This window comes from Amblyomma mixtum, chromosome 3, assembly GCF_055824585.1.
Source record: "Amblyomma mixtum isolate Tamu chromosome 3, ASM5582458v1, whole genome shotgun sequence".
Lineage (NCBI taxonomy): Eukaryota > Metazoa > Arthropoda > Arachnida > Ixodida > Ixodidae > Amblyomma > Amblyomma mixtum.
In genome coordinates, this window is record NC_143014.1 from 42077743 (window position 1) to 42215353 (window position 137611).

Here is a 137611-nt window from a genome sequence, read left to right on the forward strand (position 1 = left end):
CTTCGGCGGCGCTCGATCGCCTAAATAGGGTTAGTTAATTGAGCAGAAGGTGAGAGAGAGAGCGCGCGACATCCGTTATATCCTGGGCGACTGCAGCTAGACGCGGTCTTGTCGTGGGCGATACGCCCCCCGAGACGACAGTAGCGGCGCGCGTAGTTTCGCTGCTGGGACGCCAATAGTGTGACCAGCGCGTGATGCGCAAAACCGCGCTCGATGCTCGGAGTGAACTATTCCAGTAAGGCGTGAAGTAGGCCTAGTTGGTTCTTGGAATCATTCGTAATAAAACTGCGCGAAAAAGACAGGACAACAAGAAGAGGCACGAACAGGAACACACAAAGCGCAGACTACCAACTAATTTTATTGCCTGAAAGAAGGGGAGTTCTAAAGGTTTTTAACATGACAAAAGCAAGAAACAAGCTGAAATGTACTGAGCACGAGGAAGCGACACAGAATAATGCAAGATAGTAACAATACCACGTATGCATTAAGCCCGATAGATAGCCCGAACGTGCCCATCTAGGAATTCGGTCTCTTTCCTCGATAGAGACAAAGAGGGCGAGCTGACACAGTTGTCAGCACTTTCGGCTATGTAGAAAGCCTTGATTATTTCCCTCTTTGTTTTAGTTTTTGCCTTCGATAGGAATTCTGTACTTTCCAGAAAAGGCGTACAGCTATTGCTTTCGCAGCATTTGCAGTGTAGGGGCAGATTACTGCCCGTGCCGGTGCGCATGGATCGCTTATGTTCTAGAGCGCGCTCATTAAAACAGCCTTTGCGTTGTGTGCCCTTTGTGTGTTCCTGTTCGTGCCTCTTGTTGTCCGGTCTTCTTCGCGCAGTTTTATTATGGCCAAACTAATTACGCCCATCATTCGCATTCGCTGAAAGCTCGCCTCGGCAGTGGAGGCAATGGCGACTACAGCCTCCACACTGCAGGTGCCACGAGCTGCGCCGGCAGAAACGTCGGCTTCCTTGAGCTGACCACGGCGCTCGTCAAGGCACGGCATAAAGCTGACGCTCGCGCGCCGAAGGGAGGGCGGGTCGGTGAAGGCTTCGTATACGGACAAGAGCCTGGCATAAAGCGTGCCCGTGTATAGGAAACTGCCAGCAGAAGAGGCGAGCCCGCGAAGGGGACGCAACCGCAGCTCGGAGGTGTGCGCATCGCACGCGCGTGGCTTTCGCACATCCGCCTCAGGGGAAACCCGCCAACATTGCGCGCCCCTTGCCACCGTCGCGTCTGCCCGCTGCGAGACAGCGATATGCCAGACGTTGCGCAAGTGGGCGCAATTCTGTTTACCCGTTTAGTTGTTGCTACTAACCCTCTCCGGCTCGCTGACGCTGAAACGCCGCGCAACTTTAATGTCTGTTTCGTCGATAGCGCCACGCTTGACGATACAGACACGCCCAGTAGCAAAAAAAAAAAAAAGAAGAAGACCACACACATGCATGCTGGGGGCCGATTCCTACAAGGTTCGTGACGCATGAAACGCCGCGTGTTAAGCTAGCCGCGCTTTGCCGTATGTTACGTTTCGCTCTACTGGAAATTCGCGTTTTCCAGTGCTAAACGTGAGCCGCACATGCACATCATTGTCACTAAATACCCTATAGTAGACTCAACAGGCCGCAATAGTTCTATTTACGTCGTATTCTAGGGCAAACAACCCGGCAGCTTATAACCGAACCAATCGTGCGCATGATTGCGCAAGTCCAATGCGTTTGTCATGGATGGCGATCCCTTTCTCAACAGAGCGCTTCATTCTTTCGCGGCGAAGGCTGCCAGCATTACTTCCGCAAAGAGATGCCGTTTGCGGAGGCCTCCAGTTCCGCGAAGCCAGTTCAAGTTTAAAAAAAACAGAAACTTCGTGCACCCAGCGGGGGTGTACACCTGACGACCACTGGTCGAATCGGAACCGCGCGTCTTCTTGGCTTTCTATCTGGGCCGTACGTGCAAAGTTCAGCGCAACCCCGCAGTGCCCCGTGCATTATTACAATGTACAGTCTTTGTCAAAAGTAACCAGGCTGCACGTTTTTTTTCTTCTCAGTCGTATATTAAAGTTACTATGCCAGCCCTCAAGCTCTAAATCCCTGTATGGTAAGAAGAAACCCTGTTCTCACCTTCAAAGAACGCATTGATCGTTAGGGAAGCCGTGAGGGCTCTGTTATACGAATGAGAAGCAAACCATGCAGCCTGGTTACTTTTGACAAAGACTGTACCGTCATGCAACGACGTTCCCACATGATGCATCGCGAATGTTAGGTCCAAGTTTGAGATGGCCTAACCATGCGGGAACGCCAGGGGAACAAGTGTCTTTACGGTGCACCACGTTGTACTCCCTCATAAAATAAAAAATAAATAAATAAACTGTCGGGACGATCATGAAACCTGTTGCGAGAAAGCCGCAGGTGCGCTTACCCTTGACGATTGCTTTGTTGATTTTACTTTAATGAAAGCGCTTACTGGGTGAGTGGAGGTGGAGTGGGGAGGTCGATCGAGGGTGGCGGTTCTGGAGGGCAGCTGACTTCCCCACTGCGTCTTCATATTCGATTTCGCCGTCGCTTTTTCATTCCGTTGATGCATGGGCTTCTGGTGGACGGAGGCCTTGAGGAGGTTGTAGGTAGGTGGATTGGTGGTGGGTGGCTCTTCTGGAGGGTGAGGGTTAGTGGGTGGGTGGAGGTGGCTGGTGCTTCTGGAGAGCGGTTTCATTCACCAAGGCTTCGTACAGATAACGCCGGCATTTTCGTCAAGTGCCAACTGTTAGTGCCATCACAGCAAACAAAAAAAAGAAAGAAAAAAGTAGATCTCCAGTTGAGGTAGAGGGCTGCGAAGTAGAGCTGTGCACGGGCCGCAAATGTCAGCCCGCGCCCGGCCCGAGCCCCACAGTACTGACGGAGGCCCGGCCCGGCCCGACACTGAAGAAACCTAAGCCCGCCCGGGCCCGGCCCGATTTAAGGCCCGGCCCGGGCCCGGCCTGCAAAACTTTAATTGAAGTGACGATGAAACAGAAAGAGGTAATTTAAGTTTGGTTTTGTGGGGTTTAACGTCCCAAAGCGACTAAGGCTATGAGAGACGCCGTAGTGAAGGGCTCCGGAAATTTCGACCACCTGGGGTTCTTTAACGTGCACTGACATCGCACAGTACACGGGCCTCAAGAATTTCTCCTCCAAAGAAATTCTAGCCGCCGCGGCCGGGATCGAACCCGCGTCTTTTGGGTCAGCAGCCGAGCACCATAGCCACTTAGCCACCGCGGCGGCAGGTAATTTAGGGAAAATCAGTTTATTTCAATGTTTTTAAAATGCTCGGCTCTCATGGTCTAGATGAAAATTAGTGAGTATATGCAAACACGGCGCATGTAGAGAGTTATCACTTCAAGTTATTATGTAAAAACAACAAATCGTCCCTTGATGACGGCTTGAGGCAAGTGCGGCGCTCCTGCAGATTAGTTTCGAACCTTGCAACAGTATAGGGCGGCTGGAGCCACGCAGGAGCAATCGCGATCGCGAAGCCCGACTGGCCCGTCCGAGACAAATATATCGTGGCCCGAGCCCGGCCCGGGTGAATAGACTTCCGAAAGGCCCGAGCCCGGCCAGCGGGCCGGGCCGGGTACGGGCTTTCGGGCCGGTCCGAGCCCGTGCACAGCTCTACTGCGAAGCCCAGAGCCGAAGTGAAGTGTCTGAGAACAAATAAGAAAACAAAATCTAGTATGTAGAGAGCAGGGGTACCTGCGATACGCACTGAAATCTCGTTGCCATGGTACCGTAAGGGCAAATTTGCGAACGGGGAGGAAGGAACGGGCGCCTCCCTCCTTACCCCCAAGCGAGAAATTTACCTAATAAAATCACGCTGAATCCTTTTTCTTTTTTGTCGAAGGTCGAAGAAATACATTGGTAAAAAGGGAGCGCCCATAACCGTCCTCTCCAGGAGTAGCCCATGAATCTGCGCCATGTGATAGCGAGATTTCGGAACAAACGCCTTGCCAGGCTATTATGCACGCTCTCCCACGCCGTCGGGCTTATAGCAGATGCGGCACTGCTCTTGGTTAAAAAAAAAAAAAACTTGCAAAAATAAGTATGTTTCAAGTTTTCGGCGTCAGGTGCCCACACTATTTTTTATTTCGTACACATGAGAATTTGTCCGGCTTCTACAATTCCCACTGTCAATATAGATGTGTCAGCTGAGCTAACATTTAGCTGAGCTTGCCTTTAATTTACTGAAAAATTTAACCGTTCCTTACACTTTATTTCTTCCCCTCTCGTTTTTCCCCGTCTAATTTCAGAGCCGTTTATATAACATCCGCGTGTGCGCTGAAGCCGAAGCAAGCCGGGAGATTAGGGCGTTGGGTTATGCCTGCCACCTTGCCCGGTCAGCCGTGCCGTATTGCACAGTAGCGTCGTTACCTGTGACGAGCACTATACAGGCCGGGTAACGTGTTTAGCCGTTAGAAAACATTGCATCTGGCGCGCGGCCGTTTAACTGCTGCAGCGGATACTATGTTGTGTGTGTAACATAGCCTGCACCCTAGCATGCCTTGGCACCTACTAGGCGAACAGCCAACAGAATGCATGTCGTTTCCTTACGGGGTAGCATATTACGTACTGTCTACAGCCACACAGTCAACATGAGTCCAAGTAAACGACGCTGCACCCCCTCCCCTCTGGGAACTTATAACTGTTATTTTCCTCGGGATGCAAAGCACGCTGGGCAGATCACGAGCTTCTGGCAGAGCTTTGAGACGCTGCAGGGCGCCGGCGGAAACCCTGACACGCGGCCACAGAACAATACATGAAGGACAGCAGATCGGCTTTAAAATTTGTCGCTGTGGCTTCGCGCATTTCGACAAGTTCTCATCAACGAAACCCCGCGTACACTGCCGATTAAGCGGTCCCGGCCACCTTTCCAGCCATGCGCAGTATGCAAGCTCGGCAGTTTGTAAATGACGCTTGCAGTGTGTAAAACGTTTGCTTCGATTTTTTGGCCTACTTCTCGGTACGAAAAAAAAAGGGGGGGGGGGGGTATCAGTACAAGCTATATCTGCGAGGATTCATCGCACATTATCTTCCGAGAGGTTAAACGATCAGAGGCCGGAACCACGATTCTTGACAAATCAGGCCATAGGACCGTGACCGTCCGGCGCCAGTGCGCCGACAGCCCACGGGGCAATAGGGACCACGAATCCGCCTTACGAAATGAATCCGGCCGCAACACAATGCCAGAGTCTACGCATACTCATGCGCACAGGAGCAATCCGAATGGCGGCCGCCACCTACCGGACGCAGCCTCACGTGCCGCGCGCGGGCTAACGAAGCACACCGGCTGCAAGGACAAGGCGACAACACCCACGGGGTTGTTTGCCCATCCGTCGAACATCTTTCTCCGGCTCGCGGAAAAACAAATCCCACGCGCGGGTGTAAGCCGCGGACGCGCAGGTCTTCCTCGCAGGCCCGCGTGCGGAACAGCCGTGGGCGACATGATGCACAGATCGTGGAGAGATTTTATAATTTCCCGCGCAAAGCAACGACCATTGGTGCATTGGTCAGATCAGTTCTGTCGCAAAATCTTCCCCAAGAATAATTCTATGGCTACCCGGCACCTTTTCATCTTTCTCTTTTTCAACATCCCCTTCTTGCACACGCTTGCGCAAGCTACCCGAGCTTCAGTTGCGAGCCCCGGATGTGGGCGGGTCCACCCTGTTGTGCCCTGGGCACGTTGTCATGGCTGAAAAATAAACGTTACACTATAGTTCGGTTTCAACCAATAGTTAACTGCTTCGCGTCCCATGCTTTCACGTATCGATAACATGGCGCTCAGCTTATTCTCCCTCTGCTTCATTGTCGAAAAGGAGGTGAGGCACTGGAGACCACCTTCTCCACCCTGCCTGTCTGCGGGGGGAGGGCTCGGGGCCACCAAAGCAGCCGGTCTGTCGCAAGCCGGATGACAGACAACGGCAGCCCTGCCCACAACGGCCAGCTTGGCATCACTATGCAGATGCTGACGCGTGGCTGCTGCCGAGCACGTGGCCACGGCTTTCCTCCTCGCCCAAGCCTGAGGCGCGCGCGCGAAGGCCGACGGCAGCGCCATCGCCGATGCGCTACCCCCTCGCCCGCATAAAAGCAGCGGCGACGGCCGGCTTCCCACGTGCCATCATCCCCCGCGAGCTGCTCACCCGTTTCCTTCGCCGCCCAAGGAGAGCGCACGCACCATCAGTCTGCGGACGAGCCTCCTCGCTTTCAGCCACCACCCGACGTACAAGCACCGACACACGCCGTCCGACTCGCGGAAGGCAGAGCGCACCACTTCTCGGAAGCGTTAAGTTGGTGGAGCCAAACTTCGCGCCAAGGGTTGCTGAGACGTCCCGTCGGAGCACGGTGAGTGCTAGCGCGCCGCGCGCTCCTCCGCGGCATCTGACCATCGCCGCAGCATCCAGATCCGCGCGCAGACTGGCTGCGCGCGGTGCGCGATGGCTGTTCGGAGCGAGCACCGTGTAGCGGCGACGCGCGCGAAGCTGCGCAGTGCCGGAACCTCCTTTGTCTTTTTCTGGACGCCGGTTCCGGGGCAGCTTGACCCCTCCGGGAATGCGTCCTTGGCCGGCGCTTTCGGTGGCTTATCGGAAGAAGCCGCGTGGACGCCCCCGGCGCCGCTTCGCTCTCCCTCCAGTGCGCACTTCGCGTTTCCCCTTGGTCAGGAATTCCGGGATGACGGGCGTCCACTGCGCGGCCTTGGCTCACCGAGACCTCCCTGCGTCCGTTGTTGCTTTGGGTTAGTTAATCGCCGCAACGAGAAAGAAACACATCGTTCCAGGCGACTTTCGCGATGTGCGGGCGTCTGTTTGTGCGTGCGAGCTTTCATCTGAATGCTTTGGGGACAAGGCTGCGCGAGTCCTGCCTCTGTGCGTCGCTTTTCATCTCCGCTCGCTGGCCGTGCCGCACGCTCGAGAGTCACGGCGGTCAAATGTCAGCACTCGATGGAATCCTTCGCGGTCGATGGACCGGTATACGCCAGCCAGTAGACAAACGCGCGCCTGTGGCTTGCGCGGAACGGTGCGGGAGATGGAGGTGGCCGTTATGTCTCAATTTTCATAAGCACCGTTACGACCTCACTTCGTTTTTACTTCACATGATCTGTATTTCTTAAGGGTCACTTTACCGTCGTCGCGTTCAATTCGGTTGCTAATTGGTGGTCAGTGCCTGAGCAGGTGATAGTAGCGGTGTGTAGAATAAGACCTCTACATTTCCCCCGAAGACCACGCAGACGTAAACTATACTCTTGAAAATTGCCAGATGGTGTCGGCGGCGACGATAGATTGTGAATGCCCTGTTGCGTGCATTCGCCTGTACCCTAAACATGTTAGAGTATTCCATAACGCTTTCGCCTCACGTGTACGGTCAGGCTGTGGTATGCGTCTCATGCTGCTGTTGCTGCTGCTCGGGCACCGTTGCCAAAGCAAATCTTTCAACAATACAAAAGGGCGAGCACAAAGCAGAGGATAAAGGCGCAGCAGACGCTGTTTTCCTTTGCCATGTGCACGTGCTTCTTCGGTGCCTGACCCCGCTTTGTTCGCTTGCGTCACCGGCTGATACCTGGGTGCCGCTAGATACGTAATCGCTACAAAAGTTTACTTTACTTAGTTCATGGGGTTTAACGTCCCAAAGCGACTCAGGCTATGAGAGACGCTACAAAAGGAAGCTGCTGAAGACCGCAGTTCTCGGAGATGAAGCCGTTTGTTTCCTCGCGGTGCGGCCGTGACCGTATCCTGCTCGCGACAGTCCCTCGTGAAAAAACGCCCGTCAGCGCTAAAAGGCTGCTCACTCCGGGTTTCGGGCACGCCTACTCGGCGGCAGCCCACACGAAGCCGGCTGCCAAAGCTCTTCGCATTACCCACAGCGGCGTTCTTGTTTCGTCCCGTAGGACGGGAACGCTCCGCCGCACAGTAGGCTTTCCGTTCATGATAACTGCACCACGGAACGTCTTCTCCGGACTGAGGCCCCGAAGAATTTCCACAGGCTGCGTTTTTTGCACGCATGCAGAGGCAGCATTTTCCCAGAGCAAGCAAGCTGCAGTGGCAGCGCCGAAGTAGCCTGCGCGCCAGAGGAGGGGGCGTCCTTTCGGCGCATCCGGTGGCGCAATCCTTTCGAGCGCGCCTCCGATGAGAAAGGACGCGTTGTTCCAATAACGATAACGACGGCATCTCCGTTCGAGTGCAGCCGCAGCGCGACCTTGGAAGGAGCGGAGGGCGAGGCGTTGCGAAATGTAACTTTCCAGGGAGGGCAGCCTCGGGCTGAGAGCAACCCTTAACCCGGAAACTGCTGGAATGACATTTCTGCTGAACCCACCGCGCTCAATCAGGAAGGCACACGGGCGTCCGCTTTGTGCAAGCATGAAAAATGGTTCCTTTTCTTGTTTTATTGCGCAAATGGACCCTTTGGCATAAAGTTAAGAACAAGGCACAGGCTCCTTTCGTTAATCGATGCTAATAGGGCTTGGTTTTTACGTCCGAGTGTCTTCTTACTCTTGCGTTTTTACGAAGGTCAGCGTTCGATACTATGATGTTCCTGTGTGACCTGATGGCGTCTGCTGTTGTGTGGCTTTACCGCCCGATACACTGGAGCCCTAGGCTTCGCAGGGACGTTCGTAACGCGGTGCTGTTTATATCAGTCAAACGAGAGCCATGAATGACGCTGTGCGTGGTCGTATATGAGCATTCTGAATTAGTTTGCTAGCCAAGTTTCTTCTGGGCTGCAAGTAAAGAGCGCACATTTGTCGGAGGATAAAAACGCAGCCGTCCGGACTCTCAAAAGGCCGGCCTTCGTTCAAGGCCGTCGTTTAGAGTGTCTAGACTAAATACAGCCTTGTTTAGAAAACTCTCGTCTTGCACAATGCATGCTATTCATGAGCTGCACTTTCCTGCGAAAGATAAGCAGAGAGAAAGCGCACGCGGGGAAAAACAACGTGCAGTTTTGTGAGAATGTGGCGCTTTTATTTTGGTCACGCGTCTTCCTAGAAAGCGCGAGGAGCTGTGCCAAAGATGGCGCCTTTTGCAAACAGCCCAGGTTTGGTTAAACGACCGACGTGTGCGCAGGTGTGAAAAAAAGAGCACAAGAAAGGCAATAGAAGTCTTCAAGTTCTCGTGGGAAAACCAGTGAAGCGCCCGCCCATAGCCACCGCGGCGGCCAAGCGGGACCGCCGGCCTCAGCAATGTCACGCGCTGGAAGCGCGGCCCAGACAGTCGTTCAGAAACCATCAGCCACAAAGCGAGAGCAATTTGTTCGCAAGGTCGTCCCGCACAGGGGCAAACAGTTTGGTTAGTTATTGCGCAAAAGAGAGAGAAAGGGGCCTCAGCGACGAGACATCACAAGACGCTCGACACTCGCTGCTTCGTACTAAGCGTAGCATCACCACGGCCGCTTGATGCAAAGCGCAAAGCTTTGTATCTAGCGGCCGTGGCATCACATTGCCGGAAATTTCGTTCAATAACTATTCAGATGCAAGGTAAAACGCTCACTTAACCAAGGTCAGAAATCTCAGTTTGTAAGTGGAGTGACTTCCGTAGCAGCTGCCGACGACGCGCGAATAGTTACCGAATCCTTTTCGTGAGGCGCACGTGTGCAGCTGAATGGCAACAGGGATCTGTGCGCCCTGCTCAACACTCTACCACTGAACCACCTACGCGGCACCGCGTAGACAGATCATATAAGCGCAGTAAACTTATTCCTCCTCCAGCTACGCAGAAATAAATGCTTAAGTCCTCATTTAGACTCTGAAACTATTTTCTCTAGCAGCTGTGCATGCCTCCCCCGGCATTATGCCCCGGAGAATGCTGCGCAGTGTTCCGGCGTTGGCTCTTTAACTACTCCGACTTAATCGTTCGCGCGAAACCAAGCCGCTCGTGCACCACCTCCGTGCAGGCTGCCCGTGGTCGTAAAGGGGTCACGCGCTCCCTTCTTGCGCAGAGAAGTTCATGCTTCACGGCGGTCCGGAGCGAAAGCAACACTTTTATCGCTGCCGCGGCTGGCCATATCCGGCACGAAGAAAGCGATGAAGACGCCAAGCATGCAATGAACTTTCGGGACACGGGGGTGCCCGGTCACGTCGTGTTAAACGGCGCCACTTCTCTCGCTGCCCATAAACTGTTGTGGGGCCGTCCTGGGCGCGGCGATTCCGCGTGTCAGGAGGAGGCCTGTCAGCCGAGGGCGGGGGCATCCATCAGCGGGCCTGGGCCCCGCGTGAAAGGGTGGGAGAGGTGCTCGACCGGCCGACCTCCCGTGGGCAGCGCGCGTCCGTCCAGGGTCGTTGGCCTTGAGGTCTCCCTCCCGCGGCCTTTCCGGGCCGGCCTTGACTCGGCGGCACGCTTTGGCCGCACGCTTGCAAATGAGCGCCGCTTCTTCGCCCCTGGGCTGCCGTCGTCGGTGTCACACCGCGCTTGCCAGACGTCTTGACGCGGCAGCCGCCCTGGCCCCCCTCGTCGTCGCACCCTTCGATACGCGCACGTTTAGCCACAACGCACCGGGCCCTTCATCGGTGGGCGCATCGTGAGGAAAGAACAGTGGTTTCAAGCGACAAGCTCTGCTGCCATTTAGTAACAACGTCTCAGTGACGTTTCCTGTCGCGCCCGCGCCAAACTTGATGGCCGTCTCGGACAGCGAACTGAGAGACAATGCCCAGCCCAATAAATTAGTTCGATTCCAGGCGTTCATTAATCAATGTTAGCGGCCTTAGCTGTAATCCAGGCGGATAAGAATACATTCCAAATCGAGAAGTATCTAGGTGGCATCCTATATATTCTCACTGACGGCGGCTCACACTTCTGGTCGCAACCAAAACACGCCCTTCGCTTGAAGGGCCCTTTCATTTGCATATTCGCTTGACTGAGGGTACGTTCGCGTGCGGCGAGTTTCGCACGTGCGATGGGGACTGCAGAGCGATAACTCTGCAGGTAACCAGCTGAAGCGCTTTCCGCAAATCTAAACCAGGGGGCCCGACGGCGCCGTGCAAGTGCACTCTCAAGCCTTTGGGGATTGCAGATTAATGACTGGCGCTAAAGGGCGGCGCTCGTGCGGGAAGCTGCCGCTTTTGGCAGGCGTATCCGCGCATGTCCTTGCCCTCGCGGTGCTGTCAGACGCTGCTCTCTGGGTCGACCGTGACTGGCCAAGCACTCTTGCCGAGTCCCGCAATGAGGCAGTCTCGACCGGCGCCACGCAAGCAAAGCACCCCATGAGTGGACGAACGCGGAGGTCAACGTGACCGTGCGGTCTGCAACTGTGTACAAGTGCCGTCAAAAGTAAATGGAAGGCAATATTCACGAAAAAAATTTAATTATTGGCCTCGCAATTCATGCATCCTTGAATACATATGTGCAGCCTAATTGTGATTTTGTGAATTGCACTGTGCACCAACAAGCATGGAGAATCTGAGCGAGTTCTCAGCGACCTGTCTGGGAACATTACGGTATCGTTGGTATATACTGATATATTTTGCCGTGCTAGTAGCGTGTCCCACCAGGCATCGGGTCCAGGATCACCGCCGCATTGCCGAAGGAGGAAGGAACGTGGGCCGGAGACGGGGAGTAGGGGAAGTGAAGGAAAAACTGTATTCACATATTTACATTATTTACATAGAGCGGGACTGAGAATGGCTCTCAGTGGAAGGGGAACGTCTTCGTCAACCGTAGTCGACTGGAGCTAGCAGGCTTCTCTCGGCCACACTCACGGCCGAGTTAAATATCGTTCGGTTTCCCCAGATCCCTGGCTGGGGAATAATGGTCGACGAGCACTGTCCAATCCGATGGACCGAAGGGGACGTTCTTGTTACCGCCCACGGCTGGGCAGGTGCGGGTTTTTCCACTCTCTCGCAGCTGGTTCGATGAGAGGGGGAGATGCTGACTCATCCAGCCCTGCGGGAAAGGAATCTCCCGAAGTCTTCCAGCAGGTGAATGAACTTGCTTCCCCGCAGATTGCCCAGAACGCGAGTCGGGGACACAGAATTCTTCAATTATCCGCCAGCGTGAACGGCGCCGGCACGTCGCCTCTGCTGTGGTCGCTCGGACAATACCTCCGGCGCGTCCCCGGCTTTCGCCGCTATAGTGGTCATCTCCGCTGTGGTCGCTCGGACAATACCTCCGGCATTCCTGCTACACTAATCCGCTCAAGGAATTTCGCTGGGGTTACTGCTGACAATGGCCCTTGAAATTCCTGCTACACTAATCCGCTGAGGCTCGGAGGGGCATTCCAAGCATCCCACTTCCCACCGCCGTCGCGGGGTTGTCGGCCTCGATGAATGTTCACGGTAGCTGCTTGACCGGGCCCACGTGGTCCGAAGTACAGTCACAACAATACGACATTCGTTCAGGACCATCCAGCAAATCCTCTCTAGCTGCACCGACCAATCGCCTCACCTTGCAGTCGCGACCCGTGAGGCGAATACTTGTAGATACCGTTCATTGTCTAATCTTACTCGGCATAGCGTGCAGTAGTCTAATACAACTGCAAAAGCCCTCAAAGGAGGCCCTTCAGCCAATGCGTAGACCGACTGTCATGGCGGCGGCGCGGGCTGGGCACTTTTACTTTTCTTTCTTTTTCTTGCCCATTCTAACCTATGTCATGACGTCGTGGTCGATCCCGTTAATCAGCAGTCAATTCACTTGCAACTGCCAGCTAGCCCCCTGCGATGTCATGCTAGCAAGGGTTAAGGGGATTAATCGCGGATTAGCCATGACGTCATGACGGTCGATCCACGCCATTGACCACGCAGAGGGCTTCCTTTGTGGGGCATTTGCCGCTTCGTTCTTGAGTTCCATCCGGCTATAGCTCGCCCAGTTGTTGCAGGACTGCGCAATGCCCGCCATCGAAAACGAGAGGAGTGGAGGCCTGAAAGCGCTAATCTCGTGTCTGCACCTCCCTGCCTGCCTGCCTGCATGCAGTGGTGCCGCCCAACTTTCCTCCCGCGAATTACGCTTTCTTCTTTCAAGCGCTGTTCGGTAGCGTCGTCAAGCTGTCGGAACGTCCAGATACGTATCTCGCACACTCTCGAAAGTTTCCCCCTACCAGACGATTCGCACGAGAGCCAATCTCTCATCTCGACTGCACGCTTCGTCGGGCGACGATATCGGCCCAGCACCCTTCCGCCTGCTACGGCCCGCGGCCGCAGCGGCCCGCGGAGGTTGCGCTCATCAGGGCTTCCCCTGATCACTCGCGCGATCTGGAACGCGCCGTTGCCGCGTCCTTCCCGAGTGGGAGCCCCCTTAATTGACCAAGGACACACTGTTCCTTTCGTGTCCTTCCCCTACATTCTCTGTCTGGGTGCGATCCGTCCAATCCCACGCCATCCGCGTGTACACGTCGCATATACGTGCTCCGTGTCTCAACTTCGTGACTCGGGAAGCATCGGTCTGCACTGTCTGCGGATTGCTGCCACACTGCGAAGCAGCTTCGCTGCCATGGACACATTATTCGTCCCGTCGACTTTCCCATAAGGAGGACAGACAAGAAACTGGGGTAGCAGGCACTTTACTTTTTTTCAAAACCATCCAGGCCTCTTGTATGAGCGAGATAAGGGCGCACCCCTGCCAGCCGCTGGCCCAAATTCCGCTGGACCACGTCATCTGGTGCCGGCGCTCTATAGGCTGCTGACAGGCCCGTATGCTATACTTCCAACTGCCGCTTGTACCGATCAGCCTAAAGGGTCAGATTCCATATATCGGCAACGAACGTAACCACACGCTCAGTGTACCAACACTCTGAACACGAATACGCATATATGTGAGTAAAAAGAGCAAGCTGTCCTCTAGTTTACTCCCTTTTATAGAAGGGAGTGCGCTAGATGATGATAGTGAATTTTTAAGGCTCAAGGGTATCTGCAGCCAAAGAGCGCCACGGCACAAGATGTTCTCGTTTTTGCTCGAGGCGCCGGTCAAAGACCCATTTCCCAAGCATTTCACCCTGATTAAGCCGAGCATCAGACCACGGGAAAGCTTAGGAGAGCATTCTCCATTTTTACTCCTTCCTGTCTAGAGTGCAGCGTCACACATGGTGTCCATGCGATTGAGATGCTTTCTCCTTTTTTCTGCCGCTACCAGGTTGGTAATAAAACGCGAAAATAATGTTTCCTTTGACTGTCTGCATATTTTTTATTATCTGCACATTTTAGAGCTTTCTTTTCTGCATATTTAAGAGGTTTACAGCTCTCTAAAACATTCCCCTGGCCTGGACCTCGAAACCAGAACCTCCCCAAACCTTGCGTGAAGTCCGTCCGTCACTACTCACTCATGCCGATCACTAGCGCTTTCACTTTGCTCTTATGGTCCGCTTGATAATGAAGAGGTAAGAGAACGTTGATATCTTTTTTTTTTACCTCCCGTTTATTTGCCCAATAACAGCAGCAGAGGGCCATGCACAACATGCAGCATCAGGCCAGACTCCCGGCGCTACGTCATAGAACACCTCTCTGCCCATTTTAGTACTGGCGCTATAAATCTCATCCACAAATAATGATGGAGAGGTCGACCTCGGGATTTGCAATGCCGCTGGCTGCGCCGCGCCACGGAAGGGGGAGTGTGAGCGACCAACGGAGCGACCGTATTCGGGGTGCTCATCCGATATCCTCCTTCCGAGTCGATTCTGCTCTTTTGCGAGTCAAGAACTGTTCTCATAGCCGGGCTGGCACACACAGCGTCCAGTCACGAGACCGAAATAACGTCGTCGCAGTGCTGCAGGTAAAAGGAAGGCGGCCAGTAACTGCAGTTCGAGCGCCCAGGAAGAGTAAACGCAAATTACACGTTGCACCGCTTGAGGGACCGGCGTGGGACCTCTCCGCGCCGCCCTCTTATAACGTCGGCACAGAGTGTGCAGCAATGCTGTTGGAGTTTGAGGTCAAACATGTAAAGCTGTCTGTGGCGGCTTTAGCTGCGGCCGATTCCAGTATCATCACGTGGTTCCGCGATCACTGCCAACGGTGCGCTAGCTCAACCCGATTACAGGCTGGGTGACAAGCGATATCTTGCGTTGTACTTAACAGAGCTCTTGGTCATTGTATACTAAGTAGGTGTTGTACTAAGTAGGTGCTGACGTCCGCACAGCAAGAATGCTTGCGAGATAAGCGTGGAATTTTTATTTTGACATCTCCCCTTTGCTCGCAGGTTTGCGAACGTCACCAGGCATTGAACATGGCATCATCGCTGACCTTCGCAGTCCTCTGCGCGTGCGTCATGGTATGTGTTGGTCCCCGCACCTTATCTACCGACACCCGACGAGGAAGCCTCTGTCGTGCTTGGTGTTCTGCGCAGTGCGCCAAGCTTTTTTTACCGTACCACTCTCGTCGTGCAGTAGCGTGTTAGTGAGAAGACGCTAAAGACAGCAAGATAACCAAAATAACGTCGGAACATGAGAAGGGAAATCGTTGCTGCCCCGGGAGCTACCAACAAGCGAGACATCAGGTCTGCTCTGAGACAACCTGTAAAAACAAAAAAACTCGCTTGGCGGGCCGCACTATGGGAAACTCCGTGAGTATACGATGTCTCTGCGGCCGCATTTCTTGTTTCACTTTTTTTTCAGCGAGGCTGTCTAGACGACTGTGTACACACATACGGCGTACGCGTGTGAGTGCGCGCGCCACGGAAAAGCGAGGTCTTCAGGACGCGGAGCCGCTTTGGATCTCGCGCACCTTTGAGAGCATTTAGGGAAACCGCTCCAGACAGCGAGTTTCTGCGGCCCGGGGCGTGATCAGATTCCATCGGTCCTCTGCTAATTGCCACAAAGGAAAACTGTGGTGCCCTCTCGAGAGGCCGACAGCCGAGATATGCCTGCCCTAGTTCGGGGCTCGGACTCAACATCCCCGCGCGATTCTGATGGAGCCAGTCTGTCCCGGACCACGCCTGGTGGACGCCGCACTGCGACTCGCCGAATCGACGTGACTGCGTCCAGTGGAGTTTGGTTTATAGAGGCATGTTACAGTACATTATCCGTTACAAAAGACTTCAGCAGCGTGCGCTGCCGTGTGGCACGTGTGGATAACTTGTATACCGCTGCCCACACGCTTAACACGACCGCTCGAGCGCGTGGCTTGAATTCGCTGACATAGTGCCGCTGGGCGTTGGCCGCTGGGCATGTGATCATGCTGTAGGATGGCAGCAGGGCACCCACTGTCGCCAGTCGCCGCAAACACTCCGTGCAGCACGGTCTCGTATACCTAGCGGCCAGCGCTCAGTGGCCGTGATGTCGGTTCACGTCACATGCTCGAGCGTTCGTTTGAAGTGCGCTGGCGACGGTACAAACGTATGGTGTGCACGGCATAAAAGGCCGTAGCCTTTTCCGTCGGTCGGTAAGGTAGAAATTATTAAACGCCGAAAGCGAGACAACCTACTCCTGACGCCATCATGCGGCGGGCTCTGTGGCTGCAGTTGCCGGAACCTCCGTTGGCTTGGACGTCGGGACAGAGAAAACAAACCATTTTCAGGCAGACTAGATTCAACAGAAAGTCATGGCAGACAAAATCAGGCCTTATATTACTGTGATCAGATGCGCTTGGACGCATAACTAGACCGATGAGAAAAAAGTTGGCCAGTCATTGTATAGAATGAAACAGCTGTCGTAGCACAAAAAGCATTTTGTACAGCTTGCCAAAAAAAAACTAATTCGTAATGTAGCATTTAAACAGTAGCGCGAAACTCTGTTCTCGAGAGCTGTTGTGCTTAGACATGCGACAGCTACCCATGAAGTAACTTATGACGACCGGCATACCCACTTATGTCTGGGCTTATAGATCGATACAGCGCTGTATCGTCTTGTCTTTCTTCGTCCGTGTCTTAGGAGTGCGCTGTGTTTTCCTCAAGGTGAACTACCAACTAGCCCGCTCTTCCACCCCTGCATAGAGCGCTATCACTGCGTTCGCCGAAAAGCAGTCTTGGCTCGTCTACTCAGCCGGAGTAACCGGGTTCGAACCCGACAGCGGCGGCAGTGTTTCGATGGAGGCGAAATGAAAAAGGCGCCCGTGTGCTGTGCGATGTCAGTGCACGTTCAAGACCCCCAGGTGGTCGAAATTATTCCCGAGCCCTCCACTACGGCACCTCTTCCTTCCTTTCTTATTTCACTCCCTCCTTTATCCCTTCCCTTACGGTTCGGGTGTCCACCGAGTGACACAATTACTGCGCCATTTCCCTTCCTCAAAAACCAATTTTAATTTTTTACATTGTGCTCACGCAATGTAACAGAGCGCGCGCGCGAAGCCCTCAAGTGCGGAGCCGTCCTCATCCGCCGCTGAGTGCAATCATCGAAGCATCTAGAATGCCATGAGAGGCATCTTACGAGCGTATACTCGCACGCACGTTCTTAAAAGGCGTACGGCGGACGGCCGTCTCAAGGCGCTCAGTCGTCGACGCCATCGGTGAGCGTCTCGAAACGACGCCTAGCGCGTCTAAATACCGCGAAAAGTCTGCCCCTGGGAAGTAGCGCTCCGCGTTTCTGCAGATGGATCACGTAAAAATTAATGCATTTCACATGCCGCAGCTACGAAGCATGAATTACGGAGGACTCGCCAGCTGCAGCGTCTTCACGTGCATCGAATTATCGTACATGGGCGCTTTCACACTTCACCCCCGTCGAGACGTTGCCGCAAGGTAGAGTGCGCAACCCTCGCCGATGTACAGATGTGAACAGACTTGCGGAAGCGCATCAGCGCAAGAATTTTCCTGACAGCGACTATCCTGTTTAAACCGCAGAGCCGCGCGCGATCGCTCACGCCTGTGCATTTTTTATACTCGACGTAATTGTGTCAGAAGCTACGCATTCACCAAGGTTTCCTAAATTTTGCAAGTTTCGCATGAAAGTGGCTAGCGGTTTTTCAGGCACTCGTCCAGATACAAAACAGCCAGAACGACTTGTTAGTGTACAAAGCTCTCCCCTATCCTTTCTTGCTGTCGCTCCCGTCTATACTTCTCCTCACTATCCTCTCCCTTTCCCTTTCATTTCCGCCGGCTGCAGCTCGGGTGCTTAAGATATTAGATAGCAATTGCCGCGGCCGGCAACACTCTTTTGCTTCACTTTTTTATTTTTTTTTTAAATAAACCACTACCACCACCACCACGACTTGTCAAGTTATAGTTTATCCTGACGCAGCTGAAAACTGACAAGATTTGGGAACTACACACAGGTTCCGCGAGCTTGCCACGGGTCGCTCCAGGCATACGCGGTATTTGGCGCGCCGTCGAGCAGGGCAAGAACGACCGAGCGCCCCAGAATCGCCGCGGGGCCATCGGGCCGGGAAGACGTCTGGCCGCCGCGCTCCACACACCGCTAGCCTGCGGCATCCCGAGCTACGTCTGCCGAAAACGCGGGGAACGCGTCCGAGACACGTGGGCGAGCGCGCGCTCTGTCTGAGCGGGCTGCTCGGGGAAGTGCCGAGTCTCGCCATCGTCCCAAACGCTCGCACCTGCGCTGCTTGTTTCTGCTTCTCTTTGCCAGTTAATCCATGCTGAGTTAATCCGTGCTGATTTTGTAGCATGGAGTTCGCTGTAGTGGGATACAACTCAACAACGAAGCGGCAAATGCCCCTCGAAGGGGGCCCTCCAGCCAGTGGCATCGACCGCTTTTCATGAGATAGCGCGGTTAATCCCGTCACTCTAGATTACTCTGTGTTTAATCCTGTCAAGCTAGCGTGACAGGGAGTTAACCAAGGATTAACCGCGACATCATAAAAATCGATCGGCACCATTGGCTGAAAGGCCTTCCAGGGACATTTGCCGCTTCGCTTCGTTCTTGCGTTGTATCCGACTACAGCGAACTCTATGCCATAAAATCAGCAGATGTAGATCTCTCATATCCTATTATTAAATATGACACGTTTATCGCTAAGCGGAAGACGTTGAAACAATTTGGTGACGCGGTGGGCACGGAGGAAGTAAACCCTGATCGCGGAGGGACCATTCAAATCAGATATCGCTGCGTTCAATTAGCATTTGCAGAGACAAAGATGAAGGGGAAAAAGAGCAAAAAAAAAAAAACGTTGCCTTACTCCGTACAACATTCACAGGTAATCATAACTCGATATTTTTTTTTTTTCCCCCGACGATTTCAGGCGGGTTCCCTGTGGGCCTTCCGGTTGCCGGGTTCATGCACTGGGCCAGAAGACTGCCTTGCTGACGAGTGCTGCATTGTCGGTAAGCAAGACTCCCTGCACGGCAGGCTGCGTACGAGTCTCGCAAACGAAGGTACGGCGCAGGCACGGGACAAACGATGGATACAACGTAGCACTTCGCCCGTTTATTTTCTCTGCCCTGTCCCTGCGTTGTTTTTATGACCAGAAAGCGCGAAAGGGCCATGTCCACAATTCACACTCCCGTGCGATATCCCTGCTATGAATGTGTACTCCCTTCTCCACCTTTTGTTTAAATGTGCAACGAGACGAAAGGTAGAAGCGCTGTGTTTGTCCCGCCTCTTCTCGTCCGTTGTCTTTAGCGCTGTTTTTCAATACAAAAGTTCGAATACATACCGTTTTCAGCGAAAGTAAACCAAATTTTTTTAAAATTGTCTTTTTGAGATGGCTTCAGCAACGTTGAGGTAGCAGTGTCGGCGCATGTCGGAAAACTGATAGATCAGGCACTTAGCCGGTCGCTCCGTGGCGCACGTGCCACGTGACCTTATCTGTTCCGCCAGCGCTTCGGTGCCCGCTGCTGCTCCATGCTCCAGCCCACGCAAGAGGTCGACAGGCATGTGGGCCACGGATACCACGGAATGTCGTGTACTGACGAAGGCCGCGTCGCGCGCGCCAAAGACGCACGCTTTTCGCAAAAGGGGCGCGCGGCGGCAAACATTTCGTGCAGCGTCCACGGTAATCGCGTTTTCGAAATTCTAAAGCGATACGGCTATCACCAACTGCAGGTACTGCAATCAAGAGCCTAACCTTAAGTTCAAGAGTTAACTGTTCAGCTGGCTGATTTTCAATAGTTACATTCTCAATACATTCTCCTTCGCTAAAGCCCCTTTAGACATAACTGCACGTTACCTTACTGCAGTTTAGTTGTAGGCACAGGTATATCCTGCTGCTCGATCAATGCGTGAGGCAGGCTAGGAACTTGGAAAAAAAAAGGAAGTCGCCGGATTGTGCCAGATGCTGTCTTCCTTTTCTTCGTGTCTTTAGCGAGATGAATATAACACCGGCACTTGTTACAATCCGCGGCCCGTGCGACAGGCTGCATATCGGGTGGGGTTTCTCGAGCAGTATTCACAAGTCTTAGCACCACGGTACGGAACTGTCGCTGTACGGCAAATTGGCAACGCTAGCAACGACAACGCGTTACCGTGTTTGCCGTACAGCGGTCCGGCAGTGCTTACTCTCTCAAATGCTGTAGCAAATCCCTTGCGACGCTGCCAGAGAATGAATTTCTCTTAGACTCGAACGCTGTCAGCAGGAGCCGGATGGAAAGAGCTGTTTCGACCTTTGTCCACGCATCACGGCTGCTTCGCAACGGCACACGTGCAGCGCAGCCACGCAAACTTGTAGCGGTTAATTTCGGCTTTCCCGCAATGACCGTGGCTTCGGTCTATTGGAATCTGTTGCCAGGGTCACTTAATTGCGCACGGCCTCACCTTTGGATCTTGAGTGCGGAGGTTGCCATGTCATTTTTGAACCGTGAGCGCATTTCGTCAGCATTTAGTACAGCTCCGGTGAACAGATTCAAGCGAATTTTTCGTATGGCGTCACGAATCTACCACTGGCATATGGGGCAAGTACAGTGATTCGATGGGCAGAGGTCACTTTTGGTGCAACTTTTCGAGCAGCCAATAGTGCCCTTTGGCGCAGTTTGGTGCAGATATATACCGTATTTCCCGGTGTATATGTCTCACTATTTTTCGTTTCGTCGATGCGACTCATACAGCGAAAAATGACGCGCCACCGCGCACAATATTTTGCCGTTCCTAATAATTACGTTTCAAAAGAAAATCGATGTGTAAGAAAGAATCGAGTTATTACACAGTTGGCACAGTGCGATCCGCTATCGTGATACCCTCCAGCGCAGAGTTTCTTACTATTACCTAGAGAGAAAGCTGGCGGCGCTGCACTTCAGCCACCATGGACGCCCAAAGCATCATGGGGCGGTGAGCTACTTGTTGCGGAACAGTCGTAGTTTTTCAGGAACACGAAGTGTCATTACTAAGATTCTTTATTTCAAAAACGCTGTCCGTGTGTGCGCAGACGACTTTTGCGCGAACGCAGTGTGCAAAAGCCATAGTAGTGAAAACGCGACGACACACGACGCCAATAAAAAGGTTTCACTTTTCCGAAATGCCATTAAAAAACCTCTTATAGTGTTTAAGCAACAACATTTTTTTAAACATATTTACTTTTAAAAGTGTGTCTGTTAATTACGAAATATTAGTTTTTATAGTGTTGACTACTTGGCCAATAGGAGAGCGAGTCGTCTCTTATTTTGAGCAAGCTTTGCACTTAAATGCTTTTCTGCTCGTTTGTTGCAATCATTAGACAAGATATTGAATGTTAGGACGTTTGTAGTTATCACACAGCTTTATTTTTCTATTATTTTTTGGCCAAAAGTTGCAGAAGTAGCTCACCGCCCCATGATGCTTTGAGCGCCCATGGTGGCTGAAGTGGTCTCGAGGGGTCGCCATGCAAACTCCCATAGACGGGCTGCCAGCTTTCCCTCTAGGTAATAGTAAGAAACTCTATGCTCCAGCGGGAAGCCGGCGACCAAACTACGCCTGCGCATGCAGTGGCCGGTGTGCGCTCGTCAGGGCCATTTGCGCATGCGCAGATAGCTCACCGCGGATGTGTTTAACGGCAGCAGAACGCGCTATGCTAATACTTTGGAATCCCAAAATCTCTCAACAACCGAACTGGATGCGGCGGCGGCACTAAGTGCGCGCTGCTGCCGCATCCGGTCCAGTCATATTCTCTAAAGTTTCGTTTTCAGTGTCGCATCCGTATGGCTTCGCGCGCGTTGTGCGTTGTCGAGGCGAAGAAGCTACGATGCAAAACTGATGTTGCCTGCCGTTGAATATGCGCCGGAGAACGAGAACCACGCAGCTGGGAGACAGTTCGACACGAGTGAAAAAAAAAAATTATCGAGGACTATCCGCCTCTTCTTGGTAGGCCAACGATCCGAACCCCCAAAATGCCGTTTTCCCACTTCGGCCGTGCAAGGACGTGGAAATCAATACCGGCGCTGTTTGTGAATGTTTTTGCCACGCGCATTTCCAGCGTGCCCTCACGGAATGACTAAAGCAAATCCCTGCGTGCTGCAGGCCTTTTTCGCTTCTGTTTTCATTACGCGGGGTGACAATTAACGGACCCAGCCAGCTTGATATGCAGCATGTATGTACGTTCATGGAGGACAACACGCCGCGCCCGATAATTTTTTATATGTAAATACGGAGTTTTGGCGCAGGCTTGGCTCAGCAATCACATCACTGCAGGTGTCTTGCGATATGGAAGCTTCTCTCTGGCTAGTGTGGCCGCAGTGATATTTTGATGCAAGTAGCGGTTCACTCGTGCGATAAAGTTGTGCCCCTCAGATGTCCTGATCAGAGATCTGGCCGTGCAGGCATGCAGCGCTACAGCGAGCCCCGCTGCGAGAAGCTGGGCCAGATCGGCGACACCTGCCGGCCGTACAACGCGCCCGAGAACCGCACCCTGTGGTACCCGCACAACGGGGGCGTCCAGCAGCACAACCACGCCACCTACACGCTGTTCTGCCCGTGCGCCAGCGGCCTGCAGTGCACGGCAGCGCAGTGTCAACCGGCCACGCTAGGCGACCACGTCGGCAACGACCTCGCCGGCGCCTACGAAGACTACCAGTGAACGCCTCTTCGCTACGTCACCTCCTGGTCCGCAGCGCTGGTTGCTGCCCCGCAGAACGCCACTCTCGCGCATTCAGTGACAGCCTGCTCCCACGTTCGCACCGGCCTGCGGCCGCTAGACACGACGCGACACATTCCACAATGACCTGTTCTCGCAACGTCACTACAGTAACACTAGGCAGTCTTGGAAGGCGAATGAGGCGCATTCTTTGACCGTGCTGTACTGCTGGTAGGGAAATCACCCCTATGCTAGCAGCTTTTCTTATGACCGACGCCTCACTCAGTGCACAGGTTCTTATTTAGCTAGCTGGAACCCACAAGCTGAATTTCTTGCGGCCTACACGTGCCAGTAGAGTAGAGCAGCTGCTACATGGCCAATCTCTCTTCAAGAGTGTGGCCACACATTGGCTTTGTGGGTGCTTTTGCCAGTAGCCAAGATTTGTCCCTACCGCATGATGAGTGCTTAAACTGTGATTATGCATGTTTGTGTTTAGTTGTTGACGTCATACATGTGCAATGAGGCCCTCGTGATGGTCCACACAAAGCAGCACATACCATCGCCACTGCATCTGTACTTCCTAAATGTCAACGGTGGCTATATTTGGTGGGCAACAAATTCAGAGTTTGTGTGATGTCGCACATGGTGCTCATATAGTCACTGGGTGCTCTGGATTGGAAGAGCATTTGTGTTCTGACGGGAACTTTTATGCCAGTATCTCTGCCTCTCCTGTCTGCTTTTTTTTTCTCTAGATGTCTTCAGTACAGACGCTGCGACATGGTACCCTGCCCAGTTAATCTGTTGTCTCATGCTGCAGGACAGCACTGTATTCATGCTTCAGAACATTCAAAATGTGGTCTCTAAACTAAGATTTCTGTGCATCGCTTCTCCTTAAGGGTACCATAACTGCATCACATTGGCAAGTTTCCACACTGCCTTCCCCTTCAATTTATGCCTTAACATACCACACAGTGTCTTGGCAAGGAGCACACTGTATGACCAAAAGAGACAATCTCAGCAGTGATCAAAGCTTGAATATACCCATGGCAAGTTTTCAGCTCGGGGTATCTGACGAGCAAGATCTATAAACTGATTGCAGATAGAAACACCTCAGAAATGTTATTAGACAATACCACTAGAAAGAAAAACATAATTTTAAAATGCTAACATATCACTGTACAATGTTGATGTAATTACTGTATTACTTGCATCATGGCATGGTTTTACTATTTCTCTGTGCACTGGTACTTTGTGTTGTAATAAGCTAGTGTGGCACTCTGCATGACTCTGAGACAACAAAGAAGTTAGTTTTGGTCTGTCAGAACTCCCAATGACTAGACAGAATTATACATAGTCCAGGTCCTTCACATAAAGAGGCCAGCCAGCAGTACATTTTTACCTTTCATTCTTTCCCTCTACTGATAAGATGTACATAGCCAAAGTAAGATGCCATGCATAAACATCCAAATCTTGCAGAAAACTGAATTTTAGAAAACATAATGGTACTTGCAAACAGAAGCAATATTATGAATATGCTGCCAGTCTTCAGTGTGTAATATTGCTCATAAATTACCTATCACAAAAAAGGCATTTCTTCCTCATGAACGTTTGTAAATAGCGATGTCAAAGTGTCTATATTTATTTTGTGTGTCCAAAGATAGCATGATTTTACATACCCTGAACAATAGTGGCATTTATAGGGTGAAACCAGGCTCCACCCTTTAAAAAATGCCTGGGTGCAGTAGAGGTTCATGGTGAACTTGCTTCCGCATACTGATTGCACACACATGCAAGACTGTTCAGAGGCCTGCCAGTCATAGCTTCTGTAGCAGGACGATGGAGATTGAAATGTGTGTTGTTTACAGTGTTCCTCAAATGCACATGCTGTTCCTTTGCAATAAACTTTTATGTATCACTTGTAACAAAGGGTAAAACACTTTTATTTTGATGAATTTGTCATGGACATTTTCAACATGACCAAATTCCTTCTACACCTCTACAAGAAACTTCACAGTAAATGCAGAATCGATGTGCTGTAACTCACACCCAAGTACACCTCTGGAGTTCAACACAAGTGCAGCAGGACTGGGGAGCCATAGGAGAAGGCCGTTCATCTTTCAAATGTCCTTTTGTGACCTTGTGACATGGCATGTTTGATAGTGAAGCATATTTTTCATAGTATTCCAGCAATAACAGGCTGCCACTGACAGCATGACTAACCATTAGAGGGGAAATCCTTTGCAAGAGTTCCCGAGCAATATTCAATAAACCATGAAATACCATAGTAATAGGAGGAAAGGGCATTTTTATAATTAACCCTGAAAAGCCCTGAATACTAATAAAATTTTGTGGAAATTGTGGAATGAAAAAGGACATCAAATACATGAAGCAGATTTCCCAATAATCCCCTGAAAATAAAGTGCAAGCTGCCAGCATTGCAAAAAGCATGCTGTAAGATCACTTGCTGACAAACGCTCTTCCGGCACGAAGACCTTAATTTCAGCTGGTAAAATCTTAGCATCAACAGATAAGTGATTGAATCATTTTGTTGATTTAATGCATGTATGTGCAACTATCATTTCAAGATGACAGTTTCTAATTGAACAGTAACCTTTTTCTCCACAAATCCATTCTTTTCTCACATTTCTGCAATGTAGTCAACGGCCAGAAAAAAATGCTGAAAATTCACAATTTTTATCCTGCATTTTGCATCACATGGGCATAATGGCATTACCATATCTATTCACTCAAATTAAAGGATGGTATTACATACACAGATCCATTCCGGCTACCAACAACACGAAGCACTTGCAACGCTCAACTCAGGAAAAGCTTTACAGTGCCCTAAAAGCGCATCAGAAAAAGGCAAAGCAGGCACCCTTACCACCTAGTGTCTCACACAAAGAGGCTGTTGAGAAGTGAGCATATCAGTTCAACTGACTGAGCCATGGGCTTAGCATCACAAAAAAAACGCACATACTCTGGCATTTCCAACCTCAATTCAAAGTGCAAAATTATGAAGGTCAAAAGCTATCTTCAGACTCTGTTCCTCACTTGCAGCACACACACAACAGTAACACACATATGAAAAACAGAACAGTTGCAACATTCTAACCTCTTGGGAGAAACCAGCCTCAATGTGTAGTCCTTCACATCAATGCATTACTGCCTGACCACAAGCCAGAAGGAAGTGCACAAATGCTTCACACAACCTCCACGGATGTAGAGGCAACTTGCGAAGCACTGGCATCTCTTGGTTTTTAAACATGCTTTCAAATCGCACCTACAATACACAAACAACCGCATAAGAGATCACCCATATCATGTACAATCATGGACAAAAGTCTATACGGTGCGAGCTTGCTGAAAAAATTTAATTTCTGGACAGTCAGGCATAACAATTCCCTGACAAGCACAGACGCATGAAAGACATGCATGCTCCACCCAGTGATTTACTGGATAGCGAGGCAACGCAGAAATAACTTTTCTGCAAACCAGCATTCCATAAATTTTTAGCCATGACGGCACAGCATGACTAGCATTAATACCTTCCGCACTCATGGCAACTAAATTTACAGCAGAGAAAATTCCCTGAATAACAAATATGGCTCGTGCATATTTTGCAGGAAAATAAACTAAGAACTGAAATATCACACCTTACAACTATCAGCTGATTTTTTTTCCAAGTGCTGTCACTGCTTGCCCACACTGGAAAGTTGCCAGAAAAACATGATAAACAAAACAAAGAAAAAGACTACTGCAGCTAACAGAAGAAAGAAGTCTAATGTGAAAAGAAAGATGAGGAATGCAGATAAAAGGACAAGCATACATAAGCACTCCACTGTGAGAAACACCTCAATGATAATGACCATGAAGTTCTTATTCTTCTTCTTTGCACCCGCTATTAAGGTAACTTTCTGTAGAAGGCCCAACAAAATATGACAATAAGGTATGTTGACAGGAATTCTAAACTAACAAGTTACATTTAAATGAGCAGCAAGTGTATATAACTGCATAACCGAGGAACTTGCCCTAAGCAAACTGGTTGTAGAACTGACCATATGATTAAAAATGTCTAAAAAACTAAGTCAAAATTAAGGCATTGTTCCTGAGCATCACTTAATGCTCATGCACGTAATAACTTTTCCATATATATTCTAATGGTGTCTTCGAATGGTGGCTTTGGGGTGCTCTAGGCACTCTGATAGGAGTCCTTCCATCGAATTGTCTATACCAGGCACTCTTTTTGTTTTCAGCTGGTTCTTTTGGGGTGTCGGCCTCCAGGGCAGAGTGCTCTCACACGCTCCAAAAAAGAAAAAAGAAAACTCAGAGTGGCCAGGCGCTCTGGGCCACCTGAGTACTTCTCACCTGCGTCAGTGTGTCGCCAGCACGCCGGCGGTGCACGACGGTGCAGTCGCTCAGTTACAGGTGGTGAAGCAGCTATGTGACAGTGTTTTGATGTTCTACTAAAATTCCGCACTAGCTTCAATCCAACGAACTGCATCAGTACGTCAAGTCTCGGAACGTTTCTTTGCAGTGCATGGCAGCAGCGATCAATGCGGTAACATCAATGACTGCAACAGTGGCGTTAGCAAGTATAGAAAAGGCTTAGCATGAGGAGTCTGGTACAGTGTATTTGCACCTGCATTTAGGACGATACATCGTTGCGGCTCCGTTTGTGCTGTCTAAATGCAATGCAGGTGTTTTCCAGCGCATGCAGTGCAAAAAAACCTGTGTCGACACGGCAGAAGTGCGATGTTTTCGTGGTTGATAGTGGCAGTGTCAGCTAGTGAACTTTTTTGGCGTGACCACGCTGATCAAGCCTGAAAATTACGTTGCGGTGCCAACCAAATGCCTTGTTGTGAGCGAGTGCTCTGGGGATGGAAGATGGATGTTTGGTTTGGTTTATGGAGGTTTAACATCCCGAAGCGACTCAGGCTACGAGAGATGCTGCAGTGAAGGGCTCCAAAAATTTCGATCACCTGGGGTTCTTTAAACATGCACTGACATTGCACAGTACACGGGCCTCAAGTATTTCGCCTCTATCGAAATGTGACCGCCACTGCCGGGGTCAAACCCGCATCTTTTGGGTCAGTAGCTGAGCGCCATAACCACTGAGCCACCACGACGTCTGTGGAATATGGATGTGCTTTGACGAAAAAGTATAATGCAATAAAATGTAATGTAATATACCGAATGCTGCGATTGGTCGGTCCTAGCCTAAGGGCTTTCAGGGTCTACTTCATTCACATGACCGTTCCGACAGTGCTTCGCATATCTGGCTGGGCGGTGCCTCCTCTGACACAGACTCAGAGTTTGCTAGCAATCAACGCACTCTCGGTCAGAGGATCCAAGCGACCAGACGAAGACACTAAAACTGTCAGCACAACATGGACAAGTACACACATAAAAGTAGCAAAAACTTCCATTCTACATTTAATTCCTCAGTCAGTAGTGAACAGTATGTTAACATGAAAACTACTTGGCTTAGACATCACTTTCCAATATTAAAACAGGACATCAACCGTACGAGAATCAAACTATTGAGCAAGACACATCGCACTAGTGAATCCCTGGCTTGTTCTCCTACTGAGTTGCTAAAATTAGGATATGAAAGTAGAATTAATGGCACAATAACAATGTGTAAGGGTGGTTTCCTCTTGTCAGGTGTCTCTTTGAAGAGAGACTTGATGACAATGAAACCTCTCAGACTGGCTGACAGTTTAGCACAGTGGCAAAGTTGCTGATATAATGTCACAGTATTCGAGTCTCTGCCATTCAAGCAGCCAGCTAGATTATATGTTTCTATATGGCAACACAACCTGACAACATTTCTGAATAATTTTTTGTCAATTGTTCAAGTAAATGCCTTTCAACATCAGTCACAAGACAGGCAGACAAACACCGTCCATAGAAAAACTGTCCACAAGCATGCAACCATTTCCTAGTTGAGTATTCAATGACCTGCTAAATACTATGACTAAGACAAAACATAAATAGGAACTAATTGACAGTCGAGGTGAAAATGTTTCAGTTTCCAACTAAGATATAACAAAAGGTGCAATAAATATGAAATAAAGTGACTAGAATAAACATTTATATTGATTAAATCTGAGGTCCTCCAGCATACTAGGAGCAGTCATTTTGCTGCCTTCGACAATGCAGTACCAATAATAAGGATTGGCTTGACAAAATGCACGAACACTGGTCATACAGACTGAGATAAGCCTTTGACACTACTAATACCTGTGGCTCTGCTCTTGAGCTGTGGCTTTTGCATTAGAATTCCAAAGCGGAAGCCTGACTTTCAAACAAATGTCTCCTACATATACTACAATTTTTTGAACCTCACTAGCAAATGACCGATTACAATAAGGTAACCCAACCTTCAGTATACACTCGGCTAACACCACATCTATATTTAGTGAATCAGGATAAGATAGTTTTCAAGATGCGAGTATTTCAGTATTTGCTGAACATGTTCTGCAGGTCAGGCACTGCTTCCTTGACGGAAGCTGAGTGTGCTATTCAAAACTCTTTAAGGTGAAACAACAGATTTTCATCAGATGGACCATTCCAGTTTGGTTTATGGTTTATGGAGGGTTTAACATCCCAATGTGACTCAGGCCACGAGGGACACCATAGTGAAGGGAAATTTCGACCATCTGGGGTTCTTTGACGTGCACTGAGATCGCACAATACATGGACCTCTAGAATTTCGCCTCCATCGAAATTCGACCACCGCGGCCGGGATTGAACCAGTGTCTTTCGGATCAGCAGCCGAGCTCCATAACCACTGAGCCACCACAGCAGTGCATCATTTCAGTGTGTTCTACCTCATGTTGCACTTGACAACGACACGCATACAGCTCTTTTGTGATGAATGAAAATGTGCATTACCTGTTAAGAAACTGCCGAGATACCAAGGCTCACTGCACAAGCAAAGTATAGTAGTGCCATCCATTTGCAGAGAGGCTCAACATGCAGCACACGGAATGGGTCGCACGAGAGGCTGCCTGCCTGCCTTCAAAAAATTAGAGGGGACACTTAAGCTCCCTCTTAAGGGTATGACACGGTAGCTTTAATGGGTTTATGCCCATATATGCAGAATTGGTCATTCACTACTTAATATTCATAGATCCCTGAGAATCCTCATACCACTCCTGATGCAGTGGTGCAGCGGTCAAGCGATGTGCCACTGCCCTGCGATGGCAAGTGCTGCCACCGCTGGGGCTTGTACGACCCAGGATGCTATTTCTGAGCAACCTGTTGTGACCAATCATTAATTTAACAGCCACCTGCCAAGGTGGGCACTTTGCTCACAGTCTGGTGGGCAAGGTTGTGCTGATACCGCAAGGTTATGTGTCCTAGGTGGCCGTAATGCTGCACTCCTTCTAAGTGATAGTACAAGTTAACTGTGAAGGACATGGCACTGTAAAATAAACCCATTTCATATAAGATTAAGTTCGCTTCTCCACACTGAAAGTTGCCCTAAATATGGGGTTACTGGCCATGAGAAACAGGAGGACAAAGTGTTGAGCATGCATATTACTGCTTCAAGTATGCAAGTGTGGTTGTAACATGAACCACATTAAAATATTCCACTTCACAAAAACAAACTAACCCTGCATATCTGTTTTAAAAATTTGCTGTTCTGCCATTAGTAGGGCATGCAACATTGAGGTGAAGCCTGCTTAACAAATATGACAGGGGTCCATTACTGCTGATGCATCTATGAAACCTAGGTGAGGTGGCCTAGACTGACGACAGATTCAAAGTGAAGCAGAACAATGTTTGCTCTGTCAGCTACTTTATCCCACCCTGCATCAGGACAAGGCTGGCACTGAAAAATCAAGTGAAAGTGAACAGCCGGACCCATCGCAACAGTCGGTTTCATTAGCTTTCTTCCCAATTGGAAGCAACTGTGACCACAGAGGACCAAAAGAAAGCTATCAATACTAATTAGGATGAGGTTGAACAGTTGAACTTACACAGCTGTTTATTTCACCTCACAACAACTGCCTAACTGACAGGATATGTCGCTATAAAAATAAGCTCCAGCTTCAGAAATGACACCAGAACCTGAAAATTCCCACAGCTGGTGCCAATGAATTCCTGCAACTATTAGAAACATGCCTTGAGAGCTGAACTTTTGTCACTGGGCTTGCTGAGCTCATCTTTGACTGGCTCCTTAAACTCATCAATAATCTGAAGCATCCCAAAGCACAGTACTGAGGACTATGTGCAGCACTACATGAAAACTGCTGAAAGGAGTTAAGACCGATAAGAAGAGAGGTCAAGACAAAGATAACAAGGCACACCTCACCTATGCACCAAAAACCTGCACTGAGGTACAAGTGAAACACTGCAGTATGGCGGATTTGGCCACTGCCATATTATCAAACTTCAGGAAGATTTGTACCTGTGTAATAATCTAGCAGCTGTCAAAAAAAAAAAAAAAAGAAAGGAAGAAAACTTTTCCTAGAAACCATAACCTGGACCGCTCTAAAAAGGAGAGAAAAAAAAGGACAACCCAACTAACGCATCAATGTCAAGACCGTTAATGAAGATCCTGATACATTTTAGGTGAGCCTTTTCTAAGGGCACAACTAACTGCCTGGTAAAACATGTTCTCAGGGCTTAATAATGTGATTTGTAAGTATCCATGGTCAGCTGCAGGCTAGCTACAAGGTATTTTGACAGGCCACCCAAAGCACCTTGTCCTTCACAGTCAATTTGTAGAAAATTAGCATAAAGCCAGTGCAACATGCCAAGGTCCAGCTATCAACCAGTATGAAATGCTCCTTTAGCCAGCCCAAAAAAAACTTCATTTTTTTTTTACTTCTTGTCCTGTTTAGTATATTGCGAATGCTTCCACTTTCTTTGCAAATTAACCAACCATTCTCAATAAGAGGTCAGCTGTTGACAGAACTTTGCCTTCACCAAATTTTTGTTTGCCTGTTTTCTTCTTTCAAACAATGCGTTAGACATTCGTATACATGGAGCTCCCTGCGGTATTCGTGTACGACCACTAAACAATTTATAATTGAATTTTTTCTTGAAGCTGTTTCAGTTTTGGTTTCATCAGTCGAACGATGGCTGTGATGCGTACCGTATTTACTCGCATAATAGGCGCACTTGCATAATAGGAGCACCCCTAGTTTGGTCGCGAAAAATCAGATCTTTTTATTTCCGCGCATAATAGGCGCACCCTGAACTTGGCACTGTGATCAATACTGTATTTACACGATTGCAAGCCGACGCCTCGCCGCCCCCCACCCCCAATCTTTATTTTAACAAAGTTTTTGCTGAACTGACTACTGGTCCACACTAGTGCTGCTGCCGTCGCAGCTGCTGCGGACCCACAGCACATACAGGGTGGTCCACTCTAAGTGCGAACACGGCTCCGCGTGGCCGCGCTCCGCGGAGCGCCAGCGGATCCGGCGCGTTCGCGCATCGAAGCAAAGCCGCGCAGGCGCGCAGGGGCCCGGGGGAGGAGCTTCGTGTCGTCTGCTGCAGCGCTGGCGCGCACCTCGCTTGCATTGCTGGTAGCAGACGACACGAAGCTCCTCCCCCGGGCCCCTGTGCGCCTGCGCGGCTTTGTTTCGATGCGCGAACGCGCCGGATCCGCTGGCGCTCCGCGGAGCGCGGCCACGCGGAGCCGTGTTCGCACTTAGAGTGGACCACCCTGTACAACGACATCGTGTAGAACAGCCGCACTCACACTTTAAACGTCTGTTTGTAAAGTTTCATCCCCAGCCGGAAACGTTCCCGACTTAGGCCCGCGAAAACCTCGGTGCCCGGAGTCACGTATGAAAATTTAGGCACGCCACAGACGCAACTGCCGCACTTCTCGGCCACATCGAGTTTCCGACCTGCCGCACGCTTGCCGTGTTCGAGACCAAACTCCCAGCCATGTAGCTATTAAGGTGCTTGTCTGTCGAGCTAAAACAGCAACGCTCGCTCGGCAGCAAAGCCACAAACCATGATGAACTACGCGCTACCGCAGATCCCGGCACTTGATAGCAACAAAAAAAAAAAAAAACCTGGAGCTGGTGATGCTGATGGCGATATAGATAGTGGACGCTCGCGGCGGAAGAAAACATTGATGATGATGATAAGCTTGGCCTTGGGCGCCCTTCGCGGGTGGCGTCTGGAAGCTCCTTTGCGTGTGTGTGGCCTCTGCGATCAAGCGCCCGTTGCGCGCAGCTGGAGCTGATCGCGGAGGCCTGTAAGCATGCATTTCAAAGGCTATTCCCGCGTGGGTCATGGAAAGTTTCGGTGCGGCCCTTACACGTTTTTTTTTTTAATATTTTCTTCGGGAAAACAGGGTGCGGCCCGTACACGAGTGCGTTTATGCGGTATGTTCAATTTTGCGAGTCGAAAAATTTCCGGAAATTTTACCCCGCGTAATAGGCGCACCCCGAACTTTGAGCCGGATTTTCTGAAAAAAAAGTGCGCCTATTATGCGAGTAAATACGGTAGTTGGTGTGTAGGTCTTGTGAAGCGTAAAAAATCGGCTATATAATTGCTGACAGGTCATTTTTTGTCATTCCAGGTCTTGGAAGAGGCTGGATTAAATGTCCTAGTGAATTAAAACTACACATCAGCAATTATACTATTACAGTTTTTCTAGTGGATCACGTGACAAAAACATCAACTTGACGTCACAGCTGTCATTCGGTCGATGAAACCGAAACCGAAACAGCATGAGAGAAGAAATTCAGTTGTAAATTATTTAGTGCTTGTAGGCAAATACCACCCGGTAATACTTGTATTCTAATGTTGACTGCATCGTTTGACAGAAGAAAATGCGCAATAAAATTAGGTGTCTATAGTCCTTCATATGTTCATATCACATGCAGAGCTGATTTATAGTCATGAATTCCATTTTCAAGCAGCACAAAGAGATGAAAGTATTGAAAAGATACGTCTGTGAGGAACTTTATCAAATTCCTTTTTGGAGCCGAAGGCTTAACTTGCAATCACCAATGCACTTTGCAAACCTGGAGCTTGAAAATGCAATTCGTGCAAGGCACTGAAGAAAACCACTGCAGACCAGAATTTTGCAACTTTTTAACGCTAAATGCATACTTGGAACTAGAACACACAACATACAGAATAGCACAATACAGCAAACTACAGTATTCAAATATAGTCAGCTGATTTTAGTGAGACATCAATGATAAAGACAGCAGTAGCAGTCCGCACTAATCTAATAAAAAAATTACACTACGCTTTATCGACAGGAATGATCTTTTGCCTGCCAGCCTTTACCATGCCTCCCTGTTCTAGTTAGAACATCAACGATTTTGAAGGCAGCCAAGTAGCCAACCCCTCTTTCTCTGTTTTTTGCCCCTCTCCCAACGTATGGCATTACTGCCGTAGTTCCACTGTCAAACCTCGTCATGCCACCATACTTGTAGCGATAAGAGAAGATTTACGGTGACAGCAGACAAACTATATCCATTAAAGCTCATGGAGACTAAAGACACTGTTTCTATACAAGGTTTTTGTACAATCAAGCCAATGGCTTGGCATACTTCCATGATGAACTACACTTCCCCTGAGAATTTGCACAACTGTTCCTTACAAGTCCCACTTGTCTAGATCAGCGTTATTTCACTGTGCTCACCAAAGACAGGCCAGGTTTGTGCACTAGTAAGTTCTTCAAATAGACACAAAAGAGCAGAAGCCATGAAAATCCTGTCTTCTTTTTGTAGTGTGTTTGGCACATTTTCAATCTGGAAACAATGATTTAAAAGCTGCAATGCTCTCACGAATAGTGAACTTCACAACACAGCTCTAAAAGCTTTCTTGTCTGAAGAATTTTTCTTTCCATATAACTCTGGGACTTAGGATGATGAAGACCTAAGACGGTGTCCAAGACTGACCTCAACATCTGTTCTCTGCTGAAGTACGACTGCTGAGGCAAACAGGAAGAAAAAAAATATATATATGCCAAGGAGTTAATCTCTGATATGCCCGAATACAGCATACTTTTATGACTACCTTATTGTGGAGTATTAAGTACACCACAGAGCACGATAATTTATTTTAATGCTCCTAGTCACCTAACTACATTGCATTACAGCAGCTGCAAAGATGTGGCTCATACAATGAGTGTTGCATTTTTCGGAAAGACAAGTATGAACATTTCTAGCTCAACTATTTGTTGATTTGTGTTCACATCCCATCATATGCCACAGAGGTGGCACACGATGATGGGCTTTGTTTAATATTGCAGTTGTTAACGGTAATTGCATTTTTCTTTTTACAAAAGAATATGCTGCTGTCTATAGCAATGCTACCCCCCCTCCCTCCTTCCCCCAAAAATGAACTTTGAACTAAAAGAATGGAATGCCATCTGATGCTACAGGTGTGAAAGTACAGACAAAAAGTCCCCTTTATGCAACAGAGACTGCCACAGCATCTTGGGCTGTAAAATTCTCCTATTTTGGTCCAGCATTTCTAGACACAGTTGCGTACTTTGATGCACTTTGTGGAAGAAAAGGCAACTACACCCAAAGGTGACATTACACAAAACCCAAAACCATATGCCATCTCTGTGCAAAATCTCAGAGGGATTGAGTACGCAACTTAGCTGCATGAGGCATAACTACATCTCTCCCTGAGCAATGCAACATTTGCATATTAAGCTACCACTAACATCTTTTCTTTGCGGTTTTAATTTCAGCAGAAATGAATCAACCATGTCAGCAGTATAATGAAGAAATCAGAATTGATATTGAACAAAAAATAGAATTGAACAAAAAATAAATAAAACTAGAGTACTGGGGTTTTTTAAGAAATAATTGTGGACTTAAAAGAATATCACAAAAAATTAATAGCAATAACTCCATGATCAGAAAAAAAACCTACATTTAATTTAATGCCCAACATTTAAGTAAATGCCCAATTAACTGCAGCTTTAAGAAAAAGGAACACTTTGCATCATGTAAAAGGTAAACCACGCATTAAACTGCCATGTCACCACAACATGATTAAGAAAAGAAAAGCAAGACTACACATTTGGAGGACAAAGATGGTTTTGGCTAAACTGCCAGTCAAAAGAAATAAGAAGCCAATCAGCTACAATGTAAAGCTCAAAGTTTCCAAAATGTGAAGCCCCATCACTACAACGAAAACTGCAAATCCAAAACATATGATGCATTTACCTCTTCTGATGGAGATTCACAACGTGCAAGCCGACCATAGGAGACTTGGACTGAGGATCCAGCTACAGCAGCTGTGGTCAGAGAGGAACTAGTAGACTTCCGTCAACTGCCAATGTGCGCTAATGGCATCGGCTACAGAGAGAGAGGTTGGGAGTGGGCATGAACCAGGCCGTCAAATGCCTACCAGGCTGTGTCTCCAGAGTTAGGCATCGCTCTGAGCAGCGGAGTAAGGTGGTGGCGGGAGCGCCCGAAGCTTGAGTGTCCCTTGCCGAGATCTGAGCGAAGCAGAAAACAAGAAATGGAAGCATCAGTCCAAGCAAAAAGGAAAAAAATAAAATAAAAGAAAGTCTTAAACCCATTCGGCTGCTTTTTTGTTGTGTGTTGTGCATTTGGTTTCATGGCACATAAACAGCTAAGATAACCACGCACCAAACATGAGATTAGAAATGTGTTAAAGGGGCAACACTTTATAAAACCTACAGCTTGTTTAAGACATTTGTGTCATTTTGAAACCTACGACAAACAGACAAGTGCAATTTCACACAAGAGCAACGTTGTGTATATCGCTTCCTATGAAGAGCTCAACTGAATTTCTTGACTGTAGCACTGTGAGTAGGCTCAAGAAATTAGTACAGGTTATGCTGTTTTAAATTTTCCTATTTATAATTTTGCGTATTGCTACATAAAAATTTATACACACTTTAGCAGCTTTGCTATTTTTTCAGTTACCTTGCACTACAACACTTCTAACATAATTTGGTGTTTTTGAGCCGTATAGAACTGCATAGTTCACACATTTTTCCTTTAGAGCAAGTATCCTTGTAATATGCGTTCTTCTGGTGTTCGCTTTTTATGACAGTTTGTTAATGTGAGGCCACATACAGATGGTGACAGTGTATCATGTCTTGGGGCAATATTTTGAAGGGAATCTAATATTCCTCCTAACTCTCGACAATTAGCCTCAAAGCACAGTAGCAAAGGCCTGAATGATTGGGGTTTATTGTTGAACAGTGTTCTGGATGCACACTTGTAATTATGGGGTAACAGAGATGCTTTCATAGCAATCTTATTTTTAATAAACATATACATGTAAGCATTGTTCTTTTGTCTGCATGGGGGCGATGCATTTGTTCCTGCATAAGGACTCTTTACAGGGAATGTTCTGTACGTGGCAGCTGAAAAACGCAAACCTAGGTTTTGTACTAGATCCAGTAGTTTTCTGAGCTACATTAAAATGCAATATATTTTTGCAAAATTTATCTCTTTATCTCTCAAGGTCACAAAAAAATGTTCAGAAAGGCTGCTCATGAAAATGGCTTTCTGCCACAACAGACGCTGCAGTCAAGGAATCTGCATTAATAAATGTGCAGTAAGGCTCTGTACACTGGGCACAATCCACACAGGATAATGCCTCCCAAAAGTTTCTCTGTAATATGCTTGCTACAGCATTGCCCTTTGTTACTTTGTTCCCGTAAGCAAAAGAGCAATGCCAGGGCAAGGACGACAACATGAAGCAGCATGGTAGAAGAGAACAATTGTATTCAACATCATGAGCGATGTGAGAATAAATGAAGAGGTTTAGACCACGCTGTGACCAGCAGATTCCATGCTTTGTTTAAGCTTGCATTATTTGGCTTAGGTGACCACCAAAAAAATTAGCTTTGTCTAATATGCCTGCTTAAAAGCCATGTTCAAAAACACATTCAGGGTGACATTAACAGGCATCACACGCAGTTCACTTAGAACTGAAAACTCTACACTCAACCTAGCATTTCAGCCCTGGTCAAATACACAACTTAATTTGGAGTCGATGTTAACCCATAATGCACGTGGTCCCACATGTTGAAAGAAAGCAATTCTGAGAAAGAAACCAAGCCTGTCTGTTTTCAGAAAATACAGTGTTTAACACACAAAGCGAATGAAACTACAAATGAAACTGCATCACATGTTAGATAATGGGAAACTTCTATCATTTTTTTATTTTTCAACTGCAGCAGACTTGACAGCTATTTTTTTTTTCCTTGCACATTCAGTTGTGTGAAGAACTGAATTAATTTTTCGTACATACCTGCCAGTTCTTACATGCTTCCTATTCAATGCAATGAACTACTACTGCCATTTTGAAATGTAAATACAGTCGACCCTCGTTATAACTCTCCTGATAACTATCAGCCTATTTCGTTAACATGCATATGCTCTAAATTACTCATTTACTCCCCTATACAAAGCAGTGCCTCGAACACACAGTTCTCGCAGCCAGAACAGAACACAGACATTCATAATATGCTGGACAATAAAAATAGGGCTGTATGTCGAAAAATTTATGCTTCTGAGGGGCTTGACATTCACACCAGAATGTCATCTAAAGAGTGTGCAACAAAGTGGCAACACTGACAATGCAGCCATGACAAGTCACTCCCAACTATCACCAGGCTATAGCAATCATACCACCAAATACAACAGTCTTCTCATTTCTCTTCACGAATGCTAGCAAACTGTCTTGGCATGCAAAGTATAACACATCCTCCTTGAAGGAAAATGTGCCTGCCACAGAGGAAGCTGCACCAGGCATGAAGAGTACAGCATACAAAGCACAAAGTGTTCAAAAAGAAGAACGGTGCTGAAGTATGACAGCAGCGACAGTACACTATAAACAATTGCGAGGACAAAAAATAAGCTTCAGGGGTCCAAAACTGCTTTTTGCATGACTATGAAAGTAATAAATAGCAACTTCATTCAGGAACAAATTTTCTTTAATTCCAAACAACTAAAAAATATAAGGCCACAAGAAATGTGAATTTACAGCAGACAACTACAAGTTTCTGGACACTACAACAAGGAAATCAAAGCTACAGGCAAACCTTGTTGCAGTCAGCTGCCTAAAGTATTAGTATTAGTCAAGCAATTCAAATACATACCTTCTAAATTTCCAATAAACCCCAATAAACTATGAGCTCCCACGTGAGGTTCCTGCCCGATTGGTATGCTATGTGGGGTTTAATGTTCCAAGGCTACCCATGGGCTATAACAGAATTATTTAGCGCATGGTTGCATGCACAGCATACGGGTGTTTTCACGTTTCACTTCTATCGAAATGTGGCTGCCATGGCCAGGATCTCATCCTGTGTCCTTGGGCTCAGCAGCCAAATGCCATAGCCACTAAGCCAAAGCAGGGTACCCACCTGATTCAAGGCAGCAGAAAACAGCAGACCTTCCATACAATAAACTTCGTGTAACAGAATGCTACCTTTCTAGTGCTGAAGATTATGCACCGATTTCAGAATATTTTGAAGATGGCTGCTGCCCCAGCAAATTGACAACAGCCAAAGATTTTTCGACTGCAATATTTAATAAAGGCTGTCCTCAATATCGAATAACGGCTGGTACATCTGAAGTCCTCGAGTATATCATCATTTAAAGGGGTCGTGAAATGTTTTCCGAAAATTTTGAACGACGTGCGTATTTGGAATTCTGACCCTTCATTCTATAGTATACCTTGGTTCGTTTCATCGTCCGGGTTGATTGAATAGCGGAAAAAACTAAATTTCGGTTTCCCAGCGCGCGTCCCCCTCAACTCGCAAGAAACGTCATTTTAAGAAGCCAATCAGAGGCTTCTGTCGTCAACACAACATGGCGGCGTAGCGAGGCCTGTTTAGCCATAGTTGACCGAGGTTACAGCATGCATATTGACTCGAATGTGGCATCGTCGTCTGCTCAGAATGGAGTCTGCTAGCTGCCAAGCTAACAAATGTGCGAAAACTTGGCCGGTGCGCAGCACCAGTCGCCGCTTGCGAACTGCCGCCTACTGCAAGCAGGGACACGGAGCGGCAAGCATCTTTGCGCCGCTAGACTCATGCCCGGCCCACATCCGGTATAACACTTTGCCACCGCACACCAGCGCCTGCGCGCTGCTTGGCTACTGAAGTTCGCACCAGAAAAGACAAAATAGCGATGTTATCAGAAAGTCTGCCGGCTGTACTCGGGTGGCGACAAAGCATGCCTGCCCACGTAGCGCGCTTTCGGCAACGGCGCTGGACGCAGGCGCGCCGGGAGACGATCTGCACTGCTCTCTGGCTGCCCTGGTCGTCGCTAGGCCTGTTTCGCACCGACGCCGCGGTGGACAGCGCTTCGGAAGTAGCCTGGGTTATAATAAAATGCCTGCTTTTGGCATCGCTTTACTGTCAACAGCATCGTCTCACAACAAAAAATATGGTCATTGTTGCGGTGCGCTCGGCAGCGGAGCTATATACCGGACGCCAGGCGCGCAAGCCGGACTCAGCGGCCGGGCAGCGGCAGCTGAGCGGCGGTTGTGGCAAGAAATTTGCTCGTATTACAGTTGCTGCTTCTACCAGCAACTCGGCATTGTTTAACGATCCTCAAAAATGATCTATTTTCCACACTTCTTGCCCCCACAGTTTATTATTTACGTGAAGAAAAATCTTTAGCTCATTTTTATGACGCCAGCGGACGGGATCCAGGTTTGCCGGCCAGCCTGCGGACTCGATCGCTGTATTTCACATTCGCACCAGAAAAGACAAAACAGCAATGCTGTCAGAAAGGCTGCCTGTTATATTCGAGCAGTGGAAGCATGCCGAGCTTTCGGCAACGACGCCGCCTGCGGACGCGCCGGGCGATGAACTGCGAGGCTTGCCGGAGTCCCTGGTCGTCGCTAAGCCTACCTGGTTTTGCATCGATACTATCGATACCTCAGCTGAGGGAGCTTCGGAACTGGTCAGCGCTGTAAAAGGTACTACTCTCGTCACCCCTTTAACTGTGAACCTGTCCCATAATAAAATAAAGATATGCTCGATTTCCGCGACGCCAGCGGAGCTAGCAAATGCAAGCTATGCGAGCGGCGACCAGGCAGTAAATAAAGCGGTCATGGGATGAAATTTGCTTGTATCGCCGAATTAAATACTGCCAGCAACTTGGCATCAGCCAACGATCCTCAAAAATGATTCATTTTTGGCATTCATCTATTCCAGTGCTTGTTATGAGCGTGAACAAACAGTACTAGCGTGTTTTTCTGACGCCGGCGGCCGGCATCCAGGCTGATAGGCCGGCCCCGAGAACCGCGCCCCCACGTCATTATGACGCTGGCGCTCTGCGCGCTCGCATTCTGCCCCTTGTCAGTGCGACGCGCCGCGTGCGGCCTGTCATTGGCATCGGTTGGGCGCAGGCGGCGAGCTGCTGTCAGTCGTTGTTACGCCGCTCGCAATGGCACGTCGCGCGCCCGGCAAGTAGCAGTCATGCCGAGAGCCCGCGACACCTCTGCCTGCGGGAGCCCCGACCGTGAACCTCCGAACCCGGTCGTGGACTCGAGTCTTCATTTCTATCGCAACGGGTGGGTTGACTCGCAGCCCCATCTGCAAATTATGCCTAACCCTCTTCACGCTTCTGGAATATATTTTTCTGCAGCAAAGAACAAAAGCGCGGAACCGATGCGCGCCGCGATAGCTGACTCGTTCGTATCGAGTTCATGTAAACAGAGAGTCGTCGAGATGGGCTGGCCTTGCTCAGCTCGATTCTCTGACTCAAACCACCGCTGTCAAGGAACACCACCTAGATAGGTTCACGTAAGCAAGGCTATGTCGAGCCGCTGATACTGAAGCCAAGGAGGATGGAGAAGCAGAACAGAAACCGAAACTGGTCCCAGGTCAGTGATTGATGTATGACCACGCGCTGCAGTTTAACAGAGTGCAATTACGCGTGCAAATAATTGGAAAACCTTGTTTCACTTTCTGAATTTCTCATAAAGCTATTATTTTAGGGCAAACGAAAGTTGAAGATATCTCTATACGTTTCTGAAGGTCTTAAAATGACGTAGTCGAGTAGTGCGTGTGGCGGCCGACGGCGGCGCATGGTCGTTTCATGAACGCAAAAAGGCAGCAATTTCGAACGGGCTTTATTAAATGCAGACTGAATATTGAGACGAAATTTTTCGAAATCAGCATGTCTAATGTTTATGGAAGCAGTAAAAATTAAAACTGGGCAGCTTCATTTTCTTTTCACAACCCCTTTAATATAGAGTGGTACAGTTCGTCATAGTTGTACATGCTACACAGCCACAAATTTTCTTCACAGCCCTCAGTTTCCTGTTGCAATATTTCCTACCTGCAATATTAATCAGCATTAGCGTGACTGCAATTGCTATAGTATTACTGTCTCCCTGTGCTTGGAATTCTTTCAGTTTCTTTGTAAGTATGCTGCCCCATGCCACTAATCTCTATGAAAAAAAGCATTGGAAGAAAGCAGTACGCACGGCCGAGGAAGAGAGGCATCAAGGGGGCTGCCAGCTCGGGAGTGGACTCTGGAGGAAGCCGCCGATGAGAGGTTGCGCTTGGTGGCCATCTGGCGCAGGGCATTTGTGGCGCGCTCAATGGAACTGTGCTGCTCCAGATGCGAACTGCACGCAGGGAACTGACTGTAGCGTGCAGGCACAGCACTTGTGCAGCAACCACTCTCTTACCTTGGGATCTCCTCCCTGGAGAGAAAAAAAAGACAGAAGGAAAAAAGATGAAAGAAGGGCTGTGTGTCGAAAAATTTGTGCTTCTGGTTTACACTGAAACTGTAGGCCAAATGTGCAGCCCTATTAGTCATTCTTTTGGCCGGAGCAGGAGAGTGCACAGAATTACTCACTCGTGCTGGCAGCACATGAAGCAGGTAAGCGTGCTCAGGAGCATGGCTGTGATGAAACCTGGCAGCAGTAGGGAGAGCAGAAAGTCCGCCAGCAGGTCCCTTCGCGGCAAGTGGCCCATGTCAGGCGGGTCATAGCTGTCCTCTTCCAGCGGGATGGGCGAGAAGGCAGCGTCCTGGTGCTGCATCATTCCTTCACCGTCCACCTGCTCAGGGAGCTGTGTCAAGGACAAAGCAGCAAGCATTAGCAAAACATCAATGAAATGGTTTGACCTTGTCTGTTACAAGCATGCTGGCTGAGGCAGCTGTCCTGGGATAACTGTAGCTAAGAGCCAACTTCCAAAGTGCACGGAACAAAAGCTCACATCAGATATCCTCACAAATTTTCACTACAAGAAAATAGACTTAGAGCAACAAGCGACAGCATAACTCGAACAAAAAATTCCCTACAGACAGCTTCAGACACCATCAAGGTGCAGCAAACAGATGCACACCAGAGCTAGAATGCACAGTAACATGCCCAGCAAAGAACATGCTACTGTCCTAAACAGCACACAGAGTTCACAGGGAAAAAAAAATTAAGCTAATCCTTTCTTCCCTTCACCTCCAGCACATGCTTGGCAAATTATGATGCGCTATGCAATGGCACAATACCCCGATATCACAAGTGGGTAAATCAGGCACAAGAAAAGCTCTCACTGCTCATGATCAGATATTTTAAAACGACGTTAAGTTTGAAAAAGTCGGCAGACACGCCATGTTGGACCTGCCAATATCGACAGAAGTGTGACAAAGACCCTCAGAGTGTCGTTTTGTATTAGGCTCACAGAAGGCAAGAAACAATAGCGCCAGCAAGCAAGCCACGCGACAGTTTTTTAGCCCTATATGTTACGAACCCCTGAACCAAAATCTGGCCAGAACCAGAGACCACTTCCTGAGGACTAATAGATAGTGGCACCTCCTATCAGCAAAGGAATAAGCCATTCACAGCTATACAACTACTCTAACCAGCTTATTTTGAAACGAATTCAAGCGCACAACAACACGCACACAAGAGAGGAAAGACACAGGACAGGCGCTATCTTGTGTCTTTCCTCTCTTGTGTGCGTGTTGTTGTGCGCTTAAATTCGTTTCAAAATAAGCTATGCACCATCTAGCCCAAACAGAAGTTTTGTAAAATTATCTAACCAGCTTGGGACAGGATATCTGAATACCACGACTGGCGTCACAATCTAATAGCTATAAACTATATGGACCTGGTGATTTTCGCCAGTAGTATGATCAAAGAGCTCTGACGCACTGTGAGCAGTTTGTCTAGTCTTTTGCAAGCACCTCATCAGACCTCTGTACACCTGTCTTTGCAAGTTCATCAACACTCTGAGCTTCGGAATTGCCTGCATCTGCTTCACTGCGAATGAACACGTATAGGTATGCAGAACGACACGATCATCTGGCATCCATCTGCTGCAGCAGAAAGCTAATGCCAGAGAACAGGTACGTGCAAGGTGGTCAACCACACTCGACAAGGCACTGCACTGTTCTATAGTAATGCTTTGCATTGCTGATAGCGAAGCCAAGCTGCTCAGACAGCCTTGTGATTGTTCTACTGCACAGCCAAAAACCATTGCCAACAACAGCTTGGGCCACGACAAAAGAGTGGCCACATTCTGAACACTGAAAGATGCACACCTGAAATAGGCTTCTTGTTTTGGTGCTCCCTAGTAAGCTGTGTTGGCCTTATCACGCAGATGCGCACTGTGTGTGGCTTCAGCGAATCGTGGACACTCCTAGTTCCAAAAATTCTTAAAGGCTGCTGTCATGAAAGTGCTGCAAAGCTTTTTGCCCCCGTTCACAAGGTTGTGTGTCACGCCTGGGCAATCAGCATCGAGAATTCCAGAGCTGGTTCACTATGCAAGAAGTGAGCAGGTGAAGACGACAACGATGAAGCCGCATCCACGGCCATGCTCGTTGCTGCAGATGATGCAGCAGCATATACGTCACTGTACTGTGAGCGCACTTGACTTACGGTGGTTCTTTGTGGCCACTATTTATATGTCACGGCCTATGAATAGGAAAGCAAAAAAGAAGGCAAGAAAAAAATGCATTGATAAACTATTTAAAATGCACTGGGCCATATCTCCCATGGCTTTAGAATTCCTAAGGCCCTGTGCACACGCGCATGCACACATGTGCACACACGCGCACGCGCACACACACAAAGATAAATCCACCTTTAACAAGGAGGCGTTTCAGGGCCCTTCAAGGACTATAAGAGTAAGTACAAATAACTCACTGTAATCAGCCGAAATCCACACCAGTCAGGCAGAAAGCTCCTACTCCGGAAGCGGTACTCTGCAGAGGTTCGCTTGTAGTCCCGGGGACAAGACACTCTGTTTCGCAGTTGATTGGCTTCAACTTCTAGAGTGCGCAACTCTTGAGAGAAGTTGGTTGTCCCTCCAATACGCACCACTATGCTGAAACAATGGTGACTTCCATGAAATATACACAACACTTTTTTGATGACAATGGGCTCCCAAAGACAGGATGTGTGAAGGTTTTAAAATAATTTCTAATGAGAAGATCAAGAACTCTGGCAACCCAGAGAACTGGCAAGCTTTCCCTCCAACACAATACAAAGGCCAGTATCAACAATACACAGCCACAGCCTCCTCCAATGACAACCACCAATAACTGCCTTTCAAAGGCCAACAACATGAAAATATTTCATTCAGGAAAGCATTTGAATGCTATAACTATTTCATTCGTGGACGTGGGGAGTAAGCAGAGCAATTCATGCCACATGTACCACAGACAACCAACGCATCAATCAGTAGCTGTTAAATATTGCAAGCCACAATTCCCAAAACAAAACAAATGTTCTTGTAAAAGCCTGATAGACTAGCAGCATTGCTCATATTATTATTCATGACAATGAACGGGCCTCTGCTGTTTTATAAGTCAAGAGGTGTTTTAAAAATTTTTTTAATGCTAAGCCTAAGGGTTTATAATTTTCCTCTTACCCTAACAACCACATCATTAACCTCAAACCCTTTCCTTTCCTTTCTTCCTCTGTCTCCGCTCCTTTTGCATTATATGAAGGCAACATAGCCCTGCTTGGCACAGATGCTAGGCTTCTCCACAGCTGCATAACTCAGCCGCGATAATTAAACTATACCATGCTACTATACCTGTTAGCTATAGTAACAAAAGATGAGGCTCCAAAACACAGATGCCTTAATGGAGCCAAAAGAGCTACTGCTGGGGCTAGTTGGAAATACATCCTCGAGGGCATTGATGAGCACTAGCAAAATACAGAGAGAGGCGAACACACAGGACGAAGCGCTTCGTCCTGTGTGTTCGTCCCTCTCTGTATTTTGCTAGTGCTCATCAATGCCCTTAATGGAGCCCTGAAATACCCCTCTCTGCACTTTCCCGTGTTTCTGCCAATCTCCCTTTCATCATACAATTTCGTCAGGTTCATGTGCATTCTATCAAAGCATAATGAACATCGCCACTGGCTGGTCGCCTTTACCAAGAGTAGAGAAGTGTGTGTTCACAAGTGCATTGCCAAGAAAAAAAAATGTGCCCAAGCACAATTGGCTCAGTATGGGAAGCCCTGAACACAGACTCTGCCCAGGGTGCACATGGCATTGCATTTGCCAACATGCTAGAAACGCTGGGAAAAGAGGAAAATAATGAAAAAACTAAAAAATATAGGCGCCTGAGGAACACGCTTCATGGCCCCCTAAAGAGCGTCTTTAATATGTTCAGAGAGCAAAAAAAAAATATATTTTCAAATATCATATTGCTTAGAAAATGCCACATACATTGAACATCACAGGCCTTTTTTGCATAAATTTCAACAGTCTATAAACATAACATTTTCAGTCACAGTAAGATCTGCACCATTCACGTGCAGAGGTCCTTCCACAAAAGGAGGGGGTGCCAAAGTTTATGGTAGCACCTGTTCATGTCTTCTTTGGGTAGCAGGGAACAATATGGTATAAAATTAGCGCTCCTCTTCCTCATGTCTACTAGGAGGGCCACTGCACCCGCCTTCCTTCCCCCCCCCCCCCCCCCCCTTCAACTCAGTATTGAATTTTACTAAAGAAAATTTTTCTAACACCCTTTTTTATATTTGGGGGCCATTCTGATAAAAGTGGGACATGCAGTCATTGCATAAGCCCCCACAGAACTTTGCTGGTCCAACCAAGTATTGCTCAATAAATAAAACAATTCAAAATTTCAAATTAACGAAAACTGGTACGTATAGTGCTATATGGGGGGGTTTAATGTCACAAAGTGACATGGGCTATGAGGGATGCTGTAGTATGAACAACATCAGCCACAAGTTTCAAAGTTAAAAATGTAGTGTGCTTACCCCTCTTTGTCCTTTGGGTTCACTGGTACCCTGCCTCCAATATCCACCACGGAGGCCACTTTGGTGACATAGATTTCTGGACTTTCTTTCCATAGGTGATCTCGAAAAATATCTTCCAAGTCAGACAGCCAATCCCCCTCAAAGAAGTCCTCAATATTAAGATTTAAGAACTTCATCTCTACCTCATAAAGTGCTTCTCCTGGAAAAAAAAAATGTGATAAGTAAAAGCTTAAGTAGATTTATATATCTGATTTAACGGCTATATATGCGAAAAGACAAAAAGACAAAACTCACTTGGTCTTTTCTCAACTTGCAGACTAATGACCCGCAGAGACGTTTTGTAGTTGTACTTGTTGATAGCAAACACCTTAAAGTGAGCACAAATAAACCAAGAACAGGTATTGCTCTCAGGTGTAAACACATTAAAGGACACATGTACTCACCTCAATATTGAGTTCTCCGTCGTCCTGATATGAGCCATACAAAAGCGCCCTATTTGAATTCCCTGTTTGTCGTAAAAACATCCACTTTGGTAGGTCTGGCTTTCCTAACAAGGCTGCTCTAAATTCTGTGTACCCATAGCTATCTGTAAGAGGTGAAAACACAAAATGTCAGCAAATCAGCTGTACATCTAAAGCTAGATGCTTTATTTAAAAACACAATTTCCACAATTCTAAGCATGGGAGCGTACCTATTGATGCGTCAAACATCCCTTTGTCGATATAAAAGTGAAAAACTTCCGTAGTCTGTAGCACCTGGTTTCTGAAATCCTGCAGTTTAGCACCTGCACAACGCAGCACCAACAACGATCAACAAACTTCATAACTGCAACTTTTGAAACATATTAAGAGGGTAGCGCAGCAACTTCGGGCACACAATACTCACCCAGGCAGCTACAGCTGAGCAAAAACATGGCAGGGACAAGTACGTGCAGCAGCGACATGGTCCTGTATTGTGTGACTCTATCCTCCGGATGCGTCCGAAGCGCGGAAGCCCGAGAGCAGCTCTGCTGTACGGAACTACGTGCTACTGTTTGATCGATTGGCTCGTTCACGACTGCCCGAAACAAGGTTTCTGGATGCGGAAGCTTAGCCTTGCCAAGTTAATGGCACTGAAATTTACAACGTCTTCCTTCCTAACCACCGGCGCAGCGCAATCACCGCATCATTCGGTAAGCTATACCGCAAAAACTAACCGCGCCAACCTAGCTTTAGAACCTAGCTGAACCATCATCAGCCACCATACCCACTCTACCAACTCTACCCGCTCATTCGCCCCCTAGCGACCATCCAAGGAGTTACTTGCTTACAGTCGCAGATGGAGCAGCTGCCACGGAAGATCACGGAGATGTTGGGGGTTACATTGCAATGTTCCGAATACGACCGTTCAGTGGCGGCTTTAATGTTTAAAATTTTGCTTGTCAGAATTCGAGCTTAAACAACTTCAGGGAGGCACTTCTGAGTGTAAAAATGGTGGGAACCTGCAGTTCGGGGGCAGATAACAGCCTCCGTCGCAGTCCATCGACCTCAATCTCTCTCACAACCTCTTTATTCCTCCTCCCCCTCTTCTGCAATGCAATTTTCCTTCCTCCATGGCACTGATACGTCGCATGCCTAATCTAAAAACGTTGCTGATAACAGTACAGGACAGCTGATGCCATAAAACATCTGTTATAGCTGTAACGTGATAGGTTGTGTCGTTATGTTGACGGACCACTTTTTGATTTTATGAGCGTCCTCATTCGCAGCTCACCTTTATTGGTAAATTGAATTGGGTGGATTAGTTTAATGAAATTTTGAGGGACGCTCAATGAACGAAATGACGAAAGGGGTGCAGTATGATATTTCAACCGACGGGTTCAAAGTAATTATAACTCTTCCGGAAGGCAGTGGAAGGCAGTGGTGTGTTCGCTGCGAAAAAAAAAAAAAGTACTCGGTTGCACAGTAAACAAACTTATCGAACAAACGCTTCTCGCCAATACCGTTGGCCAATGCGTCATGAATCGTGCAGTTATCAGAGAACGTCACGACGTGATACAAGCGAGCAATGCGGGTGATACAAGCCTTGCATCACTCTTTGTAAGGCACATATCACACCAAAAAACCGCAGGTGGTTGTGTAGTGCGCAGCCAGTTACTTCGACTCTCGTTTTTTCTCCGTGGCGAACATTTTTCTTTGTTTCATGTTTTGAAACCAAACACCTGTGGATACACGTACCACGTCGCCCTGTTTTTTATTGGTTGGTAGCGATGAAGGTTTACGGAGGCGTCGAAGGGTACGTTAATCAGCAGCTTGCTTAATAATCTCGCTCTGCTTGGCTCAACCAAATCTTTAAGCAATTGTGGTGCTTTCCGAAAGTTGATTTTTGAGTACATTCCGTTCCTAAGCAGCTCCGACGCGCCGGAATGAGAGCACTGCACGACTTTGCATGGCGAGAATGCGACCGCGTTTCACGTATCTCGCTTGCAGCGCTAGAAGTGTGCAGAAACCACAGTGGCGCTTTCTGTGTTCTGCGATTAACATTCCTAGTCGCTACTTATCTTTAAGATAACGCTGACAGAAGGTCAAGAAGGCACGTGTGTTTGCGCCCCACTTGGCTCTGCGCGCTGCAGTCGGCGGGAAATTCGCGTTGAGCCTCTCAGGCGTGCTGTGCATTCTTCGAATACAGGAATGCTTAGACCATTTGTGTGCTGGGAGTCGACGGATTTCCTTTTCCGTTATCCTTAGCTGGTTTTAATGGCAAAGGGTACGGATAAACGCCAGGCCTGTAACGTTATCTTCATAGCAAAATCATAGCTGTATGCTACTTATGGCGACGTCACGTCACACACGACATCTGGCCTTTGAGAAAGCTTGGTTTCGCGCTCATTTGATGCAGTCGATAGGACGACTGTGGCTGGCCGACTGTTGCACGTTTTTTTTTTTTTTGTGACATTTTTAGGGGGGCCACTTTATCCAAGGCTGTGCTTTTGGATGAATCAGGACAAGTCCTCGGATGGTCTGAAGGCCGCCCAATGAATCACTGGGTATGTTTTGTTCGCTTCGCTGACCAGAACGCTATGCATAATGGTATCACATATTGTCTTTTTTTTTTTTGCTATAAACATTTCTATATTTCTATTCATTACACCCCAAAAGATTAAGCAAGTGGAACTCACTAGAAGCCTCTTAGTTGAAACACTTGGCTTCCTTCCAAAAAATCTGAACTCTGATCTTGAACAGCGATACAGGCGCATTCTGCGTTTGCGCTGCTGCAGAAGGTGACATCTGAACAGTAGGAAATCGCCCTCAGTTAAAGTCACAGACTGCTAACCTTTGTTTGAACTGAATTCTGGCTTGAAACTCTTCACCTTTAGGCAGGCTAGTCACTGCAGCCACTAGATAACATTCCTGGCTTTCTTAAATATGTCAGTGATTTTAACCTGAACTTTTTACTGGTGACTGTATACGTTGACTTGTGTGTCTTATTCATGGAAGTCTTTACCTTTAATGCAAGTAGCTATAGCAGTAATGAGCTGTTTAATGCTGACTTGTGAAAAATTTCCTAAATACTGCTGTTTAGTCACAGCATTTTTTAAGTATATTTTGCTTGTTGCTACATTTCACGACCCTCTTTGCGTGCTTCACTGATTGTGAAGTGTAACTAAAGCCCGTCATTGACAGCCGACACTGATTTGCCTGGTTTCTGCAGCTGTGCGGAATTATAACAAAATTGACTTATACCACCTTTCTGAAATGTATTTTTCTACTGTAAGCAGCTGAACTGAGGAACTATGCAGAAACTGCCAGTTACACTAAACCTCTTTCTGAAGTGTCTCTGCAATCAGTTATTACAGCGCTTCACCAGCGAAAGTACGAGACACCAGGAAGAGAAGAACACAGGACAACGCTGTGTTGTCCAACGTTGTCCTGTGTTCTTCTCTTCCTGGTGTCTCGTACTTTCGCTGGTGAATCTATGTCTGATGTACATCAACTAGCCCACATCGGTATGTTGTTACAATCAATTATTAATCTAATCCTTGTCACTGTCATTTAACATCCTTTCAGCCCTCGAGACCTGGCTTTGCATCTAACCGAGGTCCAACAGTTGTCAGGAGCTAAACCTCAGAACATATGTTGGCGTTATTATATTAGCTGTTACTATAGCCTACATTGCTCTAAAGCAGTTGTGGTTGCCACATGGAGGTTGTAACAACAGAAGATTGTGTTAAGATTGTTAAAATTCTAGTATGGCATTCTAGTATGGGGAACTACGACAGCTTCAAACTACAACAAACTAATCATGATACAAAAGAAAATATTGAGAATGTGTGAAAACTATATTGGTGACAAACGAGGACTCCGAACAAAACCGCTCTTCATTAAACACAGCATGCTTAAAGCAGATCAAGTTTATTATTTCAAACTACTTCAGTGGATTTATAAAAATAGGCTGCACACAATACCCGTAGACAGTTGCACTTCATACCCAATACGTAGACCACACCATCTCAAGCCCGCCACAAGAACTAATTACGGAAGGCAAACATTGAATTATCAAACAATTAACATATTAAACAGTGATCACTTTAATGTACAATACACACAATCCTTCCACAACTTCAAAAAGAACTGTAAAAAGCTATTAGTGGGCAGTGACATTGCATTCTCTTTTTGTTAACTTGCGCTCATCCCTGATAACACATGTAACCTCAGCTACGTTGCATTATGTTATGTTATTTCTATTATTTATGTTATATTATGTTATGTTATTTCTCTGTTCGGTTGTACAATATATTTGCCATTGTTTCAGCATGTACCCTACACATCAGTCTAAACCTTGTTTTTTTTTTTCTGAAATGCTTGTGTGTACTGATCTATTTACTGCAAATGCGATTTATTTTTCGGACCAATGAATTGTGGTTTTTCTTTTTCTTTGATTGGCTTCTGATGCAAGCCAATTTTGTTATTACATAATACGTATTGCTTATGCCTTTTCTTCCTCTTTAAAATATACTATGTTCAAGAAAAACTAATGCTGTGAAGACATGTGATCTAAATAACTGAATTTTTTTTGCTTTCTGTTGTGTGCTAAAAATGTTTAGCAAATATGTGTGTAAATGACACGTTATGCTGCCTTGAACTGTGGGGGCGCAGAGGCTCTGTCAGGCATTTTGCCTTTACCTCTGCCCCCTACACGGAGAGAATCCGTGACACAATAAAGAAAAAAAAAAAATAGGTATACAAAGGTGAGCGTATCTGGGACAAGCACAGAAACATTAAGAGTGCAGATTGCTTGGAAAGTGGAGGAAAGCTGTAAAAAAAAAAGAAAGGAAACTTGTTAGATAGTATCATATAGCTTTTACGGCTGTTTATAGAATTTTGATATTTTATGCCATATATGGCAATGTAAGTGTTCGTATTAGTCCTCCTCTGTATGAAAATTACCTAAAAAAAGTCTGAATTGTGGAACAATGCAGGAAAAACCTGGTTTCATGTGAATGTTTGGGCACGAAATGAACTGCGAAAGTTCTGCAACACCTAATATTATTGCCTCCCAAATTTCGAAAAACAAACTTGGAAAAGTCGAATTGTTGAGCAGGTAAAGAAAAAAACAATATCTACCCAATTTTCGAATGGCTGACACCTGATAATTACCTCTTGAACTTCAAGTATAAAATATGAAAAGGAAATTTGGAGGATGCTTGAGCTTCGCCTTTAAGAGCAGAATGCGACAGCATCTTGCAGCGCTGCCAGGGAGTCCACGGAATGCCATCGTCCGTTCGGCGCGATGCCTTGCCTGTAGGACTAATTGAAAATTGGTTTTTGGAGGAAAGGAAATGACGCAGTAACAGTCTTACTTATCTTGGTGGACACCCGAGCCACTCTTGATATGCAGCCCCCGATTATAGGTCGCTGGTTCGAATCCCTGCCACGAGCTAGGTTCTAACCTAACTAGTAAGTATATGCTGCACGAAATGCTGAATCGTATGACACCATCCGGAAAATTCTGCAGCAAATGGTTGACATGATACGTCTTATTCCGACATGCGGTGCTCACAACTACTACGACGCCAAAGGCTTTTCGTCCGAACGAGCTGTATACGCTGTCGTGTAAAAGGTGCACCTCTTTTGCTATCTACCCCTTGGTATGGGTATAGTACCTCACCGCAGCTGCTGTATTCACCGGAGTGAACTAGAACAATCACTTGTTTATTCAAAGTGCTCCAGCTACAGTGAAACATTCCTGCAGTAAATAGCAGTGAGCTGCTGTGCACACTCATAAGTGCTGTATTGTTGTGACTTTGGTGGGCACGGGATCACACTTACTATGTGGATAATAAAGCAGGTAGAGTTGCTGACTCTCAGAGTGCGCAAAATGAATGTCGAATTATTTTCTTTGCAAGGTCACTGCCTACACCACTGGTTGTAGGCAGTGAAATTTTAGGACATATTTTTCTTGGGCGAGCACCTGTTTTTAGCAAGGGAGCAAATAATACTGAATAAATAAATAAATAAACAAAATACTCATGCAAATGCATAAATGAGAAAGTGTGACAGGACAGGGACAAACATTCGTATCCGTAATGTAAGGAGCTATGTAAACAACTTTGAAGCAACCAAAAATACCAAAACATCAGTACTTGCTTGCAGCTTTCATAGTGAGACAATAAAAGGAAGAACAGCATGATGCTTGCGAAAACAGTATGAAAAAAAAAAACAAGACAAATATTATGACATGAGCACAGCATGAGTACAAGACAAACAGCAGCTGTTAACAACATGACTATGAAGCTACAAAGAGAGGAAAACAAGATGGGAGGCTTTAGCATGGTGTCAGTATCTGAAAAAAATGTCTTATGAAACCACTGGCACTAAAGCAAGGTGCCTTTGTTTGCTCATTTTTTCTAGCAAGCCTTTCTGTCTTCCTATTGCTGCTTCTTTATGCTCTGCTGTTTGACTTACTGATCATCTGTCTATAAAATATGAGAGTAGGACGCATTACAGCACCTTTCATTGTGGACAAAAATGTATAATTAGCTTTTGCATGAAAATAATTGCACTAAATTCCTGTTATTTCTTTCACATACGCTTTTATGCAAGCATTCACATTTGAACATGTACATATTCTGAGCCACTTGCATAATGAAACCACAAAATCGAAACTGTATTTTTGTGTCCTATACACTGTGGACCTTGTTAACATTATAGGTCATCTTGTTATGACGAATGGCATTTAATGTGCCATTTAATCATGGTAAAAGCCTAATATATCGTTGGAATCCTTTATTTACCTTTTATCAGATTTAGTAGCATGGCCTCACCTTGCTTTTCCAAGCTAAATAAAAAGAATATACTAACTAAATGTCACATTTCTTTACGTTGTATATAATTCTGCTGTGTCTGATGTCCAAAAATTTTCACATCATTTTTTTATATTCCACTTTATTTTATTTTTACTCTTATTTCATTTAGCTGCTTGGAATGAATGAATGCCAGAGCCGTGTCTATGAACTTGTCCTGGCTGCCAAGAAAAATGCTGGTCTTAATGAAGAAGTCCGTCTTGCATCACTTGTAAGTTTTTCTTGTTTGTTGTTACTAATTCTAGCAGGACAAGTCTATGCTGTAGCCATAGGCTGTATAATGTAGTCTTTTATTTGCTGATAAATTCTGCTGTTACCTACTAGCTGTTTTCAGCTTATCTTGTTGCTAGTTTTACTCCTTTCATATGTGCATCCTGCCGACCTACTTATCCAAAAAAAAAAAAGAAAGTAGTACAAGCTAGTAGCAGAACAGGAAGACAGCTGGGGTATCTTTTTCTTTCTCTATTGAGGTAATATACTTGATGTGCTGTAGCCAAATCAGGACAGTGTTGATATATATTAGCGGATGATGTGCTATATATTTTTGCAAACAGCGATCCGTGGAACTTTCCAGAGTCTCTGTCTGAGTGGCTGTGAGGAGGAGGCAAGTAATAATGCTCTGAAGGATCTCATCTTGAAGGAACATCCAGACATTGCTTCATCTGTATTGGTAAAAAGTGATGTCATTGGGGCTCTCAAGACGGTGACACCAAATGGTTAGTAGCTCTGCTGTGCGAACAAAACCGTTTTCCTTACTGAAAAAGAAATATTAGTGTGTCAGTGCATGTCTACATCAAAACTGTTTATCTTCATTTTTATTATACAGGCTTCAGCCTAGGTGTTCTGATTATTAGAATGGCACTCAAGGCATGCAGCTAAAAAATGCAAGAAGCCCTTCTGTGACTGGTCAGTAATGCAAAGGTGCCTGTCATTGGCTGCATACCTAAAATGACACTGGCTAAGAGTATTGGCATCAGTATAAACTTGTCTCACTTTTTTCTACAGGTGCAAGCAATAGGAGATATTGCAGTTAATGCACTTTATTACAGTTAATGCAATTCAAAAACCGAATCATAGTTGCTTTAGGTTCACTTTTTGCTCCTTTTAAAAAAGCTTGCATGAAAGCTTCTGCCATTTTATATAAGAATGATTGCAGTGCGTTTGTCACCAGACTTTTTGTTTGTGTGCTTGAAAATACATATTTATTTCTTCTGATGCGTAAGTGGAACTTTTGCAGGAGGTGTGGTTCTCATAGCTGGTACAGGCTCCAACTGTCTGCTTGTCAACCCAAATGAGTCAATGCACCGATGTGGAGGCTGGGGACATATACTAGGAGATGAAGGGTCTGGTAAGCTTTCTGTGTGTTTTTTTTTTAAACTGGCACCAGCACCTTTTGGTAACCTGAAAAAATTAAAAATGAGCAAAGGTGGTTCACTAGCACGACAAATATTTCGTTTGTGATATTTAAGTTTCATCGGCGAAAAATATAGGTGACATATTTGTTTTGGCAGCCCCGGTCTGGACGTCTATGGCCAGATCTGTCTTAGGATGGCTATAATGGTTGAAAAGTAAGGTTAAAGGAATACTAACATAAAACGAAGCCAACAGTGTCATTTCGTTTCTGTATATGCTTAGGTACACTCCATGATGCATTGATATGAAACACTGCTTTGAACAGTGTTTAGTATTTTCTCAGAAGTGTACAACGTTGCAACAATTGACATCAGTGCAACAAAGAACGTGTGCTTGACACATGCACAAGTTCATTGGTCATTCAGCAAGAAGTGCTAACGTCAGGGATCAACCTGTTCTGGCAACTGGGCGTGGCGTGTAACTGGCACATCAGCGCCCATGTGTTCTGGCCCCCACGCTGTAGCTAGCTGACTATCGACTTGGAGTTGTGCTCAGTCAAGAGAAAAGCTAGGGAATAGCTAGGGAAGCTAGGAAAGCTAGGGAAGCTAGGGGAATAGTGAAACGGTGTACCGTTGGACTGGGAGGCGCGTTGCACTACCCTACACACCTCTGCAGACTGGGAGGCTCCACATCATCGCCAAGTTTCGTTTGCTAGCATAGGGCTCATTGTCATCGCTCACTAAGGGCAGTTATTGTGTTGAGGAAGTTTCTCCACTGTATGTAAGAACACTCGAAACCATGCATAAGCGTCGCAGCAAAAGTGTCATGTTCTTGCCAATGCGACAGTTAAGGGGCAAATCCATAGCTGTTGCCAACGTGCATACCATGTGACGCTCTGCCTACATGCTCATCCTAGTGATAACATGGCAATCCAGATTTTAGAAGTCAACTTTCATTTGCATGTTTGTCTAACAGTTCCATTATTTACCTTCCGTGACTTTCTTTTACTGACAATCGCATTTTCTTTTGTAAGCATAGCTATAAGTGCTTTGCCAGTAATTAAAAAACATTTGTTTTAATTATTAGTAAATTGAATGTTCAGGCTGAGAACAATGCAAAGATAACTTTTGACTGCACACAAATAGTATATTATATCACCGGCAAAAAGTAATAATTCATCTGGGGAAAATAATATTCGCCCCCAAAAAAGAAAAGAACAATCTGGTTTGAAATAAATACCCCCAAAAAGATAGCTGAATTTAAAAAAAAAAACTGAAAATTCCAACCCGTAGCTATGTGCTGAAATAAATTCCGTATCATGATGACTCTGTAAGAATTTCGTTAAATCAGAAAAACGAAGCTCAAAATTTTCTGCATTAAAGTTTGCTCTTGGGCTAGTTGGTTCATCATCAGCAAAGGAATACAGTACAAAGAAACACAGACAGGAAGAGGGTGACAGGGATAGCATTTAAAATAGCATAGCATAGCATAAGATAGCATAGCATTTGAAATAAAAAGAAACTTCAATGTGAGACTATTTTATTAGAAATTCTATCCTTTTTAGCTTCTTTTCACACTCTACTACAATTTTCCAGTTATTCTTTTGCCTATATCCAATTGTTTAAAAGCTTTGTAATATAAATATGTACATTAGTATTAAGCCAAAGATGCTTCTGCTGGTCTTGCATGACTACCAACAGTACTTGTATACTTTTGCTTAAACTATACTGTTTTTTTCTTTAACTCTTGCTGGCGATATGTGGGATGCCCTCTGTATTAAGTTTATTTACACAGGGGCACAGCTAGCTACCTGTCATTGTCTTGTTTGCCAGCCGTTTTAAGGCACCTTTCTTAAAATTGTGTGCCCTATGGTTGGGTAATGTTAAAAAAATTGAATTAAAAATGCTTTGTTGTTGTTTAGAAAGGTGTCAGGTCATTCTGAGTTTATTGCATCCATGGGATCAGTCACCAAGTCTTCAGCACCATGTGTTTGGGAGAGTTTCTGAAGTTGGAGTAGATTGAAAGCAAAGGAAAACTCTGTCTTATCAACCACTCTTGAATAGCTCTACAGATCAGAAGGAAAGCTTGTTTGTCAGTACTTTTTATGCTAGCAAACCAAATAAGCTAGTTTGATGGTGTCATTTCTTGTTTTATGGTGCAAAGGCATTAATGGCAAGCATGGCAAGCAAAATACAGATCTTTGCAACTTTTTTCTTTGAAACGAAAGGTGCCTGCAGAGTCTGTACTGCCTGTCTTTCAATAACCAGCAGGATTTTTGTTTTTGTTTATCAAAATAGGTTTTACTATTTCAATACAAGCCATCAAAATGGTGCTGCATGAAGATGAAGGTTTCCGGCCTCCTGAGTATAGCGCCCAGAAAATACGTGAGCTTGTCAAGGAACATTTCCAGGTGAGCATGCAATTTATGAGGGCTACTAGGCATTATGATCCTTTAGCTCAAAGATAAGAAGAAACAGCGAATTAAGTGCAAAGTATTTTATTTTCACTGTTTCTTCTATGCATATGTTCTCTATGCTCTTCGCTAATACTGAAACACCAGTTTTTGCATGTGTGATCCTCATGATGCACATTTTCTTGTGTTTGATTATCACTTTTATCTCTTCATATTACATTCAACCTTTTGTGGCATTTTTCTGTGAATTAATTACGCTGTCAATAAACAAGTATTGACCACATTTCATACTTCATTCTCAGGTTTTATTTTTTGGGGAATTCTGTTTTGACTGCGAGATATATTTTGTGCTCCAGTTCAGGTACAAATTTGGTTGCTTATTCAGCAAAAGTTCCGTAATCTGAGGCTTTCAGGCCATTTTTTACATCAGAAGACAAAATTTACTGTTAGTGCTTGTATTTGTGTAGGACTTGAAATGCTGTATTTTTTGGCCATTATTTTCGTACACGGCATGGAAATGGCAGGTTGCACTAAGAAACTTCACCAAGCCAGATATTTTTTTTTTTTCTCATTTATCACAATTATTTTGTCATGTGCACTACCACCTCCTGCGCAAAACTTCCACATCAATGCAAGACCTGCTTGCCTTTGTTCATACCCTGCGAAAATATTCAACATCGCAGAAGCTATTTTAAACGCACAATAGCTTTGGAGCAGGGCGTCATTACTGTTGGTAGCGTTTGATATAGTGATTCCAATTAGACACCTTGTCACTATCTGTGCTTTATCCTTTTGCTTTTAAAACATGCTTTTTGAACTTGTTCTCAAATTAAGTCACTGAATCAATAACAAGCATTAAAAGATTGTTAAAATCATCAGTTAACTGTAAATATTCCTCTGGAATAAGCACAATGATATCTGCTGATTTTCTTGCAGTGTCTTCAGCTTAGCATACTTGAAAACTATATGTTCTCTAGAAGGCGCATTTTATGGTAGAAATCAGGTTTAACTTTATAATTAGGGTATCCGTTTTGGAGCAAGAATCGGGTAAGAGGAAACGAAGGGTCCTAATTATGGTCTTTAACATGCTAATGAATATTATTTCTGATTTCAGTATTGTCCAGTTTTCTCTCTGTTTTATTTTTTTGGTATGGGCACACACCATGTGCAAGTGGATGGTGGGTTACTGATATCTCTCAAAACAAAAGTATGTCACTGATGCTGAACTTGAAGGCTAATCAAAATGTATGAGATGAGATTGAGGTCAGCGCAGAAATCGACGTAAAGGTAAATCGCTTGCCGTGCTCAACTTGATCTTAATTCATGCTATTAGGAGAGGAAGTAGCATAAATTACAATTGCAAGTTGACAGTATTCTAGCTAAAATTAAGAAGAGTGAGTAGATTTGGACAGGACGTCCAATGCGCAAAGCAGATAACCAGTGGTTTATTGGACTAGCAGAATGGATACAAAGGGGAGGGAAGCATAGTCGAGGGCAGCACAAAATCAGATGGAGAGAGTAGATTAGGAAATTTGCAGGGACAAGGTGGCCACTGCTGGCATAAAACAGGTGTAATTGGACATTAAGGGGATAAGTCTTTATCCTGCAGTAGGATTAACTTGGCTGTTGCTGATGGTGATCAAGCACATTCACCAATGAACACATTTATCTGCTGTTGTGTTGCCTGATCAAATGCATGTTTTTTGCTGTCCAGGTCCAGGACATGCTGGAGCTTTTGCCCTTTTGTTACACCAACTTTAAGAAACAGTTTATTGCAGGGATGTGTGTAAAGCTGGCAAAATGTGAGCAGTTCTTTTTCTCTATGTTTCACACACTTGTTCCTTGCTAATGAACAGAAAGTATGTGGTCAACTATCTTAAGTTCACATGACTGGCCTGTTTATTGCATGACTTCGTGACTGGTACCAGTTGCTTCCATGCATCATGCAATCGCACTAGCAGAAATGAGACACGTGGCTGATGGTGATTTTTATTCATGACAACTGTTTTCTTAACTAGTACTCACTTCTGTAGGCTGATTCCATGTTTTTTAAGCTGTCAAGAAAAACCTCTGAGTGTTGGGGACATGTTATTTTCGATTTTAAGCCACTTGACCTTTTGCATGCCCACACAGCCTATGATTGAGTGCCCTTTCAAGGTTTTTTTATTGTATATTTATCTTTTTTTTTTAACGTTTGATAAGGGGCATCTGACATTTCTCATGTTCTTTCATTTTATAGGTACAGTCGTGCTCTTACATTTTACTGTTTTTTTTTTTTGTATCATCTGAGTGTCTCGAGAGATCTAAGCCCACCTGCCAATGGACAAATGCTTGAAATGAAATGGATTGTCTGTAAATCAGTCTGTCTGCCTTTTTAGCTCTTTGTTGGCTGCAGCTGCTTGTTTTCTGTATGATTCACTCGAGTTCATGGACAGGTTTTCCACATGTGCATGGTGACATTATTACAGTGAAGTTCAGAGAGAAGACAAGCGAGTGAACAGCATTGAACCCAGACGTTGCCCATGTTAGATGCTTTTTAATGTGGTGAAGATCACTTTCCATCTGTGATTTCATGCTGTGCAGTTGCGATATAAGTGACTAAAGCTGTCTGTACTTACGTTGAAGCTGCTTCACTCTCATGCGGGTAGTCAGAGTTGCTTTATTTGAAGATTGTGGTGTGGTTGACCCTAGATGTATATTCCAGTAGTGCCACAGCTGTGTTCTTTGTTCATCAATGCGAGCATATGGCACCGTCTGTGGAAGTTTGCCTGCATACATGATTTATTCTGCGTCTGGCTGCATTACTTTGCCTTTTCAACATCCAATTTATTCATTTACAAAGACATAATCTTACACGGTGCCGCTTGTCTAGGAAATGAATTATTGGCGTTGATGTGAAGCAACGCTCTAAGTGGCCTGGAAGAGGAGTTTGGTTGTGGTTGAACAGAACTGAATGATTCTGTTTGTTTCTTTCTTTCCTGAGATGCACCATTTCAGAGCGAGTGTAAGTCTGCACTGTGCTCACCTGTGACTTTCTTTTGATTTTCATCAGTGGCTAGAGAAGGAGATGAGCTAAGCAAGCATCTGTTTCGGGCTTCTGGAAAGGACCTGGCAGACCATGTCGTAGCGGTGGTGCCTCGTGCTGAAAAGGTAATGTTCGTTTTTTAGTTTACAGTTTTGCTGCATAGCCTCATTTAAGCATGTGGAAGTAAGTGGTACTTCCAAAGAAAAGGGAAATTGACGCATGACAATACCTGTCTGTGCATGGTCTGTGCGTGGTAATACCGTTTACTGATCTAAATACTGTCCAAACCTTGAGATATGTATTTACTTGATATTTCCTTAGAATGAATATCGTTGGTAGTATTATTTAATTTTTTTTAACATTCTGGCATAATTCTCATACCTCTGTGCAGAAAATTGTGCTTTGGTGTGTTTTTGACTGATTTACTGTGTCACTGTGATGCTGTCTAATTTAATTAACACTAATTGTGCGAGCATGAGCTTTCCTCTTTATTGTTTCAGTGTACATTGCTTATTTTCTGTTCATGCACTGTGCTGCCCAAACCATTTCACTCTGTCATAAAAATGAGGTAGCTGTTTCACTTGCACAAATTTAATGATTGTTCACAAAGTTTGCAGTTTCAGTGCTCTTTCCAACCACAGTTTTGTTCTCACATTACGCAAGGATGGTCTTAAAACAAAACAAATATCAGAAACAAATGAATTTCTAAGACAAAGAGATGGCAGCTGCCTAGTTATAGAGAAATAAACATGCACAAGTTACAAGAAGCTTAATTTTTTGAAGTAACTTGTGAAGCAAGCCACAGTCAGCGTTCACACAGTAGTACTTTGGTGATACAGAAATGATGACTTACAGCATTTAGGCAACAGTCACTACATCCATGTTATGCTTCATTTGAGGAGCACAGTCCGTGCTCTCAGTGTTGTCACCTTTTATCTGAGCTTTTTGACCACTTGTCCAGTGATAGTGTGGTTATCACTTGTGGCTTATCATACCTCCTTGGACGGTAAACATGTTTAGAAAAGAGAGTTAGGTCTTCTGTATTTAGCCTGTTGGTTTTTAAGCTATGTTTTATGTTCTTACAGCCGCTGATTGGGGTTAACAGTGAAGAGCGGAGAGTTTCACTTAAAAAATGCTCATGTAGCTACCTCAAACTGGTGGAGTGATGGTGAAGAAATGAAAAGGTTTCAGAAAGAGCAAAGAGGAAAGTGGGCACGATGATTACAGTGCAGTACTATCGGGGACAAAAGTCTTCAGGACGCATGAATAGCGATATGCACAAATTGCAGAGATGTTTGTCAACAATCGCCTGATTTTACTAGTGTGAAATGGAGAAACCAAGTACAACTTTCACCTCAAGAAGTGTGATTTCAATCCACCCAGCAATAACAAAGCTATGTGCTTTGGTTGCCGGCCCCGCGTCCTGGAGACTTTTTTTCCAATAGCACATGGTCACAAATGGTTGGCCAGGTTCATGAACATTCTAGTACCTCAGCAATCCCTTTATTGTTTCATATGCCAGTGATGCAGACAACCAGAGTCCTAAGATCTTTATTTTAAAGAGCAGTCTGTCATTTTGCTGAGTTATTGTGGTCTAAAGAGCTAGTCTTCATCTTAGCAAGGGCAGTAGTAAAGCATGCTTTTAAAGTTTTCTTTTTTTCAGGCCCATAGAAGTGACACACAGTGTTTTTTTGTTCCACTGAAGAAAGAATAAATTCAGAGGGCACTTGACTGCTTACGTGCTGTGAAGGTGAAAGCATTAGTGTGTCATAGTGAGTGTTCAACCTTGACGCAAGTTGCGCACTGAGAAATGAAACGAAGGTGTGCTTCCAAGCGCCGATTCCACAAATGCTGAATCCACAAAGGTTTCACTCAGACACTCGGTTTGAATACCTGTTGCGAGCTAGCCTCCAACCTGACTAAGAGACGTATGCTATATGCAACGAGAAATCATATGACACCACCTGCAACGGTGTACGACGAATGGTTGCGTCATAATTTTGGTGCGAAAATTTTATTTTTGAGCAAAGGAAATAGCATAGTAACTGTTTCACATCTCGGTGGACACCTCAACCATGCCTTAGAGGAAGAGGTAGAGAGTCTGGGAAGGCATACAATTGAAGATGCATTCCCTTTCGAATCCTCGGTTCGAATCCCTTTTGCAAGCTAGCCTCCAACTTGTCTGCCATATGTAAACTGTATGTAAACTGGAACACTGTACGATTGTCTGAAATGGCGGTGCTCGGCTTGCTGTGTGCATCCTATGACTGCTCGATGATGTCATCCTGTTTTTCTTGCCATCGCTGGGATTTTCTATACCATTTGCGAGTAAATGCACTAACATACTAACACACTAATTCACTCCGCCGGTTTTTCTCGTACTGGGACTAGTAATGCTTTCGCATGAATTAAGGCTAGTCCTGGCCACGCTTCTCAGTGAGGATGACTGCTTATGCTCGATCCTCAGTGGCTAAAAAGAGTCTAACAAGTGCAAGAAATCTTAAATTATAAACTTAAGTCTGGTTCTGTGCATGCACTTGTCAGTTTAGCAAGGCAGTGTATATGAGGCACCTAGTGCATACCATACGTGCAGTTACAATGCAGCAAGTTTTTCTGTTTTTCTTCTTCTATCTCCGTGTTCACCATTTTTCTGAAATGAAGTATTATTAGTGAAGCCAGCGTAAAAGCTATGTCAGTACTTGAAGCTGGATAGTATATCAAGCCGGGCATATATTCAGTAAGCTTGAGCCATGATTCATTCATTCATTTGTTCTTTCATATACGTGTCATGTCTGGCATTACATCACTACATTTAAGATATCAAAGCTCATAAAAAAAGTGCAGATCACTAGCAACCTCAAAGAGTCCAAAGTGATATGATGAAGAAGTACAACAAAAGATTAAGGAATGTAAATTATAGAAGCATTTTTTCCCCCTTTTTACTTAATGGGGATGTTATTAAAAATATTTTTCTTTTTGCCTTGAGCATGACTGTTTTCTCTCCACTCCAAGTTCACGCATCAGATGAACCAGTAAATTGAATTAGACAAATGGTTGGAAGGCATTAGATATTTTAATAACTTTGATATGTTCAGTACCTGGTTAGTGCATTTGGTTTACTTCCCGACTTAATTACTATGTAACTTTCAAAGTTTCTTGTGACTTTCCCTTGCTTTCCAGTGTTTTGTTTTTATCATTGTTGAGGTACTCTTCATCATAGTTATGAGCTAGGAAATTAGAGGCTAATAGTGCAGATGTTTGTGATTTTTTGTCATTGTGACTGCTTTTAGCAGCAAGACTGTTACAGGGTAAAAGCGTTTCTGGAAATAAAGGATTAGTATTGCAATGTTTTTAAACCTTATCTTAGTTTATTCATTTTTTTTTTAATGAAAGCCGTGCATGGTTTTGTTCGATTCAGCCATGAATGATGACATGTTTTGTCGCACAAAACTACATTGCAGAGCCTTCTGGAAGCTGAAGGAGGCCTTCCAATTGTCTGTGTGGGCTCACTCTTCAAAAGCTGGGAACTTTTGCGAGAAGGTGAGCTGCAGCTTAGCCGAGATGTAGGTCTCAAATACCGAACCTTTGCTCACTTCTTACCTAATGAATGCATTGAATTTTAAAATTTTGCAATGGCTGTAGCTGAATTTTAGTTGTGGAAGTCGGTTTGAAGAACTTTGTGTGCAAAGCAATAAGTCCACGGTACAGTTGTACGGCTATGTTTTGAAGCTAAATGCTTGGAGCTCAAGGTGCTTTGAAAAGGTGACTAGCAATTTCTGTTGCAGCATTGAAAAGACTAACAGCTGTGGGCACTTTTGCATGAAAGGAAAACTTCATGTCATGCTTAAAATGAACTCACCATGTCAACTGAAGCGAAATTCACATGACAGTGTATAAACACCTATCTGTTCTGTTCTCTTCTTGTTGAACGATGAACTTGGTTTGTTTGTTTTCTGCCAGGTTTTGAGGAGGCCCTGTGTCCCAAGCTTTCAGAGTTCACTCTTCTTCAGCCAACTGTGTCAGCTGCATTGGGAGCAGCATTCTATGGTGCATCTTTGGTTGACTGCAAGCTCCCTATGAACTTCAAAGAGAATTCTAGGCTACTATACCATTTCAAAAAGGGCAGCAAGGCAAATTAGGTCTTGGTAAATCTTCTTATCTTTTTTTTTGCATGGCAAAGGAATGCCTTAATAGGTATGTTAAACACGCTAATAATTCTACTTTGCCTTTTTTATGTAGCCTACCAGCATCAAGCCCTTGGTCAAGTTTCTAGTGTAACAAGTTAATTCTTCATTTGTTTAGTCTGTGACATTGTTTGTGCCCTTTTCTCTGTTACTGTTTTTTTCTGTAAAGAATGCAGTTCAAAACTTCAACTGCTTGAGCTTAATTTTAGCAAGTTACAGAGCACTCAAAGTGTTCTGTATTTCTCAGGAGCATGAGGAAGTATAATGTTTATGCTTGTTTACATGAGCATCTTAAACCCAAAGGTCAGTATTTAAGCAGATAATCAGTGTACTTTAGTTAGTCATCTTTTAGTGCCATCCCATCCTTGTATTGCTCTGACTGTGGATGCAGTAATGAGATTTGCAGCTGCCATAGGTTTTTATATTTGTAAAAGATGTGCATTTTATACTAAAGGAGCACACTGTACATTTTATTGAAGGTGGTAAAAGTTCTTTGTGTAACTTCTTTATTAGGCATGCACTTGTCGTTATTGCAGTACCGTATTAATAAGCCAGTTTTCCCAAGAGTAAATTAACTCATGTTATCATGTTACTATACTGTGACTGCCTCAAGACCCTTCTGCAAAATGCCTGTATTTTTTCAGCTTTCTTCTTTTTTGATATTGTTTTTTACTTTAGTTTGATTCCCTATGAAAACAAACAAAAATATCCTATTTCTTTCTTTTTTTTTTGCTCTGGGGTCAAAAAGCGACAGCAATGGCTGTCGTACCATAGCGTCTTTTTTGCGCAAAAAGATCTAAGCAGTGCTGTCAAATAACTTGGGCACCCGTACATCAAGCTTGGATGTACAAAATGAATTTCAAGAAATTTGTACAAGTACAGAAGCTACGTTCTTGCCAACAGTGAGTAATACAATATACTGCTGTGTTGCAGTCATGTCTTCCAAAAAAGAAAAATCAATTTTCGTAAATTGACTACATTGTATAGAGTGTACTCTCTGCTTATATCTGAAAACATCTTGAGGCTCAGCTCTTTACGACTTGAAGTAATCTGCAACTCCAGAAAAACTTTGGGAAACCCTCATAAGAATTACAAATGTGATACAAAGTTAGACCATTGCACCAGGCACGCATCCAAGGCCTACCCCTCAGGTACAAAAAAATTGTCTTCGGCTCCTCCTGAAAAAAATTTCTGGCTATGTGCGTGCATTGCACTGTGGAGTGTTTGCAAAAATCAGACACACTCTATTGGAACAAAAAAATGCGACTGTTGGATGGAAGCTGTAAAGTAGGGCCGTATAGGACAGAATGGAATGTCTGGTCACCCTAATATCAGAGCCCCTTTGTGATAACATGGAGAGTTGCCAGAGTAAGCCTCTATGTCTGTGGCATGCTTTACCTCAAAGCAAATGTTGAAAAGAGGTTTTAAATAGCTTGTTGTGCTGTTGCACATGTACTTGCTCACTGAGGCAGAACTGTCAGTTCTGGCGCTCTCTGACCATAGATGCCCTTGCGCCAAAAAAATCTAGCATCATCATCATCATCATCAGAACTTTCACATCAGATATTACAAATGTTATTGACGCTCAAGGCCCAGTACTCATTTCTTTCTATATATGCAGCTCTGACAAGCCTGACAGTGTATGTGTGTGTTTGTGCAATAAATTTGTAACCTTCCAGAATTTTACTTCATGGAACTGTTTATATTGTGTGTGTTGGTGCTTTGCATGTTTATAAATGTACTGTAAACACAACGCAAACACCAAAAACATTTTTATGGCGAATTTTTTACTTGAATATTCACTCGTAAGGTAATTATAGGCAGGGTTTGGCACATAACAGCAAATCGTACAAAGTAAATACGGCAGGACAGTCGTCGTTCATCGTTAGTATTTTTTGCATACAAATGATTCGCAGTTTACGCTCTTTGGTACAGTATAACCTTGCTCTTACGTTCCCGGGTACTACGTTTTCCTGGTTGGTACGTTGTGAGTCGGTCCCGCTGTAGCTCCCATAGGAAACCGTGCAATACAAGCACGGCTGTTACATCGCAGTTGTGGCAACGTTTCCGCGCACGGTACGTCACGAATGTCGCCTTACGCGAATGCCTTACCTCGTTCTGGCGTTTTGAAAGCCTGCGTTTAACGCGCGCGGCACGGCGGCCAGAGGTATGCCTGCATGCACTCCATTGGCACTTTACTGGCACTGTGTTCGGCGGCTTGCGGTGTGCTGCGCACTCATCGACAACCCGTACGCTTATGGGCAGCGTGCATTTCATTTTGGCTGTTGCTGCAGTTCCGTTGGTTCCACTGCCACAGCGACGCTAGTGCAAACGAACGAAGGCGCAAAACAAACTATGCCGCCGAAAGACGCGGGTTCGATCCCGGCTGCGGCGGTCGAATTTCTATGGAGGCGAAATTCTAGAGGCCCGTGTACTGTGCGGTGTCAGTGCGCGTTAAAGAACCCCAGGTGGTCGAAATTTCCGGAGCCCTTCACTACGGCGTCCCTCATAGCCTGAGTTGCTTTGGGACGTTAAACTCCATAAACCAAACCGAAACTATGCCGCGACAGACGGTAGACTGCGCGTTTGCGCTGCCCACGAGATGCGTTAGCTTGCGCGTGTTGGCTGACAGGTTTTTGTTTCTGTCATCTGCGTTCCTTTTTTTTTTTTTCGCCTGCGGCCTAACAGACGCCGTGTTTAAATTCCGACAGACGAGGATTGTGCAGGACTAAAGCGGCCGCGGCGAAAACAGCTCAGAAGCGCACACGTGCCATGCCGCAACTGCTCCCGCTCTGCGCGCGCTCCCTCCTCGCTGGTACCTGCCTTCCACCGACAGCAATGCAGGCAAGACGGAAGGGCATCGCAGGCAGAACGATAGCGAGAGCAACAAAGCCTTGCAGTTTCTAGAGACGCATGTTGTGCTTGTAGGAAATTTTTAAAAAATGTGGCAGTCTGCAGACAGCAATGTACTCGGCTGCTACGTTTCCCGGCGGGTGCGGTTCCGAGTTGTCGCAAGTGGCCGATCTCCGGAGCGGCGGAAAGGCAACGCGCGGCGCTGCAGGAACACGATGATAGCGAGTGCCAGGCCGTTCCCGCTCTTCAGTCTATAAAGGGCAGTACAGCAGAAAGTCATCGCCTGCGAACATCTTTTTTTTTTTTTTTTGATGAAAGGATTGCTTACGATAAAGCGGTAATAAAAATTTAGACATCGCTGCTCTCGAATTCTAAGGTCGGCGACAGCGCTTAAAAGAAAGGCCATGCGCAGAGTCATACACCGCCGAACAATGCCCGAGTCAGCGCCGTGGCACCAGTGGCACTCCGACGCTTGAGAAGCGGCGCGCTTGCTTCCTGCTGATCTGCCCTCGCTGCGACCGGGGCGACAGCCCGGCACTGTTCGTGCCGCGCTCGTGGACCGAAGTTGCCGCAGTGCCGCGCGGAACCATTCTGCCCGTCCGGTCGTCGGTCACACGCGGTAATTTTTTTTAGTCGCCACTGTGCGTATGTCGTTTTCCCGTTGTCCCGTGAAAAACAACAGCGGGGTTCTACTGTATTAGGCTATGGGTATACACTTAATTCAGATTCATTAGTGGAGTACAGCTCCTATCGAACTGGCATAAATCAGCATTCTAGGAACAGATTTTTTTTGCCGACTACACCTGCAGTGGTTAGTTAAAAACTGTTGGCATTCAATACCACTCATACTATTTATGCAGCTATCACAAGAACAGAGTAGCCACCGAAATGGGCATATGCTAGATCACACCATGCTGTGGCTGCACGTACCCGACGTGCAAGCCATTGACAATGTATGCAATTAAACGGACTGCTACAGAAAGAGGCAGAGAAATGGCAGGCAGATAAGTCAGCATTGTTTGTGCAGATATGCCCACTACTGAGCGACTAATTGAGGGCATGTTTGCACGAGAATTTTTATCTCACGCTCTTCCCATATCCGGAGTAACGTCATAGACATCATCATCATCAGCAGGGCTATGCACACTGCAGAATAATGGGTTTTCCCAATAACCTCCAATTGGCTCTGTCCTGCACCAGCTGTGGCCACCCTATCTGTGCAGATTTTTTAATCTCGTCTCCCCTTTCGCTATACTTTCTTTGTCTTGGAATCTACTGTGTTACCCTAATAGGCCATATGTTATCTGTGCTTCACTTTTACTTGCTCTGCTAACATCCACGTAGGGAGCAGAAATTAAGATAGATTCTCGGGTCAAAATCAGTGTTGCACTCGACCGAAACTAGTTCCTTCTAGACCTTTTGAACTTATAAAAAATTCATTGCCAAAATTTATTTTGTACTTGTTAATGAAACAAGATGAGTGTTCATCTTAACATTTTCATCTTGGACATGGTTGCCATGGGCCGCTTCTGCTTCTAGGTGTCACTGCTCGTATAAAGTGCCTTCGCGCAGAAATAATGCTAAATTTTAATGTCATGGGCTCATGCGGTTCATGCCAAAGTCCTTTGCTGTTGCAAGTGTGGCCTTTTTCTATGCTTTGCTGCACGGATGGACGTGTAAATGTCACCTGCCAGTATGCACTTGCAAGTGCGCAGGTTTTCTTTCTTAGTCCATTTACAAGCACTGTCACATGTGTCACTGAACCCTTAGCTGGCCACATGCAAGAAATATGCCAGATGAAAGATTCTATGTCACATGAAGGTTTCAACAAGACCTGCAACACACATGAAAAATCTCCTAGCTGAAACCACTGTTTGATGCTTCCAAACATGTTTGCCTTTTCAGTCTTGCAGCTTTGCAAGACTGGAAATTGGCTAACCTCACCTAGATGAAAACAGGCACACAGATAGAAAGTAACCACTTGCTTTAATGTTTTCTGCATGCCCCTGCTAGCAAAATGTTTTGTGGTTTGTACTGAGAGTTTGTTCATAAAAGTACTTTGAAATGGCCTTAACATGAAGCAAGGCAACATAGCAATGTGTGTGCTTGACTGGTGTATAAGTATATTCACTTTCATATGTTCAGGCTCATATTGAGAAAATTTATGCAAATTGTAGACTTCTCCATTGGTGAATACATTCGAAGAAACTTGCATACAATCTTTTGCTTGTCCTTTTTTTCCCATTTTAGGGTTAGTCTCTGTGTGCCATTGTGATACAGCAAACATATGCATTGACACCTGAGGCATGATATGCAAGCACATAAAATAACTGGAAGCCTGCATTTCGTGAACTTTGGTGAGAAGCAAAAACATTTTTTACAATGTCTGAGTTCTTTTTACTTATAGCCTGCTGCAATTGTAGATAAAGCCGGATGCTTACTTAACATTGTTTTAGTGTATATGCTGTAAAAAACAGTTTCCTAGTGTTCTCGGTTGCAGAAAGGACTCCTCACTTCACTGCATTATGACGATAAAAAAACGTGCAGTGCCTCACATATTTCATAGATTTGTATGCTTCATCTTAGGTTTGTTTTGAGTATTGCATATTACAAGAGTTAATAGCAGTAACATAGTTTAAGTTGGGGATAGCAGCTGCTGCTATTACTGAAAAGGGTATATGGGGACCTTATGTAACTTGTGCTGACCAAGTCACACCAACACACTGATTACCCATTGGCCAGTTGTCATGAGGCTTGTGCAAAATCACTGAATTTAGCAAAACGGCATTAACAAATTTGCACTGCACTACTCGCAATACCATGTTCTGAAATTCTAGGAAATTTCAGTTCTTGTTGAAAAACTTCTGAAGATGCTGGTTGTGCTCCAGATTTTCTGAGCATGTGAACGAGCCTTCCATGGGTTTGCAAATGCTAGCTCAGCAATTTATTTGAGCATTACCAAACTTTTCAAAGCTAGAAAAGTACAATGTTTTACATATTTCATAAATTTAAGGCAGCACTTTCCTGTCGTCTTTTCAAATAACCGATACAGCCTAAGTTCCACACTGGTTAACCAGCCTTCAAAATATTGTCAGAGATACACCAGTAGCTATTAAGATGCATGTTTTTATGCTATTTGTCTGTTGTGCTGCACGGCTTTTCAAAGCAGGGCCACATTTATGTACTGTGTAGATGCTGCCACTATTTTATTTTCCGAGAAACTGCAAAATAGGCCTCTAGACTTTAGAGTGGTTAATTCTGCACATTGTACAGCTTTTCAAGGTCTTAGACAGCAGGCTTTACCAGACGATGCTGACATAGGCTAAGCGGAAGTTTAGCAGAAAGTAACCAGCTTCTTGCAGTGGAAGCTGTACCTGGGGAATCTGACTTTCAGAGATGAATGCAACACAGATTCACACCTGCACTGTGTCCAGCAAAAATGCTGACCAATCAGAGGATGCCATCTACAGTATTGGCAGCTTGGGGTATGTGTATATGGGCCAATGTGGGTCCTTTTGCAAGCTATTTATGTACCACGTCTTTGCCCTGCAACAGGGCTGAAAATTTATAGTAACATTTCTATGACCACATTGGCAAGAAGTGATCGTATATTACTTAGTGCGCATATACTGAAGGTTGTGCAAGGTGCTGGAAACAAGGAAATAAACTAGCTTCACCCACCACATTTGTCAATTGAATACGACCACAGTCACATTACCAGTACTAGCTGTATGCATGAAATGCCCCAAGGAGAAACCCAATTAATTTCATCGTTTCGCATTTAGTACTTGTTTCTAACGTCACGTTTCATTGCACTCTTCTAAAACATGGATGCATACTACACTTCAGTCACACAGTTCCTTGGCAAGGTCTGTTTTCATGATTACGGGTCAAAATGATGCGCACTCAGAAGTCAGTTAACTGCACTTTATTACAGTGAACCGGCTTTTGTCCATGTGTGCGTTAGTTGCACATTAGAGTTCTCGACACGCACTGCTACAAGCACAACTGCTTAAATGCGAACCGATTTACTCAAACCAAGAAAATAATAAAAAAAACGCCGTAGGTGTTTTCGGCCAGGCTAAAACTCATTGTAGAAAAATAATCGGAACTTTCGAGGTTGCAGGACACAGAACGAAGAACAAAGGCGCAGCTTTCGTTATTCCGACGAATAGCAGATACGCTTGGAGGCATATCTGACCCTGATTACGAGCTCTGTTATCACTAAGTGCCAACGAGCGTCGTGCCGAAGCCTCGGCAATGCCCGCCACGAGGGCACAGCTTCGCTGCGATTGTATGAATAAAGGGCAAGAAATTCGACGCCGAAAATAATTCCGAGCCGCAACCGTAGAGCGACGCGCTACTGGCTGCACTCTTGTGCAAGCAGGAAACGGAGGACAAGGATAAAAGCCCGCTCAGCGGTCTCAACTATGCGAAAGGCGCATTAGTAAGCGTTTTATCCTTTCTCCAAAAGCACCCACACATCTCAGCGATAACTCGCACGCTCTCCATCAAACCGCGTCGCTCTCCTGTATTCCTGGCTCAATGTTTTCTTGTTTTTGTTGTTTTTTTTTGAGTTTGTCGCCATATGCTCTAAATGGGATGCGGGGGAGCTGCGGGAGAATACTGTGCACATGACAGCTGTGTGAAAATTATTTTTTAGAGAATCGCTCATGGTGAAATGGAGTTTTCACTTCGTAGTGACTTGTTCTGTTTCATTTTTTTCATGTCTCTTCGCCTCGGCCGTCGATTTAATGTGTAGATGGCGCGCCCTTCCTCCGCAGAACGTAAATAGAAAGAAAAAGGTAGAAGTCGTTCTTACCACAGAGTCTACGTAAGAGCTAGAACGTATCCGAAGTATCATCAGCATATCCATTTTTGTTCGCTTCATTTTGACTCTCGTTTATTGCTTCTCTTCAAGTTCATAGCTTAAAGTATTTCAAAATCCTCACTTGTCGTTCATCGGTAGATCATCGTTGTCACCGGCAATCATGGAAGTCACAGGGTAATGTAATGTTTTTGTTCTAGGAAGCGTTTCGTTCGGAAGTGTCATTTGGAGACAGGCTTGAAAAAAAACTCGCTCATTTTTCCGGGCAGTGCTCTACTTCCCTGGTTAGTGCTGCATATTTGCTATGAAAGAATCACCACCCACGAGGAGCCTGGCTGCCTACTGCAGAAATTTTAGCTTTTGAACTTGGCTGTGTGTAAAACGCTCGGAGCTGCATAATTAGTTGCCAGCGGTCAGCTTTTTAGTATGGTGTACTTTGTATGCATGAAACATTTGCTTGGCTGCCGATTCAGTGTCTTCCGGCTGCCGACTTGGTGTCTTAGCCGTTTCCGCGCCGGTTTTTTTTTTTTTTATCAGCGTCGCGTAGTTTGCGCAAGATTTTGACGATAACTATTCGGCTGCTTTCCAGCCTACAAGCACCAAAAGGAAACGATCGGTAAGGCAGGCGCTATGGAAATTTATAATAACTTCATGCGTTGACAGAAACGTGTGCATGTGGTCATTCTGCCGTCATCGCGCCGCGTGTTTCTTGGCTCGTGATTCCACTCGCCATAAAAAGTTCGATTGTTCTGCCACTTGCAGTATTTGCTGGAACAGATGTCCGGCTGCAGTTGAATTGCGGCCGACTGCTTGTCTTGCACGCACCTCTCTGTGTGCGAAGCGTCGAACGCAGAGCAAATTCTCGCTGCAGCCGGTTGTCTCATGGGATTCCCCGACTTCCGAGAACCATTTGCAGCCATGTATTACATTGCTTGTGGTTAAAACTCTCCAGTGCTGAGTAGCGTCTTTAATTTTTCATATCTGCCTTGGAAATGCGGCATAATTCGCATTTTGACTGAACGAGCGAGGCTTTGGGCTGAATGTGAAGTTTTTAGTGTGCCAGTAAATGACGTTGTGTGCAGCTTGCTTTGTTGGGCCACGGCGACTGCATGAGCGCATATAGAGTGTGCTTGCATTGTGCTCATGCTGGGGTTTGTCTGTTTCAGGTTGTTGCAGTGAGCGGGGGCAATGTTTGCCACAGGGAAGCTGTGCGTGCATCAGATTGTTTTGGCCATGTGGCGCAGGAAGCCCATTCTACTATTCGTGGTGCTGGTGGTGGTGCTGCTGGTTGTGTTAGTCCAGTATAGCTCACTGGGCAGCCACAATGGACGGGCTGAGTCACTGCTGGCCTCCCCGTTTGGCATGGCCCCTCCCGCAGCTCCCGAGCAGCAGTGGGCCGCCCCGCAGCAACAGCAGCAGCAGGAGAGGTTGCCAGGAGGAGATGTCAAGTCTGTCAAGGAGGTGGCACCCAGTGCCCCGAAAAGCAAAGTCTTCATCCCTCAGCTGCGATTTGTCCACTTTGACCTGAAGGGGGCACCACCCAAGGTGGCCTTCCTCAAGCAGGTCTTTCTGCTCATCCGTGAAGCTGGCGCCAATGGTATTCTGCTAGAGTATGAAGACATGTTTCCCTACCATGGCTCCCTAGAGCCAATCCGTGCAAAAAATGCTTTCAAAAAGTCTGAGATTGAAGAGATCCTTGCTGCTGCCAAGGAGAACAACCTTGAAGTTATTCCTTTGGTGCAGACATTTGGACATTTGGAGTTTGTGCTTAAGCTACCGGAGTTTAGACACATACGAGAAGCTGATGAGCATCCGACAGCCCTCTGTCCATCACGCAACGAAAGCTTCACAGTTGTGAGCACAATTGTAGATCAAGTGCTGGAGCTGCACCCGAATGTCAAGTGGCTGCACATTGGCTGTGATGAAGTGTTTCATATGGGCTACTGTTCTCGATGTATGCAACATGACCGAGAGGAGCTGTTCCTGATGCATGTTCAGCGTGTGGCACACCATGTAAGAGATCGACATGGCCGAGTGCCGATCATCTGGGATGACATGTTGCGGCAGATCAGCGCTGAGAAGTTAAAGCCCCTGGGCAAGCTTGTGGAACCCATGGTGTGGTCCTATGTCAAGGATGTGTATCGCTTCATCAGCTATAGCAACTGGGCCACCTACAGTGAAGCATTTGAAGCTGTGTGGGCAGCTAGTGCATTTAAAGGTGCTTTTGGCGAGACCCTGACTGTGCCCAATGTACGCATGCACTTAGAGAACCATGAAGGCTGGCTCGAAGTGATGAATGAGCAGCACAGCAAGTTCCCCCACTTCCGTGGCATTGTTGTAACTGGCTGGCAGCGCTACGACCATTTTGCCACTCTGTGTGAACTCCTCCCTGCTGGCCTGCCATCCCTGGTTCTCAACCTGTTGGTGCTGTCGAATGGGGCATACAGCACTGAACTCCTCTCGCGGTTTCACAGCTTGCTGAAGTGTAGCCACTCCCGGTCACCCATGGACCTGCAGAACGACCCATACCTTTGGCAGAAAGGCTATGGCTGCTTCTTCCCCGGATCTGCCGTATTCAGACTGACGCAGACACATAGCGAGGCCATCAAGAAAGCAGACGACTACATGCATGATGTTACCATCGGTAAAGCCTGGGTGACCGAGTATAATGTCCGCCGTAACCTGACTCTGCCAAGCCGCGTGGACCAGGTGCTTGAGGAACACTCGTCCACACTCTACACGCTCACCTCCCTCATACATCAGGCGCGCGACGTGCTGCGCGAGGTCTTTGACGAGTACACAGTGGCGGAATGGATCGAGCAGAACATCTACCCATCGGTGCTGCGCCTGGAGAAGTTGTGGAACGACGCCTTGTCCATCAAGAAGCCGCGTACGTGGCCCGTGCGACCGCTGGACCCGCTACCCGACCTGCGCCGCTTCAATGTCGGAGGAGTCTGATCGGACACGGTGCTCTAGGGACTCTGCCGGGGTGTGCACGAACAAACGTGGAAAGCGGGACTTGCTGTTTTTTTTTTATTAGTGAGTGGGGTTTTAGAATGTCATTTTGTTGTTGTACCTGCTGTATGCATCTTCACTCTTGTTGAGACACGGCCAGGACTGTCTGGTGTTCGCTGTACTGTGCTACATATTTATGTTCACTGAGTGTGCATCAATAAAAGGCCCTTTTAAGTTACTTTTCCGATGCTTCTCGAGCGGGTTTGCCGTAGACGTCATTTGTAATGCATGTAGAAGGCTGACTGGTGATGTTAATGCCTCTGCGGTAGCGTATTAATGGTTCGCCGATTCTGCAATGCTGCGGCATGTCTGAACAACCGTGGAGGAGTCCAACCAGTCGGACAGCGCAAACTGTAGCCTGTCTATTTTTCCGTTTGCCGGTTGCCATCAACACCACCGTGTGTCAGTAGCTATTCGAATCCAAGACGATCCAAGACTAAGTACGCCGGCATTTGTTTTGTGTAGCTGTGCAAGCTGTGCGTGCTAAGGTGTGCGTGTTCGTACGAAGGACCGGAGATGATGAACGCTGAAGAGGGCATGTATTGCATACCAGGTACGTAGAAATTTGTGTGCCTTAGCATCAGTATCTAGTTTTCCTGAGCATTTACTGCTTGTTCCCACATTACGGTAAACCAGAAAATAGATCCCGGCCGCGGCGGTCGAATTTCGATGGAGGCGAAATTCTGGAGGCCCCTGTACTGTACTGTGCGATGTCAATAGACCTTTAATCCCGGGTGGTGGAATTTTCCGGAGCCCTTCACTACGGCGTTCCTCTTAGCCTGTGTCCCTTTGGGATGTTAAGCCACCATAAACCAAACCACGAAGTGCGACAGATTGCGTGCGATCGTGCTGTCGACAGGCCAGCGTGGTGTTTATGTAAAGACTGTTGACTATTTCCTCGAACTGGGAAGAATGGTTCACCTACCGCGTTCTGAGAAAGCTGTTTAGCTTTATTTTGTAGCCATATGGCTGCGAGTGAATTGTAATTGGGAGGGTTTCAGTGTGAGTAGCGTGGAAAGGCAGGGGCTTTGGAACGTATAGGGTGCGACTGTTGACTCCTGAACAGGATGAGTCAGTATCAGAACTATGACCTCCGATTTGTTAATTTTAGGGCAAAGGCTCTGCGCCTCTGGTGATCGATTTCTTGGAGGAGATGGGACATACGTCCAGAACGGGTACATATATTCAAGTCTTGCAGGCCTCATCAAAATATTGCGGCAGAAGGACATGGTAAGCACGAAACTATTGCCTCAAGTGACTGCGACTTCTAGTGCTGAAGGTGTGGAGTTCACCACTGGGAGTCGTCCTGCAAGGCCACTGATTCGACGTACTACACAATATTGCTGCAGTACTAGTCCGAAGTCGCTGTTGTCGTTTGATTTTTAGCGTCGTCGCATCGTTTTATGAATAAAGTACTGTGAGATTCACAAGGCATTTTAGCTTTTTATTCACGAGACATACCCACGTATTTATCGGAAGGAGTGCGTTGTGTTGGACGAGCACTTTTAAGAACTCTGGTCAACTGCATGTAGCAAAGCAGCAATATCTTACAATAGTGCATATGTAAGATCTGCTATATAGGCTCACGAATTTATTCACAAGTTGATTGCAAATCTGTTGATAATTTTTTTTTTTTTTCAGTTCTCTGCTCTGAGTTTTTATATAATGCTTCTAATGGGTTATGAGTTTGCATGCAGTTTTCTTGGAGTAATGGTTAGCATGCACAATATGGTTTATGTGTGTGCTTCCTCATTAGTAGCTACTAATATAATAATTTGTAATTTCAGAAAACTTTGGTTGAGGTGCAACGGTATACAAAGCAGAATGTTCCTGCGCCGGGAAATGTAGTGACAGTCAAAATCACAAGTGTCACGCATCGATTCTGCAAGTGCTCTATCATTGCTATTGAAGACTGTGAACTTTGGGAACCATTTCGAGGCATCATTCGGTGAGCCAGTTTGAAATTCTGAAATCGGACTTCAAAGATAAACATGTCTGATTTCTGAAGTCAAATTTTATTTCCCCTCCCCTTCTCTTTGTTCTAGGAAAGAAGATGTACGAGAATTTGAGAAGGACACGGTAATTTTGCTTGTTGCACTTTGCTGCTGTTCTGTCTGAAGTTGCCCATTATTTTAATCTCCTTGACAAGAGTGATTTATCCAGCGTTTTTCAGTGATCACAAATTTACCTGGCTAAATTCTTGCACATTTGTGATAGCATACAGGGGTATTTCCCAATTTATATTTTCCTAAAAATTTTTTTCGCTTATATGACACTACGATCGCTTTTCATGTCAACCAGTACAAGTGCTGTTATTTTACATTTTTTTTTGTAGCATTAGACAAAAGGCCCTTATTACTGCGCATGCCTCCCAAAACGTTTGCTGATTTTTAAATTAAACCGGGCCATAGCCCACACTGCTCATATCATCAGAGGACTTTTATGGCAGGAGGCTTTATTTGCTTATAACATTTATTGATGTGCTTTTCCTCGGGGTGATGGGGATCTGTAAGAAAACAGTTTCATTCTAGATAGTCTACCTTCCTTCTTTTACTAGTGAAAATTGCATTGTCTTGCAACTGGTGATAAATGTGCCCAGTTAGCAAAAGGTGAGAGAGCACATGTGTTTGTTTGTTTTCGTTTTGCCTTTTTAGTCTGTTTAACCAAGTGCACGAATTTCCCTTTACAAGACCTCACCACTTAACTGTAGTAACCTCTGCTTGCTTTTGATTCTTTTGTATAGGTCATCTTCCATGGATTTATTTATACCTTTTTAGAGATATTTGCAGACAGTAATATTGCCTGTTCTGCCCTGAGCTGTGCTTATAGGGGTGGCGACTCAATTTTTTACTTAGCATTTCTAGTGTGCAAAGGATTCAAAATGTTTGAGGGACTATGGTATGTGACACTGTAAGCAACAGTGTAACTCAGTTAATTTATCACTATTTAAAAAGTGAAGTTTTGTTGTTGTTCGTTCTGAGTGAGGACCCTGCAGTGGGTATCGTTCTGGCTCACAGTGTCATAATGCAGTAGAGAGCCTGCCTTCAGTTGGCACTCTTGTTGCTAGCTTTGTGTACAGCAGCCATGAACAAGCCAGCATGGTTGAGTGATCTTGGCAAGCAAGGTTTTTGCACAAACAGATTGATTGCTAGATAAATTCTTTCATTTTTGTATGCCTAACTGCACATGGGTTATTAGGTCAGTTGCAGTGGTCAGCTCAGGGTTAGTTTTGGTCACCTGAGGTTCTTTAACATCCACTAAAATCTCAGTAATGTACGTATTTGCATTTTGCTGCTTTGAAATGCAGGCTTCTTCTCAGCAGTGAAATACTATAGACACTGCAACAGGTAACTGGTTGGTTGGTTTATGGGGTTTAACGTCCCAAAGCAACTAAGGCTATGAGAGACGTCGTAGTGGAGGGCTCCGGAAATTTCGACCACCTGGGGTTCTTTAACGTGCACTGACATTGCACAGTACACGGGCCTCTAGAATTTCTCCTCCAAAGAAATTCAACCGCCGCAGCCGGGATCGAACCCGCGTCTTTCGGGTCAGCAGCCGAGCGCCGTAACCACTGAGCCACCGCGGCGGCGCAACAGGTAACTAATGGGCTGCTAACCCAGTAAGACTGCTAGCAAAAACAAGGAGGTTTTGAGTTCACTGTGGAAGCAAACCGTGCTCACTCGTTCTATCATTGTAGCACACATATTGCACATCCAGAGGCTCATTGCAGTGGCTGTAGTGCTTGGGCAGGTGTGTAGCATCATTCTATAAGGGGTAAAAGCATCACATTCATGTCTGTCTCAACAAGATCCAGGTTACCAAACAGATTAGCGTCAGTACCTTTGTAACCTATGAAATTTATTCCAGTTGCCTTCAAACCTGTCGGCTTGTTGTAAAGCCTCGGTATGTCCGTGAACTGTGATGTGCTTACAGCGATCACTGAGCCTTTTGAACAAGCTTACATTTTCTTCTCCTTTTTTTCAGGTCGCGATGTACAAGTACTATCGGACAGGTGACATTGTCCTGGCTAGGGTGGTATCCTTTGCTCAGTAAAAGTGTTGGTGCAGTGGCATGATGTTCGAGTGCAAATAATTGTTCTTGACTTTTACAAAAGATATCTATTGGTGATGCCCTCTCCTACTACCTCTCAACTGCTGAGAACAAGCTGGGAGTCGTCGTGGCATTGGGTCCTCTAGGTATGTTGAAAATCTTAAGGTGAATAAAATGTTTAGGGGATGCTAAGATACTGTTTTAAAAAGACTAACCTCCAGGCCTACTGTGCTGACACAGTGTGTGCACACTATTGGGTTACTTAATAGTGTTAAGAAAGGATACAATGGAAAATAAGTTGTAGATTTGCATTGTATTTTCAGTAGCCCTAAAAGTTCACAACCAAATGGTATGTAAGGCTGGCATGTAACTTTCATGATATATATATATATAAAGTGGGAACATTTACCAGAGCTCGATGCACGCGCAAAACGTAGACTGTTTCCTTCCACACAGCCCAGAAAGCAAGGCAGCTGCAAAGAGATTATAAACAGTTTCTAGCTGTCGTTCCCCTAAGGCTCGTTGGACTCCTTTTTCATGAAAAGAACTTCTGAACAGTAGATTGACTCCCTTGTGATCGCATCAAAAAAAGGTATATATATATATATATATATTTCATACTTCATGCTTTCGCAACACACACACACACGCACGCACACACACACACAGACAGAGAGAGAGAGAGACAGACAGGAACACAGAGAGGCAGGCAGACACACAGACAGACAGACACAGAGAGAGAGAGAGAGAGGTTGCGAAAGCATGAAGTACTTGACTGCTTACAAGAATATATAGCGAAGTGTATGCTTCGTTAAAGGAAACATATTTATTCGACTCGACATTTCGATCGGAAGACCGATCTTCTTCAGGAGTGATTTTTACTTTGTTAAGGCATCCCCTTTTATAGGGGATGCATCCCTTATAAAAGGGGACGCCACGTGAGGAAAACGGGCCTCTGCGGAAAAAACAAAAACCGAAACAACTGTGCAAGCGCTGTCAGTGCGTGAAAAAAAGGGCTTCATACGTAGTACGTGCACTACTACTGGCTGGGGTCGACGGCGCGCACTGTGCACAGAACCGTCGGGCAGAACTTCATAAGTGACATCTGTTATGCGACGCAACACTCTGTATGGGCTGAAGTAGCGGCATAGGAGTTTTTCCGACATGCCTGGGCGATGGACAGGGGTCCATACCCACACTTGGTCGTCCGGTTGGTACTCGACGTGGCGGTGTCGCTGGTTGTAGCGGCGTGCATCTGAGCCCTGTTACCTCCTGATGTGCATGCGGGCGAGTTGGCGGGCTTCCTCCGCGTTTTGGAGAAATTCTTCGGCGTGTGGCGTGAGCGCCGGTCGTCAGCAGTGCATGGAAACATAGCATCCAACATGGTGTGCACATCGCGCCCATAAACAAGGCGAAATGGCGTAAAGTGAGTGGTTTCTTGTACTGCGGTATTGTACGTGAAAGTCACGTATGGAAGGATCTCGTCCCAAGTCTTATGCTGGACGTCTACGTACATAGCGAGCATGTCTGCTATAGTTTTGTTGAGTCTCTCGGTGAGCCCATTGGACTCCGGGTGGTAGGCAGTAGTTTTGCGATGGCTGGTATGGCTCAACTTTCTTCTGATGCCACCTGGGGCCACCTGGTGGCAATATCCATCCATTCATCCATCCAGTGAGTTTAAGGGCAAAAATCCATACACTGGCCCCTTGCACTGTTCCATTGGTAAGTGCAGCGCCCATTTTTCTGAGCTGGTGCAGGGTGTTGCATTTTTTAAAGCTGTTGCAGCTGGATTGGTGAACACCAAGATCTAAATGCAAGGTCTTGTTATATTTTGGTAGTATTTGTAGTTGTACCATCAGTGTGGTATGGACCACTCTGAAAGGGATCACTGTTCAGTTGTTGATGTGGTTCAATAGTGCCTACATGCATGTTGTTGAGTACAGGTGCTATCCGTGATGTTGTAGTGTCTGTTGTTAAAGGAAATTATAGGGCTGCTCTAGTCTCCTTAAGATGGCAATGCAATAGCGGTATGTTCTGATGAAGTGACAACATCCAAAGCATAGTGCAAGAGACTGGCTGTTAAACACGCAAGATGTTTGGCTGCAGGGATGGCATAGTGGTTTAATGCAGTGGACAGCGTAGCTGATCTGTACACGGCGCTGCGGGTTTGGAATCCCACTTGCAGCCATAATGTGTTTTAATTATTACGTCATCCGCCACCCGACACACTGGCCCCTCCTGCTATGCTTGCCTTCTCCGGTATTTATGTCGACACTGTCGCAGCCTCCCAGCTGCTCCGATGGTGATGGATTTTCAACCTAGGTGACGGGCTGTGATTGGCCCTTGGTGATCACGGGACACCTGTGACATCATCACTGTCTCGACCAGTTACAAAATTTAAGGACATCCGATGGAGGAGTTTTGGTGTAGCATCAGGTCTCACGCTATCACATTAGTAATAGTTCAACTCCCAAAAATGTAAAAAATTATCACTCATTAGTAGTGATGCAGTCTTCAACAAAATACATTTCTCTAAAAGAAAACTGAGAAGAAAGAAACGAGAAAACTGAGCAAAATGGCAGACTTTGTGGGATAATGAAGTAAACAGTAAACCACACCTGGTGAAGCTGATCATTGAAGAATGGAAATCATGTAGTCATCAAGAGCGCTTCATTGAAATAATTTTGTGTCGCCTTTGTGTTGGACACACTCATCCAACACACAGCTTCATTCTCACAAAAAAAGATGAATCTACATGTTAACTCAGCGGAGAGGTGGTCACAACAAGGCACATCTTAATTTCATGTACAAAACTTGAGAAACTGAGGAAAAAGCATATCTCGCAATCTTATGTTGAACACATCCCCTTCCATCCAAGTTTACTCTTGGGACAGAATGCACTCATGAAAATTTCTTGTGTTGCATCATATTTAAAAGAATCAAAGTTTTGAAAACAAGTTATGGTACTCTAAAAACCTTTCAACTCCCACCACCAAGGAGGGAGTTAAAAGGTTCTATGACACCAGTGGCATAGAACCCAACGTAATGTAACACAACACAACATTACCAATAACATGTGTTGCTCAAGCCAGACAGTGATTGCAAAGTAGTTTAAATTCCAGAGAAGTTTTTTACTACTTGTAAAGCAGTTTTGAACTGGTTTTTTCTAATGGTGCCATACATCATTTGAATCAAACATTGCACATATGTTTTGCAGCCTAATGTTTCATTTAGCCTGACACTTGAGCAATTACCAGTAATGTCTAAGAAACCTGCGGGCCTCTTTTCTTCTTTGTTGCATAGTTTTGTCATGGAGGAGCATTCTTGGCTTTGTGCTCTTCAACATTCAGGTTATGTTGACATTGTATTTATTGAGGCAATATTAATAATATATATGTTGATGACACTGGTATCCTTAGCATGAGCCCTTATGCAGATAGATTAATGGGAAAATACAAGATTTACATGAAAGCTTGTCTTACTGGTCAGATAATAATTGCCTTCTTATAAATTGTAGGAAAACAAATGCAGTTGCTTTCCGTGCAAAATTTAAAGCGTTTGAGTTCAAGAACATTGCAATATATGCTGGTCAAGAAATCTGTGTTGACTCCAAATGTAAGGTCTTTGGCTTTGCATTTTGTTTGGGCCTTGACTGATTAAACGTGTTGAAAATTGTGCGAGAGACTTTCCTTTATCTCTGGCGTAGTACAGTTGATCCCGGATATATTGAAGTATTGTTAATATCGAACAGCCAGAACGTCCGCTTAGAAATCCTGTGAAAAAGAGTAGCACGTTGTTTGTGTTTATTGAAATCTAGTTCACTGGAACTCTCGATGTATTGAGCGGTATGCTGTGCCCCTGCAAATGGTGCTTTTCCTAGTGGCTCTCCCGCAGTCATTTTTCACCCACAGATCTGGGTCGGCTGTGCTGCTTTGTACACTTGCTTGCAGCCCTCGTGCTGTAAAACCACTTGACCAGGTGAACGTGGGGTGCGTTTGAGGGTGGTAAAAATTTTAGAAGTAAAGTTTGGTAAAAAGGGAATCCTTATGGATATTTAGGAAGCGTTAAGAACTGAAAATTTATTGTTTTCATTTTTCCAGATTACTGGACTTTCCAAAAAGTTGTAGAGCTAAAGGACCAGTAAATGGGATTTTTATGTCTACTTAGGGGAGCTTTAAGTTGCAGCATGGAACTTCACTGGGGGGGGGGGCTGGTAAATGATTCACCTGCATACCAATGGGGAAGGGGGGGGGGGGGGGTGGGTTGGCACCCCCTTAATTCGTATTGATTTTTGTTTTTTCACATAATGCGAAATTTTCTTTAATAGCGCCGGAAGAAGGGCATATACAGGCTGTACAGGGGCACATATACATACAGGGCGTTGGAGTGCATGGTCACCGCACTTTGCGAAACTCTACCGTCAAAGCCAGGGAAAATCGGTAGCAAAGGCGCATGCACAATTAGTACGACCGACTGCTCTTTCTGCACATGCGCTTGGGGCCGCCCATTCTCGCTGGCTGTCGATGACTGCGGTTCTACATCTTTTAAGTGTGAAACAGCCTGTATGTGAGGGGGCGCATTGTCCATAGCTGGCTTGTGGTGAAAGAAACTACGAAATAGAAAAATAAAAAATGACTACCACTTCTCTCCCCCCTCACCCTAATTATAATTCCGGCAGAAACCCCTGGTGAGGGTAGCCTTCTGTCCCTCGTACTCACTTTTCACACGACACTTGTGTTGCAGAGAAGCTGGCATTCGTTGCACCGCTTCTTGTGCGGCGAAGCCAACCTGGCAAGAATTTTGTAATAATTATAAAATATGGCCATAATTATTTGATTTTCCATACATTTCCACTGAATAGCTATATGTTAATTTATCAGTAAAGGAGCTCCATATTCATTACATATGAATGCATTTGTCATCATTATTTGTATTGACATATATGTTGTTTTTATGATTTTCTGTGTGTGACGTTCATTCTTTATCTTCTCGAGAATTTCATTGTCAGCTTTCATATTGCATACATAGTATACCAGTTTCTGGGTCTTTTTTTACATTTATTTTCCACTCCAGATGTATCTGGCTCTCAAAACTGCCAAGTATTGTTATATTTTATAGGTCTGTTTTGAATGTGCTCTTTTGTCTTTTTTTCATTGTGGGAATCTTGTCCTTTTTTATTACTGTCTGTAGTCAGTATATCAGTGTTGAGCCTATGCTGTATGAAAACTTCATTCTAAAAATGGAAATTTCAGGCATTAAGTTTTTTTTAGCCAAGACACTTTGCAGCCCAATTTTGAGAGCCTAATGTAGTACTACTTTTTGGTCATATGACTTGTAGGCTTTATAATGGATATTCAGTGTAGTCATGTTGTTAACAGCTTTTAGTCAGTGATCTCCCCTTGATGGTGCCCATTGAGATGCATGCCATTTCTGGAAATAAGTACATAGCTATAAATATAAATATACCTGGCATGTGCATTAACAGTACTGCCCAACTTTTGGGTAGCCTTTTGATTATTGATATTTGAACCTTCAGATGTGTGCTAAGCAAGTACTGATGACTCCACTGCGCTCACACAGCATTACTATATGGTTTAGTTTATATAGTTGATATGGTTTGATCATTTTTTTTGTTCATTTCTAAGACCGTGAAGAAACTGTGAAGAATTTTAGTGATAGGTCACCATACATTGACATTATTGTGCTGTAATGCCCAAAGTGACCAATATTGGTGACCTGTAGTTTGTGCATGCGAGGTTAGTTGATGTTAAAAGGGCACTAAAGAAGAATCTGAATTCATCTTTTTACCGCGGGAACTCGATCTTCACATTCCGAGTATTCTTAGAAACTTCTAATTATTGTCCTCTGTGGCCGATTTCCCTAATTTAAATTGGTATTCAACGTCCCGGCTACTGCCTTTTTTTGAACTCACCGCTGAAGGTAGATGGAGTCAACTAACGCGCGGAGTGCCTTTCACGCAGTCGTATGGCGCTTTCACTTTCGCTTTTATTTTGTTTTTTGGGTTTCCGTGAATAAATAGATCCATTCAGAGACAACATAGCTGCAAATTAGGGCCATGGAAATAAAAATATGCGTGGACTCTGCTTTCGCCGATCGCTACGTATCACTCCGCCGATGGCAGAGCGTCACGCTGACACAGGACTGGCTGAAAGCCACTCCATGCGTTGTTTGACTCCTCATAGTGTTAGCGGTTAGTTAAAAAAATGGCGGGATCCGGGACGTTTAATCCGATTTAAATTAGGGAAATCGGCTGCACAGGACAATAATTTTAAGTTTCTAAGGATGCTCGGAACGTGCAGATCGAGTTCCCGCGGTAAAAGGGCAAGTTCAGGTTCCTCTTTAGTGCACCTTTAAAATTCAGGTGGGATTAGCCTTGCAATACCTATGTCATCAAATGCTCTGCCTGTGTCTCAAAGTGATATAAGATTTGCATCTTTCCATCCCAGGCATCCCCATGGTTCCTGTCAGCTGGACAATGATGCAGTGTCCAGTTTCCAGTGTCAGAGAATACAGGAAAGTTGCCAAGCTGGGACCTGTAACCTAGACAATTGGATGGGAGCTCTTTGTACATAAAGTGGTGAACACTAGCCTCTGTGAAACTTGTACCATTTCTTTTTTAGCGGGGATGCAGTTTGATCTCATTTCAAAGAACTTAAAAAAACTGTCTGCCTAGACTGAGGCGCTGGCATTCGCTGTTGGCACAACTCTTGACCGTTCTGCCAAAATGGCTTATTCGTCCCCGTCTCTTCAAGACAAAGTTTGCGTGGCTAAAATTGTTTTATATAAATTAATGTCTGCTAACAGCTGTCTTTTATTCAGAACCACAGAGTTAATCGGGTTATTTATAATGAAGTCATGGTGTTAGCAGTAAGTGCAATGTTATCGTGTGTCTTAGGTGAACCAGTAACAGTCAAACTAATTTTGCCACAGTGGTAGTGTCTTAGCAGTGGAATTTTTTGAAATGGCATGGGTGTTCCTGAGGGTAAATACCTTAGAAGCCTTTTTTGCCTTGGACTCTCAGTGACAGGGCAGGCTAGCAGTTTGGCTCGCTCTGCCTTTTGGTTTTACTAAGCCACAGGTTCAGCCTGCAGCTAGGCAGAACCATATTAAGGCGTGCTGTTTGGTTGAGTGACAACTGGACATAGGACATTTATTCCTCTGCTTGCCGTGGCAGATGCCGACCTTCTGGATGGTTCTTGTCTGTGATGCTACCGCACACGCGTCAGCCCTAGCATCACTTCGAGGCTCGTGAACGGCGTGTGGAGTTGCAGGCCTGGGGGCCGCATTAGAAAGCAGCCGCTTGCCCAGGCAGGCAGGAAGCCCCTTTCGTGCTCAGATGTCAACTTTGGGAGACAAACACTCTGTGTTGAATTGACCGCGAGGCGCTTGCTAAGTACTGCCGAAGCGCGGCAGGAGTCGCGCCGAATAACGCGCAGCTCGGATGTTGACCGTAAGTCTGACGGCGTTAAAATAAACTCGTTTTGAGACGAGACAGTGCGGAGGCGTTAAGCAACACAAACTTCAAGTACAGATCTGGCTGCATTTACCGCAAACTCGACAGCGACCTGTCGCAACGATCGTCTCCGACTTGAGCGGGAGAATGGCTGCGTACCGTCGCAAACCGTGGGCGGTCCCTCGGAAAATTGTTTACCCGCCGCAAGGGACAGCTGCGAGCATCGAAGCGACAGGCCTGGGTTTGTTGCGCTGTCTTTGCAGGAATAATAGTGTCTGTTAAGCGCCTGAAAGCAAACCGGCGCCGCGCGGGCTCCTGAAACAACGGAAACCAATGACGGGCGCAGAGTAACCCGAAGCGTCCGAAGGCTGACCCGACAGGCGTGTAATTGCGCGAGGTACTGCTGTTGCTGCAGAAGCTACGGGTCCTGGTGGCAGAAGTTTGTAAAAGGCGCAGGGCTTAGGTGAAAAGCGCGTGCTGCAGACCGAGATCACTGCTGAAAATGGTCGCTAAAAGCTTGCTCTTAGCTTGATGCGTGATTATTATTTTCGACATACAACGATAGCTCTACACATCTGTTGTCACCATACCGCCAATACTGCTTTATGTGTCTGCCTTTTTATACTGCCTTCTATATCTTTGTCCTAGTTTTATTGCGCTAGTCATTTAATTAACGATGACACACCCAGCCCAGCTTTCCGCCTTGGTTGCTTTAAAGACACGGCCGTGCGTGTGTACTGATGTGTTACGTAGAAACGAAGGTTTGTTTCCTAAACTTATCGGGTCTGGTGACCTTGATGTAAGCCTGCTGTCCGGTATGTGTTTGAGCGGCCTCTGATTACGCGACTACTCGTTTCAAGTTCTGAACTGATTGGCGCGCCTGGTTTTGAAGCGTGTAACGTAATATCGCGATGGAAAGAAACGCGAACAATGCGGCGCCTACATGCTCCGCCGCCCGAATTTCTTTTCAGTGCGCTTTAACTTTTGTGACAGCAAAATTATGATAGAGTCGCCCAATATACATTCCAGGACGACTGTAACGTCTTTTTCGTACCACCCAGGTAAAAGCGCGATCAAAAGAGATTCGAACAGCGGAGCATGTAGGCGCCGCGTTCGCGTTTCTTTCCATCGCGATAGTACGTCAGTGATGTACCTTTCAGATAATTTTCCCTTTTTAAAGGAATTAGAGGGGTAAAATTTGGCGAAAAAGGAATTTATAGGGAGTTTTCAAGCTTTTTAAGGGGAAATGGGCGTATGGGGAATTTTCGGTTACGGCATTCAACATAACTGACCCACGGGAAAATTTAAAACTGGTTGAAAATCGGTTTTTGAGCAAAGGAAATGGCGCAGTAATTGTCTCACTTCGCGGTGGACACGTGAACCACGCCGTGAGGGAAGGGATGAAGAAAGAGGTGCCATAGTGGAGGGCTCCGGAATAATTGCGACCACCTGGGGATCGTTAACGTGCACTGACGTCACTCAGCACACGGGCGCCTTTTGCATTGATACGTGGTCGCCGCGGTTGGGTTCGAACCCGGGTACTCCGGCGCAGTAGGCTAGCGCCTTAACCACTAAGCCACCGCGGCGCAGTTGCAGAATTCGTGAGATTAAGCAGCTGTGATAGCCGATGTTGATGCTCGGTGCTGGTACTACCGTGCGGGGAATCCCGCGCGGTTAGAACCGAGATTCGAGGAGATTCATCCTGGTTCCTGGGTGAAGCCAGCGGTATGTTGTGATTTGTCTTGTGAAAGTGGCTTTGAACAAATTTAGCTTTCATGGGGTACGATAAATGCGATAATTGCCTGCGACAGAAGAGTGACGTACGCATTCTGCGGTGGCAAAACTTAAGCCAGCCCAGCCAAACCCTCCCTCCACTCCACTACGGCGTCTCTCTTTCGCATGCACAGTTTTGTTTTGACAGGTAAAAACGAATTAACCGTTAACTCAGGAGATTAACTGCAAAGCATGATCAACGAGTTAGACGGCAGAGCGGTAGTTCTAAAAGTTATCATGCAGAAAACCACAGTAATGTTCAGCAGTCTCGCAAGGGAACAGCAGTTCACAATTGGTAGCGAGGTGCTGGAAGTGGTAAGGAAGTGACCACTGATCTGGATCATGAGAGGGAAAAAAACTAGAAGAATAAGAATGGAGTGGAGCGCATATGACGCAGGTTCTCTCAGATCATGAATGGCTGCTTACCAATATCCCTCACCCCGCCACGGTGGCTCAGTGGTTACGGCGCTCGGCTGCTGACCCGAAAGACGCGGGTTCGATCCCGGCCGCGGCTGCTGAATTTCTTGAAGGCGAAATTCTTGAGGCCCGTGTGCTGTGCGATGTCAGTGCACGTTAAAGAACCCCAGGTGGTCGAAATTTCCGGAGCCCTTCACTACGGCGTCTCTCATAGCCTCAGTCGCTTTGGGACGTTAAACCCCAATAAACCAAACCAATATCCCTCAAGAGAAAAGTATACAACAGCTGTATCTTACTGGTACTCAACTATGGGGCAGAAGGGTGGATGCTAATGAAAGGGTTCAGCTTAAGTTAAGGTCAATTAACGCGGCGAGCTATGGAGAGAAAAATGATAGATGTAACGTTAAGAGACCGGAAGCAGGCAGAGTGGGTGCAGGAACGAACGCGGGTTAATGACATCCTAGTTGAAATCAAGAGGAAGAAGTGGGCTTGGGCTGGGCATGTAATACGAAGGCAAGATAAGCGATGAGCCTTCAGGGTAACGGAGTGGATTCCAAGAGAAGGCAAGCGTAGCTGGTGGCGGCAAAAAGTAAGATGGGCGGATGCGATTAATAAGCTTGCGGGTATACGGTGGCCGCAGCTGAGGATGGCCGCAGCTGTCAAAGGACAGGGTTAATGGGGGAGACATGGGAAAGTCAGGCTGGTGATGATGATGACGACACAAATAAAATCCAGTTGTTAGCGTTGAGTTCTTGTCGCCTTACTCCGTGCGTCGTTAGCGTGTTAAGCAGTCACACCTCATTAAATATGCATCAATTATAGTTCAGTATCATATTAACGGTTTTACCCTTTCTGTAATATGCATGCGCTCCGTTAGTATATGAGAGCGCCTAAAATGGCTGCGAATGCAGAATATCGAGCAGAACCGTTGAATGACTCGGTCCTTGCTGCTCGAGGCCAGCTGCCTTCGCCGTGCGCAGGTGCGTTGTCATGGAGGAATGGGTGGCGCACAAGCGAACTATGGCGTTTTATCGCATCCGTGCGAATGGTCCGCCAGGCGTGATTCGAACGTCAACCACATCCACTTTTATTATTCACTTTCATGTCGTCCAGCAACTTGCAGCAGCTGGCGCAATCTGGCTTCCAGGAAGAATGTACCCGTGTCTGTGCAGTGGATATGTCGTCTGTAAAACGAGTAGGGAAAAACTACAATTCCTGCTTCGACTATCAACGGACACAAGCGACAGTACAGTTTTGTTCGCTACCTGCAGGCTGCCTAAGCGAACCAGGTGGCATACAGACGCCGTCTCGCTGTCGCCTAACGGCAGCCTAACAGTAGCGTAACCTGCCGGCTTGGAATCGGTGGTACGACACCGCACGGCTACTACTTCACTGTGCCGGGTTCTCATATATGTGCTGGACTGAAGCGCTTCCAAGTGCGCGGCGTCCTGCTGTAGGCCCGGGGTCTAGCACTACCAGGGTTCGCTGTGCTCTCCTTCAGCTTTTTTTGTAAACTGCGCGCGACAAAGCAGGCCCGCTTCTAGATTTTCACAACTACGGTTCGCCCGACAAATCGCGCTCGGGGTTTCCGCCCTCCGAAGGCAAAACGTGTGACAAAATGGAGGCGGGCGCGTCAGCGGCGATTCCACCGGAAGTAGGTGTTGGGCTTCCTGCAGTCTCTGGCGCTGCCGCACCAGCGCAGCTCGTGCAGCGGCGGGCAGGGCGCGGCGCCCTTGCCAGGGTAGCGCAGGATCCGCCGGCGGCGCCGTGACTGGCCCAGGCCGCACGACTTGCTGCAGGCAGACCACGCCGACCAGCCGGACACTTGGCACGAGGAAGAGCCTGCGCGTGGCGCGCGGGATTCACGCTTCGTACCGCAGTCCTGCATACACTCATGGCGCAATGGCTTTTTCTACGACAGGACAATGCACTCGTTCGTAGAGGTGCTTAGTGATATTACGGGGCGGTTCGCGTGCAACCGTAAGAGCTGTTAAGTCTTGTGGTAACGAGGTCCCGGTGCTCCAGACGGTTTAGGAGCAGGTCTAAAACGGTCACACGCGAAGTGACTTGAAGACCTGAAAAACATGGCGCCTCGGCCCACCCGACGATACCGATACGGCCTTACGTTACTGTGCTTTCTTCGCCCACAATATAGCAGTACAGAGTACGGCTGGGGGCATTCATGTTTTCAGTCAGTGCATGGTCAACGATTATTGTACTGGATGTTGCGAAAGAGCAAGCATGAGTGCCGCTCTCTCTCTCTCTCTCTAAGGAGGCGGCCAGGCTGAACTGCCACCAAGTTACTGCTGCTGGAAGGTGCCAGATTGATCTGGAAAGGTGTATCGTTAACGTTCCATGTCATGTTTCGAGGCATTTCGAAAGGATTCGACCTTGAAAGCATCCACACGTGGGGTCAAGGATAAAAAACATAGGAAACGAGAGAAAGGAGGACGCGGGCGCAGGAGTAGCGGGGTCGATTCATAAGAACTTGTGGATTAACATTTTAGCGTCAACGTACTCTGAGCTTCCATCATATTGGCTGGCAGCATCTGCCGAGACCATATATGCGAGCTTAGGGCTCCCCAGTGCGGAGATGTGGCAAACGTTCCGGTAGTACCCTTCGTCCACTTTTCCTACACTTAAAAAGTGGGGAATAAAGCGGACGCCTTTTGAAGCAACTGCTGACAAGCGGAGCACCTTCTAAACGAACGTGGGCGAAAAGGAGCCGGCCCCCTCTTCACCTCCTCTGCGCGCGCTTGTGGCTGAGAGTAATGTCCCGTCGGAACAGTCCTCTTGTTGGGAAACGCCCGTTAAAAAGCTGTCATTGGAACAATAAGCCGGTCACATCAGGGCTGATGCGGTCAAAAGAGCAGGCACGGCCAATTTCCTTTCGCACACGACGTCGGTGTGTCCAGTGAAAGACGAAGAAGCGTTCGGCGTTTACGCGTCAAGCGTTACTTTCCCCGTCGCCTCTGGAAAGCTGGCACGAACTGACCCGGCTAACCTTCAGCCTCGTAATGAACCAAACGAGAGAAGTGGCTCGAGTTGTTTGACTTAAGGCCCGGCGGAGTTTGGCAGCTCGCCCGAGACTGCTCCGCAGTCAGCAAACTCTTTGACAGGGTCGGCGCGCGGTGACGCCTGTCGGGTCGCGAACAACTAGTTCCAATTTGTCCATTTGAAGAGCTGGCGCTGGCCCCGCGCTGCCTTTGTTTTCACCGCTCGCCGAAAATTTGACTGCGCTGATCACGACCGAGCCTCCGGGGCGATGCGGGCGAAGGCATCATTGAAAAAAATAAAGCAAGATTGGGCAGCTGAAGATGGCGCCTGTCCGTGGTGACGCCAGAGACGCTTGATTGGCGTAGCAAACGCGTGTATGCTTGCCGAGGCAGCTCACCGCCAACGAAGCTGTTTGCACCACGCGACCTGGTTCGCGAGGAGGCGGCCTGACCAGCGGGGGTGCAGTCGGGGTTAGAAAACGCGGGAGTTGTGCACTCTTGGAGTGCGCGGCTGTCACCTGCGGGCCCTCGTCATATCGTCCGTTTCACGGTGCGCTGTAGGGTTTCAGGAAGAAGAGTATGCAATATCTTCAATGTGCGAAACCTTTACATCGCATGACGTGGAAGGGGACAAGGGACGCGTCGGCGGGCACGCGAGCCAACAGAAGTACCGAGTGTTGCGTTTTAGACTGCGTGATAGCGCGTGTAAACACACGAGAAGAAACATTACAGAGCACTGTTCGGGCCCGGAGTCTAGCGTAAAAAAAAGAGAGCGAGCTCGATGTACTATAGATTGAAGTACAGACGTTCTGATTGTGGGAGAGTTGGTCGTATCTTGAGGTGCATGATATATCGCGCATACAAACAAGGGCTGAGTCGAGCGCTCTCGGCTGTTCTTTCTCGTCTCTGTCTTCGTTTATAGATAATATATGCTGGTACTCTAAAATGTGAAGCCGTGAGCGACTTCCTGTGGCGGTGCATGTTTGTAGTTTTGTTCTAATCTCCATTCGCCTCGTCCTTTTCTTCCCATGCATCCGCTCTTAGCTGCTGGGTATGCTGTGTACTGCTCAGCGTCCCCAACTGCCGTGTGCCCCGTTGCTCTCCTCCTCTGACGTCTTAGCCCGAGGCCCAGCCAACTGAAGAAGACTTGCCCGGACTGACAAGCCCACTTTAATCCGTCCACCTTTATTTGTATTGCTTAATGTGTGTCTCTCTCTTTTCGCCTAATATCCTGCCTTGCATGGCTGCAAGTGCCCCTATTTCCTAATGCTGCCTGAGTAAAGAACTCAACAACGAGAAGAGCTGTGGAGCTATTTAGGAGCAGACGCCATGGCGGAACAGCGAGCGGCCGGGCTGTTGCGGAGGTTCTTGTCATCCAGAAGCATGCAGCTAGTGTCTTCGGAAACGCCAGCAGAGGAATTGATGCACTCTGGTTTCATCTACGAAGTTAGGCTAGACAGATAGGTTACCGTCACGTGATAGCAAATATGTAATTTTTACCAAAACTTTTGCGAAATTATCTAGCTTTTATAAGCTAGAAAATTTTGCAAAAGCAAAGTACACGTGTCGCCGCCGCTCACGGATTCGTACAACTGCGGCTGTGGCGTGTCTATAGACTGCGCTTTCTTCGAGGAACGCTATTTCGCCTTCCATGGGCAGTCACCGCCGAAATACAAGGAAAGCAGCGCGGCGAGCGTACCCAAGAATGCGAAAGAGTCTCGTAATTAAAACTTCGCAAAACAGACGATGGAGAGAAAAGCTAGATGCAAAAAACGAGCGCTGAATCTTTCGCCTCGCATTCTGTGCACTTGACACCGCAAGCTATCGACGACAAATGCGCTCTGTTGCGCTTGCTATACGCGGCCGGTGAAGCTGTTTCGTTCTCACTTCTGACGTCGGATCGGCTACTTCGTGCAAGCTGCTGCGTTGTGAAATTGAAAGTTTTTTTTTTTTTTCGTACGCGCTCATGCAGACACGCATGCATGCACGCTGTCAACGTGTGAAGCGCGATGCGAACGCCTAGTCTTCCATGTTTTATGCGCAGTTGAAAGGCGGGTATGCTTTGAGAAGTGCTGAAAAATATTTGAGAAGTACCACATGCATACACAGTCACCTCTCATTTGATTCATTATAGAAAAATAATGAGGGTGATCAACTGGATTGATGCGGGGAAAATGATACAGCGTGCTTCTTTCACTCGTGAATCAATAATTCCAGTTTTGATTCTATTCTAATTCTGAGCTTATCGTCTTTCACTCCTCAATCTATTTCAATTCGATTCTGTTCCAATTCCGACTACGCATCTACGCGAAATGTGTCACATTCATAGATCGCGACGAGTCCTCACACCACTATACCGGCGCAGTGGCGCAGCAGTTGAGCGATGCACCACTGCACTGGCGGCAAGTGATGCTTCAAACATAGCCACTGATAGGGCTTAATTGTGAGACACAGGCTGCTCTTCCTGAGTAATGCTAGAAGGAGTAGCTCCAGAAAGTTTCATTTTTGCACACATAGCGGCCTCCCGAACTATGTGTGAAAAAATGAAGCTTTTATGCGGTATATTTCGCATGTAGAGGTCTGTTTTTGTCCGAGTCATTTTCTTCTTAGTCATTTGCATTTCTGCCGAGTCATTCTTCGTCCAACGTCTCCTTCCTCTCCCCTAGAAGTGGAGAGGGGGACGGGTGACAGGTGGCAGTTAGAGGCAAATCCCCCTGAACACCACCCAGCAGGTGGAGACTTTACACAGACGTCGGAGCCGCCGGAAAGCTAATTTTCGCCTTCATGTACCTATATCGCATTAAAAAAAGTTTCTCTACGGGGTCATCATGCATGCAGTACGTGAGTCGCCGGTACGCAAGGCCGCATTTTAGCGCCTTCCTTTCGAGTGCTCGTTCTCTACGGGCTGAGGCGGCCTGTGACTTGTACCTTGCCGCCGTGACGGTTGACTCGGCCGGCATTCTAGTTCCTAGCTGTTTCCGGCCGCATTTCTAGTCTTTGAAAGTAGCGCCTCTGGTTGGCTGCAGAGCTCCATCGCAAATTCGTCACGGAAATGACGTAGCTGTGCTCATTTGTAGCGGGCGGTTTGAATGTGGAATGATTTAGGGACTTCCACTGGCGGATCTCTCAGCAACGCAGCCACCTTTCTGCACAGAAAAAAACGTCGATAGTGTTCCCGAGGGATCGATTAATCTATCTTGCCTAGTTTAGAATTTCTCTTGAGCCTCTTTAAAAGTGAACCTACTCGAGTCTGTTTCTTATTGGCCGAGAGGAGCAATTCGGCTCAAACTCAATTAGTCTTTGAGGAAAGACGCAGTAACTGCCTTTACTACTCGGTGGGCGCACCAACCGCGCCTTGAGGGGAAGGGATGAAGGCGGAAGTGATAGAAGGAAGAAAGAGAAGGAAGAGGCACCGTAGTGGATGGCTCCAAAATCATTGCGCCTCTCACGTACTACGCACTGGCTGTGCCCTCTAGTGCTTCTCCTCGGTATAATGGAGGGGAGGGCAGGTCATGCACAAACAGTGAGCAAGACTTGCTTCATTTGCGCACGCCATTTCGGTGACTTTCCGTCTGGACATAGTTGGGTCAAAAAGGCATACGTGTATTGGGTCTTTGCATACTATTCGCACTGTTTACTCGGCTCTGCGACGGGCGAGCGGGTGCCGCAGTTCAGAGCGTGGAATTTTACCGTGGCCCTCGGGCGGCCTCGTGCTCGTGGTGCCGGGCTCGGCGGTAGGCGCGGCCTCTGCGGGCGCCGTCGGCTGGTCGGCCAGGAGGTCCCCCTGCGTGGCGTACTCGCGCAGCTTGCGGAACTGGAACACGCCGATGCGCGGCAGCCGTTCGAGGTGCGCGTAGTGGAACGAGGAGGCCGGGTGGTCGGGCAAGCGGGGAGTGATGCGCGACACGTTCTCGGCCGGCTGGGCGGGCCACCGCGGCGCTGTGAACGTTAGGCCGCGGTCGGTGCCGGCATCGAGTGGCTGCGCGTCCACCAGCACCAGATCTCGCCAGCGGCCGCCCTCACACAGCTCGAGGCCGTCGACTCCTACGAACCAGTCCGGGCTGGGCACCAGCCGCGACATGGCCGACACCTGCGAAGAGAGCCGCGGTTGCCACTTACGACTCCTCTGACGCCGCCAGACAGAATCGTTGGAAAATAGGCCGCTTCGGCCTTGCTAGTGCCAGGCGCACACAACAATCCGGCGAGCTATATGGCGACGCCCAATGGGCGCTTATTGGAAAGCCTTTGACAGGAGTATAGAGCCAGAGGGGTTTGCTTCTAGGTCATGCTGTGCGGCTATCGAGCGCCCCTAGAAGTCCTTAGGAAGTTTTAGAGTAGGTGGACCCTATCGATTAATTAGGAGGCTAGGGGAATAGTGGGGTGCCAGTGCGCATGAGCAGGACAGTAACCCGAGGGGCGTTATTGCTCTGCACATGCGCACTGGCGCCCCGCTATTCCTTTTCGATAACCTCTTAGTGTGTGAATGCGTCATTGTCGTGAACAAAGCCTGTCTCCTGAGGAGCACACGCGCCGAACTTTGTGCGGTGCTGAGAAAATTTGAGAACCGAAATTTTTTTAACGACTCGCGTTCTCTCAGACTCCCGCAAGTTTGCGCAAGGTTCTTCGGCAGATTGTGATCCATTATATATCATACTTTTGCAATGACACCTGCGTGATTACTTCGGCAATAGTAAATTTTGTTATTGGCTTGCAGTCGATACGCCGATATGCCATTTGCGCTCTTTCTTGCGGCGTCTCGCTGTATTTCGGGGCGCGTGGTTTAGTCAGAAGTACTTGTATTTGGGCGTATTGGTTCATAACTTTTCAGGAGGACACAGGGGCGCAATAAAAGACACGGACAGAGAAGTAGACAGGGACAAGCGCTCGTCCCTGTCTACTTATCTGTCCGTGTCTTTTATTGCGCCCCTGTGTCCTCCTGAAAAGCGTGGTTTAGTATATTTTTATGCGTTTGTTTTATTGTTGACGAGCTGGGCAGACTTTGCCGCAAAGCGTGGCAAAACGACCATAGAATATGCCAACGTTATCACAAACGGAATCCCGCGATTAGGTGCGTGGAGTTAACGCGAGCACTGAAGTGCGCTGACCCTGGAGTGGCGCCCGTCGGCGAAGAAGGCGGCGCTGGAGGTGCCGCTGCCCTTGGCGATAGCCGGCCCGTGGAAGACGTCGAGCACGCCGCCGAAGCCCTGCGCCAGCAGGCCGCTCAGCCGGCCCACGCGCCCGTGCTCGGCGAACTGGCGCACACCCTCGCTGGCCGCGCGGCCCTCGTGCCACACGTGCACGCTGGCGTTGTGGCTCACGCCTGCATTCGACCAGAAAGCGAGCGCACGGTGTCATATATACTCCAGACACAACAAAACACGACACCGTTAACAAGCCAAGGGCGATTCCAGTCTTGACCATACGGAGTCCCTGACTGATCGCATGCCCCATCGAATCCGATTGAGTCATCTACTCTTTTTTTTTTCTCCATTTGGTACCGAAACAACCGTTATGTAATCGTGTGCTTGCTGAAACACGGAGAGAAGCGCACTCATTGGCGGGCTCACCCGTTGTGGCCGCCGCGATGGAGGCCATCTGGCCGTGGGCGGCCTCGGCCCGGAGCGCGCGCGACCGCTGTCATCGCCGGCGGGGCATTGCCAAGGACGCCGCCGCGATGACGCGCGCTGCCCGGCACGCATCCCGCTGTCTGCGACACCTCCCTCTTTGTGCGATTACCAGTGCCACGAGGCGAAGGTGCCGGAGGCTGAAAGAGGGTTAGCGGGTGCAGCGAATCGAGTCCGGGCCGAGATTCTCGAAGGTTCCCTAGAGTGAGAGGTGCTCGGGATTGGCATCTACCAGGCTGCCGTGATTTAGTTACTGTCCGGTTCGCTGTCGCGACCGGGCGGCGCACCGGTTAATCACATAGCGCTCTTACGTGCGCGATGTTCTGCGAACGTGGACCCACATGAATGACGCGACATCGAGGCACTGCATCGGATGTATAGTTGTGCCCCGTTGTTATATGGGCTCTTTGGTTCCGCAGCAAACCGGTTCAAAGCGAATCGCTATAGTGATGAATCGCGATTAAAAGCAATAATATACATTTAAAAAAATGCTACAAAGGTCTGTTTCTGTGCAGAGTGACGTATAGTGAAGCGGAAATTCAACAAAACTTATGCAGCTCCAAGTGCATTACCCTGGCCGCCATCATCTTCACAAAAATGCAGCGCAGTCTGAAGCACAGCGGCTCATGAGACGAGTGATGGCGCCTCGTGGCTGTTCATCACACCCTGGCGGCTGACAGCTGCTGGAAGTGGCTTTCAACGTTGCGAAAATTTGGTCCCCAGAATTTGGTCCCGAAAGTTTGGTCCCCAGAAAAATTCTCAGTAATGACGGGGTACGACTTAAACGCTTATCATGGGTTGCAAAATTAATTTTCAGGCTTACTGCGTCACATCGCTTACATTTTCCGAAGAATCGTGCGAATAGTACAATGCTTAACATGCATCCAAACTAGGATGAAGAAAACTCGAGCTTTTCGGAGCAACTCATAGGCACCGAGTTTTCAGTCTGCGGGGGGGGGGGGGGGGGGGGCAAATAGCATTATCTTTCCTCATTCGTTTTCCTTCCCTCCCCCCACACGCTCCTTGGCAGGAGATATACACAGGCGAAGAGGCTATATACGTAAAGAAGTTTTATTTGTCTCTAGTCCAGCGAATATATTACGGCAGCGCAGCCAACATGATCAGGGCTTTGTGATCCATACGTAAAGAAACTGTTGTAATGCCGCGAGGCCCATCAGTTCCTGTTGAATAACATTTGCAGCGACAACTTACTTGTCATATTTTGTCAAAGTCAGGTTGCACAGTATGTGTGCCTCGTCCCCCGGAGCAAGCCTTTGCTGATCTTCAGGAACGGGGGAAAAGACAGCAAAACTAGTGTTTTGATGCGCTCTTCGTGCGAAAAACAAAATGCAGAGTTCTAGACGGCTTATTTTGAAAGGCACATTCATAGTAGATGTTTCGGGTCAAGACATATTTTGGGTGTTCGGGGAGGGTTCGAATTCTAAGAAAAGACTGTGCACCAAAGAAAAACCCGCGCTTATCAAGCGGCCATTCATTTGATTCCGCCTAGAGAGCTGGAATAGGAGACGTACAGAAAGCTTCCGCTGCCAGTGGGATCTCTTGATGGTGAGCTGAATTTAAAACTCTTAGTGTTGTCATCCTTCTCCTTTGCTGGCGCGAGACAAAGGGCAGTTTGAGGCTGTGACGTTCTTCCAACTTTTAGGCAGCTGTAGTTCATTAGTCGATCTGTCCGAAACCGTACGAAAACAGGCATACTGCTCCCCACCACGTCGTTCAATCTCAGGGAAGTGAGGGAGAATCTCAAGCCCCCCCCCAACGCAGTCGGCGCCTATGGTTCTGCTGCCATATCTGTGCCGCGAGTTTCCAGTTCAAGTTTTGTGCGAAAACACTCCCACCTGAACCGCGCGGGGCGTATACTGTCGAAAAAGCCCACTCTTTGCCCACTCACTTGCATAGCGCTTTCATTTGCTGACAGGTGAACGCGGCGACAGTTTTCGGTTACGACGGTGACGGCCGTCTATTTGGAAGGAAGTCCTGTACACTGCAAACACGAATACGCCTATATGGGAGTAAAAAGGGGGTAAGCTGTCGCTAGAGGACAAGTTGCTTCCCTTTTCACCCGCACGGAAGCCCGGTACATTTTCAGTGATTCAAAAACTGCGATTCTAAATTTTGCTCGAGGCCGAATCCATGTCCCTGCTTTTGGCATACTGGACTCGCCCGATGCACCCCCGCCCCGCCAAGTGGAGCTGATATGGGTGCCTGCGCACTCCAGGAATCCTGGAAACGAGGCCGCCAACCTTTTAGCCCGAGGTTCTTTAAACCGGGCTCAGGTGGCCTGGGATGCGGGATTCACGAAGGAGCGCATGCACTCATTCAGTGAGCTGACCCAGGTATACAGAGCCTCACGCCAGCTCTACCCTCCGCCCCACCCCTCCCTAGATAACAGACACGCAACACTCTGGCGCAGATTACAGACACACACTCTCCCCTCGCCCCTTACCCTAGCCCACTATCATCCCTCCTTCCCTACTCCGGCATGCGCCCTATGCCCAGAACCCTTCGCTTCTTCCCTCCACATCCTTTCCCTCTGCCCGGCGGACCCTCCCCCGCGGGACCTAGAGAACCTCAAGACCTGGGAGGACTAGGAGACCCTGCTGCGCTCGGAGGACCCGGCCGTGCAGACCATCGCCACCGGCCGGGCTGCCAGTGTTATGGACCTCAGGAACATAAACACTTGAGTGGAGTGGGGTCGTGCGGGGACCCTGGGGCGTGCCCCGAATTCCTGTTGTAATAAAGTTTTCTCTCTCTCCCTTTTACTTCTTTATTGTTCAGAGTGATACAGTTATAACTGTAAAGTATTGCAATAACCAGTCGACAAACATCGAAATTCCCGAATTTTGAGATAATTTTTTCTCTTCAGCTGGCATGAATGTTGCCGCTCCGGGGGCACCGGCCGCTGTAAGCTTTGACTGCGCCCTACTCCGGAAGTATCACCCGAACATTTGCCCTGCCCGCGAAGGCCTGACTGTTTCCGAATGGGAGGCTAGGTTGGAGGAGAATGGAGAAATAGTTCGGAGACTATTGTAGCTCGGCGACGAGCAGCAGACTTCCACAAGAAAGAGAGACACGGACAGTTGCATGCTGTGGACGTTCGCATGGACGCTTGCAGAGTGTCCTCTTTTAACCTTAAAAGCGCGTGCGGGCATGTGTCTCGCTATTGGGACCACGTGCACATATGTGTGTATACAATAGGAAGGGACACGGAAGCGCTGACTCCATCGAGAGATTACGGAAACACTTGAAAAGCAATCGGCACGATAGCGGAGGCACCACAATAAGCGCACAAAGGCTGCGTCTTCGGACAATGAATCCCGGCTTTTTTTACTTTTTTTTGCCACAGAAAAACACCCTGCTCGCAGTAGCGTTTCGAGCGCGAAATGATGACTGGACGAACAAACAGCGGAAGGGCGATTTGCTCAACATTTACTTGGCCGCAGGGCAACACAGACATCGCATGAACGTATATACTTAGTTGCGAAGTCAGTGTGACTGAAAGCTTGTTCGTGCAGAGTGATGTTTACATAGCGTCTGGAAACCTACAAACGGCCGGGCATGATGTTCCGTCACCGCACCGTCACATCACTGCTGATTTTGCACGTTTAATATTATCATTTCTCTGCACAAAACATCTTACGGGTAAAGCGAAAGGTATGCGCAGCGCACGAACCAGGCAGAGTTATCAACGCAGTTCAAGCCAGAGCAAGCTCAAGGCACAACCAGCGTTGACCGCGCGCCTGCGCTCTCGATCCGAAGGAAGGAAGGCGCAATTAATCAAGAGCACAAGTGTTTATTACACAGCAAGCTGTATTACTAAACACTGCACTAATCCCCAGATCTCTGTACAACCGCTAGCCCTGTCGCAGCATCCGAACGCAAGGACTATACACGCGTGATGGCGCAGCTAAGGGCGCTCGCTCGCCGCACGCGGCCTGAGTATGGCCGCGCGACACAACATGAAGGAGGATGGGGAATGCGCAGAGCACATCTTGACGACACAGGTCGCACGCCGATGGCCCATAGCTCGTCGCCACTGGCAGTGACCGGCGGTGACGGAGAACCAGCCAAATCAGGCCCTCCCTAATCTGGAGCGTCAGCGACGCACAGGCGGCCGATAGGACTCCGTTCGGGCCTGGACTAGAGCATTCCCGCGTTCTTGGTCCCCCGGCAAAGGCCGGGGCACCGAGAGGCAAACACTATACGCACCCTTCTGCTGCTGGCAACCTCTCGCTGAAACAACGCCCCAAACGTCACACAGAATGAGCAATGGTCACCCCAGGTCGTGCGGGAAGAGCGGAAGGAAGGGTTACTGACAGCTGTTTCCGGAAGAGCTGCCCTTTCGAAGGAGGACTAGGAGCGTGCCGCCCGCATTCCGCTCGCAGACACCTCACGAGGGGATCTCAATGAGCAAAGCAGCAGCAGCAGCCGTGCGCTCGAGTCGCTCAGGAGGCACACTCCCCACAAGCCTCACGGACGTAGTCAAGACAGGCAGGCATTGGCCACAAACTGAATCTCATGCGTTCACATTCAAAAGCAAGCCTTCCTTTTTACATGGGCAAACCAAACCTTACCCCTGTTCCATTCCTCTAAGGGAATCTTAAAAGAATAATTCATGCTTTTTTTTTTTTTTTTAAGCAGCACTAGCGATCGCCTTTCCGGAAATTTTGGGCCGACTCAATAAAACTATAGAAGCCCTGCTTTCCAAAACGATACGTGGCTTTAGTGAAGCATTGCGCAAGCGTGTGCGATGCAGGCCCTTCCTTAAAAGAATTCGCGGCTGTCGGTGATTTCAGAACAAGCGTATCTCAGGAGATTTCAGATTTCGCAATAGTATAGGCTAGCGGCCGTGTCAAAACAGCCATGTTATCTGCAGCCCCATGCAAAGAGCCTGGTGCTCGGCGGATGGCCAACAGGGCCTAGCGGAGCATTCATGCGCACTTTTCATGGTACCCTGATACTGGCCTCAACAATTGTTTTTTTCCTCCTCATCTTCCTCCTCCCTGGTTCGCGGCACACACTTTCGGCATCGTGGATGAAGCTATGGTAACAGATGGTGTGGTGGCATTTACAAAGGCTGCCTAAAAATCTACCAAAAAGTTCGTAGCCTACTTTCTGATGGGTAGCGTTAAGGGCATGTGCTGGTGACTGCTACCGTCTTTGCCGATAAGGGCTACACTACACGGCTAAGAAGCGGACCCCGTTGCCCAGTTGCTTTTGGCACATATATTACGTGCCGTATCGTGCACGCTCATACAAGTGTGATAAAGAGTCACAGAAGCCCCGGTAAACTTGTTGGAAGTGCGCAAGTCCAGCGTTCGAAGTGGTAATTAAATTTTACGGGCATTCATGATGGAAGTAAAATGGCCTTAAACTGCCGGCGCACACCATTTTCGCGTAAGAAAGACGCGCCTAAGCCGAATGCTTAGGTCAGCATTTCGAGCACGCTGCGCTCTCCTTTTAGTTGTTACCGGCCAGTTCCTGGAGTCAACAAAATGGCACGAGTAAAGGGAAGTTGATGGTTACACTCCACATTTACCTTAAAGGAGAATCAGCGGCTGTTTTAGGCGGTCATTGGACACCGGCGGATGTAGAATTCAAAAAGTTGCAATGACCGATTGGAAACAACGAAAACAGCGAGCGAAACAAAAGAAAAGCGATAAAGCGATGAAGATGAACACACGTTTTCGCAGAGATCATTTTAAGCGCTCATCACTCGGAGAGGGTTTTTGTTTCACTTGTCGTAACAAGCGGCAGTTTTTCGTGTAGCACTGGCGCTTCCACGGAGAATTAAAAGGAAAAAGAATCTTGAAATGCGCTGACCATCAAGCAGAAACTCTGACTTGAGTTCCTCCAGCGGAGGCTTTTGGTATAGATGGCCCCCGGCTTCTGCAAAATCTCTCGTTTGCTGTGCAGCCGTTATACAGCTCTGCATCTCACCGCGGAAGTGTCTGACGTAGGTCGGGTTCTTGCTTTTTGACGAACCTGCCACCCGATAAAGTAGCACTTGGCCAATAACAGTTTTTGTCGTGAGGAAAAGTGCCGAGCAACCGTAGTTCGATTTGAGCCGATTTCATTTTTTGTTCTTTTTTTGCCGAAGCATGCTTATCGGTGTTCTTCGGTCCGAACCGAAAATCGGACGTCTCCACTTCAGTGTGTGCATTCCCTTGCCTGAGCAGTCTTACGAATAAAAAAATGCGCAATCGTCTCGAACCAAACTTTAATTAAGCAAAATTTGATTGCAGGCAATGCCCATTTCCTCGTACCCAACCTAAAGCGTTTTGTCGGACGTGTAGGACGCATGTGCAAATGCACAGAAAAGGCGGATATCCGTTTTTTTTTCGCAATTTCTTCAGTAATCACCCCTGGTACGCGCCGCCACTAACTAGCGTTGGTCAGTCGACATCAACCTGCTGGCCTTCGCCTTCACAATAACTTTACTGCTTTTTGCTACGCGCTTTTTCCAGGGTGCTGTAACGTGAACAACGTGTGCACTACCCTCAACACGAAACCACTTGTCACCTGTGCAGCCTTCAGAAGAGTACTAGGCATATTCTGCACCGTTCAAGACGCGTGGGGCAAATTGCGTTTCGTAGATTCGCAGAACCTTAGGCCAATCGGTAATTCATGTATTGTGAAACCTTGCGCCAAAGAAATAGAAACGGATGCGTTCGTTCGTTTCCTGAACTCTTTTGCCACCTAGTGGTTCAAATCAAGTGAGGGATTCTTTTCCGCTGAAAAAGTTAAATGAGAAATTTCACAACGCAGCGACGAGATAGCCGAGCTCGATCATCGGATCTGAATGAGGGGGAGTGTGAATGTCGAGTAGTGCACGGCAGCTACACGTACCGCGCCAATAAAACAATGATAAAACACTGGTGTGCATATTCATCTTCCTCTTTCTTGAGGTTGTCACGCTGTGGCTACTTAAGATGGACAGCCTTTGTCGGAAGTGTACAGCCCAAGGGGTTTACATGTTACTATATCACAGCCAGAAGCAGGCATGCATCCATGGGGGTGACCCGAAGGGGACTCCCCCCCTCCCACATCTCTCGAAATCGAGATCATTCCTCCCTCGTCAAATTCTTTTAGCAGTGCTCTTGTTGGGCCTGCGTTTCCTCCCCTCGATATAACAATTTACGTCCCCCGTAGCAACTGACCAAGGCGGCGGTCAGACCTGTGGCGCAGCAGAGGGTGCTAAAAATCTCTTTTTACGGACAGGACGCCATTGGAAACTAAAATTCCAATAAGGAAAGGTGTCAGGCAGGGATACTCGATCTCGCCAATGCTATTCACCGCCTGTTTACAGGAGATATTCCGGGGCCTGAAATGGGAACACTTGGGGATAAGAGTTATTGAAGAATACCTCAGTAATTTGCGATTCGCTGATGACATTGCCTTGCTAAGTCACTCAGGGCATGAGCTGCAAAGCATGATCAATGAGTTAGACAGGCAGAGCAGAACGATGGGACTAAAATTAATATGCAGAAAACCAAAGTAATGTTCAACAGTCTATCAAGGGAACAGCAAGAGAAGTAGCAAGGGAAGTAGCAAGAGAATATGTCTACTTAGGGCAGGTAGTGACCGCTGATCCGGATCATTATAGGGAAATAGCTAAAGGAATAAGAATGGAGTGCAGGGCATATGGCCGGTTCTCTCAGATCATGAATGGCAGTTTGCCAATATCCCTCAAGAGAAAAGTATACAACAGCTGTATCTTACCGGTGCTCACCTGCGAGGCAGAAACGTGGAGGCTAACAAAGAGGGTTCAGCTTACGTTAAGGACAACGCAGCGAGCTATGGAAGGAAAAATGATAGATGCAACGCTAAGAGATCGGAAGCGGGTGGAGTGGGTGAGGGAACAAACGCGGGTTAATGACATCCTAATCGAAATCAAGAGGAAGAAATGGGCTTGGGTAGGGCAAGATAACAGCTGGTCCTTAAAGGTAACGGAGTGGATTGATTGTATTGTTTAAACGGAGTGGATTGTAACGGAGTGGATTCCAAGAGAAGGCAAACGTAGCAGGGGACGGCAGAAAGTTAGGTGGGCGGATGAGAATAAGAAGTTTGCGGGGATACGGTGGCCGCAACTGGCAAAGGACAGTGTTAATTGGAGAGACATGGGAGAGGCCTTTGCCCTGCAGTGGGCGTAGTCAGGCTGATGATGATGAGGACATCAGAAGACTTAAGCTCTCGCAAGCGAAACGCCAGTCGGAAATGACAACCTCGCATTGGGGGTCTGCGACTACTCGAATTGCTTTCCTGCTTCGTTTCGTTTCTTTTACTGCGATAGCAGTAGTAGGGTCATTCCGCAAAATTCTGGCGTCGACGTGTGAGACCAAAGGCTGCAACTCCATCAGGCACTATTCAAGGAGGGCGCCCGAGGGACCCCGCCGGCCCCATCCCTCTATGAAATCGAGCTCAACACCCCCCCCCCCCCACACACACACACACACACAAATCTCTTCGCAGTGAACTTGTTGGGCTTGCTCCCCCCTCCCCTCTTTCCATCTTTCCAATATAAGATTTTACTTCGGGCTCCTCCCGAAAAAAAAGTCCTGGCTACGTGCCAGGCTGGAAGCCCGAAGCTTTTCGGAGGTGTGAAGTGCGGAGTTCCTCTCTCCTTCAAGAGATTTGGAATGGTGACGACATAAAATGAGCCACGCTGCATGGTCCAGAAGCAAGCAATACCCTTGGGCCGTATATTTTTTACAAAGACCCCAACTAGCCCACACGTCTACATCAATTATTCTCAATTGCACTTTGGCCTCGTTATGACACAAACAACCAGGATTTTTTCGTCACAGGCGTTATTTCGATGTAACTAAATTGCTTCTACGTACTTCATTATCCTCGGGAGGCCATTCCACTACAATTACACCCCACTGCCTTAGCGACGCACTATGATCCTCCGTCCGGGCAGGTACAGATGTAAGGGGGCACCGGAAGAAAGACGAGCTTGCGATCTCGTGCCCAGCAGGCAACGATATAGAGCTACTGCAGTGGGATAAAGTGCGCGTTCGCGCAAGGGTGTCTGGCGTGTCACTGTGCAATGTTCCGACGCGTCGCATAGGCGCAGCCTTTATGCGCCATAGCATCTATACTGTGCAGCCAAACCCTCCTGCAGCGTACAAAACTCCCACTTGATGATTTGTAACCTGTTATACCAGACCTACACGCGCGTGCGACCTGTATATATTTATATTTATTATGTATATATGTAAATAGATCTATTGTCAGTGTACTCCTCCCCCTGTCCTTTCTACTATCCCCTTCCCTCTTTCTTTTCACTTCTACACTCTGCCTGCTATCCTTTATTTCCGCTACCCCAGCTCAGGTGCTTCCTGTAGCGATAGCAGATGCCGGGGTAGAAAAAATTCTATTATCTTCCATATTCAATGCAAAATAAAAACCACTACAACATTTGTGATCGCGCTTTGGAATGGAACGGTTTCGTATTGTTCGCGATAGCAATCGTCTCACACACTTAAGACCAACATGGTGAAGAACTACGTTGGGTGACCATACTACGCCAGAACTATGCTGTGTCTCGGCTTTCCGCATATTATCCGCGCGAACGTAGAGACACTCCGGAGATTCGGAGTTCACTTTGCACTCGCCTTGCACTTCTTTCGCGCGTGCAAATGGCTAGTAGGAAAGGTCCGGGTTAAAAAAAAAAAAATTGTTCTAGAGGACCGTAACTAGCATTCACCTGAAAGCAGTCCTGTGGAGCTAACTGCGCTTGCGGCCGGCGTTTACATGCGCAAACGAAAAGCTGCCGCAGCTCCTCCTTTGGCAGCTCACGGACAGGTCCATCACTGAAAGGACAACTGCTGGGACGTGAGCTGAGGCGCGTCCCCTGCAGGCAAAGGCGTATGTGTACTCACCGAAGAGCTGGGACCACTGTGCGGGCGGCCTCCACTTCGGGTAGTGCTTCGGGAAGCGGCCGGCCGTCCATGCGGTGACCAGCGTGAGCCGGTACTGGGCCAGGCCCTGGCAGGCGGGCGATGCGTGGGACGGCGGCCAGAGGAGCAGCAGCAGCAGCAGCAGGAGCGAGGGCCGCTTCAGCAGTGGAGCTACGCGTGCCATGGTCGCCCCCTCTGTCGGCCTTCGGCGGCCAGGCCGCGGCCCTTTATATACACCCTTGAGCGGGCGGCGCTCCGGCCGCTTCCTGCGACGCCGGCTCCAAGCCAGCTTGCAGCGCGTCGCAAGCTGGCTTGCCCGCACTTCACAGTCAACCCGAGCCAACACCTTCTTTACTTTGTTGCATGAGCACGCACTTCGCAGCGCAAAGTCCAAAGACTTGGGGGTTTCTCACCATGAATGGAGCAAGGAGAGAAAAAAACACACCAGTGGTGCTCACGCGTTGCTTGTGTTTGAAGGGCGATACGTGCTATACAGATTTAGTGTTTTCGATATGTGGGGAAGCCCGTATGCAGAATTTTGCATATCAACCGTTTCACAATTCCTAAATTTGTTCCTCCCATTTTACCCTAATACTAGCGCCACTGGCCATCGTTAAAAAAGAATAGAAGGTATGAATTCGCGTGGTAGGAATTGACAGGTGCCCCCGGCGTTGCCACGGGAACCACATTGACATGTTGTCTGGCGTCACTGTTCCGCTACAGGGAGGCACAGATAAGGAAGGAATAAAGAGTGGGGAGGAAAAATAAGTGTAGCTGGGCAGCTACGGTGCGGCCTACTCCTTTCCGTTTCTCTGTTTCCGTAGGGTCATTCCACGCCAAACGTCCCAGACCGCAAAAAGTGATGGCCGCCGATTCTTTTTAAAAAAATTGGGCGAGTTCGCGATTATGAAAAGGGAGTTTCAGTGAAGTATTTTTCTCTAAAAATTTTTTGCTCAAGTGAGCGCTCTTCGAAGTCTGCGCGATGAAGCAAAAGTTGGTTGGAGGAAAAAAATTAAAGTGAAACATGAACCAGGGTACAATGACTAATTTTATTTTAGAATATTTCACTTGCTTTGTTCTTTCATCTGAGTTCGTTGACGAATCCATGCATGAATTTCCCGCGTTTTCTTGATTCAGTAAAAAAAAGCAAAAAACGTGACGTTTTAAGGAATTTTTCACGTGAGTGAAACTTGGTACACGAATGAAACTTGCCAGTTATCCATCATATTCTACTCGAAGATGAGCGCACTTTGGACATGGGTCCTGCAGCGTCTGTAAGCCCTTCAGAGAAAAATTGCTGTGGTTGTACATCAAACCACCCGTTTGCAGCAGCTTTGTCATCTTCACGGGCAGAAAATCATAGGCTGTTCAAGTGTTTCTTGAGATTCGAAAGCAGATGATAGTCGCTGGGGCGCTAAATATTAGTCAGTTTCTGAACGATTATGGAAGCTTTGTGCACTGGGCCATTGTCATGCAAAAACAGTACTCCCGTCGACAGCTTCCCCCAGCGTTTCTTGAGCAACTCCTGCTTGACTTTGTGCAACAGTGAAGTATGATAGGCTGCTGTGTCCATGGCATCCATGCCTAGATAATCCACTAACACTTCTCCATCCCTGTCTCCAAGCACGAATGCCATCGCCTTGCGGCTGACCTTTCCAATCGAGATTTCCTTGGCCAGGTCTCTATTCCTTCGACTGTGCTTTGGTCTCGGTATCATACAGAAACAACCTTGTCTTATCCACTGTGAGAAGCCTATACAAAAAAATGGCTGAGGCTTAACTTGGTTAAGCCTGGAGAATGCGAAGCATCATCGTGTCGCGTAATTTGGAGGCGCACAACCACAGCGACGGCGCGAGGTGGGCCCCCGTTTCTCCACTGCCGTGACGTCATCGTGTCACGTGGTGTGGCATCATCGTGTCACGTGATTTGGAGGCGCACAACATAGAGTTTCTTACTATTACCTAGAGGGAAAGCTGGCGGCGAAGCACTTCAGCCACCATGGACGCTCAAAGCATCATGGGGCGGTGAGCTACTTGTTGCGGCACAGTCGTAGTTTTTCGGGAACATGGAGTGGCACTACTAAGACGTTTCATTCCAAAAACGCTGTTCGTGTGTGCGCAGACGACTTTCGCGCGAACGCAGTGGGCAAAATCTATAGTAGTGAAAACGCGACGACACACGACGCCAATAAAAGGTTTCACTTTTTCGAAATGCCATTAAAAACCCTTTTATAGTGTTTAAGCAGCAACATTTTTTTTGAAAACATATGTACTTTTAAAAGTGCGCCTGTTAATAACGAAATATTAGTTTTTATTGTGTTCATTACTTGGCCAATAGGAGAGCGAGTCGTCTCTTATTTTGGGCAAACTTTGCACTTAAATGCTTTTCTGTTTGTTTGTTGCAATCATTAGACAAGATTTTCAATGTTAGGACGTTTGTAGTTATCAAACAACTTTATTTCTTGATTATTTTTTGGCCAAAAGTTGCAGTTCCGCAACAAGTAGCTCACCGCCCCATGATGCTTTGAGCGCCCATGGTGGCTGAAGTGGTCTCGAGGGGTCGCCATGCAAACTCCCATAGACGGGCTGCCAGCTTTCCCTCTAGGTAATAGTAAGAAACTCTATGGCGCACAACCACAGCGACGGCGCGAGGTGGGCCCCCGTTTCTCCACTGTCGTGACGTCATCGTGTCACGTGGTGTGACGTCATGTATCACGTGATTTGGAGGCGCACAACCACAGCGACGGCGCGAGGTGGGCCCCCGTTTCTCCACTGTCGTGACGACATCGTGTCACGTGGTGTGACGTCATGTATCACGTGATTTGGAGGCGCACAACCACAGCGACGGCGCGAGGTGGGCCCCCGTTTCTCTACTGTCGTGACGTCATCGTGTCACGTGGTGTGACGTCATGTATCACGTGATTTGGAGGCGCATAACCACGGTGAAGGGCTGAAGTGGTAGCTAAAGTAGTATGCTTCGCATAAAAACTGGCTTCACCTACCCCAAAATTCTGAAGAATAGCCTGAGAAGTCGCCACGCGTTCATGCTTTCGGTCAGCACTGAGACATTTGGGGACCCGCTTTGCAGAAGCGTTCATATCTAGCACATCAGTTATAGTATGTAACCCACAGGCTCTCGTGAAACATTCAGTCTCTGCCATGCAGTCAGCTGATATATCCTTTCCAGAACCATTCCGCGAACGGTGTCCCTATTTTCCCAAAGAGGTCGTACCCACATGCTTCCCAGGATGTTTTTCATCTCCGGTGCTGAAATGGCCTTCATGGGATCCAGCAGCCCACAGTTTCACTAGGGCTTATGAAGCGGCACTTTACGCTACAGTTACGGACGGAGTATCATAAATGTAATTTGCAGGCTTTGCACCGAGAGAAAATTCAAAGCTACAGGCCACTCCTTGGGAAAGATTGGGACAATGCTGAGTTAGTCCGATGAAATTTGGCCGAGAATGTTCTACGATGATAGTTTTTTTTTTTTGTAAAATACCTAAAGTTGTTATTGCTCATTCGGATCAGAGTGAAGCTCAAGACTTATCAGCACCCCCCTCGTAATGCTGCGTCGTAATAAATTTCATTCTCTCGCTATCTACCCCTGCATGGTATGATTATATATATTACATATGCAGTAGTAAGTCCGTTATCGCTGTTTTAAAACTCAACAAGACGTCGTATCTTCAGAAACAGTACACCGCACATCTTTGCTGAGACGGCGCTGCACCGTGCCGACTTTGAAAGTTTGCAGTGGTGTGGTGAAGCTGTGAGAATATTGGTGTTTGAGGAAAGTAAATGGCGCAGTAATTGTCTCGCATATCTCGGTGAACACCCGAACAGCGCCGTAAGGGAAGGGATAAAGGACAGAGTGAAAGAAGAAAGGAAGAGAGAGGTGCCGCAGTGGAGGGCTCCGGAATAATTTCGACCACCTGGATTCGCGAGGGTGCTGCTGCGGGCTATAGTCGGTGTAGCATGGCAAAAAAGGGGAACAGTGCAAACACTTCCTTTCGTCTTTCGCTCCCTCCTTATCCCTTTTCACTCCCTCCTTTATCCCTTCCCTTAGGGCGCGGTTCAGGTGTCCACCGAGATATGCGAGACAGTTACTGCTCCATTTCCTTTCCTCAAAAGCCAATTTTCAATTTTCAAACACAGGACGGCGTAGCGACGAACGACACGGGCGGTAACTAACAACTCAAGTTTATTCGAAGATGTACACACAATGAGTAGTCTTGCACGTACACTGACATCGCACAGCACACGGGCGCCTTTGCGTTTCGCCTCCATCGAAACGCAGCCGCGGCCGGGTTCGGAGATATTGTTTTCTGCTGTCTCCTACTTTTCTGCTCCTCGCCTGCGGCGGCGGCAGCACCGGCGTCTTGACCAGACGCGCCACCTTCGAAAAGCCAGTCGACGTGACTGATTGATTGATGAAAACTTTTAGTGCGAAAGCACTATTCCGAGATCTTGCATTTGTCAGTTTGTGCCAAGTATCTTGCGATGTTTGTGGGTTTAGGCCAAGAGAAATAAATAAATAAATAAATAAAAATAAAACAAATATTGCCGCGACTGGGATTCGAACCCGCGGCGGCGCGAACAGATCAGCTTCTCTGGCCTGCGCACGAAAACACTAGGTTATCGCCGCAGTTTTTTTCTTTATTGCATAGAAAAATTGCCGAAAAGCAGCTAACCAACGGCACGCCCCCATACGGCCTCTGTTCGCCCTGGCCTGCTGCTTCGGAGGTTCAGCGAGTCATCGTCGGCATCGCGGGAAACCGGAGCACTCCGTTCTGTGCAGTGCAACAGTTAGCCGGAGCCGTCATCTACGAGAAACTTCGAGACCACCTCCTCGTGTACACTGACAACTCCGTGGCGAGCGAAAGCTACTCGCTCGCAGCGGCGGCGACCATCCCCGCCCTACACCTTTCTGGGCTCCTCCACCACGGCGGAGCTTATGGGCACCCGTTTGGGGCTCGACTTGCTCCTCCCCCTTGCTCCGCCGCCGCCCAGTTGTGCTGCCGCCCTCAGCCGCCTGCAAACCCGAGGCCGCGGTACACCTCTGCGGCGTGAAATCCGCGCACGCCTAGAGCGACTGGCGCAGCACGGCTGCGCCATTCGTGCACAGTGGGTGCCCGGCCACTGCGGAATTGCGGGCAACGAGCAAGCCGACGATCTCGCGACCACCGCACTACCTCCTAGTGACCTCCCTCTCGCACTGGAGGACGTGCGAGCGGCCATCTACGACCACCTCCGACAGCAGCACCCCGACCCGCACATCGCACAAGGCCTGGAAGCGCATCGAATGCTTCAGTGGCCCCTCCCTGACATGGCTGCAGCGCACGATGATCCTCCGTGCGCGTGTAGGATGCGCGTGTCCCGGGAACAGACGGGTGCGCCACGGATTAGCTACAAGCGACGTGTGTGGCGATTGTGGCGCAGTTGAAACACTGAAGCACTTGCTTCTCCGCTGTACCTCGTTCACCCAACCGCGTCGCGACATGCTTACGGCCTACAGGCAGTGGCGGCCCCAGCGATTGGTTCTAGGGGGGCGGACGGACTTCCGTATACCAAAAAAGAAAAAATAGAAACAACAATTTTTGTGCACTTTGTTGTTGAAAAATCGTGGCGAACGATAAGATGTTACCCCATAACTCATGCTGTGAATGCTAACGGTTACGTTAACAATATTCATATGAAATTCATATCCATTCATGATTTATATATAAATATTGCTCATGTAACCATTAACTTATATAATTCATATATATTTACGCGGCGGTCGAATTTCGATCGAGGAAAAATTCTAGCGGCCTGCGTACTGTGCGATGTCAGTGCACGTTTAAGAACCCCAGGTGGTTGAAATTTCCGGAGCCCTTCGTTACGGCGTCCCTTATAGCTAGAGTCGCTTTGGGACATTAAACCCCCATAAAACAAACAAACAAAACAGAAATACTTATCTGAAAATATTGAAAATTGAATGATTCTGCCAGTCATGAAGCGCAAAAGTAACTGTGAGGGCACGGCAGGACCACGATACCTCGAGTCACGTACGAATTGCACTCGTATGACTATCAACCTGTTGTAAGACAGTATTAGCTTACAACATGACTTACTATAGCAGTAGGAAACTGGTGTGAAAAATGGCAAATGTCTTTAAATCTTGCTAAGTGTAAGGTCATGCATTTTCATAGACGCTCCAACTTAATACCACATAGCTACTTTATCTGCGGTTCTCGTTTACATGCTACTAAAGCATACAAATATCTTGGAATACACCTGTCTGACGATCTTACGTATAGTCAACGCACATCAACCACATCACTGCAGCATCCAGCCCATCCGTTGGCTATCTTCAACGCTCAGTGGAGTTTGCCCCAGCACATGTAAAATTACTAGCCTACACCACATTAATGCGCCAAAAATTAGAATATGCAGCCGCCATTTGGAACCCACAAGAGGAATACCTCTCTGAGAGCATAGAAACTATCAAAATCACGCCTATAGGTTTGTTCATTCCGATTATTCATCCCACACAAGTGTAACCGACCTGAAGAACCGATCCAGTTTGCCATTATTAAATCACCGTCGAAAACTAGCAAGTTTAGCCCGTTTTCATCGTTTCTACTATTCATTTCCGTTAATCATCTACGTCACAAAACACTCTGTTTTCAGCTCGTCACAAAAACAGTCGACAGGTGTCATACCCCTGCCCAAAAACACAAACATTTGCGCAGTCTTTCTTCATCCAAGCAGCAAAAGATTGGAACTGCCTTCCCAATGCCGCTGTAACAATAGAAGGCACGCTTGCATTCAAATATAAGTTTCCCCTTCAGGTGGCGATGTGGGGAAACGATGATGATGAATAGATAGTTCGGAGTCGAAAACAGTCACGTTACTCGGTGGCGGGACAAGAAGGTTAACTATTTATTTACACAAAATAAACGAGAAGAAACAAGCAAGGAGAAAACTATTTACAACATGACTGAAACGTTATTACACGAAGTCAGCCCCATTTAACCAGGAGCGTTCCCTTTTAAGCCTTCTGTCTCCGCCCTTGGCGGGGACAGCAACCAATAATAAACAGGCGACACTTCTCCCCAATCGACGTCCAGGGAAAGGACAACAAAGCCTCCGTCAGCCAATCAAAGACTGGGGAAAGGATGTCAGCCAATCAAATATCTAGGAAAGGAGAGGTTCCGAGCATCGGACGCTCACCGACCCATCGGCGCCGCATCGCGCACCGATCGTCCACCGTAGGCCCGCGTCCTCATAGTAATCGGCAGGGACGCGAGAAGGTTAAAAAAAAACATCCATTGGCCACAAACACGACGACCGCAGGCATAGAGTTAATATAACCAACTACAAAACACTCCACTGTAGAACGCTGTGTGCTAGAAAGTATCTGTGGTGGGGAGGCAAGACGGAGACGGAACGAGCGTTCTGGCGACGGCGCCGCCAGCAACAACAGAGCAACCACCGACGCGCGTCGCGCCGTGCGTTCGCGGTGCGTCCGCGGTTCCATGCACTGTGCTGGAGGCTGGATGACACATCAAAAAGTTCAGCGAACACTCGTTAATTAGTGCCCCGAGAGGGAAATATTAAAGGTTATTAAAATTAATTTGATTACACGATGAACGTTTATTACTGACTACATGGGGCACATTTGAATAGCAGAATTTAAGTCCTGGTTCAGTGGTGAGCGTGCTCGGCGCTAAGCCGAGTACCCAGGTTCAAACCCAGCCGCACGGCGGCCACGTTTTTATGGAGGCGAAATGCGAAAAGGCACCCGTGTGCTGTGCGATTTCAGAGCACGTTAAAGGTCTCCAGGTGGTCGAAATTATTCCTGAGCGCTCCACAACGGCACCTCTTTTTTTTTTTGCTGGCGCGGTGGATCGTGGTTATGGTGCTCGGCTGCTGACCCGAAAGATGCGGGTTCGATCCCTGCCACGGTGGTCGAATTTCTATGGAGGCAAAATTCTAAAGGCACGTGTAGTGTGCGTTGCCAGGTGGTCGAAATTTCTGGAGCTCTTCACTATACGGCGTCTCTCATAGCCTGAGTCGCTTTGGGATGTTAAACCCACATAAACCAATGAACCAACGGCGCTTCTTTTTCTCCTTTCATTTACACCTTCCTCCCTCCCCTCAAAACACGGTTGAGGTGTCCACCTAGAAGTGAGGCAGTTACTGTGCCTTTTATTTCTTCGAAAATTAAATTTCACCTGGCTCTACGAAACCAATCTCGAGAAAAAAGTACGAATAAAATAAATTGCCCGGCCGCGGCAGTCACATATCGGTGGAGGCGCAATGCTAGAGGCCCGTGCACTATGCGACATCAGTGCACTTTGAAAAACTTGAGGTGGTCGAAATTATCCGGAGCATTCCACTACGTCGTCCCGCATAGCCGGACTTGATTTGGGACATTAAAACTTATAAACCTGAACCCATAAACGAGTGTTTCGCTTTCCTAGAGGCCGCCGGAGCACAAAATGAAACTGTGGGACTTCCAAGAAGCTATAGCACAGCCTGATTTGTTTTTCAATTTGGCAAAGCTAAAAAAGAAAACCCGGTGTTGTATAATTCTGACGACCAAATGTCGTATCTGTGCGAAATTCGAACTCAACAACCCACCCGAAGAGAAGCAGTCTACTGTGCGCGTTTATTTTCTCAACAGTCTGTATATGATACTCGCACAAGTAGACGCCGCTTCAAATTCCGCTGGGCATTCTAGTTCCGTTTTTGCCTACCCTACTCTAATCATACTTGTGACACTAAAGCGTTGCATTTCCTTATATTTGCAAGCCATGCAGAGGGCACAAAGCAAGTATTTTTTACATCGAATGTATGTGTAGTTTTAAAAATTAATTAGCGTTTTTTTTAGCGGATTATGAAAGCAGTTCCAGCAGAATGCTTGGCGACGAGGCGGGAGTCCAGCCTGTTATGCTGACACCAGAATTCTCAAACACACCACACCTTCAGACGCCATAGAACGAGGGATTGACAGAAAACCATGAAAACCTTCGCGCGATCCGTAAGCAAACGCATATATCGCTTCGTAAGAAAGAGGGCCCCCTCGGGATGGCGGGGGATTCCTGTTTTTGCAGCTCGACAAGCTCTCCCCAACTGATTAGGGTAAACGAAGTTACATAAGGGGGGGGGGGGCATCTCCTCGTTCTGGTTTTCTCGCTTCATACATGTCGCTCATGTTCCATTGCCAGCGGTTCCGTATACGAAGCAAGTTATAGAATAAATGGGCCCCTTCTCCTGATGTCCGAGGTGAGGCCCTGGGCTGCAGCCCCCTTAGACCCCCCCTTAATCCAGCGCTGTCTGTGACAGCAACTACTCATCATATTTCGAGATTTCGTGGGGTCTGCTACCACCCTGAGGTCACAGCGTCATCTGTGGCAGCAACTAGAGAACAGCACATCTCGCATTGTAAAGCCCCTCAATGAAACAAAAGTAGCGAAAAGCTTTGAACTTTCCGACACACCTCCTCTCCTAGCGCGCCGCCGGGTAATCGAGCCTCTCATTGGCTGACGCGCCATGGTCACGTGTTAGCGCGCACTTTTTGGCTCCGCAGCAGACGCCGGCGCCATTGCCGGGGCTTCGTTTCCTTTTGCAACACAGTTTTGGCGGGAGTGTTTTACCACCTTTGATGGTGTCTACGCGCTGCGGCGACGCCGAGCTTTTGTTGCACTTGCGGGTGCAACAGCCAAGGAGGCAGTGGGAAAGGTTTTTCGTCATTCCGTCCGCAAAAAGCAATGCGGCTCGCCGAAAGGTTTGGCTGCATAGGATCGGCCGGGAAAGCATTGATAATGAGCTGAATCCCTGCCTTTACGATGCGAGTGCCGCTCTTCAGTTGTCAGTCGCGTTTTTTTTTCGGAGGACTTGGTGTGAAGCGCGAGCGACTGCAGTCTTAATGCCATCTGGCATGGTAGATGGATTCGTTCGCTCGCGGGCAAAAGCCTTGCTGCTCGTTGTCTTAGCCCCGCCTTTCACGCTGCTGGCTCTGCTAGGCTCTGCAAGCGTAGCTTTGATGTAGCGCGCGTTTCGTGGCGTATTCGTGGTTGATGTCGGACTCGTTCGCGGGCTCGACTCAGAACTTGCGCTTCATTTTGTTTGAAGTCTGCTGTTTACGCTGCTCGCGGTGCAGGTCTAGCTAGGTTTCATGTTGCGCGCATCGCTGGACGTATTTGTTTTGTTGCAGCTGGACTCCTTCGCGCACGAACTCGATTCCAAAGGGGCGGTCCTCGCTGTTGAAGGCCCCGCTGTTCATGCTGCTCGCGGTGCAGGACTAACATTCATGCTGCGCGCACTGCTGACCGCATTTGTTCTGGCAGGGTTCATACCAAAATCGGTCGTTACTGTGCCCAGGAATAGCGACCGAACTATCGCTTGAATACTCGATATCTGCTTGGATAATACTTGAGAATGCATACGAGGACCTCCGTCAAACATAGTTGCATACTTTTTTTTGTGTGTTTTCAACTTTCGCGTGAAGCAACTTCCTAAACGGACAACATTTTGCTTCGAACTGGACTGAGTGAATTTGAGTTTTTGTTTTTCAGCTCGAACTTTTTTTGCGCTGCTTCGACCGAAAGCGATTAATGAACTGCGGCAGTCCAGACTGTTGCGCATTATGCATGGCAATTACACGATTGAAGACAGTGTCCTCTTATAAGCCATTATTGCGTATGCTGACCCAAGATGACAATCACTTAAACAAACATTAGAGTGGGTCGTAAAGCGCTGTAGCTGCGCGCGATGCAGCGGTCAAAAGCCTTTTTTAATTGCTGTTACTCAACCCAAACAATTAACCCTACATCAAAATTATTCTCCTCAAAACCGTGTAACAGTGCGCAACTAGGGCATCGTTAGCCTGCGAAGTGTCCGAGATATATAGTAACTCTGAAATAACCGCTAGGCTTTCCTGCAATAAAAAAAAAAATTTGCAACTTAGGTAAAGAACCTACGCAGAGCCGACTGCCCGAGCAAACGCGCTTTTGAGAGAATATGCTATGGCAGCATTACACCGCCATCCATTCATATAAAGCCTAGGCCGCACGTCTATTCGTACGTCGTACCACTTCCCATTGGCGGAGTTAATTATGGTTAAGATTTGGCAAAAGACGCCGAGCTCGCTCGCGCATGCTATTAGACACCTTTAGCATTCCGTGTACCGTGTTCCCGTTACCAGTACCGGAGTACCGGGAGCCCGCGCGCAGCCAATGCGCATGCACACATCGCCTTGACGGCGCCAGATGGCACCACGTACCGAGCAGCTACACGCACGCCTGCAGCATCGGGACCAATCAGAGTGTGCTCACCGGTGGTGGGCGGTCTCCCGGTGCTCCAGTAACGGCAACGGTAACATGGTACACGGTATGCTAAAGGTGTCTATTTCCACCGTGTGCACCGCAATCAAAGCGATCGCAGTTCAAAAAGTTCCGATAAAGCAGTGCAGCATAGGTCAGGGCAGTTGTTTGAGTATACCTATAATTTTTTAATCTCCCATATCATGATCGCATTGCGGCTGAATCGAAGGCAGAAACTGCAAAAAGTTGATTCGAGCGGGCGGTCCACTGCGCGCCGAAGCGCGAGCATTGAGGAACAACACTCTGAGGATATTCTCGGCCGCGCACGCCACTTCCACCGAATCACATCGATCGCAGTACAAAAAGTTTCGATAAAGGAATCCAACGATGCTGGGGGCAGTTATTTGAGTAACTAATTTTTCATCTCCCATGCTATGATCTCATTTCGAGAGAAGACAAGGCAGAAAACGCACGCACGGTCTACTCCGCGCCAGAGGGCGAGCGTTGGGAGCGTCTGCTAGCTTCCCCCGGCCTAGGTGCCGCCACCGTCGGCGCCCGGGAGGAGCCGTGAGAAGGAGCGCCGGCATAGGAGGAGGAGGGACGAGATGTCGTTACTTTTAGTTTATTGAGGGGCTTTATCGATTGAGATTTGTAGCGCCATCTACAATAGGACTGTAGAAACAACTGCCTGCCGCGCGCCAATGATGACGTCACGGTAGGTGGAGAGCTAACGCTAGTTACTTCAACGTCTTTCAGACGGTGGCGGCCTTTTTTTTACCACCGAGGTAAAAGCGCAATCAAAAGAAATTCGAAAAGCAGAGCGCGTAGCCGCCGCGTTGTTCGCGTTTATAGTACAAATTTAATTTAAGGCCGATCAATAAGGCAGCGTATTTCCGCGTCGCCGGAGGCGAAATTGCGGTGCTTGGAGCGAGGTGACGCAGATTCTGGCGAGGCCAGATCTTAGTGTTGGCGTCGGAAATACCTCGTAGTGGGGGACTGGTGGGGCCAACAGCCTGCAGGCTTCGAGCTACGACGCCGGTAGACGAGACGCTGATGCGACGTCGAAGAAACGCTGCCTTGTGGTTGGGCCTTAAATTTACATATTTACAGCGTAAAGAACAGAAGAGTCTTAATAAAGGGAGTGTTGCTCGGCCCCACTGGTTACCGAGTTTGATAGGGCTTTCATTTCCTAAAATTCCTATAGATGGAGGCCGGGCCTGGCGAGGAAGGAGTGTCCTGAAAAGTTCCCTTTGACACTGCTCACACACACTGGACACGCCCCCATCCCGTGTTGAGCTCGAGGGCGAGGAGGATGTTATATCGGTAACACAGACAGCGGTAGGTCATCGAGTGGCGTTTCCGGAGTCCGCTGGTGGTCGACACGTGTGGCCCGCACCTGTACTTCACAAGTCCCCATGCGCCATGCCACGCGGGATAGGAAAACCGCTCGCCGGAAACAGCTCCTTTGTCTGCAGACATGGTAGCGAGGGATGGGGGATACTGCATGCTCGCCTGCCGCTGCCGGACTTGGCACGCCAGAGACATTTGTATTCCAAGTTCGGTGCGTCGTTCTTCGGCGTTGAAGACGGCTGGAGTGTGATGCGGCCACACACGGTAATTGGACCCAGATGACACCCTGTCCTCTCCGAGAGGTCCATTCGGAAGACCTTGGGAGCAATCTGCCTCAAGTAGACATGGCAGATTGCACTGGCAAAGAGTATTGGCCGCCTCCGGACGAGACTTGCTCTCGCCGCCGCCGCCGTGGCTACGTCGGGAGTCGATATCGCGTGCTTATTCACCTAGGTTTGAAGTCAGGGTCCGACTATTGCATAGTGATGCAAAACTTTCGGGAAATTGACTATCGATAGTATCGATAATTTTTTTTAAAACTATCGATAATGTAAAAAAGTATCGATAGTACTACTATCGATAGTTTTATTGAGAGTACTATCGATAGTAGAATGGATAGTATTACTATCGATAGTATTACTACCGATAGTATTACTACCGATAGCACGGCTCTCGATGGCAAGACTATCGATAGTGAGACTGTCGATAGTAAGACTATCGATAGTAACACTATCGATAGAAGCCCTATCTTTAATAACACTATCGATAGTAACACTGTTGATATTATGCATTTATTGGCCAACGATGTAGCCAAAACATTTGTGGAACCTGATTGGTTTCACGGTCTTATGAGGCTTAACGTCCCAAAGGGACTCAAGCTATGAGGGATGCCGTACTGGAGGTCTCTGGACAAATTTCGGCCAGCTGTGGTTCTTTAACGTGCACTGGCATCGCACAGTACACGGGCCTTTTGCCTTTCGCCTAAGTCGAAATAGAGCCATCGTGGCCTGGGACCGAACCCGCGTCTTTCTAGTTAGCAGCCGAGTACCATTAGCCCCGTGCCCCCGTGCCACCACGGCGGCATTTGCGATAACTGACTACCAGCAATATACTCAATGCATTTATGAAACATCTTGTGGACGAATGAATTATTTAATTCCACAGTAAAAGACCCGGAGTATGTTCATCGATACATTCATGCTCAAAAGTAAATCTTTTCTCAAATTGCGCGACTTTGAGCTGTCCGATCTTTGTTTACTGAACTATCGCATCCTCATTGCAACATGGTAGTCTAGGACGTGTGCGGTCATATCTACATTGTGTTCAGTGCATGGAAATGTTATGCGATGCTTATGAAACATTTCGTCGATGGTGAGGTTGCAAACGAGGTAGTGGTTTATCGCTCAAACCTCGGAAGTATTTCCAATAGAATACTACAGATGAGAAGGACATCATGATACTAGAGCTAGATAAAAGATAAATATGAGCACAGAATCACAGATTACAGGAAGAAGTTGTACATAAATATAACTATTTAGTACCACATCGTAACGAAGGTATTCGACAACATGATGGCTAGAACAAGAAGAACGAACGTTAATGTATGTGCATCTCATTATTTAGGCTATCTCATTATTTGTAGGAGTGATAGCATGGCATATGCACTGCGCATGTCAGGTGCCCTTTTCTTCTATACGCCGACCTGTATACAAGTTAACTAATTTTAAATATAACTAGCAGAGTTGTGAGATCATACTAGAGTTAAAATAAAATGACTACCACTTTAAACTGAGGCGAAAAAGCGGGGCAGTTCAGTTTAAAAGGCGGCTGTAAAAATGTCTGGAAATGCAACCGATGAAAGAACAAACAGCGCAACTTGTGCTGGCTAACACGACACTATCGCGCACGCAGACGTCGTCTTGCTGACGTAACCGCTGCAGAAATACTTTTCGCACATACGCGTTTGCTTCGCAACTAGGACAATCGCGACAGTAACACCTTACCCAGTAACTTTACGTAGGGAATATATTGGTTTTATGAGGGTTTAACGTCCCAAAGCGATTCAGGCTATGAGGGACGCCGTAGTGAAGGGCTCCGGAAATTTCGACCATCTGGTGTTCTTTAACGTGCACTGACATCACACAGTATATGGGCCTCTAGAATTTCGCCTCCATCGAAATTCAGCCGCCACGGCCAGGATCGAACCCGCGTCTTTCAGGCCAGCAGCCGAGCGCTGTAACTACTGAGCCACCGCGGCGGGGCACGTATACGGAATGTCTGCAGAGCTCAGTGACGCGTAGGCTGCGAAAACGGGCGAGTCCTGTCAGTTACTCATACCATCACCTCCATACCACACACTTAGGAAACCAACTTTAGGATGCATCTTGAGAACAAACAGCGCTTACAGACAAAGGACCAGAACAAGAAGGACACACAACTGCGCTGACTTACAACTTTTATTTGGGAAGGGAGCCGATCCGCACCTTTTATACAGAACTGGAGGGAGTGAAGCGCATGCGCAAAGATCAGGAAAGTGGGAGCACGGAAAGTGCCAACACATAGACCAAGTATTTTTATCGTCACTGATAACCAATAACACAGCAAAAAAAAAAAAAAAACGAGAAAAGCAGGGGAGACAATGGCAGGGAGCGTTAAGAAACAATTCTAAAAAATCTAAAAGATCCTGAAGAAGCCAACAACCAACACGGCTAAACGAATGACGATGAAAGGTGACAAAGATAAAGGCACTAAAAACTGAACAGACTGAAGCATAAAAGGTGCAGGAAAAGCCTGCGGAAGATGTAAAAAATCGGCACGGCTGAAAGATGACGGAATTAAAAGCGTTAAAACAGATAAAAGCAAAAACCTGAGAAGCCGATGAGTATAAAAACAAGCAGGAAAGGTGGTCACTAAAAAAATGAAATTGAACAGACAACAGATCTCTAAAAACAAGCAATGAATCGTAAAAACGTGTGGGCGATAAAACCTAAGGTGAGAACAGAAAACTTTTTACAGAAATGTTTAGGATAAAAAAAAAAAATTCGTAAAAAAAAAACACGGGAAAAACCAAAAGAATGCGCTGTATCAAATCGAAGCAGAGAGGAATGAACACTCTTTGTCTAACAGGGCAACTGACGGCGTGCTAACGCACTCATCTTTTAGCTTGATAATAGTGGCTGCTTCAATGATTTCGCGGGTCAGTTGATTTAAGTTTTTCGCCAGAATATCTGTTTCCGTCATCTTTCAGCCGTGCCGATTTTTTACATCTTCCGCAGGCTTTTCCTGCACCTTTTATGCTTCAGTCTGTTCAGTTTTTAGTGCCTTTATCTTTGTCACCTTTCATCGTCATTCGTTTAGCCGTGTTGGTTGTTGGCTTCTTCAGGATCTTTTAGATTTTTTAGAATTGTTTCTTAACGCTCTCTGCCATTGTCTCCCCTGCTTTTCTCGCTTGTTTTTTTTGCTGTGTTATTGGTTATCAGTGACGATAAAAATACTTGGTCTATGTGTTGGCACTTTCCGTGCTCCCACTTTCCTGATCTTTGCGCATGCGCTTCACTCCCTCCAGTTCTGTATAAAAGGTGCGGATCGGCTCCCTTCCCAAATAAAAGTTGTAAGTCAGCGCAGTTGTGTGTCCTTCTTGTTCTGGTCCTTTGTCTGTAAGCGCTGTTTGTTCTCAAGATGTTCCCCAACCAACTCGCCCAGCAACATACCTTGCTTTAGGATGCAGTGGATACGCGTGGTTGATTTAATAGAATGGACAGAGCTATACATACCAGGTATAGTATCGATATGGCTATCGTTAGTACTATCGAAAGTACTATCGATAGTACTATCGATGCTGCTATCGAAAGTACTAACTATCGATAGTACTATCGATGCTGCTATCGAAAGTACTATCGATAGTTTTTTTACCATCGATAGTTCGATAGTATCGATAGTACTATCGATAGTACTATCGATAGTTTTGCATCAGTACTATTGCAGCAGGCTCATGAGAATCGGCCTAAGCCATTTGCTGGAAGGGAGTCCTTTGACGGGTAAAATCCGCTTCATTCTTGAGTTCTTCCAGTTAAGGGGATCGGGGAGAGGTAGAGGATCGGACAAAGGGAAGAACCGGTCAACGCCATTAGCTGGAGGGGCTCCTTTGAGGGGCATTTGCCCCTTCTTCCATAGGCGTGCACAGGTCTCTCTAGGGGGGGGGGGGGGGGGGGATGTTCATGGTAACGCCTCTACAAGGCGTCTTGGTAGCAGGGAACAACAGAGGACAAAATTTGCATCCCCCTCCCTCTTGGCATTTGGGGGTCCCCCTCATCCCCCTTTTTACATGCCTTTGCTTCAGTTGTATACAACTATAGATATTTCTATTCTGCCAGTCTGGGTATCTCATGCCCTGTTATTGTAGGCGCCCGATCAGTGGACTCCTTGAAAATCATAAAACCTAACTTAATTGCGCTGATAGGGAAGCCTAGAGCGTCTCCTTTGTCTCCATAAGAATTAACCATAGTCTGTAAATCTTCTGGCTTTCAGTTAGTAGTACAGTATCATCCGCATGCACTGAGCCGGGAAGCCACTGCTCTAAAATTGTTCCGTTTAATCTGTGCGACAGATTATAACCTCGATTACTTTCTCGTAGTCTTCTTTCCATATTCATCATATGAATCATGAACAGCAGCGGTGGTATTATCATATGACTAAGGAACAACAGCGGTGATAGAGGACAACCATGCCTTAGTCCTTTGCGTGCTTCGACAGTTGTCGAACTTATTACTTCCCATGCAATTTCAACTCCATTATCTCAGTATATTTCTTTTAGGAAACCAATTATCTTATGACCTCTGCCTTCATATTTCAGTACCTTTTACAGAAGTTCCCTACTCACGTTGTCGTACGCACCACTGACGTCCAGGAAGGCTAAATACAGTGATCTGTTTTCAACTCTAGTTATTTATGTGCATTAGGTAAGCACGAACAAGCTATCAGCTACCCCTTCTGAGCCTGTTCTGAAGTTCCCGGAGTATCTTATTATTTTCCCTTCCAGCCGCCGCGGTGGCTCAGTGGCTCTGGCGCTCGGGTGCTGACCCGAAAGATTCGGGTTCGATCCCGGCTGCGGCGGTCGCATTTCGATGGAGGCGAAAAGCTAGAGGCCCGAGTGCTGTGCGATGTCAGTGCACGTTAAAGGGTCTCTGAATAGGGTGCTAGAGGTTGCCTATATAACACGTTTGCATTATGTATAGAATACAGGCCACCGAGTGTTTATGCCGTGTACTGGACCTCAAAAGCGAACCGATCATTTACAATATAATTTAAAAAATTCGCGCTTCCGCGCTTCGCGGCGACCTGCAGCGCTGAGCTTTCGCCCGAATCCGCGAGCAAAGCGTGATGGCGCGCTCTTTACGTCACCAGCGAAGGGCTACCATTGGCTTGCCGTGACGCCTCTTTCTGACGTCACGCAGCTCCCATGGCCGCGGCCGCAAGCTCCGCCCCCTCCTCCCTCCTCCCGCGCGCATCGGCAGCCGGCGGAGGGACCGAGTGGGTGGAGCCGGAGCCCGGAGGACGCGCCGACATGTCAGCGTGCAAAAAGTGACGAGAGGAGAGATAAAGGCGCGAAGACGCGTAAATTCAAATTTTGATGGGAGATAACTCAGTATCCACAAAACGCATTAAGAAAATTCTTGCTGGAGGATATTTGTGAAGCGGCGTTCTTTAACATCCTAGGCATGCCGCAGCTTTATTGGGAGCCCCTTCAGAGCCCCTTTAAAGAACCCCAGGTGGCGATCGATTGAAATTATCCGGAGCCCTCCACTACGGCGTCCCTCACAGCCTGAATTGCTTTGAGACGTTAAACCCCATAAACTAAACCTTGTTACTTTCTGTCCATGACTGCAATTTTAATTTCGCCGCGTGCATTGCCATCCTGTATATAACAGATGTTATCTTAATCGGTCTGAAGGATCTTATATTCGTCCTATCTCCTTTCCCTCTATAAATCAACTTCATTTTACTCTGTCGCCAGCTGTCGGGCATTTTCTGAAGTGTTATGACTGTTTCCAATGCTTTTAACAACGTTTCCTTGCTTCTGATATAGAATTTATTAATCAGCGTTTTTTTTATCGCGGAATTTCTTCGTCCTTCCTGGCTAGCAATCTTTTTGTGTGTTCTATTTATGTCTCTTCTTCGCTTATCCATACATCTAGGTATTTGTATTCTGCCAACCTGGGTATCTTATGTTCTTGCAGTGTATATTAGCACCTGATTTGTGGAATCGGTAAATACTGTTAAACCTATCTTAATGGCACTAAAAGTAAAACCTAGAACGTCTCTCTTCTCCACAAATATAAACCAGAGTGTAAATCTTCCTGGCTGTAAGTTAATTGTAAAATATCGCCAGCATACATTAAGTAACCAAGAAGCCTCTGCTCTGGACCACTCCGCCTAATTTGTATGCGGGATTATAAACTAGGTTACTTTGTTCTAACCCTCTTTCCGTATTTATCATGTATAATGAAGAGCAGCGGTGATAACGGACATTCCTGCCTTAGTCCTTTGTGGATCTCGCCTTTTGTCATCCCTTCCCCTGCAAGTTCAACTTTATTATCCAGGAGCTCCCTATTTACGTTGTCGTGCGCCTCGCCGTCTCAGTCACGAGCGGAACCCTCCCATCCTCGACTTTAGACGGATGGGCTCGACAGAGTCCATGATCATCCTCTTCGCATAAGACTGGGTGCCCAAGCACATCTACTGCTCCTCTGTTCTGTATAGGTGCTACATCTTCAAAAATAAGATCGAGCACCGCACTCAGCCACCTCGCGGATGTGTGCCCGGCTCCCAAGCAACGCCGCTGCCCCGGCTGCGACCAAGTAGAACCCCCCGAGGACCATTCAAGCACGCCGCAATGCAAGATCTGCGGCAAAGCACACCTGACAGAACGTGCAAGGCGCGCTTCCGCACACCATACATCGTCAAAAAGAGGTATTGGGATGCCAGGCGAGCCGCAGAGGCAAACGCCAGCCAGGCTTCAACCAGTAAGGTTCCACCCCAACACCACAGCCGCTCCACGACCGCAAGCCCCAGGCCTTGCGGCTCAGCCCGGAGTCCTTCCCGGCGCTGCAGCCTGCCGCACCGAAACAGCCTCATAACAATAACAAGCCCAAGGCCAGGTCCCGCTCCTGGACCGGAACCAGGCCACCACCACCTCCAGTCCCCCCGAGACCATCTGCCCAAGCAGCCGGCCGCTGCACCAGTCAGGTGAGCTGGGCAGGCGTAGTCTCCCAGAACTCCGCCGAACCCCCTCTATGAAGAGCTGTTGCGTGTCAGCGCGCAGCTCGCCTCCCTCCAAACCACCAACCTCCACCTCCAGGCTCAGCTGCGTGCTCAGCAGCAGGCCAAAACCCCTACCCCGGCCCCAGCGGCCCCGGTCGCCCCTACAGCCACTCTTCCATCGCCACCTCTCCCTACTCGCGAACCACCAGCAAAGACGCGGGCTGCAACTCCCATTACCTCCCTGACCACAGCAACCCCGGCCGAGATAACCCCACTACTACCTCCCAAATTCGAACAACTCATGGAGGCCAGAATTAGGCCGCGCTGCAGACCGCCATCCAGGCCTTCACCAATGAACCCTCCAGACTCACTACCCGTCTAGACGAATTCGCTCGCCAAATTGACGAACGATTTAAGGAGCAAGAGGCTAGCCATGCGACAGCTTGTGCTACCGCGCGGCCTGAAGGCCCAGTCCACACCCTCTCTAACTCTTGCACGGCAAATGACATCTTCAGTGATGGCGAGACCACGCACTAGCCTCACCATCTGGCAGTGGAACTGTCGAGGTTTTGATTCCAAGCGGGGACTGGTTTACCAGTTCCTAGCTCGGGCAGAAGGCCCCAACGTGCTCGTGCTGCAAGAGCCCTCCAAACCCCTTACCCTACGCAGCTACATGCCCGGCCGTCGTCCCTATTTCTCCTACACCCCTTCGGGTTGCATTCCTTGTACGCCGTGCGCTCACTACCATCTCCCACCCCTTAGACGTCCCCGAAATAGATCATCTCCTCATCGAACTCGTGCCGCAGCACGCTCGGGATAACAGCCTCTTCATTCTCAACGTATACAGCCCCCCGAAGTGCCTGCGGCACGACTTCGACCGACTATTCACGCTTGCCAAGCTCGCCGCATACAAATGCCCCCTCCTAATTGTAGAGGACTTCAACGCCCCACACACGGTCTGGGGCTACACAACCGACACCCCTAAAGGGCGCAGGGCATGGCTCGCAGCTCAACAGGCCGGCTTCTCCCTTCTCACAGACCCCATCACCCCTACTTTCATCGGGAACAGCATCTGCGCAGACGCTACTCCCGATTTCACCTTCACCCATCGCCTCCCTCATGTTGTGTGGTGTAACACCCAGGAGAATATGGGCAGCGATCACTACATTATCGAGATACTCCTACAAGCAGGCCAAACACGCACACCCCCTCATGGTGCTACCATCACGAAGTGGGACTCGTTGCGCACCCCCCGAGCAGCTCGGGCTCTAGACACCATATCAGACGTAGCTACTTGGACCGACCAACTCAAGCGTGACGTCCGCGCCGTGACTCGCCCCTTCCCAGAGGACTTCCCTGCAGACGCAATGGATTCCCATCTCCTGCACCTATGGGATGCTAAGGCGGGTCTCAAGCGGAGGTGGCGGCGTCAGCGCTGGAATAGAACACTCAGACGCCAGCTGGCCCGGCTCAACAAGGAGATTGAGACGCATGCTGCGACCCTACCTCGCCAAAATTGGGAATCCCTCTGTAACAGGCTGGACGGCAGCATGAGCCTGCCCCAGACTTAAAACCTTTTCCGCCATCTAACTGATTCGACTCAGTCCAAGACACACCAAAAACACAACCTTATAAAGCTCATACACACGTCCGAGGCCTCCCCGCAGGAACTCCTCGAGTAGCTTCGTGATCTCTACTTCCCCACACATCCCTCCGATGACCACCGTGACTACACAGGCTCTCCCAACGAGCCCCTCGACCGACCGATCACCGAGGCGGAATTCAGGGCAGAACTTCAGCTCCTCAACACGTCGTCAGCTCTTGGCCCCGACAGAGGGCACAACAAGGCATTCCCAACCTTGATTCCCCCTCCGTCAAAGCCCTAACCGACTACTTCAACGAATGCTGGATGCGCGGCGTCCTGCCACCTCAGTGGAAAGACGCCAAAGTAGTCGTTATTCCCAAATCCGGCAAACAACTCCCCGCTAACCTTCGTCCCATCTCCCTTACGTCGTGTGTGGGCAACCTCATGGAGCACGTTCTCCATACCAGGCTTATCCACCCAGGACGTATTTCTACAACTCAAACACCACATCCTTGACTCCCCCGCGGGCGACACCAAGGCTATCCTCAGTGTCGACCTGACAAAAGCTTTCGACAACGTTACCCACGCAGCCGTTCTAGAACGCCTCCAAGCCCTAGGCGTAGGCCCGCGGGTATACAATTACGTCCGCGGCTTTCTCCGAACGCACAGCCACACTCACCTTGGGTGATCACCAGCTCCCCGGTGTCTCACTGAGAGCACGGGGAGCGCCTCAGGGTGCTGTGCTGTCTCCTATCCTCTTCAACATAGCCCTTCTCCAACTCCCCCACTAACTTGCCCGAGTTCCCGACATACATTTGAGCCTCTATGCTGACGATATAACTGTCTGGCACAATAGAGGCAGTGATGGTGACATGGAACACAACGTATACAGTCGGCCCTAAACATCATCGACTCGAACGTTCGCTCGCGCGGCCTAGCCTGCTTCCCTTCCAAATCAGAACTCTGCCTTTACCACCCCAGGCCGCACGACCCCGCCAACCCTCCCATCTCACTTACGCTAGGGAACCATCCCATTCCCCTAGTCTCAAAGATTCGCATCCTGGGCCTCGTCCTTCACTCCCACGGCGCGCACGGCGACACCATCCAAGCTCTCCAGACCCAAACCCAGCAAGTCACCCGTGTAATCCCGCGCGTGGCGAACTGGCGCGCAGGTCTGCGACAGCGGAACACTCTCCGCCTCACCCAAGCCTACATCACGAGCCGCACGGCGTACTCATTCCCCAGCAGAAGGAGCGGGACCGCATCAATGCGCTCCTCAGGAGATGCACGAAGGTTGCCCTCCGCCTACCCCCCAGCACCTATACTTTCCGGTTCCTCGACCTCGGTACCCACAACACGTTTGAGGAGCTGGCAGAAGCCACTCTAACTACTCTAACAGCACAGCTGACTCACCTGTCGGGTACCGCGGCAGGCCACACTCTACTCTGTCAGCTATAGGCATCGCCCCGATCACCCATTCTACTGTAGAGGCCCTCCTACCTCCAGACCTACGCTCCCATCTCATCATTCATCCCATCCCTAAGAATATGCGCCCCGAGCATGACGGAGAACGCAGGACAACCCGCGCCAAAGCACTGCACAAGCTGTACGGCGACAGTTCCGAGGTAGCCTACGTGGACGTGGCAGCGTACTCATCAGCTCCCGCATGGTCCTCGTCGTCGCTAATAATCAGGCCCGATTACTCACATCAGGCTCCATCACCACAGACTCATCAGAAATGGCAGAGGAAGCAGCCATTGCACTCGTTTTCATATCCACCTCTGCCACCAAAATGCTCTCCGACTCAAACTCCGCCCCATCCAATTTCGCTAAAGGCCTGATATCCCGCACCGCGGACCGGCTTCTACGCTTCTGGCACCCCACCCGCCCCGTAACCCTTATCTGGACCCCCGCACACGCAGGCCTCCCGGGTAACGAGGAGGTCCACTCCCTCGCCCGAGATTTCACTTTCCGGGCCTGAGTTGGACCCCTCCGCCATCCCAGGAGCGTCTGCTTACCTTCAGAGATATCCTTACCCACTACCGAGATACTTGGCGCGTTTACGCACCGCCGGCTCCCTTCCTAACCCTAACCCAGGCCTCCCATTGGCGTCGACTCCAGACCGGCACTGCTCCCTACCCTATTCTTCATCATGCCCGCTACCACGATCAGTTCCTCTCCCCCTGTAAGCCCTGCGGGAAACCAGGAGACTTTATTCATATCCTTCTCACATGCCCTACCTTCCCACACCCTCCATCTCCAACCACGGCGGAGTCATACTGGGAGACTCCTGGCCAGCTCCGCTTCTGCTGACCAGCGCCGGATAATTACCGACGCCTTGAAGCGGACAGCCCTCCAAGGGCTGTCCTTTGTCCTTTAAGGGCAGCCCCCTAAGGGTTGCCTCGTGCCACGTAAGGGGTGCAGGGTTTTGACCCCTCTGCATTTCTTGGCAATAAATGTTTCCACCACCACCACCCCACTTATGTCAAAGAAGGCTAAATAAAGAGACGTGTTTTCAGCGCTACTAAGCACGAACAGGCTATCATATAATACCCCTGTGCAGCACGCAAAATTAAGTGCACTTACAAAGTTAGTTAGTTATATGGGGTTTTTTGGCACATAAGCAACTATGGCTATCATGCGCCAAACACAGCACTTACAAGGAGTGTCACTTGCTAAAAGCGCACTCTAGCACAGCTAATTAAACGGCGTAACATAAGTGCACTCGCCAAAGTGCGCAATGTCGGAGTGCGTTCACAGCACGTACTTTGAGGGCTGAGTGCGTAGCCTCGCCAGCAGCGACTTCAAAAGCCCAATATTTGATTTATTTTGATTCATTGGGGTTCAACGTCCCAAAGCGACTCAGGCTATGAGGGACGCCATAGTGAAGGGCTCCGGAAATTTCGACCACCTGGGGTTCTTTAACGTGCACTGACATCGCACAGTACACGAGCATCTAGAATTTCGCCTCCATCGAAATTCAGCCGCCGCGATCGGGATCGAACCCGCGTCTTTCGGGCCAGCAGCCGAGCGCCGTAACCACTGAGCCACCGCAGCTGGTTCAAAGGCACAATATGAGTAGTGTATAAAAAGTACTGGCCATTGCATCCTCTAGAAATGTCTCGGCTGGTCTTGGATTTTCTTCTATTTCTATTTTTTTTCATCGTTAAAAACTGTTGAGCTTCGTTTTATTTGCTCTATCACGTTAAGCAATCAATTATTACGAGTCCTTTTTCTTTTCCATCGACCTCTTCAGAAATTCCGCTCATTTTCTGCCGCCATTTTTTTTTTACTGCGAGTGCACTTTGCTTTCCTGTTTAGAGCTACGCCACCAAGGGCGTCTGCGGAACTTTTTCCAGGGGGGTGCACCCGATGGCCGGGTATGGGGGAGGCGGAAGGTTAGCACCAAAAAGGAACTATTTGTGGTCTAAACTGCGCACATGAAACAAAAATTAGAAGCAGCAAATTAGTGCTATAGTCGGATACAACTTAAGTCTGCAGTGAAGCTCCGCCCACATTCAGCCTCCGCGCACAGTATTCCTCCACGACAAAAACATAGTCCGCTGCTTAAACGTTTTTTGTTACGTAAACAAGAAGTTTTATCACAACAAAAAAATTATGAGCTCTAGAATTCTTATACATGGACTGTCTGATATAGTCAAACATTAAAAAGCTGATTTTGTTTACAGTTGCGATTGGGCAGCGAAGTAATACAAGACGCCGCGAACCGCGGCCCAGTGTTAGCAACTGCTGTTTTTTTAAGTTGTATCCTACTATAGGCTTGGAGAACAAACATTAGAATTTATTAATGAACAAGGAATTGAACTCAATAAGCAAAATCCGATAACTTAATATCACCTAAGCGTGCTAATCAAGCTGCGTAGTTATTTTCTACTAGTGCATAAATAATATCCATAATTCTAGGGGGCGGGGGAGGGGGGGGGGCAACCGGCTTTCCTTGCCCCCTTCCGGACGCCCATGTACGCCACTCAAGAGATCTCGGTAAGTGCGCTTAACTTGCGTGCTTGACAGGGGTATAAGAGCGTACCGCTTCTGAACTCGTTTTGAAGTTCTCATATTGTATCGTATTACTTTGTATCCATGTCGGCATTTTTAGCCCGAAAGCACTTTTTGCCGCACTCCTCGGGTTTCAGCGCTGTCCGTCTATGTGAGGCCTCTGAATAGTAAGTGTAACTGGCCCGCTGGGTCAATGGACCCCTCAATCGCGCTGCGTGTAGGCGGCGGCGTCCGCCTACAAACTGAGACACTTACGCTCCTTTCCCTTTCTCAAAACCAGCTGAAGGTTTATACTCCGTTGATTCTGGGGAAAGGAAATTGCATAACCGGCTCCCTGGGTCAATGGGCACCTCAATCGCGCTTTCAGGTATGTGGCGGCTGTGGTGTTCACTCGCAAAAAACCGTGCTTTTGTACAATATTTCACGCCTAGAAATGCTAACCCGCCATCCATTCTTTTAATTTCACTGCCTGCATTGCTAGCCTGTATGTCACCGCAGTTATTGCGATCGGTCTGAAGCATTCGTAGGCGGGCGAAGAAGTAATCCGGGGGAACTGTTGATAGAGAGGTGGACGCAGTTACCTCATTCTTTTGTCACTGGTAAGAACTATACTGTTTCACTAATAACCGTACATAACCGAGTCGTATTATGCAAATCGCCTACCCAGGCGCTGCGAAAAGTGCACGTGGCACCCGCGCGCCGCTGTGGGAAGCGGGCTAGTTGCGCTAAAGTAGGATACAACTTAAAAAAACAGCAGTTGCTAACACTGGGACGCTGTCCGCGGCGTCCTGTATTACTCCGCTGGCCAATCGCAACTGTAAATCAAATCAGCTTTTTAATGTTTGACTATATCAAACAATCCATGTATCAAAATTCTAGAGCTAATAAATTTTTTTCTTGTGATAGGCTACTTGTTTACGTAACAAGAAGCGTTTAAGCAGCGGACTACTTTTTCGTCGTGGAGGAATTCTGTGCGCGAAGGCTGAATGTGGGCGGAGCTTCACTGCAGACTTAAGTTGTATCTGACTATAGTAGAGTCACTCTCTACCGCAGTGCTCTCTGCGCGTTCGTAGGCATGCTCTCTCTGGCCACGCGGTTTCGGTTTCGCATTGCGAGCTCCCCCAGAATTGTTTGCGCTGCGGCTGCGACGAGAATGACGTTTTCGAAAATCTAAACCCTGATATGAATATTATTTATGGTTCACTACAAACCTCCTATTAAATAAAGAGCGTAACAGTAATAGCATAAAGGTTAATTATTCAATATTACTTAACGAGCCTGCTAATTAACACATCTGCTGTATTCTGGTGCACACCACCGCTGACAAAGCTATGCCAAAAATAGTGCGCGTATAACTCAAAAAGCCTATTTTTAAAAATTGCTAACAGCCTTGGGTGAAACATCCTGTGTGTGTCGCACTTTTAATTGAGGAGTAAATATATCTGTCGAATGCCCTTAGAAGTACAGCGATGAAAAGCTTGGTACACTGTCATCCATACCGCTGACTCATTCGAGTTTGCACTCAATAAATTAAGAAACAATCCAATGAGAATTTTTGTACAGTCTATCGCCTAGCGAGGACCGCTGACCGCTGCAGTTTTTATTCCAAGCATGTGTACATATTTGAAGGGGAGGGCAAAAGGCATAGTAAGCCTGACGAGGCCTGTCCCACCAGGTGCACCTGACACAGCAACACAGCGTAACATGTATAACAGTAATGTAACATATAAATTATCACAAATGAATGACAATGGCAAAATTACCGCAGGCACGTCAAGAAATGAAACAAAATAAGTAGTCGTTTACATCATTGGTTAGGAACATTTTCACGAGTGTAAGTTTATGAGGGTTCTATTAACAGCATTTCTGTTAATTTTTTTTCTAAATAAGCACTCATTTCGGTATTTATGGATGAGATCTTTTATATGTTTGCTAGAATTTAGAAGAACTGTCATGGTATGGCATAGTTTGAGAGCCATAATTTGTTCTTATTCTGGGCGGCCTGGTACAATAATCTCTTAGCTGGTATTTTAGTAGGTGTTGGTCAGTGTGCATGATGTGTGAAAGTGTACCTCTGTAAAACAAGTGGTGAGCGTGACTGGCAAGCTGCAGAGTATTTAGTTTATAAATATTTAATATCTTTAAGCTACCCCAATGTGGAACTGTGGTCTCTAGATATGAAATATTTGCAATGACTCTGATCACTCTTTGTTGTAGCAAAAAGAGTGATTCCAAATTTGTGCCCGATGTGCTGCCCCAAACTAGAAGGCAGTAGTGAAGATGAGATTGTACAAGCGCAAAGTAAAGTTGTTTTCTTTAACCAAATTGGAAGAATATACCAAAATTTATTGATGATGCCAATGGAGCGTGCGACTTTCAATCGCACAGAGTTTATGTGGTCCTTCCACAAGAACTTTTTATTAAATATGACTCCGAGGAACCGCACAGACTAAGCACGTTGGATAACATTATTTCTAAAAATAATACTTTGTTCCATGTCTGTAATTTTGATTTTAGGTTTAAAGGATACAAACTTTGTTTTATTGACATTTAATTCTAATCTATTAACGTTTAACCAAACAGAGAGCTCGTCCAGCCAAAGATTGCATTTGTTAACTATAGTTTAAATATGTTCTCCACTAAAAACACATTTGTGTGATCCGCATATAGTATTATTTCAGGAGTGTTTGGTATATTGACACTGTCATTTATATGTGTCAGGTGGAGAAATGGCCCCAGAATGGAGCCCTGTGGCTCGCCCCTGCGTATTAAGCCGTATTCCGAACGTATACCGTTAACCATAGTGCACTGCTTTCTCGATTTTAGATAGCTAGTAATTAGTTGGAGTGCTGTACCTCATACTCCATAAAACTGAAGTTTGCTAATGAGTATGTTGTGATCAATGGAATCAAACGATTTCCTAAAGTCCAGCAACGAGTTGAGTGTTACCAATTTATTTTCAGTATTATTGAGTAGTGTGTCTTTTATACTTAATAAAGCAATGTCTGATGAGTTTCCTCTTTGAAAGCCGTGCGGTGCATTTACTATGACAGAGGATTTGTCTAAAACATTTACCAAGTGGGTGTAAATAACTTCTTCAGCAATTTTCGCAAACACAGACAGGACAGATATTGGTCGATAGTTGGTAAGATCATTCTGACAACCTCCTTTATGTATAACTGATATCCTTGCAACTTTCAGCTGTTGTGGAAAAATACCTTCTTTGAACATTACATCACAAATATGTGAAAAAACGGGAGCTATGATTGCACAAACTGCCTTCACAGTTTGGGCTTTAATGTTGTCTACTCCAGCAGCAGAGTTGTCTTTCAAATACATTATGTAGTGCGCGATTTCCGATACTGTCCTGGGGTTAAAAAAAATTGTACGCTCTTGATAGCTAGTGAGGAATGTTAACGGGTCGGGAGGGGTGTATTGTGAATTCGCGCTCTCGCCTGCTGCCAGAAAGTGCTGGTTGAATTTGTTCGAAAGTGAAAGGCCTTTGTAGCTGTGACCGTCAACTAGAATCTCATGGGGCATGGTTGCAGTTTTCCTACTCAGTAAATTATTGAATGTTCTCCAGATTTGTTCTGAGCTGTGTTTATTGTAAAATGCTCTTTTGTAATATTCTTGTTTTGCTTTCTTAAGGTCAGAGCTAAGTTTGTTTCGTATTTTTTTAAACGTGTGTAGAATGGTTATGTCCTCATTTTCTAAAAAGCGGGCTAAAATCTTATTTTTGTGCAACATTTGTGACGAGAAAGAACGAGAAAGAGAACCCAAGTTAACATGGTGCCCTCCTTTAGTGGCTCCAAATTGAAAAATAGCCAGTT

At 47.3% G+C, this 137611-nt stretch overlaps 6 protein-coding genes across 25 annotated transcripts; 4 read left to right on the forward strand and 2 right to left on the reverse strand.

Annotated features, from left to right (window-relative positions):
* The first annotated feature begins 6091 nt into the window (after positions 1 to 6091).
* LOC149349885 (astakine-like) lies at positions 6092 to 24716 on the forward strand. Its single transcript, XM_089578888.1, has 4 exons — positions 6092 to 6358; positions 15121 to 15192; positions 19053 to 19134; positions 22537 to 24716. The coding sequence occupies exons 2-4, from the start codon at positions 15148 to 15150 to the stop codon at positions 22791 to 22793; spliced, it is 384 nt and encodes a 127-aa protein (XP_089435014.1). The 5' UTR covers positions 6092 to 6358; positions 15121 to 15147; the 3' UTR covers positions 22794 to 24716.
* On the reverse strand, positions 23528 to 48528 carry Scgalpha (sarcoglycan alpha). 13 transcript variants are annotated; one of them, XR_016290173.1, is made up of 12 exons: positions 47871 to 48528; positions 47677 to 47769; positions 47429 to 47571; positions 47280 to 47352; positions 46986 to 47184; positions 44898 to 45078; positions 42608 to 42822; positions 42438 to 42452; positions 42231 to 42374; positions 36153 to 36243; positions 35969 to 36087; positions 23528 to 30222 (listed from the first exon to the last, which is right to left on the reverse strand). XR_016290173.1 is itself a non-coding variant. In XM_089578884.1 (11 exons), exons 1-10 carry the CDS (start codon positions 47926 to 47928, stop codon positions 36171 to 36173), a joined length of 1194 nt encoding a protein of 397 aa, XP_089435010.1. In that variant the 5' UTR covers positions 47929 to 48528; the 3' UTR covers positions 23528 to 29814; positions 36153 to 36170. The 13 variants fall into 13 exon arrangements, 4 of the variants coding, with proteins under 4 accessions (XP_089435010.1, XP_089435009.1, XP_089435008.1 ...); XR_016290169.1 differs by lacking the exon at positions 23528 to 30222 and adding exons at positions 32502 to 34534; positions 34685 to 34713 and having other exon boundaries at positions 35969 to 36243; positions 47871 to 48527; XR_016290170.1 differs by lacking the exon at positions 23528 to 30222 and adding exons at positions 32502 to 34534; positions 34685 to 34716 and having other exon boundaries at positions 35969 to 36243; positions 47871 to 48527.
* Positions 48301 to 74183, forward strand: Nagk (N-acetylglucosamine kinase). 3 transcript variants are annotated; one of them, XR_016290174.1, is made up of 12 exons: positions 48801 to 49259; positions 49926 to 50010; positions 54440 to 54538; positions 54902 to 55043; positions 55565 to 55675; positions 57978 to 58090; positions 59808 to 59895; positions 61146 to 61243; positions 64580 to 64658; positions 65079 to 65263; positions 70406 to 70512; positions 74150 to 74183. XR_016290174.1 is itself a non-coding variant. In XM_089578885.1 (11 exons), the coding sequence occupies exons 1-10, from the start codon at positions 49234 to 49236 to the stop codon at positions 65255 to 65257; spliced, it is 1020 nt and encodes a 339-aa protein (XP_089435011.1). In that variant the 5' UTR covers positions 48800 to 49233; the 3' UTR covers positions 65258 to 65263; positions 65358 to 66988. The 3 variants fall into 3 exon arrangements, 2 of the variants coding, with proteins under 2 accessions (XP_089435012.1, XP_089435011.1); XM_089578885.1 differs by lacking the exons at positions 70406 to 70512; positions 74150 to 74183 and adding an exon at positions 65358 to 66988 and having other exon boundaries at positions 48800 to 49259; XM_089578886.1 differs by lacking the exons at positions 48801 to 49259; positions 70406 to 70512; positions 74150 to 74183 and adding an exon at positions 48301 to 48745 and having other exon boundaries at positions 65079 to 66988.
* LOC149349888 (hexosaminidase D-like) lies at positions 65246 to 76176 on the forward strand. 6 transcript variants are annotated; one of them, XM_089578879.1, is made up of 3 exons: positions 65246 to 65263; positions 70406 to 70512; positions 74150 to 76176. In XM_089578879.1, exon 3 carries the CDS (start codon positions 74172 to 74174, stop codon positions 75939 to 75941), a length of 1770 nt encoding a protein of 589 aa, XP_089435005.1. In that variant the 5' UTR covers positions 65246 to 65263; positions 70406 to 70512; positions 74150 to 74171; the 3' UTR covers positions 75942 to 76176. The 6 variants fall into 6 exon arrangements, with proteins under 6 accessions (XP_089435005.1, XP_089435001.1, XP_089435003.1 ...); XM_089578875.1 differs by lacking the exon at positions 65246 to 65263 and adding an exon at positions 67842 to 68774; XM_089578877.1 differs by lacking the exons at positions 65246 to 65263; positions 70406 to 70512 and adding an exon at positions 67842 to 68774.
* Positions 76177 to 76428: 252 nt separating this feature from the next.
* On the forward strand, positions 76429 to 86656 carry Csl4 (exosome component 1 Csl4). The gene is made up of 7 exons (XM_089578889.1): positions 76429 to 76551; positions 77110 to 77228; positions 77786 to 77946; positions 78044 to 78077; positions 79983 to 80033; positions 80113 to 80194; positions 86516 to 86656. The coding sequence occupies exons 1-7, from the start codon at positions 76515 to 76517 to the stop codon at positions 86611 to 86613; spliced, it is 582 nt and encodes a 193-aa protein (XP_089435015.1). The 5' UTR covers positions 76429 to 76514; the 3' UTR covers positions 86614 to 86656.
* A 4119-nt stretch (positions 86657 to 90775) lies between these two features.
* mspo (M-spondin) lies at positions 90776 to 108471 on the reverse strand. The gene is made up of 4 exons (XM_089576833.1): positions 108238 to 108471; positions 97814 to 98028; positions 96399 to 96798; positions 90776 to 91554 (listed from the first exon to the last, which is right to left on the reverse strand). The coding sequence occupies exons 1-4, from the start codon at positions 108437 to 108439 to the stop codon at positions 91346 to 91348; spliced, it is 1026 nt and encodes a 341-aa protein (XP_089432959.1). The 5' UTR covers positions 108440 to 108471; the 3' UTR covers positions 90776 to 91345.
* Positions 108472 to 137611: the final 29140 nt, after the last annotated feature.

Coding starts and splice junctions, on each gene's coding strand:
- LOC149349885 (XM_089578888.1), top strand. CDS start 15,148: ATGGCATCATCGCTGACCTTCGCAGTCCTCTGCGCGTGCGTCATG. Junction 15,193..19,052: donor TCCTCTGCGCGTGCGTCATG/GTATGTGTTGGT, acceptor CGACGATTTCAG/GCGGGTTCCCTGTGGGCCTT. Junction 19,135..22,536: donor TGACGAGTGCTGCATTGTCG/GTAAGCAAGACT, acceptor CTGGCCGTGCAG/GCATGCAGCGCTACAGCGAG.
- Scgalpha (XM_089578884.1), bottom strand. CDS start 47,928: ATGTCGCTGCTGCACGTACTTGTCCCTGCCATGTTTTTGCTCAGCTGT. Junction 47,572..47,676: donor GATGTTTGACGCATCAATAG/GTACGCTCCCAT, acceptor CACCTCTTACAG/ATAGCTATGGGTACACAGAA. Junction 47,185..47,279: donor GCAAGTTGAGAAAAGACCAA/GTGAGTTTTGTC, acceptor TTTTTTTTCCAG/GAGAAGCACTTTATGAGGTA.
- Csl4 (XM_089578889.1), top strand. CDS start 76,515: ATGATGAACGCTGAAGAGGGCATGTATTGCATACCAG. Junction 76,552..77,109: donor GGGCATGTATTGCATACCAG/GTACGTAGAAAT, acceptor TGTTAATTTTAG/GGCAAAGGCTCTGCGCCTCT. Junction 80,034..80,112: donor ACATTGTCCTGGCTAGGGTG/GTATCCTTTGCT, acceptor CTTTTACAAAAG/ATATCTATTGGTGATGCCCT.
- mspo (XM_089576833.1), bottom strand. CDS start 108,439: ATGGCACGCGTAGCTCCACTGCTGAAGCGGCCCTCGCTCCTGCTGCTG. Junction 98,029..108,237: donor ACAGTGGTCCCAGCTCTTCG/GTGAGTACACAT, acceptor GGTCGAATGCAG/GCGTGAGCCACAACGCCAGC. Junction 96,799..97,813: donor CCGACGGGCGCCACTCCAGG/GTCAGCGCACTT, acceptor CTCTCTTCGCAG/GTGTCGGCCATGTCGCGGCT.
- Nagk (XM_089578885.1), top strand. CDS start 49,234: ATGAAGGTTTACGGAGGCGTCGAAGG. Junction 55,676..57,977: donor ACTAGGAGATGAAGGGTCTG/GTAAGCTTTCTG, acceptor TTATCAAAATAG/GTTTTACTATTTCAATACAA. Junction 64,659..65,078: donor CTGGGAACTTTTGCGAGAAG/GTGAGCTGCAGC, acceptor GTTTTCTGCCAG/GTTTTGAGGAGGCCCTGTGT.
- LOC149349888 (XM_089578879.1), top strand. CDS start 74,172: ATGTTTGCCACAGGGAAGCTGTGCGTGCATCAGATTGTTTTGGCCATG.